The 144179-nt window shown below is 34.8% G+C and overlaps 1 protein-coding gene and 1 pseudogene across 1 annotated transcript; one reads left to right on the top strand and one right to left on the bottom strand.

Annotated features, from left to right (window-relative positions):
• Positions 1-1428: 1428 nt before the first annotated feature.
• On the bottom strand, positions 1429-83030 carry Fgf10 (fibroblast growth factor 10). The gene is made up of 3 exons (XM_026393626.2): positions 82055-83030; positions 10216-10319; positions 1429-4248 (listed from the first exon to the last, which is right to left on the bottom strand). The coding sequence occupies exons 1-3, from the start codon at positions 82383-82385 to the stop codon at positions 4051-4053; spliced, it is 633 nt and encodes a 210-aa protein (XP_026249411.1). The 5' UTR covers positions 82386-83030; the 3' UTR covers positions 1429-4050.
• A 32943-nt stretch (positions 83031-115973) lies between these two features.
• On the top strand, positions 115974-116295 carry LOC113186214 (large ribosomal subunit protein eL33 pseudogene; annotated as a pseudogene).
• Positions 116296-144179: the final 27884 nt, after the last annotated feature.

Consider the following 144179-nt stretch of genomic DNA (forward strand, 5'->3'; position numbering starts at 1 on the left):
AGTCTGGCTACAACCAGGGCCCCACTCCTAGCTTAAAACAAAACAAATATAATTTTCTATTTTAAAAAGATGCCTGAAAGAAAAAAAAAAACTTTAAATCTCTCGGATTTGGACAAATAGATGAAGAATAATTAAAACTGGTAAAAAAAAAAAAAAAAGGAAGGGGGTGGGCAGAAAGGAAAGAAACAAATGCTAGCCAGTAGTCTCTTTTAAATAGATACAGCTAACAACCACTATGCTTTTTTCCTAATGCACACCTGTTCACTAACCCCAATCCTGAGTGCTTCCAAAGTCTACACTCTGATTTTCTGGTAGTCATGTGAGTTAAGTGAGCCAATCACAATGTCTGTATCCCTTGTCCCACTGATTGGTCTGGAGGTTGGGATGCTATCTGTATCTGATCAGCAAGAGTTATACCTAGGATATTTCTATTGCTGGATTTTGAGGAAAAGGAGTTTTGGGTTGGGAAGTTGGAAAGAAGTGAATTGGAAGCAAGCAACAATCAAACACATGAAGTCCATCCAAGATGAGAGCAAGTCAGTGTCAGAAGCAGCAGATCTTAGTTGTTTCATTTCCCAGTTCTGGTAGAACTCTGGAGTTGCCCTCCCCACACCCTCCTGGAATATGTCTCTTTTCTTCTTGCAGCTTAGTTTTAGTTACAAAAGTCCTGTCTAGTAAAATAATTATTAAGAACTTTAATGAACATGGTATTTGTAGGTGTATGTGCTGTTCTATGTGTATGATAATCTTCTCAAAATATTTGTAGCTTCTTACATATCTTTGTTTAGACAAAGCTTGGACTAGTTAAAGACTTTCGGATATGGAAAGGGTTAATCATGTCTCACTGAATAATCATAAATACTGAATTAACAACATCCAAATTATTATTAGAAATGTGCAGTATTAATACAGATCCATTTACTTTGTGTCCATAAACTTGCTTGGGTCCTAGAATCAACTTGTGCTATTATGAACTTTTTCTCTCCACTTTTCAAATGAAATTTGTGGGCCTATTCCATCCCCTTGAAATCAGATTTTGCAGCCCCCTGGCTTTCCTCCAAAAGTCTCTCATTGTTTCACAAGCCATCCTTGTTTCCAATTCATTCTTCTTTATCCACTGTGTAAACGAGGTGGACCTGAATACTTAGGAAAATCGAAAGCATTTGGTTGTTATTAGAGTAAGGAATAGCCGACTCACACATGTAAAACATTAAAGAAACCTTACAAATGTTTGAGTACATTTTTTTCCTGTTGTTGTTGTTGGGGCATTTAACCACATCCTGACTCGCACACCACCCTCCAGCTTTTCTCTTCATTATCAGGTAGAGTTTTAGGGTAATAAAACAAACAAGAACAATATTTTTATATTCTTTTCCCAGCATTTTTATTGCTTTTATTTAAATGTAACATACTATACACTGTTCAGCCTTTTGGGAGGTAGGAGGAGGGAGTGATTCTGTACCTTTAGGAGTCGCTTCCTCAGAACCAACACTCGTATGGACACATATTTGTGGCTCATGCACCTGAATTTCCTGGGCCAGGGCCCATGCTTCCCACAGAAGCAGAGCTCCCAAATCTCTATTTTTTTTTTTTAACCTACAACATTCAGGAATTGAACTTCTTTTCCTTCAGTAGTTGCAAAAGGGACCAGAATTGTATATCAATATCCAGCAGAGATGACATTTTTAAATGCAAAGGAAACTCATACTCCTTACCAAACCATTTCTGTCTTTACCTCTGTTGGGGTGTGGGGTAGGGAGTGGAGCCGGGTGGGAGGAGAGATGTTTTCTATTTTGGGACACTGCAAGCTTTGATATACTTTGCGAGAAGCTGTCTTGAGGACCACAATGATGACTGTTTAAACAGTTTCTTGGGTAATCTAAATGGCTATGTGAAGTAAGAATCCAGTTTGTGCCCTGTCTGCTGTCACTGTGGTCGTCAAGTACTCTATTTGTTTCACTAAGTATTTAGTTCTGGTTGTGGGTGGTCCATGTTGATGCATCAGGTGCAATTATTATTTTAAAATAAAAGGAAAAAAAGATACCTAGTTTCCATAGGAATGTGTTACATTATAGCTCTCAGATTCAGTTACCAATGAAATTTTAACATGCAGATCTCAACCACAAAAATCAAATAGAATCCTATTTGTCAAAAAAACAAATTGGAACAAAGTATCATGAGTTGCAACTTTAGGCATTGACCAGACCAATGTGCCTCAAATGCATTTCTTTTGAAATATCAACACGTTTAAGGAATCATAAAAATAGACCTTTATGAAATTACTTTAAGGGAAATTTTCTTAATAAAGCTAATTTTTAATTGACAGATTAGCTGGAAGTGCTAGTTAAGCATCAACACAAATAAGTTATAAGAGGATAACAAAACACCAGCCTTTCTAGAGGTTAAACTTCAGTAAAAAGACATATTTGGGGAATCTTTTCCTTGTACCAAAATACTGTGTCCAAACAATAAAAATAAACAGACTTTTTCAAAACAAGAAATATGAAGATAAAACTGCAGCATCAATATAGTCTTATAGTTATCACTTAAGTATTTAGAACAAATAATATTTTTCTACATTTTTAAAATTACTACAGACACTGCAAATAAGGCTTATGTATTTATTTAGTGGAATACATTGTGATGATGACTGGTACACTTATGTACTTATGTACTGTTTTCTATACCTGCTCTAACAAATGAATTTCAATATGGCTACATTATGGAACTTTCTAAAGCTCTTTAAATTTACAGAAAATAGGTTTATTTGGTTTTGTAAAGACTAGATCATACAGCTTGAACAGGTTTCAGTATATGGTTACACATATACCAGGATACATTTGCTCAGTTTAAGCCCCTGGGAGAGTTGCACTTCATACCCAATTCCTTGATGTTTCTTTGGGGGAGATGCACTATGTGGGACTTACAAAGGGTTCTTCCATTTGCAGATAGCCTCTTCATCATTTACCACTGTGACATATGGCAAGAAATCATGAGAAAGTAATGAGGCTAGGCTACAAAAATGCATTCAACAATTCACTTTCCTTCTTTAGTATGTTATTGGAGATGAATTGATGCATTCAAAGAGAAGAGTCTGGCCTTCTCATCTATTTCTTAGAAAAGGAAGTGATATATGTTTTTAAATGATGGCAGACAGATCTCATTCAAGCCATGGCAGAGTACTGCCATTTTTATTACTGATGGATCTTATTGCAGAAGTGCAAATTAAGTCAACTGATAGCACATGGGGAGCTCACATTGCTTTCTTAATTTCATCTCCTATTTTTGAAATGTTTGCCAAGTTTTATAAACACTTTGTCATGAACATGCATGTGGTGTGCTGAAGAAAAAAAGAGAAGGTAAATCAGAGGGCAGCTGCTGAGGATACTCTTTAAAACCCCAAAAGATATTTAACATCCTATTAAATAAATAACTTAGAAAGAAATAGAAAAGGATGAAGGCAGAATGCACAAGCATACCATACTATTCGTATTGTTAGAACAGTTTCACACTAAAACATTTATATTTTTAAATCCTATCCAATTCTTCCATGGTGCCACACCCAAAGCTCCTTTGGTTGCACATATGATATGACCCAAGTGCTTTCCAGTAAATGCTTGCGTGTCTTACTGCTCATTGAATCATTAGGCTTGAATGAGCAATGAAAGTCTTTGATATGAGTTCGTATTCCATAAATAACTTTCCCGAAGATCATTCAACAGATTGTTCCATGTCCTTTAAGTTCTGTCTCAGAGGTTCACAAACGAAACAACTTGACCAAAAAACCCAGCCATAATGTTGTTCTCTTGGGAATAACTTCTATCCCGTTTGATCTGCCTTTGTCTTAGTTATAAGGCATGACACAGAGCTAAAGAAAGAACATCATATGTCAGCAGTGAGTACAAAAAACGTCAAAGGCTTCCTTTCTTTTAAGGAGGCAGATGTCTGCAGTGTTTCTTTGCCTTTCAAGCTACTGTCTCCATGAAGGATATTGACTATTCCTGGCCAAAGAGCCTTTGGTTCTTCTGCTTCCACAAACATTGCCTTCCTCTATGAGTGGACCACCATGGGAAGAAAGTGAGCTGAGGTGTTTTTCCTTCGTGTTTTCTGTCCTCTCCTGGGAGCTCCTTTTCCATTCAACGCCACATACATTTGCCTGCCGTTGTGCTGCCAGTTAAAGGATGCGTAGGTATTGTATCCATTTTCCTCTATCCTCTCCTTCAGCTTACAGTCGTTGTTAAATTCTTTCTGCAAAGGAAAAACATAACATTTTATTCCTACAGTGATGATGCTTGATTCCATTTAACACAAACTATCTAAAGAATGCCAGTCAAAGGTCTTATCTGCTGTTGTCATTTTTATATAAGTTTTGCCCTTAATGTATAATGTCACTAACAGGGGAGTCAAGTTCATAGCCACAAACAGATTCTGTGTTTGAAAGCATATGATCCATTTTAATTAATCATTATAACCTTATATTTGAGTCCTTTTAAAAATCCAGTGTGCTTTGAATATGACACGGTTTATTCATATAAAGCCTAGAATGATTCTTCGGAGGAGACAACCCACTGATGATATCTACGATGAGCCAATAATAAAGAATGGTGTTATAATCCTTAGTGGTGATAGCCAGAGATACTGTGGGAAAAAATAGAATTGCAGGAAATGTGAGTCAAGTTTGCAAACCTCCATATAGAACCACAGCAAGAGCACATACATTGACAAGAAGGCAGATTTCATAGGAACACCACAAGAGTACTACTTAACTTAAAAGGGGAATACTTTCCTCTTTTCCAAATACCAAATACCTCAATTTTAATAAATTATGTAGTTTTCCTTAATTTGGAATTCTGAAAAATTTTATTCTGAACTTGAAGAATGATTGAAAACTTGGACATGGAAAACATCTTGTTTTGTTAATTGTCATGTCAAAGAAATTATAAATGTGGTAAACAATAATGCCCATAGAGGATAAGACTAAAAAACTTTAATCCTTGGAAAGCCAGTTTGTGGCCATAACTCCTTAATCTGTCATCTAAGGTGGCCAAATGGTTTGGGGGAGTTTTTAGGGGCAGTGATTCATTTTCATTTTCTTCACAAATCCGGCATCTTACTCTGGAGTTAGTAACAGGGTTGACCCATTGACCTCTAACTTCAGAGATGGCCCTCTTCTCTTATTCTGAAGCTAAGGTAGTTAAGCTGAGGGACTCAGGCTTTTGCCCTTGGGTTCCACCTTCCACATCTAAATCAAAAGCACTATGAGCATATTTTGGCTGAGGCCTTTATTTGGGTAGTTTATTTCACCTTAGGGACTTTTTGAAATTTCAACTAACTTTCAAATTCCTGAATGAATACATTCAAGATTCTGTGGGAGAGATCCTAATTTTAAACATTATTAGAACCATCACAAGCAGATATATTTTATGTAAATGTTATCAGCTATAGTTCCCATTTCTGGAATTTATTAGTCCTAAGTGCTTCTCTTCTATAAAATAATTATACATTTTTCATTTATTTCAATTTAGTCATCAAATGATCACTGAACTGAAAGAAAGGAGAAAAGGTAAATTATTTAAGGTAAGGCTTTTAATAAAAAAATTCTTCAGTATAAATAAATTTAATCCTCAGCATGGATTTCTTATTCTCTTCAACACATCCCTGTCCCAAACTATATGGTTTTCAAAGCAGAGATGCTTTTTTGTTGTTGTTGATTTTGGGTACCAGGGATTGAACACAGGGGCACTTGACCACTGACCCACATCCCCAGCCCTATTTTATATTTCTTTTAGAGACAGGGTCTCACTGAGGTGCTTAGCACCTCACTTATGCTGAGGCTGGCTTTGAATTCATGATCCTCCTGCCTCAGTCTCCCAAGCTGCTGGGATTACAGGTATGTGCCACCGCACCTGGCCAGAGATTTCTTTCACCGATATTTATATTTATTTCAAAAGCGGGTGCATTTAGAAAGTAAAGAAAGATTGAGACTATTTCAGGTAATATCATATTGAAGATGACATGGTGTATAGAAAAGTGGGAGGGAATATTGATTACTTTTCTTCTTCAAATGAATTTTTTTAAAAAAATTAGTAGTGTATTATAATTATACACAATAATGGGATTTGTTATGCCATATTTGTACCTGGATAACATTATTTGATCAATCTCATTCCCTAGTGCTATCTTTTTCCTTCTCCTCCCCCCAAATAAATTTATAAAGTTATATTTCTTAAAGTGAAGTATACCTGACTCAGCCTCCTTTTCTAAGGTATTTTTAACATTTGGCCCATAAATGTTTCATACTTCTAATCTCTGGAGGAGGGATTTAGGAATCTATGTTGTTTATACAATGCAGGCAAAGCCTAAGACTAATGTAAAATAAAAAAAAAATTAAAGTAAAAAATCTAGGCTAGAGCAAGATCTAAAAGCAGGATTTGGGCAGTTTAGAAAAAGGTTTTGGATTTCTTCCAGCTATCTGGAAAATTTCTTTGTTTCTTAAATCATGCTGTATGAGGGCCTGTTCTACTTAATTCAGTTTTATAACTTACTTCATTCCATCAGTGAAGAGGAATCTCAGAATACAACAGATACATTGTTCAGAGAATGAGTGGTCAAGATATAAGAAAGATATATGTCTATTTCCCCAAAAGGAATACTGGAAAATATTTGAAGGAGAAGAGATAAAGAGCTAATTTCATCAAACACTTTTGGTACCTAATTGAGAGTTTTCAGGAAGGCTTTCAGAATTGATGAAAATTATATGGGAAAAAATTAAACACAGGAATTAAAAAGAGTTGTTTTGTATACAAAATTATATTACATATACAATCATGAATTTTGATGTTATACCTTTTAGATTGGTTCTAAATTGTTCTATTCCACTCTGAGCTGGACATCAATTTGAGTAGATTTTTTTTTAAGTCCCAACTTTTCATTATAATAATGCAAAAATCATAAAACCAGAATCTGGTTAGAGAATTAATTTCTTCCTGAGAGAGGCTGGAAGTGGGAAGCATGTTCTCCAATGGGTTGAGCTCTATGCCCTGTGTGGTTCTAGATGTTGAGTATATAGTGGGAGACAAGGCTGACCTGCCCTTGTTGGAGGTCACCATCTAATGGAAGAGCAAAGTCCACAACAAACACATTAAGGAGAGATATACTAGATAAGAAATGCTAGCTAAGACCTCTGTAAATTAGTACATGGACTATGTTGGGGTAGAAGAAAAAAGTGATGGAAAATAGTAGATATTATGTCATAATATTAGTACTATGATGTCAGTTCATTTGGGTGTTATGTTTTAGATATGAGGTGTCCCCCAAAAGCTCATGTGTAAGACAATGCAAGAATGTTCAAAGGTGAGATGATTAGATTAAGAGAGCTGTGATTTAATCAGTAGATTAATCCACTGTTATGGAATAACTGTGTGGTAACTGTAGGCAAATAGGGTGTGGCTGGAGGAAGTAGGTCACTGGTAATGTGCCTTTGGGGTTTACATTTTGTCCTTGGTGAGGAAACTTTCTCTCTCTGCTTCCTGTTTTCCATGCCCTGAACTGCTTTAATCAGCCACACCCTTCTGCCATGATGTTCTGCCTCATCTTGGACCAAGAGCTATAGAGTCAGCTGACCATGGACTGAAACTCTGAAACTATGAGCCAAAATAAATTTCCCTCTTTTACATTGTTCTTGTCAGGTCTTTTGGTCACGGAAATTGAAAGCTTACTCAAACAGAGTTAGCTATTTCTTCTTAATGTTACATTTATGAAAAATTAACAGTTAAAATTAGTTTAATATTTTATTTCAATTAAAATTTCTTCTTTAATTTAATAGTAATATCTAGCTTTACCTTAAAGCACTGATTTTTTACTAAATGTGTTTATCAGTAAGAAATATACATCTACTCTTCCTGCACAGTAACTAGCAAAATAATCTAGCAGGGACCTAGGCATGTTTAATGGATCTCCCTTCCTTCATTTTCTTTCTTTCCCTTCATATCTCTCTCTCTCTCTCTCTCTCTCTCTCTCTCTCTCTCTCTCTCTCCTTTCTTTCCTTCCTTCCTTCCTTCCTTCCTTCCAGATTAGATCATGCTATGTTGTCCTGGCTGCCCTTGAACTCCTGCCCTCCAGTAATGGTCCCATCTCAGGCTTCTGAGCAGCTGGTTCTGCATGTGCATTACATCATGCCTGGCTCCAGGCATGGTTACTGAAAAGAAAAACAAGAAAATGCCACAAAAGTGATTATGATTTGGACTCCTAAATGGAATCAGTTTTTAAAATGCTCCATGCTCCATTGCTCTTAAAAGGTTCATTAATGGAGCGATGCATGATGGAGAATTTGAACTCAAATTACTTTGACCCTCATGGAAAAAAACATTTATCCTGGCATCCCCAAGTCCACAATTAAAATTGGATTTGATATGAATAAAATGCAAGGCTACTTTATGTTCAGACCACTGGTTCTTAACTTGAAGTTAAACTAGCAACATCCATAACATTTTGGATCATGTCAGAAATGCAAATTCCTGAACCCTATCACTTCTCCACAGAATCAGACAATCTGGGTGTGGCTACCACCATCATTTTAAAAAAGTAAGTCCTCCTGTAGATTCTGATGCATACCCAAGTTTGAGAGCGACCGGCTCTGGGTAGTCATTATACTCAGCCTTATTCAACAAAGTAAGCTTATTTATAATTTAAAGTAAAATTCTTTTTGATTCTACAAAAAAATGTAAAAATGACACAAGATATGGCTAGAAAAAAATGGGATTATTTAAGTGAATTGTGTCACTGGCAATTGAGATTGTTATATATTCTCCAAAAAATGCAATTAAAATTTTATATAGCTAACTTCAATGTACTCCTCTAAGGTGGAAACACAGAAAACAAAGCAAAACACACAAAAATATTTAAATTCATTTAATACCCCCCTGATCTGGCTCTGGGATTGACACAAGGAACACATCTACACTCATGAGCAGATCTACTCCTGTCATCATTTGCATAGACTAGAACTTAGTTTCTAACTTTATCATAAGGCTATTGCATTATTCCTAGCCCTTCCTTTAAACAATTATATGTTCTATATTTACATTGGACAATTAATTGTTCTCTAGTTATTTTGTATTTGTTACACTGTCCTATGTATATTGTAAATTACTTTTCTTGGACAATTAATTGTTCTCTAGTTATTTTGTATTTGTTACACTGTCCTATGTATATTGTAAATTACTTTTCAAGTTAGTCAAGGCTTGTTTTCAACACTTCTTTCTTATGCTTCTTTCATATGCCATGTAGTAGATGTTCAATTGATTGATTGACAGGTTGTCTAGAAATCTCAATAAGATAAGTTGTCATACTACTCATAATTTAATTTTAAAATTTTAAGTCTAAAATAGCTGCTTATTATTTTTATTTTTTTTTGTTGTATGTAACAGAGAACCTTTACTTTATTTATCTATTTATTTATTTATTTATGTGATGATGAGAATCAAACTCAGTGCCTCATACATGCAAGGCAAGCACTCTACCACTGAGCCACAACCCCAATTCTAAGAGAATTGGTCTAGATGAGTTTACATTAGTGATATTCAAAATAGTTAACCCTACATATGGTAGACAGGTATGGATCTACCCAAGGCACTGACTGAATACTGGGACCACAAATACCTACTGCAAAAAATAATATTCTCGCATCTATCTATAATTTTCAGGCATAATTTGAATCAATTACCATTGTCTAGATATATAATTCTGAATAACCTGCAAAATGATGACTTTCTTGATGTTTCCCCATTTGGGGTTTTAATAAAATATAAAACATTTGAGTTCCTATTTTATCTTCATTTGTAACACACAAATACATAGTATATGTTTTTTCTACTTAGTTCAAGATCTTTGTTTGTAATGATTCTTCTCCTAGTTGTCTGCCACTCCCATGCCATCTGACCAGATGCTTCCGTGAGAGTCTGACTAGTTAGAAGTTCAGAACAATCACAGACAAATGCCAGAAACAGCCCGTGTGGTAGACTAATGGGTGAACAACAGAGGAGATTACGGAGTTGGAAGAGCTGCTTTGCCAGCCCTTGAGACTCTGGTGGCCAGACCACTGTAATTCTATTTACCAGCAAAGGATGATTACAAAGATATTCAATGTCTGGAGGAAACATTCCAAAAGTGTTGATTTACTGCAGTGGACTTTGAAAATGAAAGCACAATACTTACTGAGCCATAGAGTTTCCCCTTCTTGTTCATGGCTAAGTAATAGTTGCTGTTAATGGCTTTGACAGCTACAACTCCAATTTCCACTGATGTTATCTCCAGGATACCTGAAACATATAATTTAAAAAAAAAGATTAACCATGAAAAGTCACATAAATTGAGGTGAAAAACAGTAAAAACCAAAAGAAACTATTATCTATATTTTTGATGTTATTTAAACACAAGGCAAAAGAAAAAGGCTGGTAGGGGGAACTCAACCAACTCTGTTTCAATGTGTTGAAAACCCTAGCAAATATTTCCAGCAAATATATGGAAACAAGTAGTGAGGCTTTAAAAGGATTCTCTTCCATTTTACTCTGAACATGAGAATTATAGAAAAATATTGTTTTAATTAAAATGCTTCCTTTGCTAACTCTGCATTTTCAACCCCATAAATATTGAAACAACTCTACTCATCTTAGCCTAGATTTCACAAAAACTTATCAGAGCCCACATCTGTACTATGGCATTAAATTAAATCCATTGCATATGTCAATAATATGTCAGATTTACCTCAATCTGTAAAAACAATGGTGAACTATTTTTTCTTTGTAGGACATTTAAAGTAAATCTCTTGGCTACATTTAACTAATAAATTTATTTTGGGCAAATGTGTTGTCATTCTGAGATAGAGACTAATCCCAACATCCATAGTATCTTTAAAATAATGGAATCAATACACTGAGATGGGAAGTTTTTTTCTTCTAGAAAGAAATGAAAGTTAAGGGAATTAGTAATTGATAGACAAGATCTTTTCCTTCAAAGACACGTGTTTAGATTGGTGCAGGTAAAGATGATCTCTGAAAAGTTGGTAGGCAGCTAGCTGTAGGGAAGGCATTTGATGTACTCAAAGAGCCCACTCATTTTAGATCTAAAGATCTAAAGAACTGAAACTACTTCTGATTTAATAATTCTTAGGAAAGCTTGCTCAGGGAAGAGAAGAAATGTGATGATTAGTATGTGGCCTCTGGAGCCAGGGTATCTGGGTTTGTCTCCTGGCTCTGCATCTATTTGTGAGTGACTACAGGAATATTCACTGAGCTGGTCCATGACTCAATTTCATTTGTAAAATGGGCAACACAATAGTATTTCCCTCATAATCTTGTGGAGGTAAATGAGACAGTACACTCTAAGAAGTTAGACTTTGCCTAGAACTTAGTATCTCAATTATTATTAGAGGATCATTTTCACCTAACAGTTCTAGAATAGTTTCTTTAACAGGTTGTGTAAAGCTTGACTATAACAGAAGAATTCCCATTAGCTTAACTCATAAAATCTGAAAGTTGTCATTCATCAAGTATTACCTATCATGAGGAACACTATCCTAACTGTAGTCCTAAATGTGGTGTGTTCATACTCTTCTCAGGGGATAAAGTGGCTTATGCTAAAGGCCTGAGTATCTTTCTCTACTTCCTTCACAGGGTGGCTTCTTGGAAGCTAATGGAAATGCTAGATTCCCCTACTGCAGACTTGGTAGAATCAGAGACCTGTGTCCAGGCTGCATGACACAGATCATTCTGTCCATGTATCCTATAGGAAGGACCTGACTTAATGCAGTACACCTCTTCACTGAATTTCTCATTCCATTTGTGAAGCCAAACCAAGGAAAGACCATGAAGGATGAAGGAAATGTTATTTGTATTTTGAACGCCCTGTTCCTTTTTGGTATAAACACACCAAAATGTAAACACACACACACACACACACACACACACACACACACACACACTCCTGAGCACATCTGGTAGATTATAGTTTAGATACCTCTGGATTTCTTTTCTTTCTTTCTTTCTTTTTAATTTTTTTAGATATAAAACATCTTTTACTCATTATTTAAGATGTCAAATTTCTCTAAATTGACCTATAAACAGTGCAATCTTTATTATTATTATTATTATTATTATTATTATTATTATACTTTGTTGTATGTGACAGCAAAGTGCATTTCAATTCATCATACACAAATAGAGTGCAACATTTCAATTCTCTGATTGTACACGGTGTAGAGATGCACCTTCATGCAGTCATACATGTACATAGGGTAATAATGTCCATCTCATTCCACCATCTTTCCTATCCCCAAAACTCCTCCCCACATTCCCCTTTGCCTAATCCAAAGTTCCTCCATTCTTCTCATGAACCCCCAGCATCATAGCTCAGCATCCACTAATCAGAGAAAATATTCAGTCTTTAGTTTTGGGGATTGGCTTACTTCACTTAGCATAATATTCTCCAACTCCATCTGTTTACCTGCTAATGCCACAATTTTATTCTCTTTTAATGCTGAGTAATATTCCATTGTGTATATATAGCACAATTTCTTTATCCATTCATCTGTTGATGGGCACTTAGGTTTTTCTACCATTTAGCTGTTGTGAATTCAGCTGCTGTAAACGCTGTTGTGGCTATGTCACTATAGTCTGCTGACTTTAAGTCCTCTGGTTATAGACCAAGGAATGGGATAGCTGTGTCAAATGGTGGTTCCATTCCAAGTTTTCTGAGGAATCTACACACTGCTTTCCAAAGTGGTTGCACCAATTTGCAGTCCCACTAGCAATATATGAGTGTACCTTTTTCCCAATATTCTCTCTAACACTTATTATTGCTTGTATTCTTGATAACTGCCATACTGGGGTGAGATAAAATCTTAAGAGTGGTTTTGATTTGCATTTCTCTAATTACTGAATATGTTGAACACTTTTTCATATATTTGTTGATCATTTGTACATTTTCTTCTGAGAAGTGTCTGTTCAGTTCCTTAGCTCATTTATTGATTGGGTTGTTTGTTACCTATAGATTTCTTTCTGTTATACCCCTGCTAGGAAGTTGGTATTCAAAAAATCAACCTATTCAATCAAACTTTTTCCCCTGCTCCCACTCTGCAATGGTTTAGGCTAGCTTAAAAGGTTTATTTATTTATTAAAAAGTTTAATTTTTAAACTATTACATAAAAATTGTACATATTTATGGGGTCTCTTGTGATGCTTTGATACATGCATACATTATTTAGTGTTCAAATCCGATAAGCTTATTTACCTCCTCGAAGTTGAAAAGGTTTGGTATTGCTTCAGACTATAAAGAGGGAAGTCCTGGGTGATTTAAGACCCTTTTGAATCCCAGAAATAATATTTTGGGTGCACCACAAATTATAATTGATAAGTTATAATCGATTGTGGAGAGTAGGCTGTGCCCTGCTCTGAGTTACTTCATAATGCATAAGACAGTAGTTTCAGGCTGTGCTTAACCCTGAGTTACTCCCTTTTTTGAAGTTGTACTTTATCATGAGCTTCTCTGATTTGAGTCAAAGTGCCAAGGTAAAATGACTCTATATCCTGTTTGTATAAGTAAACAACCACCATCTGCCTGGCAAAACCAGAAGGCACAAATTGATAAATAATTTTATATGTGCCAGTTTTTCAAACCAAATCAAGAACACATGGACCTGTGGCCATTCCAATCATATCAGGAACACCAGATACAGGAACTTATCAACCTCACCAGATGCAACCTCCCCCAAGACCTGTAAAAAGTGGAGCTCCTAGAGATTAGACATGGGACACCCTGACCCTATCATTTGATCACTCCTTATGAGTCTTACCTGGGAAAATTGCCACAGCAAGGAATATCCAATTTCCTGTCCCTTTGGGTTTCAGCATGGTGCAGTTTATCCTGCCCCTGATGACAGTGCACAGCCCACTCCAAGCTAACACCTTGAAACTGAAGGTGCCATCCGTCCAGACCCTCTGCTTTGGCAACACTGTGGAACTCGTTCATTAAGACCCTTATCTGTCCACCTGCAGTGATGCTTTGACTCTTTGCACTCATCTCTCTCTCTGCCTGCAGTCTGAGCACAGCATCCTATAACCCCATGGCTGCCTTAATCCTTTCTGTGATATATGTAAGTGTGTATGTGTGTGTACCACTGCATTAGGTATAATGTGACTTGAATGTTATAGACATTAGAAATTAAGAAATTAAAATTAAGACTGAAATAGAACAAATGAATTTGTGATGGCTGGGCTTATGCCCATCAGGTGACCCATAAGTATTCAGTGAATCACCTCCACTGAAAGTGGTGGAGTCTATGAGTTCATTGCTGTTCAATAAATTATGACTTTGTGGAAAGACACATATGTGTTTGGTCTATGTTGATGGCATAGCTTGCTCATGACAATGGTCATGTGAGTAGTGGACAGTGACTGCATCTATTAAAACATCTCTGAATGTGAAAGCAGCTTTCTGAGGGACTGAGACTAGTCCCTACTTTACTCTACTTTTCATTTAGATTCTCTACTTTTCATATAGATTTTCCTCCTGTTTTCTCTGGTCTTTTTTGGTGAAGATGATCAAGTTCACTTATAAAATTATTTTTTGGAAAGCATCTCTGAAATTTTGCTTGAGGATTGTTAGACCAATAGACTGTAATCCTATGTGAGCATGCTTTAATGTAAAATGAAATGCCCATTGAAAGAGGCTCCTGGTGGAAAGTGAGAAAAGGGCACACTGGAAATCCCTATGTTGCAATGACTGTGCTTCTACAATTATCTCAAAAATTGAAAGATTTTTAAAAGCACTGTTTTGTTACCGAAAGAAAATAACAACTGCAAATTATATAACCAATAAAAGGAAACACAATTGTGTTTCTCAATCATGTAAATTAGATATTCTGTAAATTTAAAGACATAGTCTCGTAGTGGAATTCTGTGGTTTATATTTAGTTGTAGCCCTTTCAGTTTTGTTGTCCCTCAAAAGATGAATTCCCCAGTTGGTGTTGTAAATCTGTTTAAGGATCTCTAGACAGTATAGTTCAAACAATGAGGAAGACCTACGAGGAGAAGGGCACTCTTCTTAGGGACTAGAAATACAAAGTCAGATAAGTTATGACTCTTTTCTGGAAAATGTATGTTCTATTGAGAACAAAAGATAAATACACAGAGAATGACCATAAAACCTATTATGTGATAGTTGGTGCCAAGACAAAGACAGGGAAACCGTGGAGCTAAAGATGAGGCAGTTTCTATTAGCTGGGGCTCTAAGGCAAACTTATGGAGAAGACAAAGATTGTGTCTTTGTCTTGTCTTTTCATCCGTCATAATGAGAACTAACACTAACACTGCACGTTAGTGCTTAATACATTTTCAAATTAATTTGCTTGATCTCTAGAACTTCATTATGTATTCATGTTCTGTTTATCTAGGAAAGGATAGGAGGGGGGGTTGCGTTTATTTTTTCACATCTAGTTTTCTAGAACCCTGTCTATATCCATTCTGTTAAATAAAACTTGTGTTTGCCCTTTACATTCTCCTTTTGTGCCAATGGTGGGGAGGAGGGGGAATCTCGAAGGAGAAAGTTACCCTGGAAGCTAACGTGTTCAAGGAATTTTAAAGGTAGGTAAGATGAGGACAGAAAACAATTAATTATAGTACAAAGAAAATGTCCTAATAGTCTATGAGAGACAAAATGTGTTGTCATCGCTTTAACAGTAAGGAAATCATCCTGAAGGAGAAAGGTGGTATTTGAGGTGAACTTTTCAGGGGTACGGTTTGAAGAGATGGGGATTTGGGAGGTGGGGGAGGAATATTCCAGGCAGAGAGAAGTGTATGAGTGAAAAAGGGCGTGGAAGAGAGAAATAAGTCAGTGTGTGCTTGACACACAACTTGGTGTTCTCCCCTGTGACACTCTGTGGTTGCCACTCCAGCTACAATTAAGGGTTCTGATTCACTGACTAGTGGTGGTGCTTTCTGGGGTGAGGAATGTACTTTAAAAAATAAATTATTGGGAAACTTGGAAGTAGCTCAATAAAAGTCAGAGCCTCATGAATCCTGAACCAGTCATGCCTGCTATTTTTCTCTAAACATTTTAACTCAAAATAGATTATAATGCCATGTAGTTTGATGGTTTTAGTCATTGTATGAAAATATATCATGATTAGTATAACATAATACACAAACCCAATCTTTTAAACTAAACATCTCTCTCTAGTGAATTGCGGTCAGAGTCCCAAACTGACCTATTCTATCCTAATATAGAAAGACCAATGGTGCTTTTTGGGTTGTTATTACATTTACACTATACATGTCAGGGACTAGTTGGCTGTACCCACTGGTGTGACACTAGCTCTCTCAAACTTGGTCTTATGCTAAGAATTACTGTGGGTTTATCTTCTTCACTGTGTATCTTCTTTAAAGAATCATAGTAATCACAATGATCTTCATTTTTTGTTACTAGAACATAGTTCCTGTGTATGCTTAATATATATTCATTGTTTGGAAATAAAATTAATTGATAAATGATCTGTTCAATGACTAGTCAAGTAAGGAAAAACTGAATATTCACCACCTACAGAATTTTTGTTTTGACAGTAAAGTCATATTTGTAAACTTTTCAAATGAATTAACTCCATATGCAAATACAGTGAAATCGAAAGAAAAAGAAAATGTCAAAATGTGATATGCTTCAAAAGAAAAGACAGTGAAATATAAAATATAAATATTTGATGTCAGCTGTATAGATTATTATAAATTTAGAAGCTTTTTAAATTTTTTAAATGTATGAATTGTTCTGCAACAATTTGTTATTATGATTATAATAAAAGGAGTCTTGAACATGATCAAAAAGGCTATTTTGGGTATGAGTTTCTTGATTCTGAGGACAATAATTCTTTCTTTAATTTTTTAAAAAAAAATTTTGGTACTAGGATTGAATCCAGGGATCCGAAACCACTAAGGCCCATCCCTAGCACTTTTTAATTTTTATTTTTTGAGACAAGCTTTTGTTAAGTTGCTTAGGGCCTCACTGAGTTGCTGAGGCACCTTTGAACTTGTGATCTTCCTGCTTCAACCTCCTGAGCCTCTGAGATTATAGATGTGCACCACTGCACCTTGCAGGACATTGATTTTTAATTAAGAAAAAACACAATATTTGGGGTAAAACAAATTTAAAGAACAGACGGCACAAAAACAAGGAACTGATACACAGTAACTCTCATATGCTATATACCTTTTTATCTCATTCATGTCTCAATCTTTTTGAATTCATCAGAGGAAAGCATTATATTCTAAAAGTGTTGAAACCAAGTCTTGGAGAAATTAAGTGATCTGGCCAAACATAGACCTCCCTTGGATATAGTAAATATGGTGTTTGGATCCAAAGCCCTCTGTTTTTCCACATCATTACTCCACAGTAACAACATGATGAAGGCAATGGTAAACCTGGGTCTCACCTTTTCTCCATATTGTAACAAACACTAGATTGTTAGACTTCAAAAGCATTTCAGAGAAGCTTTATTTCATCAAAATGAAGAAATTAACTGCCATATAGATCTGTGTAACTGAAGTTTTCCAGCAATCAGATATGATTTATTTTTTAGAAAAATAATCTGGCACTTCAATATTTGCTTCATATATAGAGACTAATCCAACTTAATGTTTTTCTTGATGACTCAAGGTCATCAGCAATGGATTATGATGATTTTCTCTGCTGTGAGAGCAGAAAGCTCTCAGAAGCTCCTGAGTAACTACATTAAAACAAGCTGATAAATTAGGAAGGAAGCCTGCTAGAATTGAGTCACAACTATTGGCAAGATTTGATGCAGCTCCATTCAGAGTACAGGATGTGAGCTTTTGTGAATAACCCTGTGGTTTGTTTATATATTTATTTATTTTTATAGGTTCTCAGTTGTACACCAGAGAGTGACCATCTGCACATTATAATTCTGGGGCAAACATAAAAATATCTACTTTATTGATAAAACAAATATGGTAATTCTTCCTATGTTATAAAAATTATAATAATCTGCTAATTTTAATTATCCTCATCAACACTTAAGTTGAAAAGATTATATGGAAATTAATCACAACCATGAGTTTGGGGAAATCATGGTTCTAGAAAACAAATTGCTTCTTTTCCTCCAGGGTGTCTGATAAACTCTAGGCCTCTGGGAAACTGAAGAAAAACTCATTTTTCATTATCTTTTTTTTTTTTTTTTGGTACAAGAGATTGAACTCAGAGACACTCAGCCACTGAGCCACATGCACAGTCCTATTTTGTATTTTATTTAGCAATAGGGTCTCACTGAGTTGCTTAGAACCTTGCTTTTGCTAAGGCTGATTTTGAACTCATGATCCTCCTTCCTCAGCCTCCCAGGCTGGTGGGATTGCAGGCGTGCACCACCATGTCCAGCTTGATTCCTATTTGTCCACCAAATGTTCATCTGTTAAAAGCTTAATCCTCAAATTCTTATGTTGATGATCTTTGGAGGAGGGCTTTGGGAAATAGTTAACAATGGATGAGGTCATGAGATTTAAGCTTCCATGGTGGCATCAGTTTCTTTAGAACAAGAAAGACCTGAGCCAGCATGCTTCTCTGCTTGCCATGTCATATCTCCTGCCATGTTATGATACAGCAAGAAGGCCCTCACCAATGTCAGTATCCTCCAGAGCCATGAGCTAAGTAAACCTCTATTATTTATAAATTATCCATTCTCGGGTATTTTGTTATAGCAACAGAAAAATGGCTAAGATATTTCCTCTTATTCCTTTGAAAATCTCATCTACCTTTGTTTTATTTAGGGGTGAGTTCAGTTTGTATGGAGTCTCTTTCTCTTACTGCAAGTGTCAGAAAAATATTCAACTTGTCACTTTTAACAAGTTCCCAGTGATTTTCCCCCTTTGATGATTACATGATATTTAAAAATTTCCCAGAAATTATGAAGTGAAAATTTGTCACCAAATGCATGGGTGGCATTTGTCCAGCAAAATCGTATCCAAGTACTTGATGCAAAAAGGAAGAATGGTTATTGAAGTCCACTTAAGGAGAGCAACAGCTGAAGGGCAACCAAACTATGTTAGTGTCTGCTAGTTTAAGACTTGCTTTAAACCTGTCTGGGATTAAAATATCATTTATTAAAATATCATTTATCTCGAGGCCACATCTGTAACAGTGGAGTAAGGACTTTCTGAAAATCGTCTCCAAATGAGATTACAATGGGACCACATGTTTTAGACCTGTCTGGGATTACATACTTAGTTAATTCAACAGTGTTTAAAAAAATACATTTATGATCTGGCTTAACTGTCTTAAATGTCAAAATGTGCCTAATTGCTGCATGTTGAGTTTAATGGGATCCACAATTGTGATAGTCATTTAATTTTTTTGTATTACCCACATATTTACTCATTTTATTTCTTTACCCACCCCCCATACACAACTTTTAAAAAAGGAACAGCAAAGACTCATTTCATGTGATGAACTTAAAGGAGTTCAGACATAAATGGGAGGGAATGAAAGAGTGGCTCCAAGAGAGCAAAAGGACTTGACTGTGCATCATGGCTCTGCTACTTAATAAATATGTGATGTTGGATACATCAGTTAAACTCCTGAAGGATTGGCTTTCTCATTTGCAAATTGGAACTAATGGTCTGTGGTTCATAGAGTGGCCTGGAGTTTCAGAGAGTGACTATTGAATATATATTTACTGTTTGTTAAATCAAAATACTGGCAAGTTAACTCATCTTCACTAGTGGCTTTCAAAATTGAGCCTGCATGAGAACCATCTGGAACATCTGGAAGGCTTGTTTAAAGATATATTGCTTGATTTTTGACTTAGTATTACATCTAGGTGGGGGCCATAGGATTAGAATTTGTAGCATATTGATTTCAGGCAACGAAATTTCAGGAATAGATACAATAATGACAGCAGCTTCACACACACACACACACACACACACACACACACACACAAGAAAAAAAAAAGAAAGAAAAGAAGGCAAAAGGAATTGAAGGTCTTGTTTTGACGGAAGTGGGATTTCTTAACATCTACTTAAGTGTAATACATAGACTGGGATTTGTATACAGGTATATGCACTGTTGTCTCTAGTCAGGTTTTTAAAGGCCTATAATAAGATTATTATCAGAATTTAATTTTTTTCTCCTTAATAAGTATTTGGAAAAATAAGAGTGTCAACTGCTTTTATAGGAATTCTCAAATAGCTAATTGTGTTGGCAATCTAAGAATTAAAGAGGTAAATGGCCCCCTTAATGTTATTGTCATGGCCATGAAATTTCCTTAAAGCAATAGGGATTAATTTTATCCCCAACCTTTTACCCAGAGCTGAAGGCATGTACTTTTTCTAGGATGATCTCATCTTTAAAAGGAAGATACCAGAGTGGGCTAATCACCAGAGTGGGCTAATCATTAATCTGAGTCTGATCCACCTTGTACAATTATAGACTCCAGCTGCCTTTTCAGCATAATGCTATAGAGATATTTAGTTTCTCTATCTGCCACAGTTCTTTCAGATAACCTTGACATTCATTTAGAATTACAGTTAGAAACAGGTCTTGAATTAGAAAATCCTCATCATTTTTCCATTAGAAGCTATACCTTTCCCAGTTTCTAAAAGAGTCAGGGCCTTTACATTCTCAAATGGTAATTTAAGTCAGGAGATAAACACTTTTGATGAGTACCCTGGCTAGTCCTGAAACAATTGCCAATTTGAGACTGCTTTGTAATTTAACTATTGCCAGTGACCTAACATTAAAAGTATCAGAAACTTACAATGCAATCTAGGACCAGTATTCTAAAGTTGTCAGTAATTTGTTGAATTATGTTAAAGATAAATTTCTTACTGTATTTTTCTCATGAATGAGATGTGACTCCAGGTCCTATACAGTGATCATGAGTCCACAATATTTGGAGATAGCCAGCTAATGTTTCTTTTTATAACATACCCTCATTATTTTCTTTCTAATTTCTTTTTCCTCAGAAGCAGAGATTTTTTTTTCATCCATTTAACCTTATGGAAATATGTCAAGAAATAGACAATTACCTATCAATATTGTAATAGTGTCATGTTTTCAAAATTTACCTTCTGCTTTATTTGAGTGAGACATAAATGACACAATTCTAAGACAGGAATTTATTTGCAGTTCTTCCAAGTATCCAGTCTGTGCTAATGTAAATTGAACTCAAAAAGTGCAAAAAGATTCTACATCTAGTTTTGGGTGAAGTAAATACCTAGAAAAGCTTGTGTGCCCAGGAAATAGAAACTCCATCCCCACTCCCAACTACCAGCGATCCAGGGGAAAAAAATACAGCACTGGAAATACTTAAACGTTTAAGTCATCTGTTGTGACCCAAGCTGATTGACATTTGCTCTTATTTTGAATGGAATCAATGGTGGCAAATAGCACAAAACAGAAGAGTTTAGAGCTGCAGAGAGCAACTTCAGAAAAGTTCGGCAGAACTCTTTTGAATGGTAACAAAACCAGGAGAAGGCAAAGACTAATTACTAAAAATATTTCTCCCTGAAAGGTAATTTTTTTCCTCTGCCACAAAAAATATTTTTATAAAGTTTTATAAATCTTTATTAGTTTTATTTTTTTTCTTCCCATTTCCTTTACTAGACAAATAAGCCACATAAAAATGATGAAAAGTTAGAAATCTTGGCTTTGTGTCAGACCATTCTCTCCACACCCCACATGTGCCCTATTGTTATACATCTTCTGCATTTCCCATTTTGGGAAAAATCCTGAGGCAATCCTTACATGGCATGTGTCTCCTCATTGAACATTGAAAGGAAGGAAAACTGCTATTCTGTATAGGAACAGTTCCACATGCCGGTTATGTGAAAATAAGGGACAATCTCTTCAATGTTATTGCTTCCTGAAAAAAAAATCTATTTAAAAAACTATACAACACATACAATCGAAGCAAAATAGTATTAGAAATATGTTCTCTCCTAGAAGCTAACTGACCCCTCAATTAGATCTATGATAAAGAGGCTCTGGCAAGCATCTCAATGTGCATACTTTTTCATGTCCCCAAATTAAGTTGTAGATTATTTTGAGGACATCTACATGCAATTAAAACCTCTGACCAGTCTAATTTTTTTTTTAAAGAGAGAATGAGAGAGAGGGGGGAACAGAGAGAGAGAGAGAGAGAATTTTAACATTTATTTATTTTTTTCTTAGTTCTCGGCGGACACAACATCTTTGTTGGTATGTGGTGCTGAGGATCGAACCCGGGCCGCACGCATGCCAGGCGAGCGCGCTACCGCTTGAGCCACATCCCCAGCCCTGATCAGTCTAAATTTAAGAATGGATTTCAAAGCCTCAAAATGAATGAAATTGACTAAATAAAAAAACACTTTTACTAAGTTTACTAAAAAAAAGACTTCTACAGTGAGAAAAATTCAGGTAACTTAAGGCTTAGGAATAGACTACTTAACACATTGTGAAATAAGGGAAGAGCTTGAAGAAATGTGGAGATAGTCTGCCTCATGTCCCATTCTCTTCTACAACAGATGACCCTGGGAGATGGAGAGAGATTGAGGGGCTTATCCAAGCACCTGCGGAAAGGTTACTGAGAGCCTGAGATAAAGACTTAGTCCTTTCTTTCTACCACACCATGAGATTTCTGTAAACATTTACAAACCATTGGCAGCCAGACAAAGATTTTATATCTACTTAATGTTTTATAGACTAATTTATCTTGTTCATTACACAGAAACAATTCATTCTACTTGAGTCTTACCACTCCTTTTTATTTATAAAGGAAGAAAAAAATAAATAAAACTACATAAAGGGTAAGAGGACTTACTGCATGGCATATTTCAATAAATGACCACCTTATTAATATAGATTTTTATCCTAAAGATAGTGCTATAAAATGTCTGCCACATATTTAAAAGTTTTTATGAATTTCTTTAATGTAACTATTTATAATATAGTGCACTTTTTCTCCTCGATTTAATGAAAAGTAAAATGGATTGGCACAGCACATTTTGATGGTGGGTTTTTCACAAGAAAAAACCTTACTTGATGCATTGAAGTGTTCATAAATAGTTAAGCATGTAGGAAAATACTTAATGTGGAACAATTTTAGGGGTTCAACCTCATAATTCACTTTTAACATATATTTTAAGTCTGACAAGCTTCTAACATGGTACGGGAGAATGTAAAATTTAGCCACTTAAGTCTTTCCAAGGTTACTTAAAAAGAAGCAGGTGTTATGGTTTAGACATGAGGTGTTCTCCAAAAGCTCATGAGTGAGATGATGTAAGAATGATCAGAGGTGAAATGACTGGGATGTGAGAGTCTTAAACTAATCAGTGTATGAATCGGCTGATAAGGATTAACTGAGTGGTAACTGTGGGCAGGTAGGGTGTAACAGGATGAAGCAGGTCACTGGAGGCATGACTTTGGGGTTTATATTTTGTCCCTGGTGAGTGGAGCTCTAGCTTTCTCTCTGCTTACTTGCTACCACGTCCTGAGCCACTGTCCTTTGCCATGTATGTCTTCCCTGGATGTTTTGTCTCACTTTGGGGCCCAGGGCAATGGCATTGGCCATTTGCAGACTGAGATTTCTGCAATCCTGAGCCTCAAATAAACTCTTCTTTCTTTACCTTGTTCTCATCAGGTCTTTTGGTCACAATGATGAAGAAGCTGACTATAACAGAAGGTAATTCTAGTACCTCCTAAGAAATAGAAATATTACTATATAGTACGTGAATCTTGATTTGATTGTGCAGAGACAGTTTGTCTATTTACATTTACTTCACAAACTGAAACAATGACTTGTTCCTCATCTATAGCTATACGCTCTGATTCTGTGACTCATATTGGCAATAAGGAATTCTGACCTGTGCTTAAAGGAGATGTTTAATCAAGATACTAAGGTCATGGCTCTCTTGACTAGAGATTGCCAGGTATTGGCCAGACACCACTTCATCCCCAAAGTCCATGAAAGTGTCCTGTCATTGTACAACACATGGATGGCAGAGAAAACAGAACTGTTAAGTTGGCAATGGAGAAGGACACCATCACAGATTCATTTCTGATCACTAGTAAAGCACATAGCCAATGTGCAGAGCACATTGAAGGGAGTACTTTTATAAACATTAATGTACAAGGTTTTCTGGGTTCAATATTTTAAAAAAATATAAAAATTTAAAATACTATGAGTCAGATATACTAGCACAGATGATGAGGGAGAGTGACACTGAGATTTAGAGGTATTCTAAGAACTGACATTGTTACCTGAACTACACAGAAGGAGGGAGTATTCCTCCTCCTTTTTAGTGAGATACAACTAAGAAATGATATCAGAATCCAACAAAGATTATTTTTTTGTGTGTGTGATTACATGGGGAATTGGATGTTATCTAAGATTTTTGTAATGCTCATTGAATAGTTTTGTAAACAAGTTAATATTTTATAAATTAATTCCTAGACAATGTGAATTTTATCTAACACACTATGATCTGTGTACAAAGAAATAAAAGGATGTCAGCATCATTATTACATTTTATCTAAAGACCAAAACTTAAATTGGTTTAAAATGGTATGTTCTTGAGAAAGTGCCCCTGCCGTTTTAGAGAAAACATGATTTGATATAAATTCCAAAGTGAAAACTGATGGCAAAGTGTTGGTTACCTGGTAGTATATACTCATCTTGGTGCAAGTCTTAGTAAATTTCTAAATAAAGCACATTAAAACTTCAGCATCCAATAGTAGAAGATAAGTTCCAACTACTATGTACTTGAATTCTCATACATCTAAGATATTTCTGGGATCCAGATAAGAGATAAAAAAAAGAAGACAAAAACTAAAAGTTAACAGGAAAGAAACACTGAATGAAACAGACTTTCTTGATTTTATGTATCTTGCATTCTTGAAAAGTTTTCTTGATTTTGTATATCTTACATTCTTAAAATATATACCTCAACCATGCTAACTGTATTTAACTTACTAAATTCAAATTTTATCCAAAACTGATGAAACTTAAAAACTTGGAAGAACAATATTCGAGGAAAAGTTATCTTAAACTTCATTTTAGTAGGGATGAATGAGTTCAGCCAGATAAAGCCCAATAATATTTTGAAGAGGTTTCCATTTGCAATTGTCTGTCAAAATAAGAAAATATTCCTTCTCAAAAGAAAGTTTTTATGTTGTGTATTGCATATGATAAATTAAAAGAAGAAATTTTAATTGACTTGCTCAATCCTGACTAGCTTCTGTTGTCAGATAATCATTTAATTCAACTGAAATAAAAGAACTAATTCATAATAATGTATGGTGATTAAGATTTTGGTGGATAGATACACAATAGGGAAAAACAGAAGCAGGAAAAGACTGGATAAATTTGAAAATAACTTGTCACATTACCATCAAAATGGAAAAACATGGGCTGGGATTGTGGCTCAGTGGAAGACTGCTTGCCTAGCATGTGTGAGGCACTAGGTTCAATTCTCAGCACTGCATATAAATAAACAAGATAAAGTCCATTGACAACTAAAAAAATATTTTTTTAAAAATGGCAAAACATAATTGTAGGTAGTGATTGACTTTGTAGCAGGTTATGTTGATAAAATTAATTGAAACATCTGTAAAGAAGAATGAGCAGCAGCACCCAACAGTTTCATACTTTTCAATTTCTGTTACAAATATTTCCTCTTCTGCAAATTCTAGATCAGATAAAAACTGTTTGTAACATAATTTAATTTAATACAAACACTGCAACATTTCAGTGAGGATTATTCTTGGACAAAATTCAAAGTAAATCTTGTTTTTTTTTTGTTGTTGTTTTCATATAAGAGTCCTACAAATGACATCCAAATGGATGTCAAATTTAGTGTCATAATCTAATTTTTAAAGGGAGCTATATTTGAAGTCTCTGTATTTTACCAAAATGACTCAAACTTATGACCCATAACATGGCATAGGTTTCACAGTCACTGTTCTTCATCAGACATACGGATAGGTAGGTAGATGGATGAACAGATACATTCTGTCTTATACAAAAGAACAGGTTAAAAAAATCTTAAAATTAAAATAAAAACCAACCCTTAACAGAAATAAATATAGACATGATCTTTAAAATCTTAAAAAAATTAAACATTTGGCAGAGCAGGGAACTCAGGAATAGAACTCCATTAATCAATTTTTACTTATGTATAGCTTATAGTTATTCTACAGCTGAGCTGTATAACATGTCTTTATGTATTCATAGAAAAACTCAGCATATTTGCATTTCAAGGAGAAATTTTCAGTAGAGAGATTTCAAGTTGTGTCAAAAGTCTGATCTTTGATATCATGGCTGGAAGCAAGAACTACAAGAAAAGAATGAATTTGGCTAGAGGTAGGAAGAGATCTAGCTTGTTCTTAGTTTACTGAAAGCATGACTCTTCTGTTTTTCCACATGGGCGTCATCCATCTCTCTTACTTGATGCTGTACTACAAGGATCTTGCCCATAGCAGGTACTCAAGAGATACTCATTGAATAAATAAATTAATTTTTCTAAAGAAACTCATGTGCAAGGTATCCGTTTGAACCTTGTCAGACTGATTTTCCTCTGTATCAAGTAAAGAAGAAAGAAGGGCTGGATGTTCCTCTTTTGGTTCACCATGCCTCAATCCTCAAGTTAAAAGAGGGTGCTATAGTAAAAAGGACACTATGCTCCCTTGGCAGGAATTACATCTTAAATTGTGAGCAGCTGTACTCAGGATACTCAATGCAGTAAAATCAGAAATCCAGAATAGAAAGGAGTGTAGAGCAGCATGTGACCACTTCCATCCCAAAACTACCCCTAATTTTTCTTTCATTCTCCATGTAGTTTATTCTAGCCTGGAGACTAAATCTTCACATTATTTTGCATGCTTATATGTTACTCAAAGCAGTGAATAAGTTTCCCAAGGACTGATGTTCAAATGCAACCCTACAAAAGTCACATTAACAATTTTTGATGCTTACTGAATGCAAAATCCGTCTATTGCGCAAAGACTTACTGTGGCTTGCATGGTATAGGAAGGGAAAGAACAAAACAGAATCAGAAGCCTAATCCAGAATTATTCTCTTCAGTCTTTTCCTATTAAATTCACTTTCTTAAACCACAATAAAAGCCAAGGATAATTTTGTTCCCTTTCCTTAAACAAGGGCGAATGAAAAGCACCTTTTCAAAAAGATTTTTTTTTTAATTCAACTACAAAATCCAACATCTCGGTTCTCACCCTGCAGGTCTTTGCCATGCAAACTGGGTCAAGGAAGTGAAGACAGAGATTTGCTACAAATATCAAATATAAACAATTGATTGTTGTCTCTAAAACCCAGATGAGTGTTTTCATCTTGAGTTTTTAACAGCTTTCTGACATGGTGGAGATCCTATCTTTCTTCCTCTGGTCAACAAACCTTCTCATCCCTCTTTGCCTTGTCAGTCATTCAACACTTCAGCTCTGAAGAGGATGACAAAGCCTTCTCTTTAAGTTAAGACTTAAAGACTACTAGAAAAAGCACAACTATTCATACCCTTCCTCGTCATCGGCTCCTCTTATTGTTTCTCCAACTTGCCAATTCACAAAGACAGCCACTAATAATTAATTAGTCTTGCGGTCCTGGGCTCTGTGATCTAATTGTTCAAGTTTTTGCCACATGTCTTGTCCAGTTACACAAGTTTGATTTCTGAGAGCTTCAGAGTCTTTTCCTTAGATGCCTTCTCACTCACAGGCTTCAAGGATATGCACACTACACTGTGCAAGGACTGTTCTTGAAAACGTTTTTTATGTTTTTTTTTTCTTTCACCTTCATTTAACCCCTCCAAAAATACTGGCATACACGTGAAGTGAGAAGTGTATTATGCTCTGGAATCTGATAGTCTTGCTTTTTCAATTGCCATTTCTAGCTAACTACTATATAAGGAAATAACATTGGAAAGTCAGAGATATTTTTGACTTTGCAATTGAAGCAAAATATTGACACACAAACTCTTTTGGTAGTGAATTTTGCTGGCAAATTTGCTACAAGCAGAAAAATATACAATCATTTACTTTCTTTATAAGACTCTTTGTCAGACAGATTCTGTTCATTTCCTTTAACCCTCACTGTAATATCTTTTATAAGATCTTCATCCTTGCTGTAATAACTTGACCCTTATTGTAATGTCATCTATGAGATCTCGACTTTTACCAACAGTCTATCTAAATCATAAAATACTTGTAAAAGTCCAAAGAAGACCATATAAGGAAAGTTATTTCAAGTAGATTCATATCTAGAATAATTTGTTGATGTATTTAAAGGATTATGGATGTAGACTTTGCTCTTAGTAAACAGGTACAACTCACTGATTACTTTTGGCTTCACTAAGTTAAATTTTCACTCTGTTTGTTGAAGCCCTTATCTAATTAATTGACATAATATGAGCACAGCCTTTTAACATAGCATCATTGTCTTCTGTTTCATCAACACCTCCAACTTAAACCAGCGCACATATTTGTGTGATAATTTAAATGAAAAATATCACAAAATGAGCATGCACCCAAATCAGAAACATTTGCTTTAAAATTTATGACTCAGGTCTTTTAGTAATTGAGTCAAAATTACCATCTAATCTCCAACACAAAACAGCTGTTTCAGGTGGCAGAATCCCGCCAACCTCAAGATAATTGGCAAGACCTTGTTCCAATTCCTCCTTATGCTCTACTGAACCTAGGCAAACAACTGTGAATTTGCACCAAAATTCCCTTTTTGTATTAGAAATCTTGGCTCCCCCTGGAGACATGAAATCTTACTGGCCCCAGGAAATGTGCCAACACAAAGCTGGTTCAGGATAAGCCATCCTGATGGTGCTTTGCTCTTGTCAATCTTAAACTGTCCTTTTGTATTTATGAACCCATCCACATGATTCACATACTTTGGATGTATTTTTTCTACTTCCAAATTTATCCAATACTTGTTCAAAAACTAAAAATTATTTGTTTATTAAATAACTTTTCCACATTTCCCCAAATATTGTATTTTCAAAAGAAAGACAGTTTAAAGGAGCATTATAAACAAGGTGCAAGGAGACAGTGGCCATGAATACTTCTCTTTCTCAACATATGGCTTATGTTACAACTGAGCAAGCCTCCAGCTTTCATCTCTGGGAGCTGTGAAGTTGATCGCCCATAAGGTCTCAGTGTCTAATTAATTCTTACTTAAAATTCACCTAAGTAGGTCTAACATGGATAGGAAGTTGGTTTTTGTTAGCTGTTCCACCTTTCACACTACCACACATCTGGGAAATATTCAGTTTAAAATCAGGTCCAAGTCTCTTGGCATTAACTACCATAAAGCATTAAGATATCAGCAGAAATTTGTCTCTGCTTCAGAAAATTAAAAGCACATTTGGAATATAAACATGAGTGTACCACTAATATTACTAGCATTGATTGAGAGACATTCCTTCATTATAAAACAGATAAGAGAAGATATTCTCAGATGAAATAGATAGAGTGGGTCTAAATGGTAGTATTCTCCTAAAATATCTGCATAGGTATTTTTATGAATGCTAAAAATTAAGAATATTAAGTGCTACTGTTTTTTATGGTTAATACACTGTTATTATGGTAGAAAAACTACATATCCTATATAAGTAGTATAAACTTTGTTCTGTTGCTTAGGAAAATACCAAAATCACAATTTGAATTGTGCAAATTATAAATAAGGTATTACTAACAAAACTGATCAGATATCATCATAGTTTTGTAAGATTTTTGACTATTTAATTTCAAATAAAATAAATAAATAAATAAAAAGAGCTTACTAGGATGTTTCCTTCAGACCCGAACTCAATTTTAGTGAATAGGTTTTGCATTCCTGTTCTTGATAATTAGAGAGCTGGGTGGGAAACACATTATAAACAGCGATTCCTGGTCATATTATGACAATTGCTTAAAATTTGTTAACCCACTAGAGGTAATGTAAAAGGATAGACAGGTAAATGGGAAATGTTTTCCTATGGTTTGATCACTGAAAGATTTATCTAGGAGCTAAATTTACATTTCTGACAAGTCTTCATCCTTTGCCAGGGTAGAAATTAAGCTGGAGTGGGTGGTCCTTCACAGTTTTATGCACATATTCAAGGGGTTCCTCTGTTGCTGGAATAACTCCACCAAGACTTTGCTTCATTACATTTTTCATTCTGAAGTTTTGCTCAACAATTTAGACTTGTAAAAATTGCTTGCCAAATAACTATCAACATCAAAATGCCCATAAATTTTATGTGATTTTTAGTTTTTATGAAATAGTTGCATTGATAAATAAGAGAAAGAGGAAGAGGAAATTGGAAATGTGACCCTTTGTGCCTGTAATTGGAGATTCAGAAATTGTTTCTCAAGCAATTTCCATGTTTGACTCAATGTTTTCTAAAAAAGCATTGACATTTAAAACATTCTTTAAAAGGTCACTTTGAAGACACATTGAGTAAGTTGTACTGAGGGTGTTGTATGTGCAATTAGATTCCTTTCTCTGTAAAGCCTTGCCAGTTTCTTAGATGAGTGAGGATTCACCAGCTTAGTTTTCAACACCTTTTGTCTCCTTGGGTCTGACACAATGTTGTTCATCCCATTTTGCATGCAAAAGACATGTGGAATTGAAAATCAAAAGCAGTTATCAGCCAAGCTATTCTAACACACATAACCCCACTCCACTGAGAGCAGAAATCATGCTAGCATCATGCCACAAGGAATGTGAGTCTGTGCCATACTGTGGTTCCTCAATGCTGTGTGATTGGTTGATTATATTATTTACATGTGGATACGTTTGGTTCTAACATGGAGACATCCAAGCTGTGTTCTGATGGTAGTGCTGCTGAATATAAATAACTTGGAGAAGAAAAAAGCAAAACAAAACAATAACCCCCCCAAAACCTATAGCATCTTCTCTATATTCCTATCATCTCAGAAAAAAATAAAACAATTAGTAGTGTTAAGCCCATGAGATATATAAGCATAATTATGAACCTTATTTGCCAATGGAATAATACAAAGAGGTGTTGGCATTTTGTTAACATCTCTTTTTCCTTTTGGTAGGGACTCTATTGATAATCGTTCCAACTTTAGCTTGGCAAACCATAAACTGATTTGGGAAAAGCTAGTTAACCTATCAGAGTTTCCTTTCTCATTTGTAAAACAGGGATGCTGCCACAGAGGTGATTATCAAGGCCTTTCTTAGCTTTTACAATTCTGTGATCTAGGAACAAAAGCCAAAATTACAATTTGGGATTTGACACCTGATTTTATACTACGTTAGTGCCATGGAACTGCCTATTTCATTAATCTCGGGTTGAATTTCTCTATATGACCTAGCCTAATCTAAGATACCTAAGATAGTATGCTTAGTTTCTTTTAAAGAAACTAAGCATACTATCTCTTTGGCAATTGTGGGTGATTCTTACAAGCACTTTTAATCATAATGAGGAAATAAAAGTAATGCCCTGTGGTACATATATCCTACTGCCCTCTAGTGGTTGAAACCATATCTTCCCTAGACTACCCAGAGACTGGTTAAAATACTCCTTCTCAAAGGAGAGACACACAACACCCAACAGTGAGGTCTGCATTTGCTCCTAGGAGATCACAGTGCCATGAGTCCTAGGACACACTTTGAGGTGCATGAATTTAATTAACTAATTTTCTTAGATACATAATTGGTTTAAGGAAGGAACCATATTCAGCATGTGATATGAAATCAGTTTCTAGTTAACAGATAATAAAGAGGAAAAAGGAAGAAGGGAACATAGGAGAAGGAGAAGCAGAAAAAAGAATATGGAGAAGGGCAGGAGGAAAAAAAGAGAAGGGGGATGGCGGGGAGGAGAAGGAGAAATTAAATCCATTGGACTGAAGGGCTTACGTGGCAAAACTACATTGTGCTTGATTATTGCCAATCTTTAGAAAGTGTCTAAGTCTAGGATCAAGATGACAGGCTATGCATTAGGACTCATGTTGAGTCCCTCTTATATTTTACAATTGTATTTTAGCAAACTGTTATTAAAAATAGACCTCTCAAGAAAATTTAGTACTAGCTGAACCAAAATTGGGATTCTACAATTCTATAATTGTGTAATAACATAATAAAATCAGTCTAGACAGAAAATATTCATCATTTTTCTATAATTTATTACAGAAGTTAGCTGTGCTGATAGAATAATGAGTATACGTAGCCAGATGCAGTGAATTCTTGCATGGTGGAATTTCTTTCCAGACACAGAATGGCTTTAGTAACAAAATAGTGTGTTCAAAGCACTGTACAAGACACTGAGGGTACAGATGGAAACAAGGAACTCAACAGTGGTATTTTGAAGTGAGCTCAAGTGACAGAGGGGAACAGAGAAAAATTAATATGTAACTACATTAAATGGTAGCAAAAATTTTAGGAGATTACTAATAGCTTTCCTTTATGGGGCCTCTCTAAGCACTTAATCCTATGCTAAGCACCCCGGGCCATGACTTGATGTATGACATCAAACCTCTTGGCCCTCACTAGATCATGTTGGATACTGTTGATTTTCAAACTGTTCTTCTGTTAATTATAAAGGGCATCCTTTCCCTCTGTGCAATTTTATTTCCATATTCTCAACAGTAGCCCTTTTAGTGCAATGAAAGGAGATGATGAAGGCCACCAGTTTGAATAATAAATGCTGTGTTTCTGTACCTCAGCATCTCTTCATTCCTGTTCCATAGGAGGTGGATACAGCTATAGGAAAGTGGAGGAGACCCAGGAGATCTGAACCTGATACTCTCAACTGTGCCTTAAGTCTGATTCCTTATTCTAGCCCTTCATTGGAGTTCCATTCTCCTCCACTGACATTTCTGAGCCTTACTCTCTTTCTTTTCAGACATGAAAGGTCACATGAGGCAAAAGGAAATTTTTATCTTTTTCTGCTACAAGTAGGAAGAGCACTACTACTTCCTCACAATAATGGTAAATACTTTTCTGAATATATTATCCCAATTTTCTGCTTCTAGGAAGAACTTAGTTTCCTGAAACTTTGTGATACTCCAAATTCATATCCCCCCCTCTTTCATATGAGGATATAGTGCCTTTTTATTATGTCCATAATTTTAGACTTTCCATCCTCTCCCACTATATCATATTACCCGTATACTCTAAAACATTCATTTGAAAATACTACTTCTTCTAGCCTTTTTTTTTTTAAAAAAAAATATACCAAGTTTTTTTCTGAAATATTCTGAGGCATCTTATGCAAATATCTCTTGAAGTCCAGTTTCCAGTTTGCTTAAATAAATAAATAAGTTTGAGATTGGCCTCACATTTGTGATCTTCCTACCTCAGCTTTCCAGGTCACTGCGATTTATAGGCATGCACCATTGTGCCAGGCTAGAAGAAGTGCTTTTAGAGGTCACATGAAAGATTATCAGTAATTTGGATTAGACACAATGGATGGCCAAGGGTTAAATAGATCACCTAGCTTTATTCAAAAGGTAGTTAACCCAGCTGAAGTTCAAATTTAGTTTTTCTTAATTCCAACCTTCTGCTCTTTCCACTAGTTTTAGAAAAATTGTACTGTTGCAGAGTAGCTACTACCTGAGCTGGTAAAGCTGGATGAACAGGAGAGCTAGTGACTGCTGTTATTCAGCCAGCTGGAATATAAAGATGCTGGTAAGAAATAAACCCAAGGGAGACTATAGGAAAGTGGAGGAGTCTCAGGAGATCTGAACCTGATACTCTCATCTGTGCCTTAAGTCTGGTTCCTTATTCTAGCCCTTCATTGGAGAGCAAGAATTTTTTCTTTTCAGAGATGAAAGGTCACATGGGGCAAAAGGCAATTTTCTTTTTGTTTTCTTTATCATATTTAGAAATGGGTCATAAGTGGCTAGGAAAATCATGACTGAGAATTTGAGAAATTCCTATATGACGGAGGAACTTTTCTCTTCCTCTCTTTTAATCATTCTCATTTCAACATTTCATCCTACTAGTGTTCAGGATTTTATTAAAGATATAATCTCGCATTTGGTTTAATTTAATCTTTTCCACATAACTGCCAGGCTTGGAGTTTAACCTCAACATGAAAGAATGATGGGTAATGGCAAGAGAATAAGTTATAAATCTGGATAGCTTGTATTTTCCTAATCATTGATTATTAGAACTTATCCCCCTATTTGTATTATGATAATATAATAAAGAACATTCAAAACAATGATCATTTACTAAGAGGTATTCACACATCTTTTTACTGACTTTCCAATTCTCTTCATTTTTTTTTTTTTTTTTTTGCAGTTGTATCACTTAATTTCCCCAAACCTTTCTTCTCTTCTTCCTCTAGAGAGGGTGAGGGAGGACATTTTCACAGAAATATTTTTCTAACAAGTAATATAATGGAGAGGGAAACTACATAAAATAATGCTTATGAATTAGGGCTTTGGAAATTTCAGACTACTTGAGTAAAAATTCTAGCTAAACATATTATCTTTGTGACCTTGGGTGAATTATTTAATCTTGCTAAACCAATTTTTTTATCTGTAATATGACATAATAATAGAATTTAGACCTATAATTCGAACTAAATGAGATGATGCCTTCAAAGCAGTTACAACAATGATAATAGTTATATAGTAAAAATAATAATAATATTATTTATCTCTTCATTTTGTATATTTTAGAAGTTTGAAAATTTTCATCTGAGTTACATTCAATCTGAAGTGAAGTTTAAAGAGAATAAGTGATATATATGAAAAAAAACCCTAAGTTCTTACTAATTGAAGTAGAGGTGGCAAGTCAGAGTGGTAAACTAGAAAAATGATCAAATGTGTGTCTCAAATTTTCTTATATCCTACATTTTTCCACCTAAATCAAACTGAGAAAGAGGACTATCTTAAATAAGATAGATATTATCATCTCTACTACTACTATTGTAGAACAAATTATCAAGTTCTTCAAATTCTCTAGTGTCTAATGGTCTTGCTTGTGAGTGTTATTTCCTAGAACTAGTGAGTCCATACTACACTAGTGACTTCCATTTATTTTGCAAAAAGTCATATAACTCTGCTCTGATACTGAAATATGATAAAGAAAACAGAAAGAGATTATTGAACCCTACATAAAATACTAATCAATTGAATTCAACAGTGTAGTACATAAATGCCATTATGAACAAGTGAGATTTATCTTGAGAATTAAAAATAAAATTTAGAATTAAGTAAACTACACCCCTTGACACAACTAACACTCAACATTAACCAATAAGTTCAGGTCCATTCACTGCAAACTTAAACAAAACTTAAAGAGACTAAGAATTAAAAAGAGAGAGAGAGAGAGAGAGAGAGAGAGAGACCAAATTATCATTACCTTTGGATGATTGAATTATTTAATTAAAGTTACAAAAATAATCTACTAAAAACTTCAATAGATCTTTAGGTTGCTTCAGTACAAGTCATTCTAAATCAAGAGTTTTTCTATGTGCCAAACACTATTAGGACATAAAATGGTCAGAGATTCCCAACAAACAGATCATTGTAATAAAAAGTATACTGAAATTATTATGTGTGGTAATGATAAATTGAAAACAATCCATATCTCCAACTAAATGTATTACTTAAGGAATTTATTATTCTACTGTATGGTTCTCAAAATACCTGGTTATTCTATTCCTACTAATGATCACACACACACACAAAAAAAATGTTAGAAACAACATCAGTGGTTTGAGGACTTTCCACTAATGTAAGCTTTAAACATGATGATGATAAATGACCACGATTCTATAAAAGCTGTAATTCAACCTATAACTTATCATACACAGTTCTTGTATATTAGAAAGGAAGAAGATAATTTAAAATAACCATGACTGACTCTGAGGGATGGCATTATTGGTGATTTTTATTTTCTTTATATTCTTTTGTATTTTCTATAACCAGTATTGAGAACTTCTTTTTTCAGAGTGTAAAGTTGACTTTTAGAAAAGATGACTTATGATCAAAGTCAAGGGATTAAAAAAAAGTAGAAATTATGAAGCTCTGTGTAGACATCCTGGTTCAGAGTCCCTGTAGTGACCAGAGCTCCTCTCTGCCATTTAGAGGAGATAAATGCCCTATCTACATTGAAAGATGTGGCATGGCTACCATTCAGGTTGACAAAAGCATCTGTCCAGCCTGCTCAGCTTCCCAAGGCTTTGATGTTTCAGAGATCAGCAAAGCTCTTCCCTTGTCTTCCCTCATTGCAGCACAGGTTCAAAGAAACAATTATTATGAAGAGGCTAAACTGTAACAAAAGCCTCCCCACATCTTAAAATTACAATGGAAAATTTCTCTATGACTTTATTTGTCAACTGCTCTAACAGCTGAGTTATTCTATTAATTTTCATTATCTGTTTGCCATTAATAGTTCTGTTACAAGTATCAAAGACAAAAAAGACAAAAGATAGAGATATTTTGTCGTTAGTCAGCAAGGAATGGAAGAGAATATAGATAATTAGTGTAGAAGGGCAAGTTGTATCTAGATTTAGACTATTTAACCAGCTACTTATTAGTGAATTTGAAGCATGTTGAGAATATCACTCAGAGTGTGCATTGGAGTTAATGTAAAGCCGAATCAACGATCTAATTTCCTTTTTATTTAGGAGCAACTAAGTCCAATTTTAAAAAGCTCTTTTTTACTTTCTTTCTAAAAGTGACCAAAGTGTACAATGAACGTGATCTGAAGAAGGTGTTATATAAAAGTATCCAAAATATCTAATCTGTCTCCAGAGAGATTAAAATCCAAGCACAAAGAACTTTTAAATTTGAATTATTTTTATTTGAAGTTTTCACATCTTATGTTTTATAAAGAGATGGCCAGAACAGTTAAAATGTTTCAGAATTCTTAATACAAGTAAGTTTAACACTTACTAATACAAGTGAGCCTAATCCACCATTCAAAAAATATTATTATGTGCTTTATAACTTGTTTTTATCATTAAAATGTACAAGTGATGGCATTGTTCTTTCAGTATACTAAAAATATTTGCAGTTAAGGAAAACAGAAAATAAGGCACAAATTAAAATTAAGAATAAGGCACTCAATTAGGCACATTATCTTTCTTTATATGAACAGACTTTGTTGTGTTATGCCAAAGCAATTTTCTTGTTGTGTATTTGCAAATTGTCTAAAATGCAGTGATAACCTCCTATCAACACTATGCATGTGAAATAGTAACCTGTTGGACCCATGCTGAGCAATTTCCACTTCTTTTTTCACTTTGAGATTCTTTGAATGCTGTCTTCTTATCTTAAAGGTTTCCTCTGGCCATTTGACCCCTGGCTGTAATGTCATGCTTCCTGCTCTTTGCTCTTCAGCTCCTTACCTTGCCACTCCTGGCTAAATTCTTCCACCCTTTCAGGATCCTTATTATCTCAAAGAACCAGCAGTCAGTCAGGCCATCTGCTCCCATTCTTTTCTTGTTCCTATCAACACTCATCTCTCACTTGGGTCTTCATTCTCCTCCACTTCTTTCAAATGAGATAGAGCCTTGCCCATTTCCCTTAATTTTCAATTCCTTTCTCCACTATTTGGTTAGTGAAACAGAAAATGGTAGGAAACCAAGCTTTATGGGAAACTCGGGGGGAGGAAGTTTTTTTTTATGTGGACATACCTTTTCCCCATCCACAAAATGCCACTACTGCCATTTAATGAGTAGCCACTAAATTTTAAATTTTCCACTTCACATACATCTACCACTTTGGACAGGTAAGAGGGGATGACACTAAAGAGGGAAGAAATATATAAAAGTGACAGCATCCAAGAAGACCCAAATAGAGAGTGGTGGGCAAAAGCAGAAATTTACAATGACACTATTTGGAAGGTGAAATTAAAGTAGCCCAAAAAACAGGGATAATGCTCCTTGGGATGGCTTCTTTCCCAGTCTTCTAAAGAATTGCTCAAGAATTATAAACTTGAGTGGAAATCATAAAAACCTTTGAAATCTATCATTGCATCCATAAGCTGCCGACATTTTAGCTCCCCATTATCTCTTTTAAAAGCACATAGCACTGACCTAATGTTGAAATATTATAAGACCTGATAAAAGTATGAAAGTTTAAGAACCTGGTATATGCAGGTATTGAAATAATATGTGTTAATTCCAAGACAAAGCTCAGTGTTTCTTTATCACAATGGCTCAGACATGGCCTTTTGTCAAAATAACAATATTACTTTTCATTATTCCATCAATGCTGGCATCAATGATTAATAGCCCAGGAATAGCTCCTAGCTTTCACTTTAAAACTGAAGAACATTACCAGTCGTGGGATTCTGAAAGAAAATGACTTTTGAGAATTTAGGCTCCATCAGAAGAGCTTTTTTGTTTCTTTGTTTTTAATACAGAGTCTTCTTTGTAGTATTTAGAATCTACCAACTTGGGTAAATTCAGAAAGAGAAGAGAATCAGTTATTCACTATACTTAAAAGGAAAAACAGAAGTGTCAATCAAAGATAAAATCTGCCAATGAAGAAAAAATCATGGATCTGATTTATAGAATGCAATGAACAATCAATTCATATGTTTCATTATTTTACATATTCAGGTATATAGGTAATAGATACCTGGATAGATGGATGGACGGATAGGTAGATAATTTCGATATCCCATTATTAGAAAACAAAGACATAAAACTCATCAGAGTCTTCAAGTCAGTGAGTTATTTTAACTTATTCTTTGAAGAAGAACATTGAAAACCCTATAATGTCCACATTGCATGCCATCTTATTTTAAGGGAATCAACTTGGAAGTGATTTCAGATCCATTATTTTAACTCCTGCTAGGGAGCTACTACGGTTGCTCAGCACTGATACAGATAAACAGAAACATCCCTCATTCCTCTTCTAGGAAGAGCTAGGAAGGCAATATTTTCTTTTCTATAATAATTTTTAAAAACTAGGCATGTATCTTTAATAATCCCTTTATACCATCAATATTTGGAAATTTAAAACCCAAATGGAATTTAGTAAACTTATTTTTCAGTCCATGCTGAAAATTTGATCTTTATGAGCATCATAGACAAATCAAATAGGAGCAATTGTATGTGTCACTAGGTTGTTGTAAACTAATAAGAGATATCATTTGAAAGTTGGTGACAAGATTTCATGAATGATTTTTGTTTTCTAAATTTAAAAGAAACAGTAAACATGTCAGCTTTGAGCTGAGCTATTATTTGGGCAAAAGTTAAATATATTTTTTCTTTTTACCAAGATAGAGGTTTTGTTGAATTTTTTTCTCCTCCATTTTTTTCTTTTCTTTCTCTTTTTTTTTTTTAAAAAAAAAAAAAAAAACAACTCCCTGACCTACTTCTGTTTCTAGGGACAAATATTTTGTGTTTTTAATACTTAGGGTTGAGAATACAAGTTTTCTTTCAAGATGATTTTCTGTGGAACATTTGCTAATAATAACAGTAAGTTTCAGCATTGTTCTGATTTTATGGTATGTACTGGGTCAGTGGTTTCTCAGGGTCAGTAAAGGAAAGGAAGTTTTTGGACTTTCAAAGGATTTCATTTGAAAAATAACTCTCTGAATTTGGATAAAAATCACTTGTATATTCCTAGTAATTTTCCTCACATAGACAGCATATAATATAGGTAATTACTCATAGGCTCCTTTCTTTTTCTATCATATACGTGCCATCAGTCTGTGGCCTTGGCTGTGTAAAAGATTCAGTTATCACAATTGATAGTCACATTCCACCTTATAACTTGAATCACCATATCTAGTGTGTGTACACTATTTTTCACATCCTTGTGGATATTTTTAATAATAAACAATAAAATTTATTTTAAACCATCCACATCAGCTCTTTATTATGATGCAAATAGAATTCCATGTGTGAGTCTGCAAAAAAATTTAAAAATAGTCTTATATTGGGCATTACTAACAGTATATTTTTTGTTTCATTGCAAAACAATGAATGAGAAAATGGGAAGATTTCATTTGAACTGAGAAAAATGTAAGTAAAGTAAATAAAATTAAAGCAGTATTTCCCAAAAGAATATCACATTTCAGTCATACTTTTATTGATCTTCTACAGGAATATTAACACCCTAAAATTTCCCATGACTACTGAACTTCATTTTTATGCACATGAACGATTATTTCCATCATCAATATCTGTCCATATGTGTGCTCATTCTCTGCAACATTTTGGGGTATTTCTCATGTTAAATATAACCTTTCTTTGACTGCAAGTTTTTCACCCAGTTTCTCTCTATTTTTATTCTGTGCTCCCTCTGTTAGAAAAGCATAAACTTTTCTATATGTGAAGTTTCCATTGTCTCACATTTCATAACTTCCTCAGCTCAATAAAATTAGATTTCTACTTGCCTTTCATCAGGAACCAACTTTTCCCAAGCTCCTAAATTCCATTGTGCTTTTCTCATCTTATTTCTCCTTTCAGGGGCACTTGATGTAGCTGACCTTCCATACTTCTGGAAACAGTTTTCTCTACTGTCTTCTGAGATATCACACTTTCTTGACTTTTCTCCTATTCCTTTGGCACACCTTCTAAATCCTTTTTCTTCCTTCTTCCCTTGCTGTACTCAATGTGGAAATACTGGACTGACTTTGGACTCAGGCCCAAATGTTCTATGCTGGTTCCACAGGGACCTCCATTGCATGAGTTTACATTCCAAACATATATTGCTGATGCCTGGGTGTATGTCTCCAGCCATGACCTCTTCCCTAAACTCTAACTACTTATTAGCTACCTCAAATTAGCTACCTATTTGCACTCTCAAATCTGTTGCTTGTCCCACAGGTTTCTTTGTCTCAATACAAAGCAATACCATCCACTTGTTCTCCTTCTTTTGCCTTTGTATCTCCTACCCCTATTTACAGTCAAATATGAAGACTTATTGATTCTACCTTCAATCTTTGTCTTGATGCTATTACTTCTCCACAGTATTTCTCATCTGCATAATATTTCCATTTTTCTCTTCTACTATCTCTTGCCCCCAAAGTTGTCAAAATGATTTTTGGCACCCAGTGGGTGCCAGTTAAGTTACATTAGATGTCAGACTCCCAAGCAAAGCTTTCAGGAACACAATTACTTTTTAAACTTCTTTTTCCATACAATATTTTCTAGCCAGCTGGTCTTTCGGCTGCTTTAGCACATTGGTTTTATTATTTGTAACTAGGTACTCTGCCTGAGCCTACTTTCCTGATTCTGTTATGGCTTAATCTATCACATAATTTAGGTCTCAATGTAAAAAGTCTCCTGACTAATAAACAGTATGTTTTAGAGTAGCTCCATCCTGTGGCATGCAAACACACACACACACACACACACACACACACACTCAAAGTAATCTTCCTTAGCAAAAGCAGTAGGATTTCCCAGGAAAGAACCATCACATTAAGCAATCCTTTAGGCTTTTATAAGATGAATGGGGGTGGTGCAAAATATAAAAGGGAGGTATTGTTCACACCATCCGAAGCAACTGGATACATGTGCAATTCAGAATGAACACTTTGACAGTGACATGAAAGGGAGATTTGAGTGAGGCAGGAGTATTTCCAGGAAGCCTAGGGAGGATGCTATTAGAATGATCTAGAGCTGAGGACACAAGCCTGACTTAGCCAGAAGCAGGGGGATAGATTCATCCATTTTTTTTTTCATGTGTCCACTTTTTTTTTCTGCAGATTTTTATAGAGTTATCTACTTATCTAGGTAGTGAGTTAGAAATAAACAGACAGAGACAGCCTGCCTCATGGACCTTACACCATAGAGAAGAGAGATTAATAGAATGGTCACTATAAAAGTGATCATTATGAGTTGCACACGTATTCGATTGCTTGGGATGGTGGGAATAATACTTCCCTTTTGTATCTCATACACCTCATTCGTCCTTTAAAAACTTAAAGTATTGGTTTATATGATGGTCATTTCCTGGCAAATCTTACTGCTTTTGCTAAGAAGGATCACTCTGAGGGTATGTGTGTCCACGCACGCACACATACTGTTTATACCGTGGCTATAAATTGATTGCCACATGAATAAATCATACTTGATGCCCTCCTTTGTAACCAAGGCACAGAGCAAAATGTCTACCTGCAGCACATAGTACCTGCAGCACATAGTAAGTGTAAATCCATACTTGCTGATTAAGCTCTACTCTTGCCCTTACAGCAGAAGTCTGTTGCACTGGTGGTTGGGACCTAGTGACTCTGGCTCAAATTTTTATCATTTCTACAGGAAAACATAGAACAAGATTTTTTAATGTCTTGATAGTACACTTTCCTTTATGATGGAACCATGGTATATTTTTATTTAATGTAGAAGATAAATATAGGAATCTTCTATATAACCATTCTCCAATATGTTATTTTTCCTAAGATAGTCATAATTTGGTATAAAATGTAAATAGAATCTGCTTCAGTGAAAACATTTGACAAATATGAGGATGATTAACAGAAGCTTCAAGGATTCTATTGCCTTCTAGTTTACTATATATGAGCTGGTGAATAGGCATTAAGGCAACATTTCTTTACAGAACTGTCTCAACTATTCTGAGAAGTTGTACATTTAAAGGTAGACCATTGATGAGTTATTAAAAATGTGATTTTCTTTTATGAAAACACTGGCAATATAGAATAAACTATTCTTTAAGTTTTAAATGAAGTTAATACTAATAAAACTTACTAATGGAACAGTCTTGCCATAAATGGAAATAGGGACAGAAGAAAGGGCACTTAATTAGATTGGGATCTGAATTTTATAATCATTCTGACACTAATTATGCATATTTGTGCTCACTAGACACTCTTAGCTTCGAAGAAGTTTCAGTCAGCTGTGAAGAAGTTTCAGTGCAAGTCTCTATCACCTCTATTCCAGATAAGGTGGGACCTGTTATCCTTCCCATTATCTACAGGAGTTCTTGGGATCAGGTTGCCCAGACTTAGCAAATAAAAATGCAAAATGCCCAGTTAAATTTGGATTTCAGATAAACAATGCCTACCCTTTTTATTCTGAGAATATACATATTCCATATAATATTTTGAACAAATCTAGATTAAAACTCATTTGTTGTTTATCTGAAATTCATATTTCACTGGAAGTTCTATTAAGAGTTTAATGGATTTGAAACATTTCTAAAAGGAGGGGTCTCAACTGATAAAAATCTGGCCACCCTACATGGGGAGGATGCTGGGCAGTGGTGATTTATGTTTTATGCTTCTCCTTATCATTTCTGGCTCTAAATTCTTCTTTTTTTCTCTACTGTGGATTTAACTCAGGGGCACTTAAGCACTGAGCCACTCCCACAGACTTTTTTTTTAAACTTTTTTTTTAGAGAATTATTTTAATATTTATTTTTTAGTTTTCAGTGGACACATCTTTGTTTATATGTGGTGCTAAGGATCGAACCCGGGCCTCACGCATGCCAGGTAAGCGCGCTACCGCTTGAGCCACATCCCCAGCCCCAGTCTTTTTTATTTCTTATTTTGAGACAAAGTCTCCTTAAATTGCTTAGGGCTTTGCTAGATTGCTGAGATTGGCCTCAAACTTGCAATCTTCCTGTTTCAGCCTCCCGAGTCCATTATAGACATGTGTCACTACTCATAGTTGCCTCTAAATTCTTGCTTACCCCGAATGTTCTATTTTATGTGTCCACTAAAATTGCCTTTGAACTTTTCGTGACTTTTTAATGTTTTGTGCTCTTTGCTAGCTATATTGAGAAGCTGAGATTCTTTGCTGCCATATTCTTCGCCTCCCCAGACTTACTGATGACATTTATGTATGAAATAGACTTTGCTTAATATTTACAATTAGGGAGGGTATAGAGGTTATGCCAATGCAAGTAATTTAAGATTAAATAAAATATGTGCTTACTTTCCATAATACTTCCATCACATTCCCTGCTCCTCTTCCACTTTCTACTATCAACTAATTTCTCACTTCCCACTTGTCTCCATCGCCTTTTGTCTCCTATTTTGTTTCACTTCCTCTTTCATTTCCTGAACCTGCTCTCCTATCTTGCTACTTCATTCAGGAGCCAGATCTCTATTAAGTTCACATGCAGAGCAATTTACCTATCTCATCCTTTTCATTATCACTTTACAAATTAAGGTCTTTATGGCCTTTCAGCTTTTTTAATGATGGTAATTCATCCCTAAGAAACAGGGAAAGCATTTCCTCTTTAAGTATACCAGAAATGTTGATATATATATATAGCATATGTATGTGTCATACATATTGGCATTTCCAAAAGCTGAATATTTATTTCATTGCCTTTGTTGGAGTCATTTTATTTCCTGCTGGAATTCATTCTATTTTGAAAGAAGGTAGACTCAATCTAGATATGTATAATACTTTGATTCATAGTTGGTTTGAAAATAGTTTAGAATTCTAATTTTACTGTGGTTAAATATCTTTAGGGAAAAAAAAACTACAAAAGGTGTCACTTTAAAATCTGAATTTTTTTTAACCTAAAAAGTTCTTGAAAAGCATTTGAAGACAGTGAAGTTGAGTGGTTAGTCTTTGGAAAAAATATACAAAAAAAAAAAAAGACAAGTCTTTGGAATCACACAGAACTGGGTTCAACTCCAAGTTTTTCTGTGGAAAATCTAAATCTCATTTGCTTATCAGAAAAACTAATATATGAATATTAAACTAACAAAGTTGTTGTATTTTAACTATTAATATGTATATATCCTAAATTTATATGATATACATAAATGGTTAAGCTATGATATTACTATGAGTTAGAATATTGCAAGTCTTAAGCCAACACATATGAGTATTTCTAATGACATGAAAAAGTGACACGAGAAAAATACAAGTATAACAAAGATGAAATGTTCTATATATGGTGTGAGGCCCCCTCAGAGTATCCTTGTCATTTATAATTATATAATCGTAGATATAGAGAAATGAAGGAAGGAAACTCACCAAAGTATCTGTAGGTGGTAAGATTATGAGTAACTATAATTTTAATACTATTTTACTGTATATATTTTTAACAATAAGCATGCAATGCTATTATAAATCGAAAAATTGTATGTTTGTATATTAACCTATACATATGTGACACATAAAAATATAGGCATATATACATATTTTATATATACGTTCTTAAGTTTTGTGTAATATATTATTTATGTATATAATTTTTAAAATGTATACAACTTAAAATATCCCAAAGAATTTTTATAAAGGAAATAGTTTTATCCATGCATGATTTACTTAATGAAAAATAAAATCACTATCTGACTTTAGCAAAGAGCTCATCAAATTTCTATGGTATTTGCTGGGTGCTGTGGTATATACTTGTAATCCCAGGACTCAGGAGGCTGAGGCAAGAGAATTGAAAGTTCAAAGCTAGCCTCAGCAGTTTAGCGAGGCCCTAAACAACTTAGCAAGACCCTGTCTCAAAATAAAATGTAAAAAGGGCTGGGGGAGTACTACAGTGGTTAAGTGACCCTGGGTTCAATCCCTGGTATCAGAAAAAATAATTACTATGGCTCATTGTTGATTTTGTTCTATGCATTATAGAGCACTGCAGGTTTATTTTTAAAGAATATGATTTTAGTAATTTTTAAGTTGAGAGTATGCAAGTTGAGAAAACTTGTTTTTATTATTATCATTAGGTAGTTTAGTAAAAAGGCCCAAGAAAAAGTATTTTATCTTCTTTACCACACATGCCCAAGAATTTAAAAAACATTCAAAATTAATCTTTTCAGGTCCAATTGCTTAATCTGGAAGTGGCAAATAAATAAAAGTAAGCTAATTCAGTTTATCTCACATTAAAATATGAATTATTTTAACACTAAAGTACTCTTATTCTTTGGGGGAAAAATGATAATCCCTGATATGAACTTCTTTTTATCTCATTCAAAAGATACCAATCAGCTATAATAAAGCATTATTGTGTCTATTTCCTCACAGAAAGCAGTGATTTAATTTATAATCCATTGATAGTTATGCTTAAAAGCAATCTCTACTATTGTTTCCAAACTATTGCAAATAAACCCTTATTATTTAACTTCTATTCTCATTCCTGCATTTTAATGGTGTTGTTTTGCATTTGCATTTATATTTTAAATTGCCTCAAATCCTTTATCAGGTCAAAATATTTGTAAAGTAAAATAAATCCTGAGAATACTTCCCAAATATCACACTGAGACCTTCTCCTGTATCTTCTAAACTGAAAGATGCTGTTAGTTAAATTGGAAGGTATCTACAAAATTTTTCTTCAGCAAAAGAAGATGCAAAGTAAAGAAATTGGCAGAGAGACTGAACAATCTCTTTCTATTAGCTTTAAGATTAAGTGAATTGTCTACCAAGTCATCAACAGGGACAGAAAACTCAATAACTTATTATGCATAAAAATGCTCATTTTCCCTGTAAAATGCATGAAAGAAGATGCCTGCTTTACCTAACAAGTTCATGCTTCCATTTCTAAAATAAAATTGGAGTTATAAAAATATGCACTTAATTACTTCATAATTAATATGAGGATTCCCTCTGCCCATTCTGGTTTCATATTGGTAGCAACAGAACTACAGATAAGTATAGAAGAGGATGCAAATCTCAGAGCAGGACGGTGAATAATTAGCTGAAAATCTGGAGATATTTCTCAATTTAGCAGTGAATTAAAATATGTTGAGTCCCCCTTATTTTTACATGTTAGAAAGTTCCCCTTTTAAAGATAATATGGAGAAATGGATTAGTTAGCAAAGAACATACTGGATTCCATAAACTCAACTAGTTAAGCAAAATTCTTTAAGAAGCTGGATGGCATGTTAAATGCCACATCCTCAGTTCTTACTGAAGTGATTATGTCTAGCATATATGATACCTTAATATTGTAGTTAGTGTTATTTGTCAAATTTATTAAAAGAAAATGTTTTAATTAAAAGTGCTTTCTAAATCATTAAATATAATTATCTACACTATATTAGATTTATTATAAATATATATTACCACTTACATCTTACATTTAATATTTTATCTTAATATAAATTATTTCTTATATCATTAATATATTTTAAATTAAATGATATTTTATGTTATATATTATGTGACTCTAATGATCTCATACTAAAGGGACATTTGCTTTTTTAAAGTCAGTCAATTTATTCTGAAATTTAACTGCATTTGAAATAAAGACCATGAGAGCCCCCAATTTCATTCATTGTAAACTTTACATCCTGCTCAGAAAGCATCTAAATAGACACTGGTGGTCATATACATGTTGAAATATCTAAAAGGGGTGTTTTGGGTTGTAGCAGCAGGTCATGTGTGGGGATTTGTTCTGTTAGAAAAGTTATAATGCAGCTGGAGTTTTAATACTAAATCTGTGATGGATAAAACCCAGGGCTACTGATTCAGCTACTGCCGGTCCTGAGTCACACTATCTCCTCTCCAAAACACATGTAACATATTAACAATCCGATAATTAGTGCACATTCCTGCTTGCTCCTTAAAACCTCACTCCCAGATGCGGCTTTGGTGGGATTTTGGTTTAATTAGCTTTCATAATTCACTACCATTGCAATACCAGTTCCCCTTCCATTCATTAGACTTTCTATCTGGCTGGGCAGTGTTGATGTAAATTCAGATCTTAAAAAAGCTCTGACTTTCATATGCTGCATGAACCCCTCTCTAAAGTATGTGTTCATACAGTGCATAATTATGGTTTAAATGGCAAAAAGGGAACTAGAACTTACAAGAACATTCACTTATACTTAGAAAAATGAGGTAAGAAAGATGAAAATTGATTCATCTAGCTTGGCCATTATCTTCTGGACTGTTTAGAATGTATAAAGTCTCATCTTACAAAATCATTCTGATGTATGTGGCCCCAATCTCATATTAAAATTGACCTTCTGGGGCTGGGGTTTTGACTCAGTGGCAGAGTGCTTTCCTAGCACATGTAAGGCACTAGGTTAGATCCTCAGCACCACATAAAAATAAATAAATAAAATAAAGGTATTATGTCCATCTACAACTAAAACTATGTTAAAAAATGACCTTCTGAAGGGAGTATGTCAAGTTAAAGTGTACTAGAGTTCTGAATGGGATAATGTCTTCTTCACTGTGAACATGGATAAAAGATTGAAAAAAAAAATGACTTTCAAGGTTCTGTCATGGAAATAACAGAAAGATAGAAAGCTCCAGGAGGACTCTGAATGCGTAATATCCTTCTGTATATTTACATTCTATATGTAAATGATACAATTTATTAATAAAGCAGAGAATAAAAAAAGCATCTTAGACTCCTGAGCGCAAAACAAAGGAAGATTAGGTGTTGGTATACATAAGTTATCACAGAAACAAAGACAATGTAATGCTCCATATTTTTAAAATTTTTTAAAAATTGTAATTGGACACACAATATCTTTATTTATTTTTATATAGTGCTGAGGATCGAACCTAGTGCTTCACACATGCGAGGCAAGTGCTTTACTGCTGAGCTACAGCTCCAGCCCCTCTGCCCTACTTTCAACAGACCAAAAGGATGTCAATAAAGTATAACAAAGCATGGAAATTTTTAATATATAATTTTGCATGACTATTTTGAAAGCAGTGTACATTTTCTATTTAAAATTTCATGATTCAATTTTCCTATTATGCATTTTGTAAGTAGAATAGATTGAGATAAATTATCTTAAGTGGTATTTTGGGCCAAATATTCGAAGCATATCACTGCCTTTCCCAAGAGGCTTGATCCACTAATTCTTTAACAAGAGAATGCTGATCACACAACTCTCAGTGTCAGGAAAGGGAGGGAGGTAAAGTTGTTAAAATTTCCCCTAGGAAATGAATGATGAAAATCTCAGGATTTAATTTCAGCTTCATTCCTAAACTTTCACTAACTTCATTCTGGCTTGCAGTCTATTAGTTAGTCAACAGGGACAATAAAAAGCATTCTTTGCCAACTGCATTTTAACAAATTTGGGAATCAACATAAATTAGATGACCATTAGCAATTCAGTTGAGATTAGCCAACTTCTCCCACTGAAAGGGAGTGGTTCCCATGGGCAAAATCTAGATAAAGAATCTTACCCTCTATTATCAACAAAAAGTTGGATATGTTTCAGTTTATCAGAAAATCAATTATCTTTGTCCCTGTTGGGGAAGTGAATTAAACCCAAATTCAACTTAGATTTAAGTTTAAAATAAGTAATTTTATTAGCTGATCTACCTAACACTTTATTACACAATGCATCCAATGTTGTAAACATGCTTTTTGGCAATCTCTTACTTTAGCTCAGGAACTGACTTGGAAAACCCTGGACAACATTTGGATAATGACAATCTCATCTTGTCTTCTTTGGAGAGTAATAATGTAAACAAAATGAGCTCTTTACTGGCAGCCAAATGCAATGGAGATTGTGACTGTTCCTTTCCTAATATCAATGTTCCAGGGCTCTTTTCTGAGCATGTTTCTGGGGGCAGAAAGACTCCATGCCTTTATTTAGTATAAGAATCTTATGTGGCATTATCAACTGTTTTTCTCAAGTCAGACTTTTCTAGTGAAAAGTACTACTTGAGAAAGTCATTAATTTATCTGCTATTTTTAAAAAGCAGCTCTAAAGTTCTCTGAAGCTTTAATGGAGGGAGTGTCCATGAAAAGGTGTCTAGGATGGTTTTAGTTGTTAGGAAGGGCAGGAAAGCCTTATCAGACTGATGCAGTGTTACCCAACTGCCATTCTGCAGAAGCAAGACGAGGTGAGAGAGAAGAGAATTACACACTTCAGACTAACCGAGTGACCTTACATCCCTTTCCTTCCCAATATTCTTTGCTCAAAATAAAAAAAAAAAAAAATTCTAGTGTTTCACTTCTTCCTGCTTTAACTGCCAAAAATATAGAAAAAATATTGTTACAAAGAAAATATATGTACACGCAGTAAGAGATACCTTTGAGATCACTGACACTACCTATAATTTCCTAAAACTTTACAGAAAAACACATTCTAATGCAATTTGGAAACATGCTGAGTTATTTTGGCTTAGCAACTACAAAACCCTAAAGCTGGAGTAACTGGATATTAGATCTGAAAGGAGCCACACAAGTGATCTTCAACCTCCTCATTTTACAACTAGAACCTAAAAAAGTTCAGACAATTGTACAAAGTCACAGCTTGCTAGTACTGGGACAGGGCAAAACATCATCTTGTCATTGTGTGTGTATGTGTTTTCCTCATTAGTTCACAGATATAAAAGTTGTTCTATTTATAAATGAAGAACCATGAACTTGCTATCATAAAAAATGGAAAGAATCAAGAATTCCTATTTGGAATTTTTTTTCTTTCCTTTTTTTTTCCATTTTTTATTTATATACGACAGCAGAATGCATTACAATTCTTATTACACATATAGAGCACACTTTTTATATCTCTGGTTGTATACAAAGTATATTCACACCAATTCGTGTCTTCATACATGTACTTTGGATAATAATGATCATCATGTTCCACCATCATTTCTAACCCCATGTGCCCTCTTTCCCCTCCAACCCCTCTGCCCTGTCTAGAGTTCATCTATTTCTGCCATGCTACCTGGTGATATTTATCATTTAACTATTGTAATTGCCCTAAGTAGAGTATTATTAGTATTTTCATTTTATCAGAAGGTGACAGGCACTACAGGTTCAGTAACTTGCCCAAGGTCACATACCTCCTAAGGGCTGAAACTTGGATTCTAACTAAGCATCAGATCCAGTGTCCTTGTTCTCAATTGTTATGCTATATCGCCTCCCTTTTTGGGGTACTAAGTCAGTTAATAGACCAGATTATATGATCATGAATCAGAGTTCCTATGAGCAAGAATAGAGCTTGTATACTCCAGAGGCTAGTGACATCAAATCAGGAGGCTTTGATGAAGGAAAAATGCATTTCCAGGTCAGCTTAGACTATTGGCCCCTAGTGGTTTCCAACCTTTTCTGTGTTTAAGAACAGAAAGAATGTTACAGATAAGAAGATTATGGTTCATTGAGAATGGGGAAAGTTCTACTGGGCAGAAGTTGAGTATTAGACACATAATCAAGGGGGGAGATCTTTAACCTATGCTCATTGGCTAATTTCCTTATAAAACTTCTGCAGGTCAGGGTGGCTTGGAGTGTTACACCCTGTACTTGGAAATTTTGTGTTAATACTGTCATGCTTTTCCTGGGGTGCAAAGGGTGGCTATCCTAGAGCACATAATCTTAAAATATGAAAAATTCCTAGGTATAGATAATTTATTATTCAAGATTTTGATCCTCTTAATTATGTGGCTTTATAAGCACATATTTGATTAGCTATATTTTAAATAAAACAGAAGTGCTATTTGATTCAGAAGCTCAGAAAAAACAAAAGAACATTATAGGACAGACAGCTAGCTGTTTTCTTGCTCTGCTAATAAAGGTCTCCCTCCAGACTGTTTATATAGTATGCACAGAGTGTCAACTGATGTGGATTGGGCTGGAAACTTTCAGACATAATTAACTTCAGTAGCCTCATAATGCATCACCTATAATGCATAGCCCAGCCCATACCCCAGAAGAATCTAACAGCTAGCTTACCCCAGGATTGCAACATTTCATGAAGAATTTGTGATTAAAGCCAGACATATAGACAGTAAGAAACCATGTGGTCTGTATTATCTCCACACATCAGTTTTAATGGTACATGCTCTACCCATGACAACATTAAAAGTCAGTACATTATATCTTAAATTGACATATCTATTTTAAAAGTCAAGAAAAAATGGAAATTGTGTAATTATTAGGATTTACCTCCCGAACCAAAAATCTCAGAATAATGGACTCCAAGAACAATTCTGCTTTTGTGGTGCATTTGTTCTCTATGAGATACATTGTGCATATGCTCAAAACTCAGTGTACACCAAGGATCAAGCCTTTTTGCAGTTCATTATGTGCAATCTTATTCCCCACCAAGAGCCTTCTTACAAGAATCTGAGTCCCATAATGCCAGGGCACCATTCTCTTGCATTTCTTTTGAATCATCTGTAGCACCTTGTAGAGTACTTAGTATGCTGATGAAGTCTCAAGATTCTTCTTCCAGCTATTAGCTATGCTCTGAACTTGAATGTTTTTGCACAAGAGATTTTTTTTTAAGAAAAATTTCCCTTGACCCACACTGGATGGATGGCATTGAAAAATCAGACGAGTATTCAAAGATATTGAAATGGTGTTTTGGATCTCATAGGGAACACAATCTTTAATTGTTCCACCTAGCTTTTTCATTGTGCAGCTCTTTAAGGAAATCAGTGCAACACAAAAACATCCACATTACCTGGGAGAATACAAGTCTGGATTAGATAAATCTTTCTGGGACAGTCTTGAAGATTCTAAAGAGTAAATTGAAGGTGAAGAAACCAGACTGAAGTCTTAAATTTATTAGTTGAATAACCTCAGTAAATTGACTTAGTGTCTTAAAATCATAATTTTTACTAATTGTAAAAGGTGATGATGACACTTTCTTCAAGGGCTTATGGTAGGGACTTATAGCAGCACATGCAAATCATTTGATTATAGCAGATACTCTCTAATGGTTTGGATTCATTTGCCCCTCATATGGCTTGTGCTGGGTATGTAATAATGGTATAATTTGACTGTGACATAATTTGAAAATGCAATCTAGTTTTAGCACTGTGATTGTTTAGATAATGTCATTTTTCTTGACTGAATCACCTTTGTGGAATACCTATAATCTTTTATGAGTCCTAAGAGTTGTACTTTAATCACCTCAGTCCTTAAGTCCTAAACAATGTAAAATGAATTTGCTTTGACCAGTGTTCCTTCAATACTTTGCTTCATAAGGACATATCATGACCTCACGGGATGGTCTTTGCCAAGATTCACTTGGAGAATTCATAATGTCACTATAAAATAACATCTTGATCACATCAGAACAATCTTTAAAGATTAAAGATCTAGAGCTATCACTAAATTGTTCAAAGTACACTCCATCAAGAAAAGTGGTTTTAAAGGGTAAGACATTTAATATGTTAACTGAACTTTCCTACTTAGTCTGCATTTGAGATCTTCTGATGGCTTTTGGTTAATCCATTGAGTTTCCCTGCTAATATCTAATATTCCTTTCCATGGAGCAACCATTCACTTAGCCATATGCATCTGGCCCTTGATCTCTGAACACAGGTCATATTTCTAATTTAGACCAAGGCTACCACTCTGAATTCCATGCAGTGTCTCTTATAGACTACGTATTTCTTTAAAAAGCATCTCTTGAGTGTCTATCTTGATGGCTTCTTCAGACCTGCTTCTGTATTGATTTTATAGGTTATTCCATTTGCACTCAACAATGAGAAAGTTTTATACATACTTATTATTCTACCTTCTTTGGCCCTAAATTAGATTGTAAGACTCATAAGTATGAGGGCTGAAGTCTTCTGTGTCTTCACCTAATACCTAAAAGTTATTTGTAATGCCTTATGATAATTAATGTCATCATTACCAAGGAAAAAACAAGACACCTTTAGCAACCCAACCATCAGTCAAATGACTGTGAAAGAACAGTGGCACAATGACTATAAAATATTCTGTCTTAATAGTATTTCAGAATTTGGATCTTCTAAGGAGAACTGCTACTGCTGAAAACATGGGTGAATTCCCTAATTTTCCTAACTTCGACTCCTAACATTTCTGATGAATGTTCTCCTAGTTACCCACTTGACTCAATATAGAACACAAATCAAAGTGCCCAGAAATATCTATGTTAAAAGGTAATCTGTATATCCACAAGTAATAATAAAAAAAATTTAATGGAAGGAGTTGCCTTGCAGAAGCAATGCTGTGTCAAGATTCTTCTTCAGTGTTGAAATCTTGACTGGAATGGTGACAATCAGAGGGTTTGCTAGTTCAGCTAAACATAGCTTCTGCTGCTGCACAGAGGCTTCCTGGGTCTTCTTAGCTTCTAGTTTATTGCTTTCTGAGTTAAAAAAAATTAAGTTGCAGAAATAACAGCTGAAATTTTTCAGACACTCATGAGAGCCTTCTATTTTAATGCTGAGGCATTTGAAGGCCACTCAAGGGGTACATCCATCTGTCTCCTTTCCAGGGGCAATGTCACAGATTTGAGACTCTGACAGTCCAGTCTCTAAGAACTACTGGGTGCATAGGGATGACCCACAGTGTTAATTAGATGAGCAAAGTTTGGTGCATCACTCTGAAAAGTCAATGGGGAGTACGAGTTCCACTCCAGATGACTGAACATCAAATAAGAATTTGGAAGGGGTCAGAGCATTTGGAATTATCACTCCAGATAATGGTTCTGTTTAGGAGCTGAGCCAGGGAGGCGAGAGAAGTGTGTCTTGCATAGTCTGGCAAGACTTGGAAACATTGGGCTTCTACAGATTCGTTGTGCCTTATAAACTCATTATTACATTGCACTTAATAAATCTGCATTTGATATTGTCTGTAAATTGGCTTGAAATTTTTCACTGATTTTGGATTGTCTGCTCAGCAGTTTTATATTCTCCATTTTTAGAGTGCCCGAATACCATTCTTTCTTTTTCTTTTGTCTGTATTTGCACAATGTCTCTCAAATACACTATACATATACAAAGATATCATCTACCATTCTCTCAATTGCTCTCTTTACCAGAAGGGTGATTTGCATTTATTTTATGCAAGCAAATCCCATGCATTTATGCCTTCTACTTCCATTCCTGAAGGTCCTTTGAAAAAACTATACTCTCTAAAAAAGCCTTACCAAAGATGATAAAAACATATAGAAGCAGAAAATATTCCGTAATGATTAGATTCAAATAGACTTGGCTTGGCATCATGGCTCTGCTATTTAAAGTTCTTGTCAAATCAGATGTTACCCTTCAATTCTCCTAAATAATGGGAATCTCAGCACCTGCTCCTTATTATTTTTATAGACTGACCAGGACATATGGAAAGCTCCTGAAACCTAGCTTATGACATACAGTGTCTATTACATTTCCTCGTGTTTGACAATGCTAATGTGATTCTCAGCAGAGAACTTACATGCATTTTGTCAGATTATCTCATGTAGAGAGATCACACAGTATCAGGGGATACTGTCTGTTGCAGAATAAATACTATGCAAGGTTTCTTCTGCTTCACTAGACATGACAAATTGTTACTCCTATCTGCCTTATGTGTGTGATTCTTCCTATACTCACGTCTCTAATGTATTAAAGATATTCTATACACATCCTTTATCTCCTAGAATTACTCCTTGGAGAAGCTTGAGTTGACATTGTGTCTCTCTTGCTTGTTCTCACCTTAAACATTCAGACCTAGGTCAAGGTTCACTTTTCACTCTTTTTTTGTCCTTCTATCTTCCTGTTATTCAGGTATTTATTGTACAATATGATTATATGTTCATGTGTTTTTCCCTGGTTCTAGGTTGTGAGCAGCAAACTGAAGACAGAAATTGCTAATGTAATTGTCCCCAAAACATTTCACAGGGCCTTGAGGGTAGTAAGTGCTCAATAAATATTTGTTGAATAACGAATGTACTTTTGAATGAGTGTGTCTTGTAATTTTTCGAATTCATGACAATATGAATTTTCCTGGAGTTTATTTTTGGGAAAAACTATAGATAAATATAGTTGACCTAAAAATTCTATCATTTTTTTAAAGTTTTGTCTTATTTACCTCAGATCTATTTCCATCATTTAATGCACCACTAATACAGTTTTCAACTTGTAATACAAAACATAATGGTTCTTTAAGTGAAGACTGGCATTACAGCAATTGGTGAATCTCTAACATAACTCTTTTCTAATAGCTAATTGTGAATGTCACCTGGAAATTTAGTCCTAAGAAAATGGGAATTTTTAACTTACATAAATAGAACTAATGAAATGGCAATTTTCATAAGCAAATACAATTCTACAGTGAGGTTCAACAATTAGCCTATGTCTCTGTGTATGTGTGTGTGTGGGGGGGCGGCACTGGGGATCAAACCCAGGGATGTTCTACCATTGAGCTACATCCCCAGCTCTTTTTATTTATTTATTTATTTATTTATTTATTCATTCATTCATTTTTTAGACAGAGTCTTGCTATGTTGTCCAGGAGCCTTGAATTTGGAATTCTCCCTCAGCCTCCAGAGTAGTTGAGTCTACAAGCAGGCACCACTGCACTCAAGTAGCCATTGGACACTCTTGAAATCAATAGCGATTCTAAACATATAGACTGGAAGATCTAAAGAAATTTCAAATAAAGTTTCACTGTTCTAAATATTCTATAAGAACTTTTGGAACAAGCCAGTTTCAAGGAGTTTGAGATTTCATATGGATTATCTTATATACTCAAAAAAGCCAAAAATGATACATTTGTTGAACAGTGAAAAAAGAATGAAGGATTCATCCCCTTTTGATGTGATTTTTCAATAAGGTCAGGAATAACATCTTTCTTTACTGAAAGTTTAACAATATAAAGAATATAAAGAAAGTAGTATTTAGCAACCTGGTATTTGTTCTGTGTCCCTAAGATATTTATTTATTTTTATTTTTATCAGTGAATAATTATACATAATACTGGGATTCATTCTAACTTATTTGTACATGCACATAACATAATTTGGTCAGTTTCATTCCCCAGACCTCTTTTTGCCTTCCCTATCTCCCTCTCCCTATTCCCCTTCTTTAACCTTACTGCTCTCTTCTCTATTTACATGAGATTATTTTTAATTTTCCCCTTTTATTCTCTTTCTTTTACATATGAGAAGACATTTGACCCTTGACTTTCTGAGTCTGGCTTATTTTGCTTAACATGATGTTCTCCAGTTTCATCCATTTTCCTGAAAATGACAAAATTTTGTTCTTCTTTGTGGCTAAATAAAACTCTGTTGTGTATATATAATACATTTTTTTAGGTGTTCATCTGTTGATTGACACCTAGGAGGGATGAGGATATATAGCTCAGTGGTAGAGTACTGGTATGATTTGTGTGAAGCCCTGGGTTCAATCTCCACTGCTTGGGGACAAAAGAAAATAGGTAAGCAGACACCTAGGTTGGTTTCATAACTTTATTAATGTGAATTGTGCTGCTAAAAACATAGGTGTGCATGCATCACTATAGTATGGTGGCTTTAATTCTTTCATATAAATTCATATTATATAAATACAATTCTTTCATATATATCAGGGAGTGGAATAGCTGGGTCATACTGTAATTTTATTCCTAGTCTTTTGGGGGAACATCCACACTAATTTCCATAGTGGTTGCACTAATTTACAATCACATCAACATTGCAGAAGAGTTCTTTTCCATCCCCCATCCTCAACTTCTTTATTATTTTTATTCTTGAAGTTGCTATTCTAATTGGAGTGAGATGAAATCTCAGCATAGTTTTGATTTGCACTTCCCCAACTGCTAAGGATGTTGCACATTTTTGCATATATTTGTTGATCATTTGTACTTCTTCTGAGGAATATCTGTTTAGTTCATTTGTCCATTTATTAATTGGTATATTTGATTTTTGGTGTTGATTTTTTGTGTTTGTTCATATATTCTAGATATTAATCCTCTGCTAGAAGAGTAACTGACAAAGATTTTCCCCCATTATGTAGACTCTCTCTTCAACCCCTTAATTTTTTTTTTCATTGCTATGCAGAAGCTTTTTCATTTGATGCCTTCCCATTATTAATTCTTGGTATTATTTTCTGAACTTTAGGAGTCCTGTTGAATAAGTTGTTGCCTATGCCTGTATGTTGGAGTGTTTCCCCCGTGGTTTCTTCTAAAACTTAAAAAGTCTCTGGTCTAATTCCTAGGCCTTTACTCCATTTTTCATTGACTTTTGTACCTGGTGAGAGATATGCCTCTGATCTCATTTTCCTACTTGTAAAACCAGTTTCCCCAGCACCATTTGTTAAAAAGGCTATCTTTTGTCCAACATATCTTTTTGGCATTGAAAAAAAATATTTTATTAGGTATTGACAGACCTTTATCTATCTATCTATCTATCTATCTATCTATCTATCTATCGTGCTGAGAATCAAACCCAGTGCCTCACACATGCAAGGTAAGCACTCTACCACTGAGCCACAACCCCAGTCCCTTTTTGGCACTTTTTTCAAGGATCAGATGACTGTATCTGAGTGGGTTTGTCTCCATATCCTCATATTCCATTGGTCTATGTGTCTTTTCTAATGCCAGTACCATGTTTGGTTTGGTTGCTTTGTTTCTGCAATATAATTTGGAATCATGCTGGTGCACAGCTGTAATCCCAGTGGCCTGGGAGGCTGAGTCATGAGGATCAGGAGTTCAAAGCCAGCCTCAATAACTTAGCAAGGCCCTAAACAACTTAGCGAGAACCTGTCTCTAAAATAAAATACAAAAAAGGACTGGGAAGGTAATTCTGTGGTTGAGTGCCCCTGAGTTCAATCCCAGTACCAAAAAGCAAAATCAAGCATAGGAAATGCCTCCAGCATTGATGTTTTTTTTTTTTTTTTAATTGTTGTTGCTTTGTATTTTGTTTGTTTTGTTTAGTTTTGGCCTTAAGTTTACTTTGACTATTCTGTTTTTTCTAGATGTGTGAAGAATGTAATGGCATTTTTATGGGTATTGTATTGAATCTATCAATCATTTTGGTAACGTGGCCTTTTAGACAATGATTCTGCCTGTCCTTGAACATGGGAGGTCTTTCCATCCTCTAGTGTCTATGTTGTTTTCTATTTCTTTTTTCAGTGTTTTGTAATTTTTGTTGTTGGGGGTCTTTCACTTTTTTGGTGAGATTTATTCCTGTTTGTTTTTTAAGCTATTATAAATGGAATTGTTTTCCTGATTTCTTTTTCAGTGGATTCATCATCAGCATTTAGAAAAGCTGTTTATTTTTGCTTGTTGAATTCATAGTCTGCTAGTTTGCTGAATATGTTTGTCAGATGTAGAAATCTTCAAGTGGCTTTTTAAAATCATCTCAGTATAAGATTATCTGTAAACAGTGCTGGTTTGACTTCTTAGGATATTTAGTTTTTAGTTAGAAGGTGAGTTGTCAATGACTTCATATCCATTTGAAATCACTAATAATTTTGATATGTTTTTGGCCTATGAAATCCCATAATTTTTTTTTTCACTAGAAATTTTATTGGTCACCTTTCCTTCATAGTTTATGTGTCTGCAGCTCTCTTACACATCCCTAGGAACACAATTAAAATAGACCTGGACAATATGGTAATGAGACAACAAATTTTCAACTGTAGTAAACATGAATAACTTTCAAAATATTTGATGGACATTGTATAATTCATTATGTAGTTCACAAACTCAGAACTTCAGTGTGCACTGTAACAAAAAAAGAAAGAAAGAAAGAAAGAAAGAAAGAAAGAAAGAAAGAAAGAAAACATCAGGGCTCAGACTCTGGCTGTAAACCAAAGCTTAGGTGACCAAGACCTCTCAAAAATCACCTGAGTTATATTTTTTCCTTGCTATTTAATATTTTAAGAAAAAAAATGCATTGTTTACTATGACTTTTTAAAGAAAAGGTGAAAAGTTACTTTTTGATGAGTAATCAAAGTCCTTAGAAGAATAAAGAGAAACTACTAGATTGTATATTCTGTGATTGGACAGGCATGGTTATTATAAAAAAATTAACAACTGCCATACTATATATATTTATAGAAAGATACACATTCATATCTAGGAAATTTACTGATGTTTAAGAGTAATCAAATACTATTATTCTCCAGATATGAGCAGGTTGTCAGTCTCTCAGCCTACTGTCTATCAAAATGAAAAGTTTTGGTAGTCACAACAGTAGGGTAGGGTTGCTGGCATCCAATGGGTACAGATCAAGAATGTTGCTAAGCCTTCTATAATATGCAGGGAAGACTCCTAAAATAAATAATAATCTGGTTTGAAATGTCAGTAGAGCTAACAAACCTTATTCTAAGACAAATATAATATTGTAGTTGCAAGATTATTAGTTAGAAATCAGAGGGAGAGAATTTTAATTTAAATGCCATATGTGTTTCTCACATATTTATGAAGATATTACTATCTAGAGCTAGTAGGAAAAACAAATAAAATCATATGTGTAAAAGTATCTTTCTTGTAAAACTAAATAAATTATCTGAATGAATTAAGTCACAATATGAATTCTTGTGGTTAAAGGAAACCAAGGTAGAAACCTGATAATTCAATCTCTGCAGATAGTTTTATATAGAGAATGTAAAGATTTTAATTAGGTTACTAAGGCCCAATTATTTCTCATACTCAACGAAGAGATATGAAGACAAAATTTTGCATATGTATTATGTATATATATGCATATGTATATATATTGATGCAGATATTTTAGTATACTTTAGATTCTCCAGTTACGATTAATGTCAGTTCTCAGTGTGGTTGGGAGATGTTTAAAATGACTGAGTGTGATTTGCAGAAGGATCGAAGTGACCTAAATGACCTCTGAAAGCTCCTTCCATACTTAAGACCTCCACTGACTTTATTCCCCAAGATTAGCTGTCAACAGGCTTTGGCAGGTTGTCTTGTGGGATTCCAGACATTGCCACATTCAGGAGCTCTTTAATCAATTGTCTCCTTTTGGTCTCTTCATGCTTCATTCCTGGTGGTCAAATCCATTCTCAACTAATTTGCTGAAAAAAAAATAGCTTTCTTTTTTGTTATTGTTTCTTTCTTCATAAATCCTGATTCTGTAATGCTTTTTTAAAAATACATTTGGAAAGAAACTCAAAACCTTCTTCTTGCACCTCCCCCTTCTTGCTCCATAAAATTCCTTCTCCATTCTGAGCCATGACTAACATGTACAGTATGCTTGCAATGAAAATTGTTTTTCTCTCCTAAATATCCTAACTCCAGATTTTCACTATTATGACTGTAAGCTTTGATGAAGATGTATGTTGAAAGTAATAATCTGTTTTAATTCCAGTTCCAGGTTCCTTCCCTTATCATACCAAGGAACTTGAGAAGAAGATTTAACATAACTACATATTACTGTTCTTTTCAGCCTAGAGAATCACAAGTAGTTAATGCTACTAAAAGGGGAAAATACACAAGGTTGGAAAGTGGAGAAATAGCTACAGACATAATTAGCTACAAGTGTGATTGTGCATATCTGAGCAATAAGAAAGAACATTTGGCTCTTCCTTCAGAGTACAAAAATAAATGTAAATATGAGAAGTGTTAAAAATAACACAACCTGGACACAATAGAGCACAGTTGGACAATCTGGGAGCACTAAGTATCATGATAAAATATTTCTGTATCTTCTATTAGTATTTTATCAGTCTTCTTTCATTTAATCCTCTAAAACTGTTCTTCTATTATTATGCTTATAATAGTCTCAGATTTTAGCCAATCCAGTATTGAAAGTTTAGTCTCTCACCTCTGTATCCATTAATTCCTAGTTTGTGTTATTTTATTTTCTCTTTCACCCTCTAATGGAAGCCAATTAGAATAATGAGGGCAAGAGGTTATATATACATCTGGCCCCTGCATTCAACATCCTGGTTTATCTTTACACTTTGTTGAGAACAATGGTAAAGGTGGACAAGGAGATCCCTTTGTATGTATTTTTAATGTCAGAAAAAAAGAATTCTATGTTTTCACATAGGTGATATCTGAAATGACTCAGACATGGAGACATCATTGCTTCTTAGTTTCATGTTTAATTGACAGATCCAGGAGAGAAGGAGGTGAAGAAAGAAGGCAGGACTTGCATGGAGGGAAGATCTTTTAGGGACTGGGCTTGAGCAGGCATGGCTTTCATTATATTTAAGTGAATTAGTCTGTTTCCTTTAAACAGGAGAGATTAACAAGCCACCAAGGGCCTGCTGTGGGATTCTGACACTTTTAGTGGCTTGTGACGTATGATTTGTGAATATCAATTCACCTTCAAAAGCAAAAAGCAAATCTTACCATTAGCATGAACTATGCCAAAAGCTGATTTTAGGTTACTTTGGTTGAAATTCATTAGGAAAGGCATTTGCTAAGATGCAGAGATAAATCTTTTATTTGATCCAGTGTTCTGATACTTTTTAAGTTATTCATTGGACTTTGAAATGGCTACATGTAGATATGGGCATTTGATATGAATAAGTTTTCATTAATAAATAGAATACCTCAAGTCTTAAACTTGGGAACTATGGGGAAATTAAATAAAAAGGGGAAATATCAGAAATCCTAAATAAACTCCTCTTAAAATTTTTCTTTCTTAGTGAAATAACATGTCTTCGGGCAGTTTGGCATCAAGACAACTATTTCTCAAAGTGCAAGACAACAAAATAAATATTTTTCCTCATGTGTGAATAGGTAAGAAAAACTTCAATATTAAATAAATGACAAAAGAGATTTAAAACTGAAAGAACTGATAGAAAAATTAATTCTTACTATAAAACTATTTTAAAAACATTTCCAGATCATCATTTTTTGAAAAAGCAAGTAAGAGAAATAATTTTATGCTTTCTTTGGAACACAAAACATTATGACAAATTTTATTTCTGGAAAAATACATATATCTTTCCAATCCATTTATTATTTAGCTATCATGAGTATTGAGACAAAAATGGTCAGGAGTCAAAATTTTGTAGATGCAAGTAAGAATTCATAGATGACAAAAAGAGATAAATTTTGGTCTTTATGTAAGCAAAATCTAGTCAAGAGAATAAAGAGTACTACATGTTTCCTCCAGCAGTAGAATTTGATCATCTGATATACCATAGTAGAATTTCAAATTGTGATTTATTGACGAATGCAACAGCATAGTGACTTATTGCTAGAGTCACTCTACCTGGGTTCAAACCCTACAGCCACCACTTATTAACTGTAAGACTTCAGTGAGAGTCATTTGGTCAGTGTCCTCAAATTTTCATCTGTAAACTGGGATGACCTGGTATCCACACCCTCAAATTGTGAGTTCATTTGCAGCTGAAATAAGTACATATATAAAGTACACAGGACTAACTTAGCATTCAGTACCATTAGCTGTTATTACTTGGTCCAGGTCTAAAACCAGAGCTAAAAAAGTATCTAAAACCAGGAGGTAAGTTACCAGTTGCTGAGACAATTCACCTAGCATTCAGCAGTCACGTAATTCTGCCTATGAAATTCTCATAGGTATTTTTTTTAAATTTAAAAAAATTATTTTAAAAAAAAAAAAATTTTAAATTTAATAAATGAATGCCACAGACATCAGAATGATAAAAATAACAATGGCATATGAAGAACCCACATGTTGATTAAAACTGAACTGTTGATTAAAACCTGGACATTTTCCGTGAGTAACATAGAGAAGCAAGGATTTTCTTTATAGTCAATTTGAAAGAATGTAGGAATATTATGAATCCTTCATATATTTTGATAAAACATAGGAATGAATTTAATAATACAAGTTATTCCACCTTCTCATTTTTCTCTTTCAGGTCCCCAGCTCTAATTCATCACAAAATATCATTATTACTAACATGTTTAAAAAGTTTGTTAGTTCAGTTAGGGTGTCAGTCATGAGTAAGAACATGGGGGAATTAGGATGTTCTAAGGTAGCATGGTCTTTATTCTACAACCACTGTCATCAAAGAGAGAAACAACATACAATATGACAATTGATGGATGGCATTTTTCTGTGCAGTTCTGATTCTTTAAAAAGAGAAATAATTTTATGCTTTCTTTGGAACACAAAACATTATGGCAAAATGCTTTTAGTCAAGTGCCTCATAAGACATAGCATAGCAGGATATAACAAATGATTTTAAAACCCCGTGAAGTCTTTTAGGTTTGAGGAAAACCCCAAACATGCTACTTTAGGTTGGTTAGTACAATAATGATCTTGGACTAATAAATTATGGCAAATGTCAGTGTTTATATATTACTAAGTTCAGCTGAACACATTCTGATTAGCTTACTAAACGACTTTGGAGCCTTCAGTACAGAGAAAAAAATTAAATATAGAAGAAAATAAGGTACATCAGAAGTGTGTTACAGTTTTGTCAACTCTTTAACATTTTCATATTCATATCTTCTATGACTTTAGAGAAGATATTCCTTGAGTTACATGGGATATAAATCTGGGATGAGTTGTCTTTAGTAGGTATAAAGAAATGTAATTTATATTAGAAGTGAGACTATAATTCGCATAGTCATGAAACACTCAAGGTAGACATGGTCATAGTTTTTACTATAGTTTCAGTCCTGATCATCAGAAAAAAAAAGGTCATGTATAGGAACTGAAACTCAAATAATTTCCAATTTCATTTGTGAAAAAAAAAAAAAGAATTCTTCAAAACCAAGAAGAATTCTTCCCAACAAGAGATAAGAAATTAAGGAATTGCTAGAGTTCCAATGATGGTTCCCAAGGAAGCTATAAAATCTCATTGATATTTCTTCTTCATGTTACCAGAATTGGAAACTTTGCTCCAAATTCAAATCATCACTTTCAGGGCTAATGTGGCTCTAACACTTTTGGGATTAGAGGCACGTATACACAAATTCCTGTGGCTTAAAAAAAGATGAAGTAGGGAAGAACACTGAAAATCTGTTAACACAATTGTCATCTGCTTGTAGCATTCCCAGCTCTTGCTCATAAATAGCAGGGGTGGTGCACTCGGACATGGTGAGAAAATAGCCCCAGTGAAATGAGGATGTCTTCTCTTTCCCTCTTCCAGCTTGAGTGCGCATGTGCGCGTGCACACACGCATATGAACACACTCTCAGACACAACAGGGAGCTGAAAACTCACCTCATCTTAGATTTATCAGAAAATCTCTTTCACCAACCAGGGAACATTAGAGCTTAAGCAATGTTTTAACTTACTTTAATATTTCTTTTTAAATAGAAAGCACAGGCACTTTCTCCTTTTTCAGAACACATGAAAAAAAAATGGGAAATGTGTAAACATGGAATATGTACATACAATCTTTTCGGTCAAATTTTTCATATTATACTTTCCTCCCATCATTTCCACACTTAATGTCACTCTTACTATTATGCTTTCTTAAGTTGTTTTTTAGAGGACAGAATTAAAGTTCACATTGTGTTATACAAACCCTTTATTTGACCCCCCATCCCATAAGACATTGCTGAAATAAGACGCATAATTTGCATTTTGACCAAGCATACCAGTTTATTCTGATCATGTGGTCATAAATTCAAGTATGAGAAATATCTACTATTGCCTATTAATATTAATTATTTCCAATTTGGCCTCCTTCTCCTTCTGCTCCAAATCTCTTTATTAAGTGCTGAGTAGAAGGAATCTTATCTTTATTAAGAGAAATGACTAGGGCTGAGTTTCAAATAAGAATGCACAACTGTCTCTGTGGCTATTTTGACACTAAGAAAGTTTCAGAAACCTCCTGGAGACTCAAATGCTATCTTCCTGGCCTCAGTGAATATAAGTAAAATGCTGTGCTTGAGGTAATCCTGGGTCACGTCTCTTACCCAATTCCCTCGCACCAGATCCCTATTCCTAATTGCCCCTACCTTTCCAAATATCAGCACCATTATCTCTCTTCTCAAATTACTATAGCCCCAGCACTCAGTCAACAATGAGTGTTAAGGAAGAAAAAAGTGCACACCATAACACTCGAAACTAGCAGCTGCTACTATCAGCCTCAGCTTGGCAAAAGCCCCATTGCCCAAAGACTTGATAACAAAAGGTTTATCTCCTGTCTACAACTTCATAGTTCCTACTGCTGTGAGAGAAACTAATTTTCTGTTAAGAGGGAACAGCAAGTCTGGGATTGTTGCTCAGAGGTAGAGTTCTTGCCTAGCATGTATGAGGCACTGGCTTCAATCCTTAGCACCATATAGACATAAATACAAAAAGAAAATAAAGCTATTGTGTCCATCTACAACTAAAAAAAAAAAATCTTTTTTTAAAAAAGGAAATACTAGTTGTAGAATCATACTGTTTTCTCCAGGCCTCAAAAATTCAATTGATATAAACAGACATGCTAATAAATTTTAGAAAAATTATGCTATTATGAAAACGCCTTGAGATGAAAAAGGCTTAAACACAGAATGTTGTGTGAATTGTATGCATAGTCAAAAGAGGATAGATAAAACAAAGTATTAATTTTAAAAAGAGCAAAGGCACAGTAGCTTCAATGAACTGTATTTAAACATTGAAAACATCCTTCAGACTATTAATTACATTTTAATTGCATTATCTATTATTTTAAATAATTGATCTTCTGTCACTGTTAACTATAAAGGGGACTCATTAAGTAGAAAAGGTTTCCGTGGGGTTAGCATCCACATTCAGGAGGGGCTCTTGTACCAGTGCAAGAGAAACTCTTTAATTCAGAGAGACTAAATTGATAACCTAGTAGAGAAGAGCTCACCTGTATAGCTAAGTACTGAACCAAACAAGCAAATTTTTCTTATTGTATTATCTAATAGGAGAGCAATTTGAGCAAATGCACTATATATTTTAAACAATGGTTTACAAACATGGAGTCACTCAAACTTGTTATCTGTCCATTTAGATTCAACTATATTTAAGGTCCTATTGTGAACCTCATACTCTGCTAATATATATATATATATATATATATATATATTACATAAAGTAGTTACAGTATTAATTAAGAAGTAGGGAAAGTATCAAAAGTATCAGCACTTACATCTATTTGAGTCCCTGCTTGGTGCTTTCTGCCTTAAGGTCTTTTTTTTTTTTTTTTTTTTTTTTGTCAACGATCCTTATTTGTTCCACACAAAGCTGTTATCATTTGCTGTGTTAACTTTCTGGGACTGCTGTAACAATTTACCACAAAAGTCGTGGCTTAAAACAACAAAAATTTATTATCTCTCAGGTCTGGAGGCCAGAACTCCAATATCCATTACACTGGGCTGAAAGCAAGGTGCTGTCAGGGACAGATTCCCTTTTGAAGCTATCCAGGGGCACATCTACTTCTTGCCTCTTTCAGCTTCTGGAACCACATTCCTTGGTTGATGGCCCATCCACTCTGTTCAAAGCCAACGATGCAGCATCTTCAAATCTCTCCTTCCATCATCAAATCAGTTCTTCCATCTGTACGTATATCTGTTCTCCTGCCTCCCACTTCTAAGAACATTTATGGTGGCATTTAGGGTCCACATGGGTAATCAGGATAATATCATCTCAAGATTTTTAATTTAGTCATACTGGTAAAACTTTACAGTTTCCAGGGATTAGAACCTTTGGGTAACTATTATTTGCTCTTTTGTAGTCTATTGCCCTCCCCCAAATTAAATGTATTCCATATGCAAGATATTTATCCCATCCTTCAACATACCCCAAAGTCTTCACCCATTATAGCATAAAGTTAAAAAAATTCATGTAAATGTCATCAACTCAAAAATTTATAATCTCCTAATCTAAATTACGTATGGATGTTACTCGGATCAAGAATCTAATCCTGGGGCTGGGGATGTGGCTCAAGTGGTAGCCCGCTCGCCTGGCATGCGTGTGGCCCGGATTTGATCCTCAGCACCACATACAAACAAAGATGTTGTGTCCGCTGAAAACTAAAAAATAAATATTAAAATTCTCTCTCTCTCTCTCTCTCTCTCTCTCTCTCTTAAAAAAAATAATCTAAATCCTGTATGGATGATAGTCTCTGATCAAGATCCATCCTGGGGGAATATTATTCTCCATCAATGATTCTATAAAAGTAGGAAATACCTTATCAAGTCCCAAAACACAAAGGTGGGACATTCTCATTCCAAAGAGAGAAAAATGTAAAGAAGAAAGAGGTCACTAGTCCCAAGCAATTTCAAAATCCAGCAGAGAAAATTCCATTAAGTTTCAAGGCCTTGGAATGAACCTCTTTGACTTGAGGGTCCTGCCTCTGAGCCCATTTTCAGTCTGTTTGGGCACACAGATCTTCCTGTGCACCAGGCTCTGCATTCACAGTGACCCTTGCTTTTCTTTTTCTTTTTCTTTTCTGACAGTGTTTATTTATGGCTGGGTACTTTCATCAGCCTTCCCTCGTTTTTCCTTCTCTTCATCACTCTTTAGTCCAAGCTGGCAGAACTTCTGCTGATATAACATTCTCCAGTACTTTGTGGTCCTACTGTGTATGTCATGGGTTCATGCCATGAAAGGATCCTCCACAGATCTTTTCTACATGATCTCATGTCTATTCCTAGCTTCTGCTGAGATAGCTGAGGAAACCCTCTGTCAGTCTTGTCTCTTCAGCACTAGCTACTTCCTGGGCCTTGTCTGTGGAGTATGTTTTCTTAACAGTTCATCTCCTAATTTAGCATCCTTCGTAATCTGAATAGGTTGAGTTTCTCAAAGCATCAGACACTGTCTCTATTCTGCTTATTAGCTAGTAATCTTCACTTTGTTTCCTTTCTCTTGAATTTTACTTTAAGCAGCCAGAAGCAACTAGACTGGTCCTTCAACAGTTGCCTTGGTAATTTTCTCAGCTAAATATACAAATTCACCACTTCAAAGTTTTGCTTATCATACAAGGATTGCCTGTCCTACAGTTTCTAATAACACAATCCTCATTTCTTACTGAATCCTCCCCAGAAGTACTTTTAATAGTCATATTTCTACCAATATTCTTTTATGAGGATATACAGATTCTCTACTGGGATAGATTTTCTCTACTGTGTCCCTCATTGCCTTTCAATTTCTCTCCAGAATGTCTTTAATTGCCACATATTACCAGAAATCTGTTTGAATAAATCTAGATTTTTTTTTAATGGTGTGCCTCACAGTTCTTCCAGAATATGCCCATTGTCTAATTCCAAAGTCACTTTTATACTTATAGGTATTTGCTACTGGAGCACCTCACTTTGTGTTTCAAAATCTGTATTAGTTTCTTATGGCTTTTCTAACAAATTACTACAAAGTTGGTATCTTAATACAAATACATTCTTTTACAATTCTGGGGCCCAGAAGTCCAATTTCAATTTCATTGGGCAGTGACAAGTGACACTAAAGTGTCAGCAGTGACAAGCTCCTTTATAGTTTCAAAGGTACAAACCCTTCTTTTCCTGTTCCAGCTTCTACAGTCACATTCTTTGGTTCATGACTCCTTCCTTCATCCTCAAAATCCACAGCTTTGCATCTTTAAATCTTCCTCTGTTATCCTCATCAAATCACCATTTGCCCCCTATGTCTAATCTCCCTCTGTCTCTCCTACAATAACAATACTTGCGTTGGCATTTGGGATTCACCTGGATAATGTAAAATAATCTCCTCATCTCAAAATCCTTCATTTAATCTTTTTTGTTAAAACTTTACCTCCTAAAGTAACACCCACAGGATCTAGTGTTTAGGACCTGGTGTCTTTGGTTGACAACTATTCCACATACTATAGTTTTTTTTTTTTAACATAATTATCTTCCTGAAATCTGGTCCTTAATCCATAAAATGAGCATACTGAACTAAAATATTTTAATAATAATTTAGTTCAATGCAGTGCACTCATTTCACAGATTAAGTTTCTGAGGCCAGATAAGTAAATGACCTGCTTAAGATAGCACAGTAAATGTTTTGACACAGCCAAGACTACAAGCCATATCCCTTTACTCCCACTCTCTGCAGTACATTATTCTTTTTCTCTAAAGAAATTACTAAAAATTGTTCATTTCTTAATTCACATGGTATCCAAGAATTCAAACTTCAATCTGAAATCAAGAATAACTATCTCATAGCCAGCAAGAACTTTGAAGAAGAGTGAAGTCATTTAATATCTACTGAACATAATCAATGGTAATCTTGAAATCTAGAAAAATGGGCAAAACATAAAAGAGCCATTTCATGATTACATAATTTTTATTCAGGTGTTTGAATAAATGTAAGTCCTTCACTCTCACTTAAGCAATGATGACCTTACTAACTTATTTTCTAAACTCTTAGAGTTATAACATTTAGAACTGAATAAAATTTTAAGAGATCACTTACTTTATCCACTTCTTTTTAGGTAGGTAGTGTACTGATCACATTTTCTGGAATAGGTAACTAACACAAAAAAGTTTAAGTGACTTGACTAAGGTCATATGGTTTCAAAAGAGCAATTCATTTCTCTCCCCCCCCCATATATGCCAGATACTGAATTACTGAATTATGTGCTTAAAGGAAAAACCAATTAAATATAGTCTGCTAGTCTGCACACTCAACAAGTATTCAGTTTATGAGGAAACTAGATGGGTTATTGTCCCATCAAACAGTCAACCAATCAAATGTAGAATTGTGCTATGATACTAGACATAGGGTTTTGAGGAAACACAAGTTTTCCAAGGACAACAGAGTGGTCAGGAAGGCTTCTCAGAGACAATATCTAACTGAAATCTTAAAGGAAGGAGAACTGGAGATAAGGGAAAGAACACCATTCCAGATAGATTTTGTATATCTGTGCCGTGGGGACAAGGCACATTCTGGAACTAAAAACAACTTTGAATAATGGTAGTTTGGTAAGGAATGAGGTCAGGGGATTGGTAGGTGGCAAATCATGAGGATCTTACCTGATATGTCTTTGAAGGAATGTAAATATGATTTTAAGAACATTGGGAAGAAATTGAAATATCTAGGAGGAAACTGGCTTGTGTAGATGTGCCCCTTAAATAGACCAAACTGACAAAGATGATTTTATAATAGAACACTTAAGACTGAATGGGATGCTATTAATAAATATGCCAGATCATGAGACATTTACTGGGACTATTCCAGGCAAATCAAGACAGGAAATCACCCTGGCCACCACTGGGCTGGGTTTGAATCCTGACTCACTTAGGCTAACTATGTAACTTCAGTCTGGCGCTATTAACTTTCAGGCTCAGTTTTCTCATGTAAATGTGGAAAGGTAATGATGATTATCTTACTCATAATATAGTATTTTCTGAGGATAAATTGATGAAAATATTAAAAAATGTTTTGTAAGCTATACATTTAGGTGGCATATTATCAATTTTCTGTTTAAGGTTTTAAAACTATTCCCTGGGGCTGGGGATGTGGCTCAAGCGGTAGCGCGCTCGCCTGGCATGGGTGCAGCCCGGGTTCGATCCTTAGCACCACATACAAACAAAGATGTTGGGTCCACCGAATACTAAAAAATAAATATTAAAAAATTCTCTCTCTCTCTCTCTCTTAAAAAAATAAATAAATAAATAAAACTATTCCCTAATCTAGGGAATCTTTTCAGATAATGGGATAATTAACAAGAGAGTCATCATAAGAAAGAGTAATGACAGCTAACAGTTTTGACTCTGAAAATGTGCCAAGTCCTATATTTACAATTTTCCATTTATGGTCTCATTTGTACATTCATGAACTCATCTTCCCAGCAATGACGAGGCAGATGATATTATTATCTTTACTTAGATGTGAAAACCAAGATCTGGGGGGTAACTTGCCCAAAGTCACATGGCTATGAGGTTTTAGAATTCAGATTCTCCACCAAGAAGTCTGACTCCAGAGCTCAAGTTCTCATTAGTGAATGTGTATATATATATATATATATATATATATATATATATATATATAGTCAGAATCCTGCTCCTAGTTTCTTTAAAAACTACTTAACTATACTCTTCTGTAAGAAAAAACAATAAAACTTCAGTCTACTGTCTACTTGACTTCTTTTCCTTATCAATTAAATCAAGTAAATCTAAGACAATCTAGAATAATAATGACAAGAACAAATACAGAACTGGATCAGGTGGCTATTGATGCCTTAGTAGTTCCCTTTTGGAATCTTCCAGAAATTACATAGTCCCTTCCCAGTGATATTAACATAATAAGCAATTTTTAGGTAGAGAACACTTTAAATTTTAAAGTAGTGATCACTTGGCAAATAAGGAATAGTAAGGATGTAGTAAAGATCTAAAGAATTACATCTTTTTCATGGCCCTAGTATGAAATTAGTTCTGTAAACTTTTTTTAAAAAATCAAGCTACAAGGACTGGGGATGTGGCTCAAGAGGTAACTCGCTAGCCTGGCATGTGCTGGGCACTGGGTTCTATCCTCAGCACCACATAAAAATAAAATAAAGATGTTGTTTCCACCGAAAAACTGAAAAAGAAATATTAAAAAAATCAAGCTACAACTTTTGCTATGTACCATATTTAGATTATGTCTATTATAGCAGCATAGATTTTTTCCAAGTAGTCCTGTGCTTTCTTTTTCCTTTACTTTAAAAAGTAAAGTGCTAATAATAAAAATGAAGAAGGTTGGTTTTAAACAAAATGTTAATGCAAGCTTTTGCCAGAAATCTTATGTTCACAGATGTAGAGATGTCTGCCTGCTCCTGGTAGCATGTACTAGTACCTTTATTTTGCATGCCGACCATCATGCAAATGGTTCCACCCATTGGTCTGCCCAGTTAACTGAAATCTTCTTGTCTGGCTCTGCACCCACATGCTTCTGTGCCTTCTCTTGGAATATTTACTCATCTATGTCTAGCTGGAATCTTTTCTCCTCAGTGTGACCTCCTGATGTTATCCATCACTCGCTCAGATAGAGATTGCTGTTTATTTAAATCCTGCCTAGTTTGTTAGCATTGACTATAAACTGCCTTATATGATCTTCCAGTTCCAGCTCCCTGTAACATCTCCTGTCTCTAATCCAGACGGCAAATCCTGTGAGGGTTGCAGCCACAAAGGTCAATCATGGGATGAGCAACAATAAATAACTAGAGGTTTACTGAAAGTTGAACATTGGTAATAATCACAGTTTAAAACTGTGTCATAATTTGAAATTAAATATGTGGTTTGACATGTTTAATAATTATGTTTACACTTTTTCTTTTTGCTTTTCTTCCTATAACTTTTTTCAAGTCTTACCTATATTGTTACCTATATTGTTGCTATAGTTTTTTCTTTTGTTTTCATAACTTGTGTCCTTAAAGACATTTTTTTTATCTTCTATTCATATTTTCAGTTTCTTGCTCTCTTGTCAAGCTACCCTTCAATCTTCAAATATGTGCTACCAGTCTCTTGAAGAATCAGGCCTCTACTCTTGTCCCCAAGCTTCAGAACTGTTAAGGCATCCTGCTTGTTTCTTCCATAGCCCGTGCCTCAGTTTTTCATAATATATCTCTTGATTTGCTTATGTTTTTATGTTTTTTTTTTAACACTGAATTAGGATTGTAAACTCTATGAGAGCAGAAAGGCTGACATTTTCCAATAGTGTTTCTACCCAGTGCCTCACATAGTAACTGACAAAAAGGAGGCACTCACCTGTCTGTCGAATGAGTTAAGGGGTCAATGATCTCATTTAGTCTACCACGTGGGAAAGAGGCGGCTCTTGTCAATATCTCAGTGTTACTAATAATGGCTTGCCCAAACCTATGCCCTCTTGTCTTGCAGTCTGCATCCAGGTCTTTGGCTTCAAAGCCAACCCTCACTTCCAGCCCATATATATAATCACTTGTAATCAAAGCCCACACTTTCCATCACTCCATCACATAGTCTCTTTAGCAGGATCTGGGCCTGAGCCTTCCTTACTTTGATACCTGGCTGCGATTACTTCTGTGGGATTCCTCTTAGATCACAAGTTCTCATTTCAGTTAATTTAACATCCAGTCGAATCCCAGGACTTGGATTATGTTTCCCTCACACCTTTCTTGCCCTGTCAGTCCTTTTGCAATGCTCCTCATTAGCCTGCTCTTCTTCCTGGGATTTCAAAACCCTTGTCTTTATCACTCCAGCAGAGTCTCTCCTCCTTGCACAGTGTAAGTCTAAATGAGTTATGGTACCTTCTGCTTTTCTGCTTTGCCTCTGGATTCTAATATTTTCATTATGTGTACTTTACTATCTTTCTTGCTTTGTATATGTCAATATTTTTGAGGTTTTAAAAACTCCTGTATTTTTGTTCATTGAGATTTTATACTATAATTTGATTGACATCCTCAGCACTTTTGCCCCCATATTTATGAAATCACACTTTTTAACAGAGATAACCCTCCAAAATGTGCAAGGAATATAATAATTTCTGCTATTACTACCATCACAAAAATATCTACACTGAAAAATGAAGAATGTAAATCAGGGTCGTGTGTTTCCATTTTCCCCATAAGACCGAATATGAATTCTTCTTTTAAATAAATCTATTGGTCAATCAGTTACTTAAAATTTGAAAACAATTTTAAAAGGTTTTAAAATTGAATCATTGTTATAGTAATAGATAAATTCAGTATATGTAAATATCCAGTTTCTGTGTATAATAAAAATAAATCTAACTCACCAATCAGTCCCAAAAGGTTCTTTCTTGGAAGAAGCATGAAAGAATAATCATACTTATTTGTCCAGATTCTAACTCCTGTTTAAAAATATGCCTAATGAAGACATACCATCACAAAGCTGAAGATCTTTTTAGTAAACTTACCATGAAACCCTGAACAGGTTAAAAAAAGAATGGAAAGAAAGAAAATAATGGAATAAGAATGGAAGGGAGTTTGGGAAGAAAAATCTGTCCCCAATTTCTGATTTTTTAATTATTAACTTTTTATCATTTATCCTTAAAAAATACTCCATCTCCTCTACTAGAGCAAAAGTGGTTTAGGGTGAAAATATATACTGATCTTCCTAGTGTTTTGTACTGCACTAAGCAATGAAAAGATGCTTGTATACTCTTTTAAAATGAATAAACAAGTAAATTACCTAAAAATAAAAGACACTTACATTTCTATATTTGGTCAACCTGTAGTACATATGGATGTATGTTTTGTACTTCTTAGCAATGGCTAACCAGTATTAAGAGACTGTGTGTTTTGTTTTAAAATGCTACATTCATTTGGCAGGGCATACAGAAAAGCTTGATAATCTTCATGATATTCTGAAAGTTGGGAATGTCAAAGACCTCCAAGTCTGCATTCATCTATTACTAAAGTAGAAGAAAGATTATCATTAGATTTTCTAATTCATCTTCACTTTCTTTCATAAGAGTTCAGAAAAAGGCAAAAAGGTAAGGAAAATGACAAAGTAGCTAGTAAGTGATGCATGAGCTTAAAAGAAAGATACAATGAATCTTTAGGAAGAGCCATTGGAAACAGAATTTAACCTGGAAGAAAAATGCAGATTGGGGACCTAGATACAGGTCCGGTCCTATTCATTTTCAGCAGGGTTTTGCCACTTCCCTAGAGGCAGAACTTCTTTAGAAGAAACTAGTCTAGAGACTGGGGAAAGGAAGAAATTATTGGAGATTCAAAATGAGAAAAAGTTTCTGATGGAAAGTGTTGAATTTGAATTATTGGAAGATTTTTAGACCCAGAATACAAATTATCTTTTTTAGATGCTACACATGCAAAACAATCTAGATCTCTGGCCCTGAGTATCACCTGGGGTGCTACATAATACTAATGAAAGACTTTTCTTGGCCTCAAAGAAGTGAGGGGACAATAAAAATAACAAAGTGGTTAAAAGGTGATAAAGTTATAGAGAATCACAAGGCCACTAAAGTACAGTTGTCACACAGTCTCAAAAACCAAACTACTAGAAAGAATTAATAGAGCCTTAAATTGTGAAAACAATTTGAAGATGTCAAGTTATGCCCAACACAGGGGTAAGGCCTCAAGAAAGGATAAGAATAAAATAAGGATGTATGTTTATCAGTTAAAGCATTTTAACAAGGTCCTGGGAAGAAAGTAACAATTATAAAAAAACAAAACACAAAAATGTCTTTTTAAAAAGTTCTTACTCTTGCAGTTGACCTACACTTCAGAGTTAGATTAGAGTTGCAGTGAAATTATTAAGTTTGTTGAGTTGACAATCATTTGGAGTTTGGCATACTTCAACTTAATCAATATTTTGCTATCTATTAGGTTTCTTTAGATGATTCATTAACATCTCAGTGACATCACTCATTGTAGGAAGGGTGCCAAACATTCAAAAATTCCTCATTAATGATAACACACATACTGACAGATTAGGTATAGGCAAAGGTAGACAGATTTAGGTTGAAGAATTATTAGGTGAACTATAAAATAAGGCAATGCTTTACTGCCAGCACTATGAATCTATCAAATGGTAATTGGATGCACGTGTTAGCAGCAGTAAAAAGTCACTGTCCAGTTGTCCACCTTACATGGGAATCTACTCTGAGTGTCTTCTTTGATTTATTGTTCCAATTAGAACACAGTGTTCAAAGAAAGAACACAACTGACCTGATTTAAAAGCAAGGGAGCACTTCAGGCCATTATTTTGTGGGTGACCTGGCTCCCTTTTAGATAGCTTAAAACTTTCTCTTTGTGAAAAAATCTATACAAATTAAGCACTGGTTTCAAACTGATTCTGAAAAATAACAAAATTTCAGATTCATTAATTCAGTATCAGTGTCACTGGGGATGTCCTAAGATGTGAGTATACTTCCATTAACCAATTTAAAAGACATATTTCTAGGTTATTCTTTTTTATACTACTGACTGGCACAGGTAAAGGTAACATGCATTGAGAAAAGAGTGCCAATTACAAAAAGTAAATATTTTAAATCTGCAAAACTAAGTCACGAATACCACTATCAAATGGCAAATGTAAAAGATCTTAACCTTGCAATATAATATGAAAGATTAAGACACTTTTGCATAAAGAACTTGAGACATAATAAGATTCATTTCATCTCTAGACTGTGATAAAACTGTATTAACATCACATGAACATGAATCTTATATTCCATATGACTGCAAAGTTAAAAGAGGCTCTTTAGTTTCTAGAAGGGAAATGCTAATATTTTACTTACTTATATTAAGCAAACATCAACTATTAATGTTGACAAATGTTGTAACAGTAATACTAAAACTGTCATCTGAAATACTCTTCATTGCAAAGTTCACAGAATTAATATTAAGATAGATTAAATCACTTTGAACTAATACACATGTATTACTATTCCTTCTGAAGCATAATAAAAAAATATAATTTGTACTACAATTTTGGATAAGCTTACAGACATTTAAGGCTTAGGAAAGATGTGGATATTCATAGGCAGCCCATAAATGTGAGGAACATTAGTTCCATTTCAAATGAGCTATCAACTTTTTCCCAACTTTTGGCTTGTGGAAAGTTAGACGTTTGGGTAATAAATGGGGTTTGCCTCTGAACATTAAGGTAATTGTACAGGAATTTAAAGTGTCATTCATGTCTACCATAAGTTCTTTAAATTCTAAGGAAGTGCACTGAAATAAGACATTTTGCTCTAAACTGGATAGTAATAATGTAGAAAAATATTCATACAATGGAGTTTCTTTGATTTTACAAGACACAACTTCTCCTCCTCCTCCTCCTCTTTCAATTCTATGTTTAAACATCATTTTTGAAAATACCTGCTTTTAAAGAGTGGTCCATACCTTTGAGTCATAGTTTACTGAACACTGAAGACATAGAAACTAGTGTCTCTGAATTTTTCTATTCCAATACTGGCACGTAATTTCTGCCAACTGTTTTCTTGGATTTCTTCAATAGGTGGTTATAAATCAGGTTTATGAAGAGGAAACTCTCTTGAATTGTGCATTTTTAATGGATTTATGATAAAGCCATCAAAGCGGAGGGTCCATATGGTAGGAATGCAGTAAAGGTAACAGGACAGTGTCATGTAAACATTAAATACAGTGCCTTCTACCTTCATAAATCCTTGATGCTCATGATTAAATGCTGCCGGTTATAAATTATGCAACCAAATTATAGAAACAGCTACAACTTAAATAAGACACCAATGGAAGCCATAAATTGTCTTTGAGTTTTTTTCCAGAAAACTCTGGTGTATTTGTTAGGAAACAATATCAGAGTCCCTACTTTCCTCAGCTATTAATTGTCTTATACTTTATTAAATTTCCTAAAATAAGCTGTAATCCTGATCAGAACATAACAATATGAACGATTAATCCTAGACAAAATCTATTATTTTTTATGTTCTGAAGTATCTTTTTGATTTGCAGACTCATTTTAAAAGCATTCTTCAGATAAGTAGCTTTGGGTCTCAATGTGTTGCCCTTCTTAGAGTCATATAATAGAAGTTCATGCAACAACCCAATTTCCCACAGGTATTTACAATCATATTATTTTATTACACATGGGAACAATTAAACATTTGGCCCTCAGCTGTAAACAATTACTATACAAAATGACATTCATAGATTTTTCTTAAATAGTCATGTATTCCTAATGACCTCTGTTAACATAAGTGAGATTGATGCATGTGTACCTTATGTGTGTCCAGAAGCAACTGTATTCCCAAATACAGCATTAAGAGATCGACTTCACGAGACCGTGCACTAATATCGCCTGTAATCATGTGGGTACCTGCAATGGTTATCTTTAACATATTTGTTTCTGTTCTACTGTTATTTTACTTTCATTCCAATTTAATTTTAAAAACTACTAGAGCTCACAGCAAAAAGCAAGTAAAATTTTGTCTAATATGTTTTTTTTGAGATGTGGGCTAGATCTAATAAATCAATATTAATGTTGCAGGGAGCAGAGAGGAATAGTGTATATGGACAGATAAGCATATAGGCTTAGGCTTATATTCTGGTTCTGTCAATTTCTAGATGATTAACCTTGGACAATTTACTTTTTCCTACTTTAGTTTTCATGTTTGAAAAATATGGACAGTTATATCTATATCCTCAGACTATTAAAATTATTAAATGAAATATGTGTTTAAAGAGATGGGGCACCTACCACATACTCAGGTCATATTAATTTCTCTATTGTCTCCCATACCTTTTTCTCAGAAAAGTACATAAGCTCTGGGCTGTTTGGGGTATATCCATTCTTAGTTGTCTCAAGTTTGGAGATACATTTTCCTTTCACTAGATCCCTCTTTTCTTCAAGTGACAACTATGAGAGCAGCTCACAGCTGTTTTCCTTATATTAAGAAAGAAGGCAGTCATTCCCAGTTGCAAGGGTACCTAACAGCTGTATGCAGCCTTTCCAGAAGGCCAGACCTGGATCTGAGTGGTAATGTTTCAAGGGCAAAGCTCTAGATGTAAAGAATGATAAACCAAAACCTAAATGAGCCTGCACATATCTAGTGACAGATACACCACAGCTATTCTAAATTATTCAAGCTTTCTCAGACTTCTAGAAGGAGAAACAATTCATTTCTGCTCTCTTTTTCTACTCCCATAAAATGGTAAAGAGCAAAACTACATCCCCTCCTAAGAAAAGAAATTATAATATTCACCCAAATAGAGAGGAGTTTCCTTAGCACACATAGTATTTTTAGAACCATCAAATTTCTGGGAACTAGCTTTGGAGATACAAGTTAAAAATGATTTTGCAATACTTCTGGGTGGTTTCCTTATTTCCCTTTTGTTACCATTTTACTGGCAAAAAGCCAGTAAAATAGTTGTTTAATTACCCAGGACATCACAAACATATAACCTCTTAGATAAGCTGTTACTGTATTTTAGTAACAATAATACTAGGGTCAAAAATAACCAAAAAAAATTATCTTCAAATAAGCAAACCTCAAAAGAAGAGCATTGTGTATTGAGATAATTAATAACTTGTTTAGGAAAATGTTACTGAAATGTGGTTTTTGGACAAGGAACTGACACTCTTCAGGGGTTAGATATCCTAATATTTAACAGGCTGACTGACTGGCTTCCCTGTGGGCATGGCAAAAGTTTGTTCACATGTAATTATGCAACATTTAGACAATATCTTAATGATACCATGTAGTTCAGCTGAATCAGTCCAGCTGGAAATTGTAGCAGCATTCTGATTAGCGGACCACATGTGAAATTAAGGCTTTTTCAACCTGTACCTTTTACTTGCTAGGTTTTGACACACAAGATCTTGGAAAGCTTGAATTATTTATAGTTTGTCAATATTTAGAAGTATAATCCCTCCCCTTTTACTTTTAAACATTAATTAAAACTGTTACTATTTAATATTTAGCTTATTATTTTTCAAAAAAGAATGATTAGTAATTAGTACACAATCATTCAGGAGAGGTGTCAGTATATTTTGTACAGGTAGGATAAAAATTTGCCATGCTTGTTTATATAATAAATGTTATAAACTTTTCTCTGTCCAGAGAGTCCATACTGTAAAAATAAAATTCAATTTATTTGTGGAAATCATTTTACAAAATAGTTTACCTCTCAGGATTACCTACTATTTTTGATAATAGAAATGTAACTTGAATAAAATAAAAATAATGTAGTTTTCTTAGCATCACGTCATAAAGACAATTAAAACATAGCAAGGGCAAATAAAGTTATTATCATTTTTTTAAGAAAGAAGAAAGCTTGCTCAAGGTAAACACTCTGAAATTTTATTTCTTTGAGTTCTCCCCCATGAGCCAAAAATACATAGAAATTCAGTCCATTGGAATTTAGGAAAAAAAAAAATCCTCAACTCACTCTGTCCAACCCTGTGTTTGGTTAGATAGCTTCTTCCCCATCCTCTTAACTGGATGCCACCACATTATTTTGCTTCAGAAGTAAACAAAAATACTGTATTTTTAGTCAATAACTATAAAATCATACATAGTATCTAGGAAATTCAGATAACAAATGACTTTCAAGCAAAAACAATCATCATTAATGACATTACTCAGCTACTTTTGTTGAGTCAAAATGAAAAATACTTTAAAAATATTTTATTACTTGTAAACATATTTCTGGTTTTAGAAAATAGAAGCCGTACTTGAGGAGAAACAGGATTTATGTTGAATATGTATGAGACCTAGAGGGAGAAAACTAAGTCTTAACTCATGTAACTCTTTATTTAAAAATAAAATGTTAAATCCTGGTCCACTGTCATTTGCATCAGTAGCTGGTACTTTCTGTGCCAAGAGATCTTGAAATGTGTGACCCATGTATTTAAGTTAACTGACAAATGTGTGCTTAGAATTCCCAAACTATTAAACACAAAAAGGTCCTCTTGAAAGGTGACTTGGAATTTACCATTGAGATAAAGCTAAATGGTCATTAAAGATGTTTAAATGTCATTGTCTACTGTCTTCAGTGTGCCATTACATAGCCTTGGGATCCTTTCAAATAACAATCAATAGAGGATGAATAAGTCTCACCACTTGAAAGTAAGTAGGAAAGGAAGCCAACAGAGTAATCTGGCTTGGCTGGATTGATTCAAGAAGAGACACAATATCCACCCCTTCTCTCTTCATTCTCCCTCCCCCATCCTTCCCACACCCCTGCAATAAAGAAAGAGGGAAAGAAAGAGAAAGAAAAAGGAAAGAAAGAAATCTAAGGATCCCACGCAGAATCAGAGAAGAAAAGATCACTCTATGGGATAAACTATAGCCATGGAAACAGACTTATGACTTTTACTTTGAAAATAAAAGAATGACAATGAAATTTGTGTGAGGTCTGTGTGAATCCAGTCCCAGATGTTTACAATGCTGTAGTAGTATGGCTCTGCAATATGAGAGGTTTCAGAAGAAACAGTACAACAGGACACCACAAAGCAGCGCATATGCTGTTGACAATGCAGACATGAGCATCATGTTACCAATAGAGAAGGCAGGCAGAAGACAAATAGCAGCGGTGGTGCCTGAAAAACTAACTTCATGGACTGCAATCACCCAAAAACCAACAAGAGGAACCCAAAAGGGGGAAAAAAATCAAAACCAGAAAAGGGCTTTTTGCTCCTATCTAAAGGTGGTGGGTCAAAGGGAGAGGGGTAGGGAGAGAGTGGAAGTGACTTTTCTTTCTTAAATAAAGTTCCCATAAACCCCTATAATTGACAGAGGATAATTATTTTCAGCTTGAGAAGCCTGTCCCAAAACTCTTAAGATTGCCAGGGAAAGGAAACAAAATGTGTTTACTTGAGCCACTTCCAGACGGGAGGGAAAGGGGACTTGGGTGAGGTGGGGAAGGCACTGAGGACAGAAAGGGGCATCTAGGTGCTACAACAACTCTCAGGCGCCCTGCGTGGTCCCGCTAGTGACAAATTAGAGAGAAGGGGCGGATAGGGTGGCAAGGGGTGGGGGTTGTAGAGGGAGCGCGCCCAGGGGAGGGGATGCAGCAGCACAATGTATACATGGGAGGGGGGGGTGATTTAGTGTGAAAGTATTCCACTTAATCATTTTACAGGGGTTGGGGACGTAAATATTTAGTTGGCCACATCTGGAACAGATTTTCCCCCCGTGTGGGGTGGGGGGGGTGGATAATTGGAAGGAGGGGAGCACGCATTTGTTACTTACTGTACGGGCAGTTCTCCTTCTTGGTACCGCTGACCTTCCCGTTCTTCTCAATCTTGAGAAAGTACTTGGTGAAAGAGAATAGCTTTCTCCAGCGGACATCTCCCTGGAGGTGATTGTAGCTCCGCACATGCCTCCCCGCACTGGAAGGGGAGGAGGAGGAGGAAGAAGAGGAGGAAGAAGAGTTGGTGGCCTCTGGTGACACCATGTCCTGACCAAGAGCTTGGCAGGTGACAGGGACGGAAGACACCAATAACAGCAACAAGAAGCAGCAGCAGCAGCCAGGCAGGTGGGGAAAGGCTGAGGCACAATGTGTCAGTATCCATTTCCACATTGTACTGAAACTCTCGGCACTGGAAATTGTCTCATCAGAAGGAACATACTGGAAGGGTAAGACCCGGTGCAAGGCGAGGAGACAGCTGGAGGTGGTGGCTGCTGGTTAGCTCCCTCTGGGCGCGGATCTGGTCAGAAGTGAATGCACCAACATCCATAACTCCTCGGAAGGGCCGGCTGCCTCTCCTGGCTCCGCTCTCGGATCCGCTGCCTGCGCCTCTAGAGTCTCCGGGTGAATGGTGGACGTGGGTGGCCGCGGCAGCAGGAGCTGGTGGTGGCGGTGGTGGTGTTGGTCACCACAGCTCCCCGCTCCCCCAGGAGTTACTTTGTTCTCTTCTTCACTCCTTTCTTCACCATGTTAGATACAACCAGGGTCTGAAAAACAGATGACAGTGCGGTGAACAAAACCCAAAGAGGGTGGGGTGAGGGGTCGGAGGCGATAGCTGCGCTCCTCTGCGGTTGGCACCTTCTGAGCCCTTTCTGCGGAGTCCCAGCCTGCTGGCCACTTCTAAAAGTGTGTCCCTTCGGGGCTGTCAGAACGGGAGGCAGCTGCAGGGTCGCTGTTTTCTTCTCCCTCTTCCTTTCTCTTTTTGGTGGTGCCTGTTGATTTGAAGCCTCCAGAAAGTCACTTCTTGTTTGGGGTGGGTGCGTGGGGGGGGGGGTGGCGGCTGGTGTTTGGTTTGGCCCTCTCCTCCACCCCCCTTCCTTTGGAAAGCCCGCTTGTAAACAGGTTGAAGCCCGGAGTCTAAATGTCAGTGAATGCCAGAGGTGGGCTCTGCCTCTGCTGGTCAAACCTCATTTGCAGGGGTGGAGAAGCGGGGGGAGGGGGTCAAACGGCGGTGGGACATCTGAAACCCTCGGCTGCTGGGAACGCCAGGGAGAGGGAGGGAGGAAGGGGCCGAAAGGGGGGAGAGCAGGGGAGCGAGAAGAGAGCGCGATGCCTTTGCACGGAGCTCGGGGGCTGTCGGGTCCTTTCCGCGCCGCCGCCGCCGGCGCAGCCTCCGCGGACGCCTCCAGCTCCCGCTAATTGCTGCGAGGGCGTCCTGTGCTCGCACCGCTGGCGGCTGCTGCTGGATGTCCTCACGCTTTCCGAGTTTTGCTGTCTTGCAGCCCGATCCAATCCCCTCTGGGGAGCCCCTTTCTCACTTGTTTTCCAGCGTAGAATCCCACCCGCCCCCCTTCTTCTTTTGGCAGTGAAATACTTGAGAGCCACCTGGTGCTAGGCTTTTTCTTTCTTTCTTTTTTTTTTTTTCTTTTCTTCTTCTTTCTATCCCCGAAGGGGGGAGGGCTGGGGAGAGAGCTGAAGATGCTGAGGATAAACCCTCCCAAACAGCAGATGATGAACTGGTCGGAGCGAGCACAGAAAAAGGAGACCTAATTAGCTTCCTTTCCTCCTCTTCTGCCAGCTCCAAGGAGGTCTCCGCTTTAATGAATTACTGATTTCTCGCTTCCGTTGCCGAAGTAAAAAGTTCACACTTTGGCCCTCTTTGCCTTTTAAGCTCAGGGAGATTTATCGTCACTCTTAAAAGTCTCCTCTCTCTTGGAGCAAATGAAATCAAGGACCCAAATGACCGATTTCTAATGGCTAACATGAGTCCTTTACTGAATCACGCGTGCACTTCAAAGCGAACGCACTTTATGGAGATCGCAAAGATTTTTACCATACAATTTGGCCGAAGACTCTGCTGTTTTCTGTTCTATGCAATTTCCTTTGCACTTGGCCATAATGGGGGCATTTTCTTAAATCTTCAAATTTAATGTTTAAAGGGCTTTATTTTGCGACATTAACTGCACTGCCAGTCTTCCTCTCTTCTCACTCTTCCACACACTACTCCCCAGCTCTCCCATTGCTCACAGAAACTAGTACATAGCCCAGGTACAGACAGAATTAAGTCCAAGGTTAGGGAGATTTTGCCAAGAGTAAAAAGGCATAAGGAAGATTATACTGTGATAATCCACTCCCATCTGAGTAAGAGACAGTTCCTAGAGGACCACTTGTTTAAGAAATCCTCTAAAGTAGGGAAAGTTTGACTGTATGGAATGTTTTAATATGTATTAGTATGTTATGTCAGGCAGTTGGATCCTGTGTTTTGTTGAGGCATATGAATTGCCAATATTTTACTGCTTTCCACTACAAAACTGGCAATTTCATATATTTTAACCCAGTAGACTGCCAACCTAAAATGGAAATATTTCAAGGTGAACTTGGGAGTTCAACAACTACAGCGGTAATTTGGAAGGAACTAATCAGAAGAGCTTGTATACAAAAGCCAGAATCCCTAAAATGTGCATTTGGCCTCAATCTTTATTGCGAACTGGAGAAAATACAAATGAATTTAGCATTAGAGAAGGTCATTAAATATGATTGCCCAACTTTGTTGTTTAGTGAGTGGAAAATGCCTTTACATGCATGCTCTTATATTTTCCTGTGCATTCAGAGCTTTGAAATAGACATTTAACATCAGAATAAGGGTTTTGATTATATTATTTATAACTCGTTGAGATGCTTATTCAGAAAATTTCAACAATGTGGTGAACATCACAGATTTTTAAGTTTAATATAATTAGCTCTGATTTCTGTAGCTATTAATTGGAAAGTTGAGTAAATAAAGAGCATACGTCAAACAAGTCCTTCTTTAATTAAAGCATGAACATTGAAAAATGAATCCACAATGCTAATTTTGATTTCCAAGTTCACAGTTTAATACCTGAGCAAACACTTGCATAAGAGAATATACTGTTTCTGAGGGATTTGAGTTTCAGCCCAATAGTTTAGAAGAATCCAAGTATTTGAATTGACAACTAATTAAACTAATTGACAACTAATTAAACATTTTTAAAAATTGTTTAATGAAACCATAGAATAAACATTCTGCAGTGAAAAGTTTAAAAGCACAGGAAGTTATTATTTTGGGGTTTCTCTACACTAGAAACCAACACTTTTGATACCATCTTGAGATTTTAATATAACCTAAAACCAGTCTGTCTGTCCCTTGCTTACACACACACACAGGCACACACACACACATTTACCAACTTTCTGTTCCAATGTAAGTTAGTCAGATCTTTTAGCTGTAAATTTGTTTTCTTCCTGTCTAAAATGGGAAAAATAATATGGTCCAAACTTCCATATTCAAGTATAGCTACAGCAGGTGCAGGGTTTGAAAGTTCTAGAGCCCTTTCCCTGCTCTTCTGCACAGCGTGATGACAGGAAGGGCCTTTACAAAACAGCCCAATGGAAAAGCTGACATAGCTTTTTAGATTATATCTCATTCTTCTTTTTCTCTTCTGTACAGCCTTTCTTTTACAGCACAGTTGAATCCCTAAATACCCCACTACTTTGCATTGTTAGGTCACCTCTTAGGTTAGCCCGAGAAAGCCTGAGAAAAGTTCCACAGGAAAGATGCACTATTTAACGGAATTCAATCTCTCCCAATAGATTTGAATCACTAACATAAATGTATGAATGTAGATTATATCTCTGTAATGAGGCCTGAATCATTCTCAGTTACTTCAAAGGACTGAAATTCTACCTTCCTTTTTTTAGCAGCAATAATCAGGTCTTAATGGGTTCCTTTATTAATTGTTTCTCTACTAGGATTGAAAAGGACAGTACAAGCTTCTGATTAGAGTGGTACCTACTGATTCTAAAAGGCTGTTTTTCTCTTTTATCCAGTCTCTTGGAAGGCATGCTTTATTCTATGCTCTTTTTTTTTTTTTGGTGCTATTAACATACCCAGTAATATTAGGCTAAATCTTTATTGAGTGAAATAGATGTGGTCTTTTGGTGAATGTGACATTTTGAGAAACTACTGAGGCTTTTTAAAGCAAGACCGTGATGGCAGCCATTTACGAATCCTAAAAAGTGCCTCTTGAATATATATATAAAAAAAGGCAATCTGTGCGTGTCTTACTAGAACCTTCAGTAGCTATTCTGTTTGATCAGTTTACACTTTAAACATGTATTTACTGGATTCTTCATGTTGCTCAGCATTATCTGTGGTTCAGTTACAAGATTTGTGTTCTATTATCTATAATGTTATTGGCAGTGTCAGTAAGCTGCTTCAAATAATGCTAAGTCAGGTCAAAAGTCAGTCAGTCTGTTCAACAATTTGGACATACGCATGCCTCATTTTTGAAGTCTGTGGTGCAGCCAGCCCTTAAGAGTATGTGCCCAGCATGTTTTTCCATTTGGATTTAAGAGATGTCAGTGTGAGGACGCGTTTTCTTCCCAGGCTGAGTCTAATAATGAGGTTACAATATAGTATTATTTGGGGCATATTAAACAGGGATATCTGATTATTACTACTTTTAAACTAGGGGCCTCAAGTAAAAGGAAAAGAAGTGTATCTCCACAGACAATAGTGCAGTACTTTAGAATCAGTGGTAATCTTAGCAATACAGGTTGACCATCCCTTAACCAAAATGCTTAGGACCAGTACTGTTTTGGATTTCAGAGTTTTTGAATTTTTCAATATTTGCATATATAGAATGAATATCGTGGGCATGAGACCCAAGTCTAAACATGGAATTCATTATTGTTTCATATACACCTTGTGCACATAGCTGGAAGCTAATTTTATTCAATGTTTTAGTGAGCGTGCGTTCTCACTGCCACCTATCACACGAGGTCAGATGTGATGTCATGTCGGTGCCCAGAAAGTTGGAGATTTTGAAGTGCTTTGCATTTTTGGATTAGAGATGCTCAACCTATAGTTGAATCCAACTGATGCATTTTGTAGATGAATGAACTGATGTCCAGGCAACTTGGTGGCAGAGCAGAGTTTTAAACTCCAGTGACAGACCCAAGGCTGTGACATTAATTTTTTGCAACACCTGTCCTATCTGTTTTCTCTTTTCTCCCTCCTTCTTCTCCTTATCACTGGCTACTCATCACCCTGTCTTACATGCCAGAGTGGATGTGATAAGAAGGGTTAGACTTCAGTTATAGAAAACCAACAATCTTTGCTGCAATAGACTAGCCAGAGAAAAGTAATAAAATAGTGTAGTATAGAATTATTAAGTACCAGCTGACTAGTCAAAATAAAATAAATACTGATGTATGTTTGGCAAATGGGGTTATTTTATATAAAATGAACATACATAAAGAGCAATGCATACCACATATTTTCAGGATTCTTCAAGGATTTTTTTTAAAAAATCTGAATTTATAAGTTGATGGTACTTTCTTGAAAAATACATGTACAATTCGAATTCAATTTTCTGTTTCCTAATATTAAGTTTTCGTAAAATGCGATATCTTTCAAAGCATATGTATTTCTTAAATAATTTCTTTCAAAATTTGAAACCAGGTAAATTTTCTCTTCCCTCGCCTTCAAACAGACTCAATGAAATGTTATTGAGAAGGAAATATGACCAAGAGGATAAAAAAGATCTTTTGAAAGAAAAAAAAAATCTATATAAGAATGTTGACAATATACTCACAATAAATTAACAAGATTCCTGGAAACTGAACTCTGCATCTTGGTACCAAACATAGCAAACATGTTTCCACCAAGCTGCTGTTTATTCCCTCCCAACTGATGGTAAACAGAACCTTCTCTTGACAAAGTTGTGAAGTCTCTGAAGAGCTTTGTTTGTTTTCTGTGTTCCCAGCTGTCCCTTTGTAGATTGGTGCCTCCTTCCATTTCAAGCCGTCTAGGTTTCTAAGTCCTGTTACATATGTCAAAAATTTAAACCTGATATTAGTTATTTTTGTTTATGAATTAATTGGCAGATTATAATGTTTTCTTTAAAGTGTTGGTGTTTTGCCACAACAGACATTTTCAATGTGTTCATTTCTTCATCTATTAATTGGTTTTTATTCAAGTCATGCTTGTTGAGTACTCACTACGTGCTAGCTGGACATTGTGAGTGCTGAATGTTTTCACCAATAAATAAAAGAGAGAACAACTTAACCTCTCTAGAGCATTCAGGCATACGTAAATGAATGAATGGTTTAGGCACTTCGTCACTAATGATGGGCAAGCTAGGAATATCTTGGGACCCAGAAAGCAGATGGAGAGATTTGGGAGGGAAAAGAAGAGCCCCTGGAAATTCTTTCTGATTGTGCTTCTTTACAAAAAGAGCTAAGAGGAGTTGTGACTTCTAACTGATTTCAGGAAGGACCAAGACTCCATCTTTTCCTGTTGTGAACTTCTACAGTCACTCACTCCAAGTATCTCCTACAGGTGGGGATTTTGGCCACTACTTTTCTGACAGCTCATCCTCACCTGCTTTCCTTTCCTTTTGCTCCCAGATTTCTGGGTGCATATTTTAAGCTTTATATCTGATTATTTTAATTAATATCCAATAAAAGGTCTCTAATCTATCTGTTGTCCTCTGTTCCTACTATTAAAACCTGTATTATCAAATATAATTTGATCTGGTAACTACTCTATTTGCCTATTTTTGCTTCTGTTTAATAGACTTTGTGAAAAATATATATTTTCTATGAATGAGTAACAACAAAAATTATATTGCATTGGAGTAAATGCAGCATTTGTTATGCTGTTTTTTCTTGGATTAATCCCCAGATCCATTTTCTCCCCATCTTTGTTCAATGCTGAGCTGGCATCTATGCCTCACCAGTGCTCTTCTGACAGATGACTTGCAGTTGGCTTTGTCAATAAATCTTCAGAAGATCAGCATTTCTTCTTCTTCTCCTGTTTGTTTCAGCGTTACTCTTCTGACAGTAACTGCATCCTTACAGGTCTACACTTCCCACTGGGTGACAACTACTCCAGGTCTCCTCTAGACATTTAAGCTTGAGCTTAAAGATAAGGGTTCCTCTCTACTGCTGGTTTACCTATATTATCCCTTGCTGTTCCTTTTAACTGTACCCACACCTCTGTAACTGGTAACTTCATTAAAGTTAACTGGGATGATTTCTATTCTAGTCAGCACTCTGCAGAATGCAGTATACCTTTTCCACAGTAAGTAAGCCAGTTCATGATTTTGTGTATATACAAAATAACAGGGGAATGCAACTTAAAATGAAGTTCATTGTAAAGTATCTTATGCTTGCTGGTGGTATGCTGGATTCTCTGAACTATACAAAAGATAATGACACATGGCATCTGCCTTCAAGGAATATAAAATCTAGGATTGTATTTTCATTGATTATTCCAGAGCTTTTTATTTAGCTAATGATTTTGAAGTCCAAAATCAAAACGTCAATCATTTTGACTGCTGAATGGTCAATAAAATACTTTTACATAAATGAAAAGGATTCCAGTAAAGACATCTATAAGGATTCCTTCAGAAAAGTAACTCAGAAAAGTAGAAATTATGCACACAAATGACACATTTATAGAAAACAGTGAAGCTCTAGATTAAAATTAGCTTTCTTCCTTTCACCTTACTATGAAAAAATTTAAATATTTCCTAATGAAAATTTTTGCTGATATTTAAAGTCATTATTTTGTGAGTGAAAATACACTAATTTTTAGTTATAGGTTGGTATAACACTCTTATGGAATATTAATGCTATTATTTTTGGGCTCACTGAGGGCTAGTGTTTGGACATTTTATTTGTATCTAAAGAAAATTCTTTATACATGGAGAACCAGGCATCCCAGCATTGTACTTTTAGGCATAAAAGCTGAGTATTGTACCAAAAATCTCAAGATGAAACATATATACAGATAATTTTGTGAGTTGGTGATTGTACAGACAGTTCCACAAATTTCATAGATAGATGATTTCTTACAGAAACAGATATAGCCCAAGTCTACAAAGCCCCAATCAAGGCTTTCTCATTTGTCCTCTCACTTATTACCCTCAGCAGTTATAAGACATTGCACCTCTGTAGCTGGAAAGGACTCAAATTCCCTTAGTCCTATAGTCCTTACTTTAAAATTTAGAAGTAAAGGGGGTGGGGCCCTGGGAAGGCAAAGGGAGCTGAATGGGCAGGCCAGGCTGGTCATGACAAGCTGTTCTGCATGTGCTAGACTAGTGAATGGCAAGTTTCAGCCTCAACACACATAAAGGGTAGAATCCACTTCCAAGAATAACAGTGGCCACTTCTGAGGCTTCGGGGCTGGGAGAGAGAAAAAGGGAACACTACATAATCTCTGGAGCATTTTGCATATGATGTTTAGAACGTTTTCAGGGTTTATTCCAACTAGCATCTTGGAATAGCAGAGATCACGGCTTGTGGCTGAGGACATTCTGGGCCATCCCTAAATGGAGACTGCCTTGTTCAATCCCTTCAATCTTAGCTAGGGGTAAGAATTCAAGAATATGCCATTTTCTAATGCACTTCTGCTCAAGGATCTATAATGGCTTCCTCATGCCTGTACTGTTAGTGGAGATGTTGCCTTTCTTATTCTTTTTTCAGTTATCAGTGAAGCTGAGGATACTTTGATTTAATATTTCAACTTTACTGGCAGAATTAAAAAGCCTTAGAAATTGTGAGAAAGAAACACTCATTTTTCCTTAACCACTGTTGTTATGCCCACTTGTGGGTGAATTAGGCTACATTCTTTCTACAAATTAATGCCCTAGAGAGCAAGGTTTCTTAGTTTTATTTATTTATTTGTCTAACTGTTATTTTTACCATTTCATCTCTATGTGCTGTGGGTAAAAATAGGAAATGTATGTGATAAATATTTTATTCTCATGCTCTCTGCAATTTGAAACTTAATTGTGGGAAATAGCCCTATTCATCTTGTTATGTGCACACACACACACACACACACACACACTCACACACACACACACACATTCTTCAAGAATTTCTTGTTAGTAGTTTAGTTTTGTTTTGAATCCTTGGAAAATAAAACCTGCTAGATACTTTGAGAATGATTGGAAAATAATAATTAAGAACCTCAAAGGCTTATGTAAACAACAGGTGCCCTGTTCAACATTTGCCTATTCCATATAAGTGCTATTTATGTGAATTGATGCATGATTCTGTTTTAGAGGTCAACATCTAGACTGTTACAAATAACCCTTATATAAGAATTTCTTAGTAGAAAGGAAGTGAGGTCATTTTTATTGGAAGGTGACTATGAATATTTGATTTATTAAATAAATTTAAGCATTTAAGAATAGCTCTCCAGTCTGAGAAGACTGGGGAGGAATAGAAAGGGGCAGGGACTTCAGGTATGTATGTGTGAGTCCAGGTAGGTGCAGTAATTTGCCCAAGAGATGGAGCCTGGACTTGTCTCATATTTATTTGGACCCAGTCCTATGCATAACAAAGCCCTGGGTACCCAGATTCAGAAATGCCAGATGGCAAAGTTTGAAAGTATCAGATTGGAAAGGGGTAAGGACAATGGTACTTCTCATTGATGTCTTTGCCTCTTTGAGGTTTCTGATTTTAATATTTATTCCAGAAAACTTTGGGTTCTGTGTGTATACTCAAAAGCAGTTCTTCTGTTTCTCTCTTCCTTTCCCAAATGCAGGTGAGTGCTGTACAACCACTACCTCCCATTATTGACACCACAACAGTTAGGGTAAAGAAAGCCTTTATCCTTGATTTGGGGACTAAGATCTATGTGTCAAATGAACCTTATCTTTCTTCCCCCTGGGACAGAGACCTAACTTCTAGGTTACATTTTTGCTGGGATGAAAGATAATTGGTTATTTAGTTTGAAGCATAAAGCTGGATGGATTCACAGAGCTTCTGGGTAATTAGTGGAGAACAAACTCTTCTAGGTACTGAAGGACATTGTCTGGGACTATTTGGAGCTTCCTTCAATGAAGAGTCTTAAGATTCCACTCTGACTGCTAACGATCTGAGTCATGATGCCAAATCATTTTTTTAAAATTTATTTAGAGAACAAAGGATAGTATAAGGGGAAAAAAAACTATTTACTCATTACTTAACAGTTGGGATTTAGGTAATAAACTCTACTGCCATTTTCAACTCTCTTTTTGTATTTTGGTTTTGACTGTTGAATTTTAGTGAATGCATTTTAAAATTAAATAAAATTTTAAATTGGAACAAGCATAGTAACCTAAGGACTGGATCTCCCATTATCAAAGTCCAAAATGAAATTGTTCATGGGATTAAAAAAATTATAAATGAGCAAAGCCAGGGGGAAAATGTGACTAGTTTATCTTTTGGTAAATAAGCAAGGGAAATGAAATACAGACAGTAAGGAAGCCACATATTTGGTAAAGATGGAAACCTCAGATTTTTTTTTCTTCTTAAATAAAGCAACTTCCAGATTTAGCAATAGAAAGTATAATTAGTTTGGGTACTTAGGAATGTTTTATTGATAAACACTACCCTTTTAGGCCTACTAAAATACACATGGCTGTAGTTACATGACAGTAGATAAATGTTTTAGGAAGGAATTAATTGTTGTATAAAGTTTGGGGAGCCGTTTTCATTTACATCATTTTTTTTGTCTCAAAAATATTTGCTGCTGTTATTTTGGAAGGAATCTTTTTTTTGGGGGGGATATCCAATTGGCTTTATTACAAAATAACTTTTATAAGGCGATTTGACGGAAGAAGGAATGGATGACTACTAGGGAAAACTGGAAATTTATGGCTATATTATCATGGTGGAGGAGAAAAAGAAAACTCTCTTGTTCCAATTTCCATTAGGAAAGATCAGAAACTGGACATGAAAAATTATATTGAGAGAGGATGAGGGGAAAGTGGGGTGTTTTGTTCCTTTCTTGAGACTGCTCACTATGAGAATCCTGGGAAAGGGGATGAGCAGAACTCTTCCCCAGCTGAGCCTTCAAATGGAGGGGTATGTATCCGGATCCCGCCATTCATCAGACTAAGAGCCTGAGCCCAGCGCTTTCCTCTTGAGTGAAAAGAAATGTTCTCAATTTTAGGAAAGTGTGAGATTCCTAGGGAGGCTGTCAGGCACTGGCATGACAGCCAGGCAGAAGGAGGGATTGTTCCTCTGGAACACATTGTTCAAAGCAACACCATTTGAAGACCCTTACTTAAATCATTATTTAAAATTTTTGTAGGGTATTATTTCCAAGGTGATTGCATAGGTATTATTAAATTAGTGAAAGTCACATACTTTGGGATTGTCTGTATCTTTAGCTAGTTATTATATTTTTTTTATAATAAAATTACTTATGTTACACAAATTATGAAGGTAACGTGTTTTAAATTGAACAATATCTTGAACACCAATGTTTACCTTAGTAGATATTGGGTGTGATGAGTGCTGTTGAATGTTATTCTGGTTTTATTCTCTGATGAAAGTCTATTTCCAGGAACTGTTTCTTACAGGAAAATATACAATTTCTCAGCCTTCATTTTTTAGATTTCCAGATAAAGTCTGAAGAACATTGAGTCTGTCTAGACTGACTAATGCTTGCTAACCTGAGCTTTAATTAACAGTATTTTCTATAATCTCATTGAAGGTAAGAATAATACAGAATATTCTTGGGGCTTACATAGAATGTACTTTTTACATTTTCAGATGAAGAGGATAAACGGAATGAGCACTAGATCTGCAAGTTAGGAATGTAAATTGTATTTCCAGTTCTGATATGAATGGTTGTGAAGCCCAGGCAAAGGGCTAGATAATTTTGGTTCTGAAATTCTTGACCCTGTGAGACCCAGAATCATGAATACTGTATTGTACTAGCACTGTACTATGGTAATAGCAAAAATGGTTGATATTTGACATAGAAAGACTGACTTCATTATTTGAATATTTCATGGAATCATGAGCTGATGGAACCAAAAGATCTACTTAATACTAAACTTTGTCTCCCTTTTGTTTTCCCCCAGATTCACACACAAGACAACTATGCTCCACAGAGGGAGGTTTACTTGACCAGGATTATCTAGTTAATTAGTGACAGAACTTTTAGAAGCCACATGCCCCAACGTTTTAATATTCTTTTCATTGTATCAATATTTTGCAGCGAGCAAAATGAAAAATTTTCACTTCCATTTTTAGAAAAATAATGATTTAAATAGTGAAAAATATAGTGAGCAAATGCAAATATGGATACAAGGGAACTCTGAGTAAATAGATTTTTAAATAATTTTTGTACAAACTTCTCTAAAAAGGTGTTGGCATAAATCTAGGTCTCTTGAGGTGGGAAAGGGTTGAATCTTAGGTCCATGCACTTGACCAAGTACAAGAAACCAAGAGTAATAATGGGTAACCCTAACGGAATAAGACTGAAGTCTTTGGTTATTTATTTATATTTATAATATTTGAGAGTCCACATGCCAATGGAGTCATTGGCAGCAGGAATTGACAAGTTTTTTTTTAAATCTACATAAAGAAGCAGAAAAATTATGTAATCTTTCACCAGGTAATTTCTAAAAATTTATCCGAAGGAAAGCATTCTTGGCCTTTTCTTCATCTGTGTGGAAAGATGAGTTATTTTTTGATTATTATTCTCACCCTTAAATAAACTGGATTTTATCACTGCTTGTTTTGACCATTTCCTCCTCTAGAAATATATATTTTAAATAGCCAGAGACTGCGGTCCTATTATTTTATCATCATCCAGTATTATATGTTTGTGATGATTATTTTTATATATTAAATGGATTAGACCATGAGGTTTCGAGATTTTTGATTGAATAATATTCCTGATATGTCTGTAAGGATGTTCTGGGATCAGATTAACAAATGTTACAAGAGTTAGTAGTGTTAATAGACTGAATTTAAAGCCAATTGCCCTTCCTAATGTGGGTGGGCATCATCCAATCAGCTGAAGGCCTCAATATGACACAAAGGCTGCCTTCCCACAGTTAAGGGGAAATTCCTCCTGTTTGACTGATGGCCCTAAGTTGTCAATCTTTTCTTACCTTCAGACTCAAACTAGAAAATCAACATTTCTTGGTCATCAAATCTGTGACTTTAGTACAGGATCTTACACCATTGGGATGTGAGGGCCATTCAGCGGCAATTTCTACCATTCCACTGATCACCAGGGTTGATTTGGCTGATCTGGTTGGCTAAATATGTGTCCCCTTTCTCCCTCATGGCTCTGTGGGCCTTCCTCTGAAAACTGGAGGCTTGGTCTGAGAGGACACCTTCCTCCAAAGAGGAGGAACATTCTTTGGTCAAGGTTACAAGGTTATATGAATAGCTGCACCCTCCTGCTAGAATTCCTTTTAGTCTTTCTTTTTCTCTATCCTACTGGTTCTGCTCTTCTGGAAAATGCTGACTAGTGGCAGTTTGTTTTCTTTTTGAGAACATTTACTATTGGTTTTTAAGAAAATTTTAGTCTAAGAATTTTTTGGTCCATAATTTTTCCTAATTATATATTTATTTATGTCATTCTCCCCTAGAATGATGTTCTTCTTATTCCTTATATATCCTGCTTAGAATGTCTATACCTTGATTTCATTCCTGTTTCCATGGTTCTGCAATTAGAGAGAAATAAAACTGACTATATTTTAGAATTTCTAAATTCTAGCTTTGTAGAATTATCTAGTGGTTTATTTTAACAGCATCACATTATACAATTGCAGGGTCCACAATTGTCAGTCTATGTGAAAAGCGTCTCCTGGAGTTTTGCAATGCAGATGTTTATGTGGCAGTCATGATTGGCTGCCTACCCAAGACCTGTTACCAGCTTTTTCCTTTGAGACAGAGCTTTCTAATTTGGTGAAACCATCCTCCTTATGGCTGCATAACTCATGGAGCCAAACATAATACAGCATTGTCTTTGCTGGTAATTGGCTTTAGGATGAACATGAACAAAGTGGCATAAGGAAGGGCTTCTGGCAACTTTACTGATAAATAAAAAGAGGTGTCTGTTATTCTTATGCAAGCCATTGTCAAATGCAGATGTGGTGCCTGGAATTGTAGAGAGTTTATGACTTTTAGAGGTCAAGATATAGTTAGCAAACATGCAGGATAATAAATCTGTCATGGGAAGCCACAGGCTTTCTGGCCTAAAACAACAAAAAGAGTGACAATTGTGACTGTTGAAAAGTGAGGGGGAATTCTGGAAAGGTAAAAGAATTGAGCTGAAATTTGAGTTACTCCAGAGCTAGCTTTCAGTTTGAGTCTAGATTCATCAGCCAGATGACACAATGCCCAGTTACACAATTGAAACTCACCCAATATATAAAGAATCAAAAATAAATAAATAAATAAAAACAAAACAAAACGAAGACCCTGTCTCAAATGCAAGAACAGTCAGCATATACCAATACCAAGATGACCCCAATATTGGCATTAGCATAGAAGGATCGTAAAGATCTTAAAGGAACTATGCTAAATAAGATATATTAAGGTAAAGAAAAATACACTCACAATGACTACAGAGGTAGGAATCTAAACAGATATATAAAAACTATTCAAAATCTAAAAAAAAATAAAAAACTACAAATTCTGGGATTGAAAATTATAATGTCTTCATAATAAAAGTTTTACTTCTTATAAAAGGAATTTCAAAGAAAAGAATCAGTGAAATGAACATAGGTCTGTATCAACTATACATTTGAAAAATAGAAAAAAAATTAAATAATATAAATAAACTTTGAGACCTGCTGCACAATATATCAAGTTCCAATACAATGTCCAAAGGAGAAAAGAGAGAGCATGTGACACAAACTGGAAACAGAAATGGTGGCCAGAGTTTCTCCAATAGATGAAAGACACAAATCTGTAGATATGTATAAGTTTATTGATTTCCAAATTTATATGAATAACAGGCCCCCATGTCTTAAAGAAATCAAGCCTGTTACGGGAAAATTTACCACAAAATATAAAACAAAACCACAGGCTGAGATGGTGAAAAATTCAGGAAGACATAACTCTAATATTTTACAAAATATTTAATTAAAAAAGGGGTTGTTTCTTCTCAATTCATTATGAAACTAAGCTAAATTCTGACAAAGATTGTAAAAATATTAAAGACCACTATCTCTCCTGAAAAAAAATACATGTATATACACACACACATACCTAACTTCAAAAAGTACCATGTGGATTCAAACAGTATATTAAAAGCATCTTAAATCTGACTAAGTAAATTTTTAACCCAGAAATAGCTTTTTTTTCGGCAATGCTAGAGAGATTGGGCACAAGGGCCTTGCATATGCTAGACAAGTGCCTACTACTGAGTTATATACCCAGCTTCCCATTTTTCTTTAATATTTAAAATAGATCTATGTATATCAACATATTAATAGAAAAAAGAGGAAAAAGTTAATTTTAATAAATGCAGAAAAACATCTGTGAAACTTCAGTAGCTACTTTTTAGCATACTTACTTATGCTAAAAATCTTCAACAACTAAGAATAGAAAAGGACTTACTTTCTCATCTTTTTTTTATTCTGGTACTAAGAAATATCACAAACAATTTTATGCTCATAAATATAATATGGAGGAAATGAGGTGATTCATTTAATGATACCATCTATAAAAACTCATGCCATAAGAAATAGACATTTTGAATAGGCCATATCTATTAAAGAAATTTAAACAATAATTAACTTTCCAAAACAAAAAACATCGGGCTTGGATGTTATACTGGCAAATTCCACAAAATAGTTCAGCAAAAAAAAAAAAAAAAAACAATTCTCTACAATATGTTCCATAAGACAGAAGCAATAGGGTTATTCCTAACTCATTCTATGAGATCAGCATCATCCAAACACCAAACATCAAAACCAGATAAGAACAGTACAAGAAAGAAAAACTACAGAACAATATCTCTTATTAATACAGATAAAAAAATTCCTCAACAAAATATTAACAAATTGAATCCAACAGTATATAAGTAAATTACATATCATGACCAAATGGGATTTATCTAAGGTATTCAAGAGTTATCAATTTTCTAAACCAATTAATAAAATCTGTTGCTTCAACAGGTTAAAGAAAAATCACATGACCAAATTAGTAGGTACAGAAAATGCACTGGTCAAAATTCAACGCCCAGTTATGATAAACACTCTCAGGAAAGTAGGAAGAGAGAGGAGCTTTTTTGACATGGTAAAGACCACTCAAACCAAAAAAATTATACCTATGTTAGTACTTGATGATGAAAATTTAAAACTTTTTGAATAACATCAGGAACAAGGCAAGGGGTTTTTCCACTGTTTTTAAATGCTGTACTGAAAGTCCTAACATAATAACAAAGTAAGTAAATAAATACAAAGTGAGAAAGAGGATAATGCAAATGATATGATCATCTACGTAAGAAATCTGAGAGACGTGATAAAAGTACTCTTCCATGAATCAAGAACAATGTTGCAGAATAGAGGCTAATATACAAAATGCAGTCATTTTCCTACCTACCAATAACAAACATGTATAACTTGAAATTTAAAACATGATTTTATTGACATTATCACCTCCTTCAAATTAAATACTCAGGTATAGATAGATCTAGCAAAATATGTATAAGACCTAGATGAGGAAAACCACTAAACACTAATGAATGATATCAAAGAAAAACTACAACTGAGATTCTATGTCCAAAAGTAGGACACTTCACAGTGTCAAAATGAGAGTTTTTCTTAAGTTGATCTGTGTTTTTAAGGCAATTGCAATCAAAATCCCAGCAATTCATTTTGTAGATATTCATAGATTCTAAAGTTTATGTGAACAAGCAAAAACCCAAGAAATACAGATATAAAATTCCTCAACAAAATATTAACAAATTGAATCCAACAGTATATAAGTAAATTACATATCATGACCAAGTGGGAGTTATCTAAGATACTCAAGAGTTATCAATTTTCTACCCAAATTCAAGAATTATTATAAGTTACAGTAATTAAGACAGTAGTATTTGTGAAACTCTAAACAAATATATCAGTGGAGTAGAAAATCTCAAAATAGACTTAGATAATTACCGTCAACTGTATTTTGACAGAGAAGCAAAGGCAATACAGGAGAAGAGGCCGTCTTTTGCCCATTGGTAGGAATACAAAATGGTAGAGTTATTTTAGAGTACAGTTTGGCAGTTTCTTATAGAATTAAACATGCTCCTACATTTAATCTAGCAAGTACACTCATTGATATTTACTCAAATGAATTGAAAACTTGTATCCACACAAAAATTTCCACATAAATGTTATTAGTGACTTGATTTGTAATTGCCCAAACTGGAAAGCAACCAAGACGTCCTTAAGTAGGTGAATGCATAAATAAACTGTTATATTCAGATGTTGGAATGTCATTTAATGTCAGAAAGAAAAGAGCCACAGGGAAACATGAAGAAAATGTAAATGTGTATTATTCATTGATTACAACCAATTTGAAAGTGTTAGACATGTATGATTCCAACCAAATAGCATTTGTAAAAGTGAAAACTATGGAGACATTAAAAAAATTCATGGTTACCAGAATTTAGAAAGAAGTGAGAGATAACTATGGAGAAAAAAGAGGATTCTGGGGTCAATAAAACTATGTGCTATGATAATACAACAGCACTACATATTTTTGCATATTTGTCAAAGCCCATAGAATATACAACACCAAGAATAAGTCATTAGGCAAGCAATGTTTGAAATTTAAAACATGATTTTATTGACATTAGCACCTCCTTCAAATTAAATACTCAGGTATAGATAGATCTAGCAAAATATGTATAAGACCTAGATGAGGAAAACCACTAAACTCTAATGAATTATATCAAAGAAAAACTACAACTGAGATTCTATGTCCAAAAGTAGGAAACTTCACAGTGTCAAAATGAGAGTTTTTCTTAAGTTGATCTGTGTTTTTAAGGCAATTGCAATAAAAATCCCAGCAAATTCGGTGATAATGATGTGACAGTATAGATTCATGGATTTTAATAATGCACTGTTCTGAGGCAGGGTAATGAGAGTGGAGGAGAATGTGTGTGTCAGAAGGGAAGGAGACACATGGAAATTATCTGTAATTTCTGCTAATTTTGCTATGAACCTAAAACTGCTCTAAAAATAAAATTTATTAAAATTTTTAAAGAATTTTGAACATTGAAAGAATATAACAGATTGACATAAATAATCAGATAAATTTTGACAATTTAGATGAAATGGGCAATTAACATACAAAATACTGAAAATATCCTAAAAAAACCTACAAAACTTGAAAATCTCTATATTAAATAAATTGAATTTGTAATCAAAATCTTACCTCTAAAGAAAACTGCAAGCTCAGATGTCTTCATTAGTGTATTATTTCAAGTATTCAGAAAGAAATCTCTAATCCCTTACAACTTCTGTCAGAAAATAAAGATGGGTCCCTCTATATTTACATTTCAATTCATTTTTTTAAAATTTAATTCTTACTTCACACTACACACAAAACTAACTCAAGGTGAATTATTGATCTGAATATAAAAGAAAACATGGGAGGACTTTTTTCATGATGTTCATGAAAGCTCAGGTTTATTAGATTTCTTAAATATTAGCTACCAAGTGGTAAATTACACTTTATGAAAAGTTAAAATTTGCCATGTTCAGAGACACACACCTGTAATTCCAGTGACTTGAGAGGCTGAGGAAAGAGGTTCACAAGTTTGAGGCCAGCCTCACCAACTTAGCAAGGCCCAAAACAACTTAGCAAGACCCTGTCTCAAAATAACAAATAAGAAGGGCTGGGGATGTAGCTCAGTGGTAAAGCACCCTTGAGTTTAATCCCCAGTACCTTGCCCCAGAAGTCTTAAAATTCATGCTTACCAAAATACAGATTACAGAAATGAATAGTTAAACCACAGGTGTCGATTAAAAGTACACAAACTATGCATCTGAGAAAGAATAAGTATCTTTGACAGATAAACCAGGCTTAACTCAAGAAGCAAAAGACAACCAAATCTAAAAAGACATTTTACATCACAGGAAATATGAAAGGACATTAAGTCTATTATAAAAGTGATCAGCATGATCAGACATCAGAGAAATGTGAATTAAAGCTAATGTCTGCAATTTACTTCGAAATGCATAAAAAATAAGATGGCTGAATACTGAAATAATGGTGAAGAGACTGAAATGTAACAAAACAAGTCCAGTAAAACTAAATGGTCAAATATAGGTGATCAGTGTTGGGATGTTCATTACAAAATTCCTTCCAATTTTGTTATATGTTAAATTTTTTTTTTCAAAATAAAATCTTTGGAAAATGTAAAGAAAAACAGCAAAATATTCCTAGAAGAGGAAATGAAAAACAATGATGAAAGTCTGTAGAGGGAGGGATTACACTAAAGAAAATTCTTATCAAAGGAGAAACCAAGTCACATTCAATACAAAAATAAACAAAATAGCTGCAAATACAAATCATGTCTCAGTAATAACCCTGAATGTTAATGGCCTAAACTCACCAATCAAAAGCATAGACTAGTAGATTGGATTTTTAAAAAGAACCAACAATATGCTGCCTCCAAGAGACTCATAGAGAAAGACATCCACAAACTGAAGGTGAAGGGTTGGGAAAACTCATACCACTCACATGGACTGTGGAAGCAAGCAGGGATTTCTATCCTTATATCAAATAAAGCAGACTTCAAACTAAAGTCAATAAAAAAGGATAAAGAAGGGACTACATACTGTTCAAGGGAACCATATACCAACAAGACTTAACAATTATAAATATATATGCCCCAAACAATGGATCAGCTATGTTCATCAAACAAACTCTTCTCAAGTTCAAGAGTCAAATAGACTACAACACAATGATTTGGGGTAACTGTAACACACTTCTTTCATCACTAACAAAAGCTGAACAAAGAAACTATAGAACTCAATAATACAATCAATGACAGACTTAACTGACATATATAGAATATTTCATCTTTCAACAAGAGAATATACTTTCTTCTCAACAGCACATGGATCCTTCTCTAAAATAGACCATATATTATGCCACACAGCAACTCTTAGCAAATATAAAAAAGATACTACCCTGCATTCTATCAGATAATAATGGAATGAAATTAGAAATCAAAGATAAAATAAGAAATAAAATCCACTCCAACACCTAGAGACTAAATAATATGCTACTGAATGAACAATGGGTTACAGAAGACAGCAAGGAGGAGATTTAAAACAATTTAGAGGTGAATGGAACACAGATAAAACATATTGAAATCTCTGGGACACTATGAAAGCAGTTCTAAGAGGATAGTTCATTGCCTGGAGTTCATTCCTTAAAAGAAGAAAAGGTCACCAAATAAATGACTTAATATTACAGCTCAAAGCACTACAAAAAGAAGAACAAATCAATACCAAAAGCAGCAGAAGACAGGAAATAATTAAAATCAGAATTGAAATCAATGAAATTGAAACAAAAGAAACAATTAAAAAATTAACAGAACAAAAAGATGGTTCTTTGAAAAAAAATAAATAAAATTGACAGACCCTTAGCCATGCTAACAAAGAGAAAGAGAGAGAAAACTCAAATCACTAAGATATGTGATGAAAAAGGAAATATCACAACAGACACTATAGAAATACAGAAGATAATTAGAAATTATTTTAAAAACTTGCACCCCAATAAAATAGAAAATGTTGAAGGCATCGACAAGTTTCTAGAGTCATATAATTTGTCCAAATTGAATCAGGATGATATACACAATTTAAACAGATCAATTTCAAGTGACGAAATAGCAGACACCATCAAAAATCTACCAACCAAGAAAAGCCCAGGACCGGATAGATACACAGCTGAGTTCTACAAGACCTTTAAAGAAGAACTAATACCAATAGTCTTCAATTTATTTCAGGAAATAGGAAAAAGAGGCAGAACTTCCAAACTCATTCTATGAGGCCAATATCATTCTGATCCCCAAACCAGGAAAAGACACATCAAAGAAACTTCAGACCAATATCTCTAATACACATAGATGCAAAAATTCCCAATAAAATTCTGGCAAATCGAGTACAAAATCATATCAAAAAGATCTTGCACCATGATCAAGTGGGATTCATCCCAGGGATGTAAGGTAGGTCCAACATACGGAAATCAATAAATGTAATTAATCACATTGATAGACTTAAAGATAAGAATCATATGTTTATCCCAATAGACTCAGAAAGAGCATTTGACAAAATACAGCACCCTTTATGTTCAAACAATAGAAAAACTAGGGATAACAGTAACATATCTCAACATCATAAAGGCTATCTCTGAAAAGCCCCAGGCCAACATCATTCTAAATGGAGAAAAATTGAAGGCATTTCCTCTAAAAACTGGAACAAGACAGGGATGCCCTTTTTCATCAATTCTATTTAACATAGTTCTTGAAACACTAGCAGAGCAATTTGATAGACAATAGAAAGTAAAGGGATACACATAGGAAAAGAAGAACTCAAATTCGCGTTATTTGATGATGACATGATTTTGTACCTAGAAGACCCTAAAAGTTCCACCAGAAAACTTCTAGAACTAGTAAATGAATTAGGCAAAGTAACAGGATATAAAACCAACACCCATAAATCAAAGGCATTTCTGTATATCAGTGACAAATCCTCAGAAAGAAATGAGGAAAACCACCCATTTTTCAATAGCCTCAAAAAAAAAAAAAGAAAAGAAAAGAAAAGAAATACTTGGGAATCAACTTAACAAAAAGAGGTGAAAGGTCTATATAATGAAAATTACAGAACTCTAAAGAAAGAAATCAAAGAAGATCTTAGAAGATATAAAGATCTACCTTGCTATTGGATAGGCAAAATTAATATTATCAAAATAACCATACTTCCAAAAGCACTATACAGATTTAATGCAATTCCAATCAAAATTTCAATTGCATTCCTCATAGAAATAAAAAAGGCAATCATAAAATTCATCTGGAAAAATAAGAGACCCAGAATAGCTAACAGAATCCTTAGCATGAAGAGTAAAGCAAGTGGCATCACTATACCAAACCTTAAACTATACTACAGAACAATAGTAACAAAAACAGCATGGTATTGGCACCAAAATAGACTGGTAGACCTGGTACAGAATAGAGGACATGGAGACTAACCCACAAAACTATAATTATCTTATATTAGACAAAGGTGCGAAAAACATGCATTGGAGAAAAGATAGCCTGTTCAATAAATGGTGCTGGGAAAACTGGAAATCCATATGCAACAAAATGAAATTAAACCCCTATCTCTCACCATGCACAAAACTCAATTCAAAATGGATCAAGGACTTAGGAATACAACCAGAGATCCTGCATCTAATAGAACAAAAAATAGCCCTAATCTCCATCATGTGGGATTAGGCCCCAACTTCCTTAATAAGACTCTTGTGGCACAAGAATTAAAATCAAGAATCAATAAATTGGATGGTCTCAAACTAAAAAGTTTCTTCTCAGCAAAATAAACAATCTGTGAGGTGAATAGAGAACCTAATTTTGTGATTAAATCTTTACCTCTCACATATCAGATAGAGCACTAATCTCTAAAATATATAAAAACTCAAAAAGTTAAACACCAAAACCCCTCAAATAATCCAATCAATAAATAGGCTAAGGACCTGAACAGACACTTCACAGAAGATGATATGCAACTAATCAACATATATATGAAAAAAATGTTCATCATCACTGGCAATTAGAGAAATGCAAATCAAAACTACTTAAGATACCATCTCACTCCAGTCAGATGGCAGCTATTATGAAGACAAACAATAATAAGTGTTGGCAAGGATGTGGGGGAAAAGGCACACTCATACATTGCTGGTGGGACTGCAAATTGGTGCAGCCAATATGGAAAGCAGTATGGAGATTTCTTGGAATATTGGGAATGGAACCACCACTTGACCCAGCTATTCCCCTTCTCAGACTATACCCAAAGGAATTGAAAACAGCATACTATAGGGACACAGCCACATCAGTGTTTATAGCAGCACAATTCACAATAGCTAAACTGTGGAGCCAACCTAGATGCCCTTCAATAGATGAATGGATAAAAAAAAAAAAAAACATGTGGCATATATACATAATGGAATATTACTCAGCAATAAAAGAGAATAAAATCATGGCATTTGCAGGCAAATGGATGGAATTGGAGAAGATAATGGTAAGTGAAGTTAGCCAATCCCAAAAAACCAAATGCTGAATGTTCTCTTTGATATAAGGAGGCTGATTCATAGTGAGATAGGGAGATGAGCATGGAAGGAACTGACAAACTCTAGATAAATGGAGGGGAAGGGAGGGGGCAGGGGGTTATTAATGATGGTGGAATGTGATGATCATTACTATTCCAAAGTACAGGTATGAAGAAACAAATTGGTGTGATTATACTTTTATACAACCAGAGATATGAAAAATTGTGTCTATATGTGTAATAAGTATTGTAGTGCATTCTGCTATAATATATAAATTTTAAAAAGAAAGTTTAAAGTTAATATACAGAATTATTTCTATCATTTTTATCACTAGGTAAGTATTCATAGAGCACTCATCTAAAAATCAATAAAGTTTCCTATGGAAATGAAAAAAAGGAAAAATATATAAAGAAAAATATACAAAGAAATATATAATGTAATATATAAGGAATTATAAGAAATATAAAAATATATAAAAATATATAAAGAAAGAAATTTATAAAGAAAAATATAAAGAAGAAAATGCAATGAAATTGAGCATTAATAAGTGATTTCAGTAAGTTATACAATATCCAAACTGATTAAGAGTATGTAAATTTTTCATTCTATTTAAAGTCAATAAAGCTGTCTAATAATAAAACAAGAAAGAATATAGGGATTAGGAGATGATAACTGATTACAATTTGTTTTATCTTTTTTTGGTACTGGGGATTGAACCCAGGGTGCTTTACCAATGAGCTATATCCCCAGCCCTTATTTTGAAATTTGAGACAGTCTTGCTGAATTGTTGAGGCTGGACTCAAACTTGTGATCCTTCTGCTCAGACTCCAGAGTTGTTTAGATTATAGGCATGCACCAAAATGTCCAGCTCAGATGATTATAATTATAAATGGAGTTGCTAGTCTTCCTGTGAAGATACCGAGAAGAGCTTGGTATATATGTCTGCTTAGGATGACTTTGTTAATGATGCTTTGATGCAATGTACCAGTATGAAAGCCGGCCCCCTTATCCCAGGGCAGGATGATTCTGAGATATACCTGTATTCTAGAGAACCATGGTGGAATCAAGTTGAAGTCATCCTTCAGAGCAAGGGACTTTGCCTCAAGTTGCATTTTACTTGGCTTGTTCCATTCTCTCTCCTGTTTCTCTCACTTCATTACTCCCCCCAACCCCCGGAATATTTTTTCACTCGCACATGAATTCTTGTGTCTGAGTTTGTTTCAGGGAAACCCAATCTGAGAAAGTTACACTAAAAAAATATACCATTATTGAATTCCCAAAACTTCACTCTTTAAGTTTCCTTTTTTTCTTTCTGGGTGAAAATAAATTGAACCTTTTCAGTAGGGGATTAATGAATTAGTGTTCTGTTATGGTTCTAATATTTACTATAAATTTTCTGGCAATTATTTCTTGTTCTATGTCAATTGCCTTATGGGTTAAAATTGAAAACTCTATTTTAAAAGTGAGTCAATAAAGAATATATTTAGAAAGAGACAGGATCTGTCAGCTAAAATTTCAACTCAAATTACATTTATTAGCACTTATTTCATATTCCTAAAAATCTCTGGTAGAATTAATTTCTATCCTAGCTAATTTTTGAAAGCCAATTTGCTTGTTGTCTGCCCTGTCCCAGATACTTTAAATATACTGGCTAGTCTCACTGTATACTCCACCTACAACAAGGAAAGCATAAAGCATTAGATCCTGGTCATTACCTCCCTGTTCCAAGTTCTGACCGACTGTTTCTTTAGCGTAGCCTTCCCTGGATTTTTGGCTGTCTTAGCTTTGATTCTCAGGCTTCTTTGGTTTGACAGCACATTTGGACACATTTCTGCAAAATGACCCTTGGCATCTCTTCTTGGAATACAATTTGGTATTTGAAGTCTGGAACCATGCAGGACAGATGTAGGCAAGAGACACTTTTACCTTCCTGGGGAGCCCCTCAACTAGCGCCAAAGAGACCAGGCATGTCCAGATTTCCTACAGAGGGGGTTGGAGAGCTTCCACTTACTGGCTTTCCCAAATGGCATTACTTAATTCATGTTCTAAAAACCAAGCTTCATGAACATTGGATTTTTGCCTATAATTACAATTCTTAAATATATTGTTCTTACTCTGTCTCATTTTTTGTTTTTTTCCTGTCTTCATCTTGAAAATGCCTATACATTGATTTGCATTTATTCTAATCTTACATTTGGTATTGATTTTAAGAGAACTTCATCAATGACATCAGGATAGAAAGCTTCCAAGTATTCCCTTTGAACTCTAAGGTATACTCTAAAATTTTCGGTGAAATGTGGTTTGTAATGAATTCTGTGAAGATTACTGAAAGAATAACAAATAGCAACTGGTGTAAGATAGTTTACAGTCAAGGTAAAGAATATGATATTTAGTTCATAAATCAGAAAATCATTTGCTTTCCCTAAATCTTAGAATTATATACATTTGATGAATGAGTGAATCCCTGATTATCTTAGCTCAAGTCTTACCTCTTATCTAGAACTCTTTTTCTAGCCAGTATAGCTACATAACTACAAAAAATTGTCCAGACTATCTCAAGTTCCTTGCAAGGATATCAGGAAAATTGAAAATGAAGAATCACTATGGCTGATAGCTAAGTTAAAGCAATGCTATTACTAGGAAATATCTATTATTTCCCAGTGATTTTTTTTTTTAGTTGAAAAGTTTCCTTGGAGATAGGGAACTAGCTTTTATCTAGAGTATTGCAGTACTTTGTAACATATAGTTCCACAGATGCCTCCAAAAGCCAAAGTGCAGGGAAAATCATGGACTCTTGCAGAAAGTCATAGATTCAATAACATTAATTAATAATCAGAGTGGAATGGGAATTCTGGGTATGGATGTGGTGACAAGTCCTCAGATCAGTTCCAATACACCTAACCTAGAAGCATGTGAAGATCTTGGGGACAGGTTGGGCTCTGTCTTTGAACTATGGAAGGTGTTCTACTATGTTCTAAAACATTTGCAGGCTGTAGAAGATACAATCAATTATCTATCAAAAGCTCATGGGTTTTTAATAGAAAGTGGAAGTCCAGGGAGTTGTCATATTTCCCAGTTCTTGTCTTTAGATGTTACATTGTGACTGTGCTCTGCCCAGTGAATTATGATAGAAAGGGGTAGTACTGTTCCTGATCTGTCTCCCTAAAATTCCATGTGATTCTTCTCTATGTTTTCTCCTTCCTGCTGCCTACAGTGGAGACTTCTCCCAGGGAACTTTGGAAGTCTCACATGGAAAGTGGCAGAACCTTTATCAGTCTGGTTCTCATGGGATATATGAGAAATGACATCAAATCTGTTTTCTCACCAGTACTGTCACATAATTGAGAAACATTTTTTCTATTGTTTTGAAATGCATACTCTTTTGAATCCACTTGGTATAACCATGAATCTATTCTAACTAGTACAGATGACTATACCATGCTGCTGTAGAGCCCTGCTCTCTTGCAGTCATGCTTCATATGTGAGATAGAACATTAGGCTACTTCCATACCATGGATCTGGTAGAATTGAAATATTAATGCTGCAAACAAAAAGGTAGGAAAATCAACCTAATGGAATCAAAGACCTGTATGAAGTAAACAGTTAACAGTGATATTAAAGGTAGAGGTTGGAATAGCAGAAGACATTGGTGGGGGATTGCGATTCAAATTAATATTGGAGTGCATATAAGATCCTTCCTGTTGCTGAAATGGTGGGGAGGGCCCAGGCATTTGAGCTCCTAAGTGAACAGCTGGAAAGTTGGAAATAGCAACATTCAAGTACAAATATTAACAAGAACCAAGATGTATCATAGATTGGTGAGGCATGCATGGATTGCATTATACTATCCTATAATGGGGCACAATGCAAGTATTCAACAAATGCTTGAATCAATAGATGAGTGCTGTGCTGATGACAACTGAAAGCATTTATTAAGAATGCTCTAGTTAAGTAGATCAGCACTTTGCAATAGAATCTATGCTCTTAGCTAAATCTAGACATTCTCTTCACTCTATTATTTACAGATGTAGTAATGTGTCAGATCTTGAATTACTCATTCAATTACTCAAGAATTCAGAAATATTCATTGAGCATCTGTTATGTCTATGGCATGGTGCTAGGCAGTGGTGATACAATGGTGAATTAGGACAGACAAGATCTTTGTTTCTGCCTGAAGCATATTTTTCAGTAGAGGAAACAGCATAAAAATTAATGAGAGAGATGATAAATATTGAAATTGCTATTATGAGAGAAATAAAAAGCTTCTTTAATAAAAAAATCAGAAAATGTGAAAATGAGGAGCCAGACATGTGAGGAGTGTTCTAAACAAAGAACATAGCAAGTGTAAAACCACTGTTGCACAAAAGTGTTTAGGAAATTTAAGGCACTCAGAATAAGACCAGCATGGCTGGAATATGGTTTGTAAAGTGACTTGATATAATATTGCAGATGTTAATGGAGGGTGGATCAATTAAGATCTTATAGCTCATGGTGAAGACATTGAGTTTTTATTCTAAAAGCAATGGAAGCAAAAGAAGATTTTAAACAAAGCATTGTTTAAAATTCTAAGAGGAAGTGAAGTAACCAATTAGAAAGTTACTACTGAAAAACAGGCAAGAGATAATGGTGACCTAGAATAGTAATGTTAGAGATTCAGGAATATTATGGAGGTAGAATCCACAAGATTTGCTGATTGAGGGAAAGAGGGAAGACTAGGATTACTATAAGTTTCTTGCATTATAATTGGGTGAATATGGGATGTTTGGGAATTGGTCAAGAATAGGACAAAAAAAATCAAGAAGTCCTAAACATGCATTTTCTGATGTGCCTACCTCTTATCTAAGCAAATATCAAAACACAATAATGTTATTATCAGTCTTGTGCTGGCCTTTCTACAGAAGGTATAGTTTTATGACAGCCTGTACTATATATTAAGTCCATTCAAGTTTGCTCATGCATTTTATTCAAGAGAAAAAGATAACCCCACTCTCTCTTTCTAGTCTTTGTCTACTTATTAGTTTGATCCAATTATATTTCTGTGTAAACAGCCATCCCCCAACTGAGTAGTTTAAAGTAACAACCATTTTCATGTATTATATGGATTTAGTGGGTGAGAACCAAAGTCTCCTGCTCTTTATGGTACCAAATGAGGCAATTCAATGCAGCCAACAGGATGGTTTGTAGAATCTAAGAGATGACTTTATTCAATATTTGGACCTTGGCAGAAATGACTGGGCTGACAGGGCTTAGTTTGGACTGTTTACATTAATGTTTTCATATGACCTCTCTCACATGGCCATCTCAGACTTCTTATGTGAAGACTAGCCTCTCACATCTGAATGAAGAAAATCTGGCAGAAGCTGCAAGACCTTTTATGACCTAGCCTTAGAAGTCACATGACATCACTTCCGATATAGTCTAACAGTTGGAGTGGTCACAAGGCTACTCATTATCAAATAAAAGGAACATAAACTGTACCTCAGGATGGTATGAGTTTCAAAGAAATTATAATTCTTTTCTAAAATTGCTGTTATTATAAGCATACTTATAAGTCTAATACCTTCTGATACAATAGTTATTTCTGTTGTTTTTAGCTTCTGAGCCCATTAAAAAAAAGTGAAGTTCATCATTTTAAGGTGAATGTTATTATAGTAAATGGAAAGATGAGGAGGCAAATAGCAAAGTCAACTCAGTTCTCTAGTTATCAGGGATCTTGGAATCTTGAATAGAAAGAACTCTCTTAACACAACATCTTCTAAAAGAAGTAAAATATAAAAGGATGAACATAGGCCTGGAAAGAAAAAAGAAAGTTTTCTTGAACTTTTTATTTTGTCTAGTTAGAACACATAAATAACTCAGAATTTTACTTGCTAAGGAAGAGAATAAAGTTCTGTTTTATAAAAAGCAAGTGGTCCCATCCTTTACCTGTGTAGAAATTATAATGTGATGCTAATTTTATGTGTCAACTTTGGTGGACTATCATACTCAAATATTTAGTCAAATGTTTCTGTATTTGATTGGGATAGATTAACATTTAAATCAATAGACATTGAGTAAAACAGATTACCCTTTTGAATGTAGGTGGGCCTCATCCAATTAGCTGAAGAACTTCAGAGAAGAATGGTGATGGTTCCTTGGCAAAGAGGGAATTATGTCTCTAGACAATCTTTGGACTAAAACTGTGACTTCAACTTTTCCCTGAATCTCCAGGCCGCTGGGCTTAATTTGCAGATTTTAAACTTTCCACAGTCACATGATCCAATTCTTAAAAAAACCCAATTCTCCCTTTATCTCTGTGATCTCTCTCTCTCTCTCTCTCTCTCTCTCTCTCTCTCTCTGTCTCACACACACACACACACACTTATCATTGGTTCTCTTTCTCTGCATGCAGTCATAAAGGTTATGTTCTGAAATGGTTGTCTGTATTCCTAACTTCAGTTAATCTCTTGCATTTGAAAAACAGCCCCATGAATTATCTTCAATGTCCATATGCAAATTACCAGTGTGTTCCTGATGTATAGGAATCAGCATCTGAACAGAAACACAAATACTTTTTGTGTGATATATGTAAATCTCTTTCTTTAGAACAGAGATCCTCAACTTTGGTATTGGTATTACCTAGGGAATTTGGTAAACAATACCAATGCTCTGAGCTCCACTGTAGACCATTTAAAAGCCCAAATTTCTGAGGGGAATGGCCTGAGTGTGCATAGCTGTGTTCTATTTTCATTCATGTAGTGGCTCTAATGTGCTATTGACCTAGACTAAAACTGGCAACACAACCAAAGCTAGGTTGGTGACTCAACTTGCTGGGCGACTCTGCTATTTTCTTTTGTTTTGAATAATTTGAATAAAATGCTTGGGAGTAGAACTTTGCATATCTACTTTGCATATTTACTCCTGCTCCTTTCTGTTACTTTTCACGGGATCGCTTACAAACTAAAATTAATTTCCGTATCTCTGAAGACTTGGGCATTCATGGTCCTGAAATCTTGACTATAAAATATTATTATGAATATATATTATGCCTCCAAGTGGAGTGATTGAGAATAAGGCATGAATGTTTGAAAACACACTTGGCCGTCCATGAATAGAGAAACACAATCCAGGGAAAGCAACACTTAGAAAAATATTGACTGTAATTATCTCAGAAGAACCTGAATAACAAAAATATTTCTTTTCTCAAGGCTTAGAAGAGCAGGTAGATACGACTATGATGGTTTAGGTGTCCTGAAATGTATATGCTTGTAGATTGCTCTTGTTAACACTTAAATAAATTGCTAGTATAAAAATATCTTACTTTTAACATTTTCTGCTTCTAAGTTATAAAGTTCATAATCTCTGCCCCAAATATCTATATTTACTATTTGTGAATTTGGGAGAAGGAGCACTTTCAGCTTTTTAGTTACAGTACTTTTTTTCTCAAATGTTCAATAACATTGTCCAGAGGGCTTTGGTAATTATTGATGTGAGCAATGATGTCATTGATATTTGCTGAAGTTATGTTTTTTAAATAATACCTAACTTTTTGCCCTTGCTATTATTGTTGAGATAATAGAAATGTAAAAGAGGCAAAACCTATCTTTAATTTCAGTCTACCAACTTTAAAAGTATTGCAGCATGAGGATTTTAAAAATCAAGCACTTTTTGAGTAGTTAAGACAATTGGTACTGATGTTTTCTAGGCTTAAGTTAGTTCTAGAATTACAATTTGCTATATGGCTGGTAAGTGACATATTTTTGAGTTCTCCCTGCTATTGCATAATTATTGCTGTTCTCTTATTGTTTCCACGGAAGAATGTTTTCTACAAGGTAGAACTGCATTATATTATATATAAATATGTTTGGGTGAAATCAACTAAAAAATAAGGGATTACAAGATTAAGTAATCTAAGTTAGTATAATAAGCATCTTGGTTTACTTATGATGATGGAGGAAGTGTTGAATATTCCAAAAGGGAGAATTGTGCCAGCTATTCACTTATTTCCCATCCATTAGGTAAGTTAATAGAATTGTGTGTCAATAAAGAATGTGTCAATTCTATTGTATAATAGAGAATACTTTTTTAGGAATTGGTTATAAATATTTCTTCTGAATATTTAATTTGATTCAGAGTGACATTGATAAAATAAGCTTAGTGGAAAAGATGTAAAATCTTGTCTAGTTACAAATCTCATACATTCTTCATTTAACTATTTGTCATTTGACAATAAAAGCTCTCTGAAAACCTTCAAACCCTCAAAAAGACTGAATTATAGCTTTGAACTGAACATCGCTGGCAGAGGTCTGAGACCCACAGAGTATTCCTGAGTCAGGTTAGTACTTATTAATAACATTAAACATAGGACTAACTTTATATCTATCTATAAAATAACACATCTTCTTTTGATAATAATTAGCAATTACTTAGACGTTTGGGAGTTATTATTGTTATTATTATTTGGGGACTGGTGATTGAACCCAGGACACTTAACCACTGAATCACATCCTCAGCCCATTGTTATATTTTATTAAGAGGTAGGGTCTCTCTGAGTTGCTTAGAGCCTCACTAAATTGCTGAGACTGGCTTTGAATTGTTATCTTCTTGTCTCAGCCCACCAAGCTGCTAGGATTATAGGCATCTGCCATTGCACCTGACTTGGGATTATTTTTTATGATATAGAAGAGTTTCTCAAATTTTAGAAAACTATTTTGATGCTAAGAAAAATGACCCATTGTTTATTGGACTAAATCCTATTACATCTACTGCTTACGCCCCAATCTAATGTGGAAAGGCCAAATATAATACTGTCTGGAGTAACTTCAATTGCCTGGAATTTAGTGAGCTGAGGGCAGTCAAGCCCAACCAACAGCAGTCAGAACTTTGGTGTGGATGCTGATGATATCAAATGCTGTGGCTACAGTTCTTGATATCAGCCCTTTTTCTAGACCTAATGTTGGCCAAAAGCCTATTTGTTGTGTTTCATTTCAAGCTAAAAGCACAAGGAAATTCTTGGAGGGTTCATTTTCTGCTGTTGTTCCATAACCCATATAGAATGAGTCTTTGTAATTCTGAAGCATTTTGTTTTGGCTCTTAAAATAAAAGTTATTTGGTCTTTATAACAAGTGCATTATTTCTGTGCTTAAGCATCTCATGAACACTACCATCAGGTTTGGAGCTTTACTATTCTCTTGGCCTTGACAGCTATTAAAATCTCTTCAAAGCAAGAAATAAATAATTCATAAACTGGAACATAGACACTTATATAATTGAGTTGTTAACTTATATTTGAATAGATAATAGGAATCAACAGACCACTTTCCATTTTAGGGCATTATTATGGTGTGTAGATATAAATGTACCTTACATGACTGAGAGACCAAGCCACAGTTATTAAAACCGAAAATACAAACTTTTTATAAAAAGATATTTCCCCCCTACTAAGATTCTTCTGACAGTTTGGCTCCAAAACTACTTCATTTTATCTGTTTAATCATGATGCATATTGATTAACAAATTCCCTGATTTTATTATGATTGAATGGATAATTGAAGCATCATGATATGGTATCTTCTGTGTAGCATTATTTAAAATGTATACAATATGTTTAGGATTAAGAAGTTTCTAAAATGTAGTCATATATTGCATTTTCCTTAAGCTGCAAGTTATTTTTAAATTCTATAAATAAAAACTGATCATTAAAATTCAAATGAGTACATCTTTTCATCACATTGCAAATTATTACTAATAATTAACTCAAAGAACTTCATTTACATAATGTGACCATACATTGGTTGGTTCTTTTCAACAAGCAGAATTCATGGGCAAAAAAAAAAAAAAAAAAAAAAAAGGAAGAAAGAAAAGTCATTTGCACGGCAACAAACACTAATGTATTTTCGAGAGTACCACAGGCAATTTTCCAGCTTTCCTACAAAAATTCCCTCACCAGAGACCAAGACTGTCGAGCAGGAGGTGTTCCCAACTATAACGAGAAAGAACCATATATCAGGCTCATTCCTTTATGTTCTCGTTCTTGGATACTAGTTTGATTCTTCATTGTGTATCTAGGTACATTTCAATGAATATTTTCAGCCTAGAATAACAAAATTTTGTTACTAGTTTGGTGAATTGCTTCTCAATTAGGATGAAATAGAAAGAATCTCCCAGGTGAGCATCAGAATATCTTATAAAGCTTATTTTAAAAGATAATGCCCAGTTTCCACTCAAAAAATTTCCACTCAATTGTCAGGGAGTAAAGTGGGACATCTGATTTTTAAATGCTTTAAAAGTTGATAAATTGGGGGTCGTTTATCATTCCTGGATTCCAGGACTCAGCAAGGAGGGAATGAAACACTAGTTCTGGCAAGTTTAGAAAATGATCTCATCAGAAAGTTGTGTTGCTATTGTAAGAAAGCCCAGTGAACAGCAAAGCCCTGGCTGCTGAAATCTGGAGGCAAATAACTGAGTTGGGTTTATCTATACACCTCAGCAAGATGCCTGTTTGGCTTGAAGACTCTGCCAGCCAATGATTTCTATGGATTCCGGGACGAGGGAGGACGGGATGGAGTAGACATGGGACTGATTGTGCTGAGCTCCTAATGCCTGGTGGATGGACGCTGTGGAACAGGACTTCTAAATTAGGCTTGCTGGGAACAGGACTTCTAAAATGCAAATATGTCTGAAAGGCTGTGGAGCAAAGCCATTTTTGCTGGCTGTCAGCAGGTGGATTTTCTTGAACCAGAGGGCACACACAGCTCTTCTAGAAATTGAAGGTGTTTATGTCAGAGATGAAATCGAGTTCTACTTGAGCAAGAGATGTGCATATGTGTACAAAGTTACTCCTGGTGGCAAACCAACCCAAACTAGAGTAATCTGGGGAAAGGTAACTCAAACTCATGGAAACAGTGGCATGGTTCAGACCAAATTCTAAAGCAACTTTTCTGCTAAGGTCGCTGGACACAGAATCTGTGTGATGCCTTACCCCTCAAGGACTTAAACTAATGGAAAATAAATAAAGATGATTTGTGCTCGTTTTTTTTTTTTTTTTTTTTTTTTTTAGTGGCTCAAAAACTTAACTGTCTTCAATTGATCTGCTGCTATATTCTTAAAATGTTAAAGGTTGTCCAGCATCTTCAAAGTACAAGGAAGTCAGAGGGCTGTATGTAATCGACAGTATGGGGAAGTTACAGAAATTTAGAAAGTAACAGATATGAGTGTTTTAATAGGCATTTTGGAGGAAATAAATATTCTTTGAGGAAAGTGGTAAGATGATTTGCTCATTAGATTAAGTGAAAGAAGCATAAAATTTTCTCTCAAAGGAGCTGGGAATGTAGCTCAGTAGTAGAGTGCATGAAAGCATGAGACTATGTATTTAATCTCTAGCATTACTGGAAAGAAAAGGTTTGTAATAGTTTATACTAGTTCAGTGTAGATTGGCTGGGTAGCTTATGAGTGAAAATGGAATTGGGAATAATTTCAGTGGAAATTATATTGATATTTGTTAGTGCTTTCAGATGGGTTGGGATGAACTATTCTTGGGATTTGTGACTGGATAAATGATTTCGGTATGTACTACTTGACTCGTTGTAATCCAAGATGAAAATGACAACCTAATGCTACATGACTCTACTTCAGAATAAAACAGTGCCAGGAAGGAAGGAAGTAAGGAAGGAAGGAAGGAAGGAAGGCAGGCCAATGAAAACAGAAATAGTCCATTGTTAACCAGTATGCAAGATCATTCAGGAAGGCAATTTTGGCAACATGGAGGAAGGAGATTATAAAAAACTTCATGTAATAAATGCAGATTAATATTGCTGAGGAAGGTTTACTTTAATTAAAATCACTACTATAATTCTAGTCTAAGAACTTGAGAGAGAATTGTATAGACAGAAAGAGCATTAACTAGCTTAGTATACTAGATATTAAAGCCACAACATTCCCTAAAGCTTTAATGTGCATATGCTAATCAGAGTCTATTTAAGCAATAGGTGGTATAGAGAGTTCTAACATAGCTGTTAAATAGTCAACATACTGTAACATACATTATTCTGTGTGGAACAGATCTGTCCTTTAACAGCCAGTTTGTAGGATCATTCTCCATTTTCAAGGGAGGCAGTTTGATTAAAATGAGGTAAGAAAATGGCATCACAATAATCTTTCAGAATGAAAGGGGCACGTGGATAGAATCTATGGCACAGGAAACCAGGGGTCAACTATCCACATTCAGGAGAAGAAAAGCAAGAGGGAAGATAACAAAACATAGAAGGTGGTTGAGATTTAGCTTTTTAAGGAAAATTTCTGGACTACTTTCTTACAGAAGAGGCGATGCTTCTAAAACTGGATAGAGGAGCCCATCCATCCTGAGGCCGAGAAATTGGAGGGACAAAAGATTGACAGTATGAAATTCTGAAAAAAAGGTCCGATCATAAATAATGCTGCTGCTGCTGCTAATGATGATCATAATGGATAGCATTACTACATGCCACTGTTTCACTCTATGTAAATTCATTTAATCTTCACAGCACTAAGGGGCAGGAACACTGTTATCTCCCTTCCACAGATGGAGAAACTGAGGCACCAGGGTTTCATCAACTAATCCTTTAATACATATTAAGAAGTGATGGGAGAGAGCAGAAAATCACACTGATGAGAAGTCAAATTAAAAAAAATGTAGATTATGATACACCTACTTATGATTTATTTGTCCTAAAATTTCATTTGTTCAATTAATACTTGAGAATGTTAAGCTGCAGATAGACCAAAAATGGACAATTTAGACAATATTCCTGGAGTTTATGATATTATTAAAGGAAGACATGGAATGCCACAAATAATGCTTTTTTTTTTTGTTCTTGTTAATTGCTGAATTGAGCATTGAAGGATCAGTAGGATATACATAGGAGTGTTTGCTTAATATGAGAAAATTATCAAACACCTAGTTCTCCATGCAGGGAATAAAATAATTCCTGTTTTGGTACTGTGGAAGGATTTTACTTTTAATGTAATTATTCTGTTAGGAATCCCCTATGAAACCCAAAGTGTAAGGCCATGCTTGTAGCCAATAGCAACAACTTACCCCTGATGACCTCCAAGTACAGAAGGACAAGTTATAGAAAACACTTGAAAGCTGTTTTAGGGTTTATCCCAAAACACACCCACATGTACACAGGATGGGATAGGTCATAACATCTCTAATTCTAGCACAATTTTTTAAAGCCAGTCTGTATTTTTAAAGGGGATTTGCCTTTATCCCTCTTGATTATTTATAAGTTTTGTTTTGTTTTTTTAAACACCTGTATTGTGATTTCTTTACATCTATCAACATAGTCTCATGAGAAAACTCATTTCTTCCTTATCATAGGTAAATACTGATGACTTCACATGCTTTTTCCATTAGGCTTTTTTTTTTCCCTTCTTCTTCTCTAAGTATAAACTTGCCAGACAAAATACAGGATACTCAGTTATATTTGAATTTCAGATAAACAATGATTTTTTTCTACTATGAGATCTTCCTTTCTATTTAATAAATCTGGCCAACTTAATGTGGTTTTCATTAGCTGTTCCATTCACTACTACTATGTGACAATTCATTCTCTTTTTATGTATTTATTTAAATACTTCTTATTGTCAGTTATACTTGCACCTATGCTAAGCCAATCATTCAGAATAAGCATAATTAAAAAGACCTTCAGATGCCCCCAAAGCATATTGAATTGTAGAATTACTGTTTTTAGATGACATAATGAAATCACTTTTTTTGAAGGTCTTCTTGTTTCCACCCCTCAAAAAAAGTCTTCTTCTGGCAGAAAGCAACTTAACTTCAAGACAAAGCACTTATCTGAAAATAATTACTCAGCTAAATATTTGTAATAAGAGCAGACTAACATTCATATGGGGAATACAATGTGCAAGTTTCAGATCTTTAAATTTGTCATCTTATTTAGTTTTCCTAATAGCACAGTGGTATAAATAATCCCAAATTTACAGATATGAAATTTGGAACAAATGTAGAAATTAATTTCTTGCCCAATGTCACAGAGCTCCGCAGAGTCACATTTCATTTGATTCTAAAATCTGTGCTTTATATGATCATGTTAAACTGCCTCTTCCTGTGACAGATGAGAATTTTTTACAGACTACAGGGAAACTGAAAATTCCTAATGCCATATATTTGTCTTTCTTTCCAGGCCTGGGCTCTCTGAGTCCTTTAACCTGCTGCCACTGCCACCTGCAACATTCCCACCCACACCCGCCTCAAATGCGCCAAACATCCCCTAGTGGGTAATCCAAATACTCCTGGGACAGAGAGTCCATTGCTTTAATCATGACTTGCTTGTCACAAACTTTTCCATAACATCCTAGCTCACCCTTAATCTTTCCGGCTTCTGACTACTCCTATTTTCTGCCTTGTCTTGATCTTTAAATCTGCCTTTCAGCACTGTTTTTCTTTCAACTAAGATCCAGACTCTTCCTCTAGCTACAAGGCCTTTGACTCCTTAGACAAACACTGTTCCTAATGTGAACTTGCCCTGGGTCTGTGTTGGGGCCATCTCCACTCACAGTTCCAGGGTCCAAGCTCACTCTAGTTCTAAGAGCCAATAACCAAGCTATGGAACATTCTTTCATGCAATTTTACTTTGTTCTCTTCTTTTATCTTCACCAAAAATTATTTTCTTTCATGTTATCAAAAGTAGAATTGAAGAGTTCCACATAAACTTATATCTTCATGACACGTAGAATCCATTTACCTTCCCTTCCAAATCTTTATTTGACTAAAGTTCAAGTTTTCATTATTATGATCATGAATTTCAAACAAAAAATCTTAGTGTTTTACTATCTTGAATTATGCTCCAAATATTGCTTATGCTTTTGACTTTGATTACACAATTCTTGACCCTCCCTTTAGTCTTTTTTAACTATAAATTCTTTTGTCTGTATCCCTTGTATAACTTGTTCTACATAATGGCCGATGTCCTTCATTATATACAGTTTTATAGTGTTATCTGACAATGTTCTTCCTCAGCCTAGATTTTGATTTTATAGAATAAACCTGGCAGGCTTCCAGATGATTCTGTGCAACATACTCCAGGTGTTCATCAATCTTTCAGAATAATCCCAGGTGCAGTGACCAGATCCTGTTCTGTTCTTCTATTTATTTAGCAAACCATTATTTTTCTAATCCTCTATCTACAAAATTCCCAACTCTAAAAGAGGAACAGAGATAACACCATGTACCAACAAATCCTCTAGTTTCCTGCTTAGGACTTCATAATTCTTAAGAGTTGTTTCCCAAATGTCTTTTGTTTATATCATTAGTCTTCATTCAACATGAAAATTAAGTGATGGAGAGGCACATGATTTATTTATTTGTTCCTCTTCAAACATTATTTGTTGACTACCTTGTTCCAGGTACAGTGCTAGGCCAGTAAATTGATAAGCCTCAACCACTTTTCCCTCAAAATCAAGGTATTTATTTTAAGAAGAGGGAACAGCTACTGATTATCCATGTAAATTCTGCAAAGACTTTTTCTCTTCTATTTCTTCTTTGTGGATCTGGTAAAAAAAATTCTCCACACTTCCTAATTCTAGAAGACCAGAAGTTCTTTTCAAGGAAATAGGGTATCTTGTTTTCTATTCAGAAACTGTATGACTCTTTCCAAAGAATTCCTCCAACGGATCAAATATCCTCTTCCCGTCTTTGCATGATATTCCTCCATTCATTGTATGATATGATTTGATTTCCCTCTGCCTTCTCAAATCTCATTTACATTTCTTGTTTAGATTACTTTTCTGTTTTCTAGGAAGTAATTTTATCCTTCAATATAGGAAAAGATAAAAATCAATTAATTCTGGTCTTGCAGTTTCTATACAATTTTCAACTTGCAGCTACCAACATAATATGTGATTACAGTGACAGTCTTTGTATTAATTATCCCCTATCTCTACCTGAAAAGCTGCTTGATTAAACTAGCAGAATGTGGAGTTTTTTAGGTAGTCTTAGGGTCTTTTCACTTCTGGACTCTCTGTGAGAATTTGATTTATACCCACCCACAGTATCATAACTTTTAGACTATCAAATACTAGAATTAGATATTAGATACAGTCAGCAAATAGAGGCAACTACTTAGCTTTAAAACACTGTTTTTCCTCTTGTTTTATTCTTCTTACTTTGCAGGTACCTATTGCATGAACCCTGAGATGACCCCTAAAATTGTTTACACCTCTCAATTACTATTGTCTAGTGGTGAATGGTGCTTGTTTACAAATCACTTAACTCTGTGGTTAAAGATTTCATAATCATAATTGAGGACTTACATATTGAAATGGAATTTCAGAGAGTATAGTAGGTGCTATGGGGTATGTTAAATAAACATTTAATCAATAAATGTTTAATGACTCAAAGGCTAGTTTACTTCAACGTTTGTTTCAAAAAGGAAAATAGTTTCTATTAAACCTGAAATAAGCTTACCAATGTGTTAAATAAACTGAAATTTTTATGCACTTCTAGTAAAGAGTTTACTCCTCTCTCCCTTTTGTATGATCTTTACAAACATAAAAGCTATGAAGTTTTTTAAGTTATATGCTACCTTCACAACCTGATGACAGATGATGGCTCCGGAGTGTCCATATTAGATCAGGTATATACATGGTATGCATGATCCCCGAACCAGCTTCTTCAGGTTACATGTAATTTATAAAGTTTTATGTCCATAACCTCCCTGCGGCAGTTTTTTTTTTTACATGAAAGGAAACAGAAATTACAAAATACCTACATTTAAATAAAATTAAGAATGTAACACAAACTGAAATTAGCAAAAGGAATTTTTTTTTATTGGTTGTGGTTTCAAAGAAGAACTGGACTGAATTTAGAGTTCTTTGGACCTTTTGTGACTTAATTTAAAATCTTTTCTTTATTTTAAATGAAATAGATTTCCTATGACGTGAAAGGAGTAGTTGAGGGTGGAAAATTCTGAAGGACTATGGGTTTCACAGAATTGGAAGTGCTTTAAAATTGGCCTAATGAGGAACTACATGTTTGATCAGTGCAGTTAGAGGCATATTTCTTTCATTCAATCAGAAATGCCAGTCTAAAATGAAGGCAAAAGGTCTAGTGTTAAAAAGTGTGCTTTTAAAAAGAAGCACCAAATTCTAACCTTAGTTACTAGTATGCAAATAGGTTAAGGCTCAAAATGTCATTCTCCCCCATCTCCCATTCAAAGTATCTTCCTATTTATTCTAATAGTTTCAATAGTCTTTGGTTAGAATACTTTTTCGTAAACCATTGTCTTTTCCACACAGGAAAACTGAGTCCCATATAGTTAATTAACTTGTCCACAGTTGTCATAAAGTATATCAAAGTATGAGTGCATGTTTGTATGTCTGTACACATACATATATGTGTGAGTCTGGACTTAACCTAATTACCCAAAGTTACTCCTTCATATTATAAAGAGATCCAAGGAGATGTCAGACACCACGTCCAGGGCTTAAGAAAAAAGTGATCAGGCTGGTGGTTCAACTCTTATCTGCAAGATGACTCCCAGCTGTATGAACAGAAGCCTGGAGAGTAATGAAGAATGCATTTACATATTTCATGAGTTTTCAGCTTACGGAAAATGTGGTAGCATTTCACCTTCTTTCCTCTTTTATAAGTGGAGGGGCAGCTATTCCTCTGCTTAGACAAGAGAGGATTCAAAAGAAATTCTCATAGAAAATGAGGGTTTCCTAGTAAGGGGAGCACAGACATCACATTTCCTGGCAAAACATTTGCTAAACATCAGAAACTTTCAAATCTGTCTCTTGATGCACAAGAAAACTCTTGGGAGAAATTAACATCTCAAGTTCAAGAGCAGATAAAACATGCATTCTGGTCCGTGCTTATATTTGGACAATTTTAACAATTTGAATCTGATTAAATTAGCAGCCTCTAATAACAAGGTGAGAAGAGCTGGCAGCAGAACAATATAATTTTCCATCGTCTAACATAGAAATAATGTATGACTCAAGGATCATAGATGTTGTGAACAGATGTTAGGGGTTAATAGAGGTAAGTCAAGGTAGCCATGTTGGAGCCATCTTGAAAACACTCCACCTGAGAGCATGGCCTGCCAGTGGGAAGGCACCTCCATCAACAGTGACTATGGAGTGCGTTTCCAGGGGTAATAGCCGAAATTGGATAAGGTCAGGATGCAAGAGTTCATGGTGGAAGGTTGTTTCATTTGTTGTAAATATTTATTTTCCTACCTTTGGGAGCTTTATACTTCCTGCCCTATCCACTCCAGGTTTCTCTGTGTGATTTGTTTTGCTAATGGAACATAAGCTGAAGTAAGGTAACTATCAATTAAAGCTTTCTTAAAGGTGTACCCATCTAGTTCTTCTGTAATGGCAGCAGCTGGTCCCAGAAAGTACTGTTGTTCTTTATTAGTCTCACAATGAAGAAATCAGGATTGAAGATGATTCTGACCAGCAGAGAACATGTAATGTAAATCAGATACAAACCTTTGTTATGTAAGTCACTAAGAGAAGGGATAATTTTTGGCTACTGCAGAATCAAGAAAAATACAGGAGATAGACACCCTGAAAGGGCATTCATTGGTGGGTGAGTGGTATGAATATTCTCTAGGTATGACTCTGAAGAATCCAACAAAAGAGCTTGAATTGGCGTGCCTGTCCATTTTAGTCACTGACTTTCTGTCACAATGATAGATATATAAGTTTTAAAAAATATTTTCATCCATATTTTTTCCCTTCCTCAACGTACATGTGAGGAAAGAAATCTAAAGGCAAGAAATCACATTAGGAACAAAAAATGAGAGATGGTGAAAGAGTAAAAATGCAAAAGATCACACCTCAAACCTCTCTTTAGCAGCTTGCTATAGGCCTGAACATAGAATGGGGAGAGACTTTACGTGAATGTGATGTGATAACTAACGTTTGAATTGGGTTGGACAAAACTGTAATAGAAAAGTGCTGACTCTTAGTGACCAAAATGAGTTTTCTTCATATAACATTAAAGTAGAAAACACAGAAATCTCTCCAAAATATAGTGAGGAATGAAGATCTGAGCAGAGATTGGAGAAAAACTTAAACATTTATTGAGTCTACCCCACATTGTATAGATTGCTCAAAATAAGTCTGCTACACTTTATGTATCATGTTGGTGACAGTGGTAAGCTGGAATCTGGGAATCCTGACTCTAATTGCAATACTATTTTGAATAATTTCTTTATATCTCTCTCAATGCCTTGAAGGATATTATCTATGAAAATTTTAGTAATAAAAATGCAAACTCAACTTTCAGTGGGGAATTTTTTTTTAACAAATCACAATGTAAAGCACCAGTTGAACATAACCTTACTACATCTTTCTTAGAACTGGTATCCTGAATACAATAACCTGTGTTCATTGTTACTCTGAGGAGCCAAAGCATATCAGTGCTGGCAGAGAAGACTCTACAGTAACTGACTCTACAGTAACATTTATTTCTTGTGTTTGTAATTTACTTCTTGCTTGAATCCAAAGAAGATCTGGTGTGTTTTCCTCAACATTAACCTTTCCAAGCACACAAGTATTTATTGATCATGTACTTTGTGTGAAGAGCTCTTCCTGGTGCATGGGATATAAAAGTTCCTGTCCTCAACAAAATATGGACAACAAATAAATTCATATTTGGGATAGAACAGAACAAGAGAAACAAAAAATGGTAATAATCTTTAGATTATATAGTAATGCCATATCTTTGTGCTTTCGTACATAAAATTTCAGTGATGCCTTTACATATTTGTATTCTACAACAACTGTCTTATAGAAAGATAGCCAATAAAACAGTATTGCAGTCTCTGGGGTTTTTGTTTTTGTTTTGGTACCAGGATTGAACAGAGAGGTGCTTGATCACTGAACTATATCCCTATCCCTTTTTTTACATTTTATTTAGAGATAGGGTCTAATTTGCTTAGAACCTTGCTAAATTGCTGATGCTGGCTTTGAACTTGTGATCCACCTGTCTCAGCCTCCAGAGCCACTGGTATTATTGTCACAAGCATCTGCTCCTGGCTAGCCTCTTCTTTCTACATAGATGTTAATTGAGAGGAAAACTACAATTCAAACTACTGTAAAAAAAACTTTTTAAAGAGATATGAACCAACCAAAAAACATACTTCCCAAAACATGTTCACTGTTTATTATAGCCCATACAATTTTAGATTAGTGAAATGTGTGACCTTGGACTTATATTTTGTATGTAAAATAAATAATTGATGGTATTTTGGTGTCTTTTGTATAATTCAAGAGTAGGGTGTGTTTAATTTTTTTGGCTGGATTATCTTTTAAATAGAGGCAATATAGAAGAGTGGAAGACCCAAAGAAGTCAGAAGATCTGAGTTCTAGTGTTTCTTTATTCACCCAAAAGCTGCATGAACTCAGACAAGCTAGTTAAATGTTAGTAATTTAATCTAAACATGAGGATTCTAACTAGATAACCTGTGCTTTACTTTCTGAGTTACAGTAGTATGATCTTGACTAAATACTAAGCAAATTATTCAAATCTAAATGCAATTGGTTAAGATTCATACTGCAGAACAGTTCGGCAAATGGAGTTCTAAATTTGCTAAAATTATGATCATATTTAATTTCTTTCCAAAGAAAAATACTTTTTCCTATGTCCAGAATTGTATCGAGTAACTTTTACGCATATCTGGTAAAACAATATTTCCTAAACAGATATTAAATGCAATGCTTTGTTGGATATTTTGTCTCTCCCCTATTATCTGACAATATTGTCTTCTACATGAATGAATTTCAAGACAAGAATATTGTGCAGTTATTGAATTTCATTTTAAACTTCAAGTATTACCCACTGCTGTGAGGTACTATGCTCTAAAACAAAGATCTGTGTTGGAAAGACATTTGATAGGGTAAAAACATTTTGTTTTATTCCCTTGTCTAATGATTTTCTGTATTAAAAATTTAAAAATTGGTGAATCCTGGCCAACAGGACTTTAAAAATGTGTTTATAACATGTTCTTTCTCTAGTTTATAAATACATATCAACTTTGAATAAAACATATTATCTGATTAAAACAAAGTACTAACAAAAATTTGGCCATTTAGACATTAAGTAAAAGAGTTAAAAAAGAATGCATATAGCATCTAGGCATCATGATGAAAAAGAGAAAGGGTTTCTTTTCTTTCTTTCTTTCTTTTTTTTTAATACCAGGAATTGATATCAGGGGCATTTCACCACCGAGACACATCCCCAGCCCTTTTACATATTTTATTTAGAGACAGGGTCTCACTGAGTTGCTTAGGGCCTCACTAAGTTCCTGAGGCTGGCTTTGAACTCATGATCATCTTGTCTCAGTCTCCTGAGTTGCTGGATTACAAGTGTGGGCCACTGTACTGGTGAGAAAGGGTTTCTTAAGGAACAAAGAGGTGGCTAAAGACTGACCTCATTTGTCTATTCAAAATAGTTAAGTTCTGGTAGGGCCAAATGAGCAGCTCAAAAATCTCTTCCCTTAAGTAATTTAGCTTTTGAAGGATACACAGGTGGGCAGCAGAGGATACACAGGTGGGCAGAAGGTGGGAAGTGCAAAAGAGGGTGGGAAGATTCCAGGAGCACAGAGGAGGGAATCTAATTCTGCCTTGAAGTAATTCAGAGAGAACAAGATGCCAGAGATGCATCATGATACATAGGTTGAATAATTGTGCAAAAGGCCATCTCACCCAAAAGTATCAAAGAAACAAATTGTAGTGAATAGGAAAGCAAGGACAAATAAAGGTGAAGGGGCAAATATGGCCAAAATCATATCAGGGTTTATACATTATGGTAAGACATTTTTGTTTGATACTGCAGACAGTAGGTACCATTGAACCATATAAAGATCTTAGAATATACTGTAGGATTGTTGTGTTTGCTACATTCGTCATAACAAAGTACCACAAATGGGGTGGATTAAACAGCAGAAATTTGTTGTTATATGGTTCTGGAGGCTCGAAATCTGAGATCAAGGTTGGTTCCTCCTGAAGGCTGTGAGGAAGGATCTGTTTCACAACTTTCCCCTAGTTTCTGGTGGTTGGCTGAAAGTTTTGGTGGTCCTTGGCTGAAGATGCATCCTGCTCCCTTCCCCAACTCTGCCTTTGTGGTCACTGGCATTCTCCCTGTGGCACATCTGTGTCCAGACTTCTCCTTTTTATAAAAACACATGTCATAGTGGATTGGGGTGTCAATTCTTTCCCAGTAAGGATTTACATCGGTATTGACCCTATTTCCAAACAATTTCTGAGGTACAGGTGTTACATTTTGAAGAAACACATCTTAGTCTACAATAACTGCATTCTATTAAACATTTTTAAACGTTAGCAAGGTACCATTCTTGCAACTTTCATACCTGAAACAAAACAGACACCAGGGAGGCCAATTTGGAATCTCTTATCATAATTGAAAAAAGAAAAAGTCTTATCTTGAGCTACAGCAGTAGCCATAAAGAAGGAAACAGATTTTAGAGATCTATAAGAGGTGACACTGACAGGACATATATTTGGGATAAGATGGCTAAAACTGAAGCTAGAAGGACTGAGTTTTCTGGGAAACAACAAACTGCGGAATTACTAATAGACAAAGGAATGTTGTAGAAGGAGGCTTAAGCAAAAATCATGTGCTTAGTTTTGAAATACCCATAGGGCATCCAGGTGGACATAGGGGATGATATGACATCTGAGTCAACTCAGGTTAGAGATCATATGTTAGGAAATCAGGATTATCCGGTGGTAAGCAATACTATAAGCAAATCAAAAAAAGTAAAAGAAAAAAAATAATCAAGGAAATAGTAATATTTAAGGGTTGGTTTAAGGAATAGAAACCCAGAACGCCTTTTAATAAGTAAACACAGAGACAGCATACTAGTCAGAAAAGAATAGGATTACAGAAACAAATGATGACAGTATTAATAAATAGAAAAAAAAGTAAAAGAAAATGGTCCATGATGTCAACTGTAGCAAAGTTCCAGTGACTAAAAATTATCCATTGGAAATCAACAGTGACTTTAGCATGGACAATTTTAGTAATGTATGATAAAGGCATATTACATATGCATTTAACTTACTTGAATTCAGTAATACTCATGCAACCAAAATAATAGGATTAATAAACATAATAATTTAAATAGTGTGGGTAATTCTACCTGATGTTACATATAGTGAGACCATATATATATGCCCATCAATAAACATTAGGGGAGAGATGGGTATGCTCATCTCCCAATCAGTTTTGGTTTTATATTAGTTATGTAAACTGAGAATCTTGGCATGCCATATCATTTTAATGTTATAAAACCCTTTTCTAATTATTGTACACCATGGACCTTGATCTCCAAGAATAAATCACCTACTTAACAGATGTTCAACCAAAACAAAACAAAATAAAACAAAACAAACCATCCTTTCAACACTGAGATAAAAGCTTAATGAGGTAGATTTAGAAATAGATGGCAGAGTGTTATCATAACAGGTTTGTAGCAAATTTGCCTCTCTGAGTACTTTGCTTTCTGTGTTGGCTTTAAAACTTAATCGCTGTATATAACATAACTTCATTTATCTACAAATGGTAGTGTTTAGTCAACGGAAATAATAGCAGAAAAATATAACTGAGAATGTGGGACATTGATAAAACAAAATAGAAGGAAAACTGGTGGTAAATGTAAAAAGTGTGATGGATGCTAATTTTTTTTATATCAATTTGGTTAGTTGACTGATTTGGTGAAGTAGGCTCACTTCCAGCTACTATTGACTATATTATTTACAAAAGAAAACTGGAATTATCACTAAAAGCAGTCACCTCTAGGAAATCTAGTAGACTTTTTTCATTGTGTCAGAGTTATGTTTATACAGTGCAGTTTTCTGATTCAGAATCCAAATACCAAAAACTGTAGCACAGTACTCCTATTGCCATAACCTTCCATGTCTTTGAGCTGGAATACCAAATAAGAACTGAAAACGGATTGATTTCTTTGTTTCATATTAAAAGCATACAAGAATTAATCACTCTGGGAAAGATTAATCCCAGAGGCAAGAACATGGACTAGATGATCTCAGAGGAATTCTTTTGGCCCTCATGATTCTGTGAGATGCTAGAATTTTCTAAAAGGGATAAATAATAGTGACTACTGGACATTCACGAGTACAATTTATTCTAATGTTGAAAAGAAGCTTTAAATTAGTGTCCTTTAAAGAAACATTTGAATGGTGGTTGGTAGCCAAAGGAGCAAAAAATAGAGGTCATATTATGGATTTTGTACTTGTTGTGAAATAAGGAGTGAAAAATGAGATGAATGAGTAATTCTGGGTATGGAAAAATGTTATAATGGTGTTCCTGTGGGTATAATTGGGATCAAATAAGCCAAATATATTAAAAACATGAGAGTAGTAAGAGGGAAGAATTTGTTGATGACAAACTATTTAGTCTAACAAAGAGTAAAGGGAAATAAATCCCAGTAGACTATAAAAATAATAATTGATCAACACAATAGCAGCTAAATTCAACACAGACAAGTACCATGGAAAAAAATAACAAGAAAAAAGCTAGATGGTTTGTATATGCCAATAGTTTCTTAATGGCCTGTAGTCTCCTGCACAAACATTTACAATATGTTACCTTATCCTCAGTTTTGCTTTACAGGGTTTTAGTTACCTGTGGCACACTGCAATCTGAAAATATTAAATGGAAAATTCTAGAAGTAAACTATTTATATATTTTAAATAACTTTTATTGCAATATATTGTTTTAATTATTCTATTTTGTTATTATTTGTTGTTGTTAATATTTTTCTGTATCTAATTTATAAATTACATTTCATCATTTTACCCTATTTTATTGTATGGGAAAAAAACATAGTATATAAGGGGCTTCAGTACCATTTATGGTAGCAACCATTAGGAATTTGACATGTCCTCAGTGCAAGTAAGGGAGATACTGAATGTCATTTTCTGTTCAATTCTCTGAAAGCAACTACTGTTTAAAATAAGCTTGTCAAAAAAAAATGGATAGAATGTTTGTAAAATAAGTGGGATAGAGAAGCTATATTGGGATTTAATAACATGGTAATAAGCTGTGGCTTCTAAGTTTAAGGGGAAAAACTTGGAAAAGATAATTCACTGATTTACAAATTTCCAAATTTAATGACTCTTTCTATTAGTCTTTTTACTTGTTCCTGAGGAAACATCTACACAAAGAAAGAATCAGGAAGGAAACAGAGGAGTAACTGGTTGGAAATTGCAGTTTCTTAGGTTATAAAGAGAAAGGTTACACAAAGGAAGGAGAAGATATGGAAAGAAGGAGTCCTGTGTTTTCACTCTTCCTTAGTAATAATACCTTTTCCTTTAGGTTTGATGCTTACTGAAGGAGCAAACAAAAATGAGTGCTTATATATACAATCACATCTTTACTTCTCCTCCTGGTGTAAAATGACTCCAAAGGTGCCTCACAGGAGCATGGATGGGCATACACATACACGTTTAACTATTGTTAGGTGAAGATGAAGGAGTTCTGCATGTAGCTTGGTGCATGAGTAAGGTAGAAGAAAAGGCCACAGGGCTAAAACGTTGAGATGTGTTTGAGGGACAGGGTTAAAAGATTTAATTATTCATCCACAAAGCAACTAGAGATACTCATGTGTTTACAGTATTACATGGGAGCATAAAAGATTGAAATACAGTCTTCATCTTAAAACACTGTATGAGGCAGGGTCCCATCCATATATCAAATACCTGAGATAATCAACTTATAAAAATAAAAGGTCTATCTTGATTCACAGGTTTGAAGGTTCCTGTCTAGAATCAGCAGGTTACCACTACTTTGGGCCTGTGGTGAGATAGCACATCATAATCGGAACCAGAGAGGAGCAAAATCGCTCACCTAGTGGCCAGGAAACAAAGAGTGAGAAAGGAGCCAGAGTCTCCTGGTGCCCTTCAAAAGCACGACCCCCACCCCCAATGGTCTAAAGACCTTATACCAGACCCCACCTATTAAAGGTTCCATCACTTTCCAATAATACCACTCAGGGGACCAAGACTTTAACACATAGATCTTTGGGGACATTCAAGATATCTGTAATGGTGTGCATGGACAGAGCAGCAGATGTTTCGAGCTGGTTGACTTAATATTCATTTCAATCTCATTCTTTGTTGCCTCTTGAGTGATGTCTGTTTCAAAAAAATATAGGAGGGTGCAGTGGCTCACGCCTGTAATTCCAGCAGCTCAGAAACCTGAGGCAGGAGGATTGCAAATTTAGGCTAGCCTTAGTTACTTAGCGAGGCCTTTTCTCAAAATTAAAAAAAATAAATAAATAAAAGGGGGCTAGGAAAGTGGCTCAGTGGTTAAACATCCCTAGATACAATTCCTGGTACTAAAAAAAAGGAAGAAAGGAAGAGAAATAGAAATATCACTATATCACTCTCTTCCAACTCATATATCAAATGCAGTATGCAAAGGATAAATTCATAAAATTGACTGATTTTGTATCAGGGAAAAATGTAGAGGGAATGGTGATAATCCATCATTGTTTATTCAAAATTCTTGGGACCAGATGTGTTTCAGATGTAGTTTGTTTTTTTAATTACAAATACTGAATATAACATTGCATTCCCTGAGGGTTTATAGTCACATACATTAATATTTCTTTACAGCAATTTTAGTATAGTTGCATCAAAAACATAAAGACTACAAATAGTTTCATAATAGTGATTTCGGTACTTGTAAATTAATCCTGAAAAAAATGACCTTTGTTTTCAGAGTTCTTTGGGGTTTGGCTTCTAGGATAAGGGACACCTAACCTGTGCCAGCTAAAACATGTATAGTTTTTATATTGTGTACTCTACATGTATTGATTTATTAAATCCTCACAATTCCCATTTTACAATTTAAAACATAAAGTAAATGAAAAAAAAGGTAATGTTACTTAGCCAGAGTCATCCACTAAGTAGCTGTGTTGAGATCTGAAAACACTCAGCGTGGCACTAGAGTCTGGGTTAACCAACATGAGATCCTGTGCACCTAGATACAAAACACAAACACATGTGCATGTTCAATAAAGACTGTGAAACAGGTCAGTTGAGAGCTCTTTTATTTTTCTTATATTACCTCTGAATAATTTATGACCAATACTCATATGTAATTGAATGAATTTCATAATCTCCCCCACCAAAAATTGAACTATTGGTTTGTTAAATAATTTTAAAGGACTAGCAATTCTAGGAATAAAATAAGACAGGGGAAAGAAGAGAGATACAAAAAATAAAAAAAACAAAAACAAAACAAAGAAAAACAGAAAAAAAGTAAGGAAGGGAGTGAGAAATAGAAACAAATAAGAGAGAAAAAGGAAGGGAGGGACAGAAAGCATAAATTATACGTCCAGCTTGACGTATGATATATCCAGAAACAAAATATATTTATTTAACAAATCTTTATGACAGTGATTGAAAATCATAATCCATAGTTTTGATCTTAAATTGAGGGATCTAATCAGCTTAAGTACAGCTCATGAAAGATGGTCTTTAGAAGATGTGAGTTTTAACCCCAAATTTAAAGATAGTATGAACATAGTAGCAGAGAACTACCTACCAAATGCACATAAATGGTAAAGAGGGCATTTAGTGCTGGTAAAACATCTGTGTGCATGATCAGATGTCCACTTCCCTGCTTATCTCCTTCCCTCCTAAATTTATAAAAAGCGAGAACATTATTATGTGACAGAACAAAAAATGCAGTTTATGAGTGAAAGAAAACATGCTGCCTGGGGTATCTAGGATTACTAGATAAGAAGAAAATTGCTAAGATACTTGGATTGGTTCACACCATGATGCCCCATAAATTGTGCTTCCATAGAACAAGAGGAATTGGTAAAAAGAATCCTAAGAATGGGTAGACATTTCTATAGAAAATGCCTGCCTGTAATCCTCAAGATTTCAAAATGTTAGGAAGATCTCCCAAACGTGTCTCAAAAAATCTAGAGAATGAAAGTAGGACAAGGCTGGAGACAGATCAGAAGAAATTACCTTCACAATATAAAGAATTGAGAGCTGCTTCCCTCAATGCTGGAATTAGAGGATTCACTTCAGAGTTCACATCTAAGGAACAATAGGGTTTGGTGATTGGAATTTTGAAGCACTGGAAGATGCTCACACATTTTCTGGTTATTTGTTTTTTTTTAAAGTCTCAAAACCAAACCACTATAACTCAAAGCCAGCTTAAGTTTTCAAATTAACATTTGCTACCAATTAGTTCATAACAAGTATTTGTCTGAAATGTTTAATGACCATATGAAAGCTTTTACAATTGAAGAACTTTTATGTTTGAGACTTAGGTTACCCTGCCTGACTTCTTATTGTAGCAAGGTTCATCATCCAAAGAGTTCATAAGGTTTTAAACATGAGGACTTGGCCTTCAAGTAGGGTGACAGGCCCTTGCCCCTATTTAATGTCTCGCATAGGAAATCTTTCAAATAAAGGGTAGATCTCAATTGCTTGTTTGTATTTAAAACTCACACTAATCCCATCACCATCAAGAGAAAGTCTGTAGGTGGATTGAGTGTGGCCTGACCATTCATAGAGCTACTGAGAAAAGGAAATGACCCTTTATTTCATTGTTAATCCCAGTTTTGTTTTTTTTTTTTTTTTTTTTTTTTTGGTCTAATTAGTACCTCAAAGAATCCTTCCTGACTTTTTTGGGAATACATCGAAAGTTTCACAATTAAAAGCAATGTTTAAGTTTTTCTATTCTTAGTTAACATTTCTTTTAAATCTCAAAAGAATACTTTTATTGAATGCTAGGTAGAAAACTTTTGCAAGGTCATAGGATTTTTTTCCATCTTAATCCATTCATGTATCTGATATTAAAGAATGTTCTCATTTGGAATCATTCTTGCATTATTTGGAAAACTCAATTGTTCATAATTTCTTTATTGACATTTCTGCATTTCATTTGATATGCTTTCATTAAGGATTTTCTGAGCAAAGTTAAATTTTATTCTGCTTTGAATATTAAGCTTCTACTAGTTTCTGAAATAAATTGAATAGTCTTTTCTCTTTTTTACACTTAGTATTTAAAATTGTTATCATGAAGTTGGTAGAATTATCTTGCATTTATTAATTATGGATTTATCTTCACTTACGTTCTATCATTTATGATATTTATGGGCTCTTGTTTTTTCCTTTAATCAATCTTTCCAGAAATTATAAATTAGTCTTTTCAGAGATTAAGCATAAAACGTAGTTTTGAATGTTATTTTATTCATTGCTTCATTAATTTCTACTCTTATTTTTTAGCTACTACTTTTATTGAATCAATTATTTTTTTCTAGCTTTTGAGTTTAATATTGGATCATTACTTTTCTTTTCCCCTAATATATGAATCAATAAACAATAATTTAATGAAAGTTTTGTTTGTTTATTAATTTTTTGTAGTGCTGGAGATTGAACATAGGGCCTTGAACATGCTGCGTAAGCACTCTATGATGGAGTTGCATCCCCAGCCCTCCCCTGAGTTTTAATTTGTACCATTTCAAGTATTTTAAATCTCTGATTATGTGATAATTTTTAAGTTTATTGATTTTAAACTCACGACTTAATTGGATATTTCAAGGGTAATATGACCACATTTCCATTCTACTATTTTTTTTACATATTAATATATGAATGACATATCTTCTCTGGACTGGTCATACCTCCTGTTCATGCTGGCATTTCATTGTTTTTCAGAAATATCTAATTCTGGAAAGGAATACATAGGCTATTTTTTAGGATACAAAGTCCCTCATATACTTATTAACTTAATAAATGAATATATCCTTCAAGTTTTCTATGGACCTATTTTTTTTCTTTTTGACCTACAACTTTCTAAAAAAATATTTACTGCAATTCCTTATTTTTCAAATTGTCTTGGGAAAGGTAATAAATTTATATGATATATTTCAATAACATGTTGTTAACTACATAGGAATTTATGGTCAGTATATCTTCTTACGATTTGCTCCACTTATCACTACATAATATTCTTTAATGCTATTTAATTTATATTTTATTTTTTTCCAGTATTTATACTAAAACCACATATTATTTTGACTAAAAGGTAGGTACTTCATTCTTGCTAGCTGTGGCTTGGTGTCCAGCACTGAATATCAGAGGTCAGGGGGGAAGAAAGAATAGGGGCTGGCTGCTCTCTGAATCTGGCAGACAGTTAGAGCGGACACTCCTGTCTGTAGCACCTGAAATTCTGGCTCTCCTACCTTGAACTCATGCATCCTCCGTTGTAGTTCTTTCCCCCAGGCTTATGGGGCCTCCTCAGTCTTACTTTACTGGTAGCCTGAACCACACAGAGCATGCTGTGTAACACCTTCATTTATCTTCCCTTATAGCAGTTTTTTTAGGATAAGATTTTATGTGGCCATAGTCTTGCTCTTTGTCCATGTGATCCTTGTCTGGTCTTAGATAAATACCATAATACTCAGAACTGTGCCAGTTCTGCAGGAATACCACATGCTCTTGGCTTCATCACTAGTGTTATTTAGGCCAAATTGCAAATTTGAGATGTAGCAAGCAGCAATCATGCTCCAGTCCATGGGCAAAACTTCACTCTTGGTGTCTCATTGAAGCCAAGTACTTCCAGGCTTGAGAGACTATCTCACCCCATAGTCCTCCACCGTTCACATACTTGGAAAGGTGGAACTTAAATATGAGCACTATTTTTTTTAAGGACATTCTTCTCAAATGCTCAGGGCCTCCTGCATACTGTGCTTCACCTCAAGCCCACATTGGGCCATTTTTATTTATCATGACATGGAAGCCCTTAGATGAACACTAAAATATTTGGGTTGGTTGGATCCTTTGACTTGCAATTATTTATTGGCTTTCTTTCCATGTATTAGAATATATTGGATTAATGAAATTTTCTTTCTTTTGGTTTCAAAGTTATATATACTATTTTCTTTAATGCCTTTCTTTAAAGACATTAAAATATGCAAATGCATCCAACTTTGTAATTTTTTAAAATGCCTAAAGGTGATCAATATTTCTGTTCTTTCTTTACAAGTAAATTGGCACGCTTTAACTTTTCTCCAAACATGATATCTTTCATGTTATTGTTATTGCATCTTGTTTCTAAACCTAAAATTTTTTTTATGAAGATCAATATTTACTTTGTTTAATCTAAAACAAATATTTATAGCATTCCATATGCTATTCAGCCCTTTCCTTGGTTCTGGAAACATGTTGGCAAAGGAGACAAATCTCTTCTCCATTTCTTTCCCATTTATCTTTTTACAATCTTGTTTTCTTTGTTCTCCATTGCCTCTTGAGACCTCTTCCTTTAGGTTTGATTTCTTTCTTCTTGATGTACATCTTTAGTAACAATTTCAGCAAGCCTTAATCTTCAAAGTTTTTGTATATCTGAAAATATCTTTCTTTTATTCTTTTCTTGAATTGGATATGCGTGTGTGTGTGTGTGTGTGTGTATGCACACATTTGTGAAAAAAAATATAATATTTTGATTAAAAGGTCAACAAAATACTTTGAATAGATTAAAAAATAGAATGGAGGCTATCACCTCAAATAGAGTTTATGAAAGAAAACTTAAAAACACTTTCTAAATAGGATTTACTCTCTATTTCTAATGGAATTTACAGAAGTGGAGAAGACTAAGCATGGCTACAGAGTTAATGGCCACGGGTTTCCAGGTTTCAAGAAAATTCTATTGCTTGGTGCACTTATGAGAGCTTATTTTTGTTATTCTGTTCACTTTAGTATATTTTGTCTAGAGGAAGCATGCTCTTTGTAATATTGGAAATTTCTGTATTTTTTCCCAAATCAATCATTTCTTTAAAAAAAAATTGATGTTATTTTTATCTTCTGGATTCTATTTCATCATTTTCCTTGTTTGTCCTTAATTATATCAAACTCTCTTCCTTTTTAAACATGAAGGGTTTTTGTTATATGCTTGGTCTGCTGTTTCTGTACTACGTATATGGCATAAATTTGGCATGATATTTGTATGAGTCATTTCGTGCTCTGGCCTCTTCTGGGTGACTCTCTCTCCACTCAGAGCTTACTATTTTGGGGAGAGGAGTACTCAATTCTGGAGTTAGTGGGAACATATTTTTGGTCTTTGTTAATGTGACAGACAAGATTATTTCCTGTCCGCATCAATAGGACAGCCTATGGTCTTTATTTCAGCATTATTCAAATGAACTTGTTCCAAATTCTTATCCTACACCATGATCTCTTTAAAATTTTTACTAACCATTCTTACTCCCAAGACTGAAATATATGGTGCAATTATCAACTTGATGAAGACTTAAAATTTCTCTTCATTTCTGATACCTAAACATTTTCATTTTTTAAAAACTTACAAATTCAGCTGCATTATAAAATAGTTTTACTTCCTTTTTGTTTAGCTATTGTACATGCTTGGAGCAGTTGGTGTATTTTGCATCTACAAACTACCACATCCATCTTAAGACCTCCTAGTAACTTATTTCCCCATCACAGAAGAAATCATTATTTGTGTTCCCATGGACGTTTGAAACTCTCTTTAACATGCCTTTATGCTTTCTTTTTGTGTATTTGTCCGTTTAATTTTTTGAGCATTTTTTGAACAGTTTTACCACAAACTACTAGGTCCACTGAGATGTGTCTTCAAGGGCTATAAATCATTATGAATCCCTACCACCTTGTTGTTTGAAGTGATCTTCCTTCCAATGAAATTCCTATGACCTTAATTATCTAAAGGCGTTATTTACCACATATTATTTAATATCCGATATTGCTTTCTTTATGCACAGCATTTTTTAGGGGGTGGAGGGTAGTACCGGAAATTGAACTCAGGGGCACTCGACCACTTAGCCACATCCCCAACCCTATTTTGTATTTTATTTAGAGACAGGGTCTCACTGAATTGCTTAGCACTCACAGTTGCTGAGGCTGGCTTTGAACTTGCCATCCTCCTGCCTCAGCCTCCCAAGCAGCTGGGATTACAGGCATGTACACCACGACTGTCTGTATATAGCATATTTGACCTCACCATTTTATCTACGATAACGCCTTTCTATGTGAAAGCTGTCCTTGAAGGAATTCTCTGACCTACCTCTCCTGAAAGTAGATCATGATATGTTCATGTGGCAAGTGATCCACCCTGTAGCCAGAAGAAAAGAATAAAAGACACAGATGCCAGGAAGCATCTGAACACACAGGCCTTGCTCAGTTCTCCTCAGTTTAATACCATTATCATACCACTTTTTTCCAATTATACCCCTGCATGGCTGTCTACTCTTCAACAAATAAAAAAATCATAGTTTCCCCCATTTCTTTGGATCTTCATTTCTAAGGGCTTCCATGTCATGTAAAATTTAATTACATGAATTTGTTATGATTTTTTCTTGTTAGTCTCTTTTGTTTTAGAGAACTCAGCCACAAACTTTCAGGGAAAATATGTTCCTTTTTTCTCCACTATGAGCTCTTTGAAAGAGGAAATGTGTACTTTAAATCTTTAATTTCTTGTTTAGCTTCAAGATTTATGCACTATACAGTTGGATACAAGATTGTCCAAAACATGAAATCTATTAATTGGTTCTCATTTCTCACTGTTTCATGTCCAGAGCACGTAATAGATCATCATTAAATATTTTAGTTGATGTTTAATCAAATAAATAATAATTCCTATGCCATTTTGATGGAGTAAAATGTGTGTCTAGAGTAAAATATCTGGGCTTAAAATATGAGCTGGTTACCTTGGCTTAAACATTCTGAGCAACACATTAAATTTTGAAAGAATCTTTCCTCATTAGTAAATGGGAATAATAGCATACATCTTATATTGTGAAAATAAATGAGATTAGATATGTACTGGCACTTTTTAATAGTTATACATTGGACAATAGTAGTGGCTAACTGAAAATCTTAAAAAAAAAATTAAGAGATGGGGGCTAGGGGAGTAACTCAGTGATAGACAGCCTGCTTAGTATGCATGAGGCCCTGCATGCAGTATCCCCAAGTTAGAAAAAGAAACATGGGGGTGATAAACACACTAGAAAGAGAAATGCAGTCTTTTGGATAAGAAGGATGGGGGTGGAGGGTGTTAAGAGAGGAAAGATGTAATTCCAAAGGAAAGAAATAAAATATTAAAAATAAAACAGAAAAACTGTATATTAAAAACTGTAGAAAAGAAAAAATACAGATTCATAGGACAAAATACTGAAAACTAGTATGGAAACGCTATCATTGAAAAGAATAGCAACTTTAAAATACTGTTTGACCTATCATGTTACAAATAATTGAAATTTGCAAGTGCATATGAAAACTATTCTCTTGCTTTAAAGCCAAATTAGGGGACCAGGGATATATCTCAGCTTTAGAACCCTTGCCTAGCATGAGCAATGCCCTGGAAAAGAAAGAGAAAGGAAGGAAGGAAGGAAGGAAGGAAGGAAGGAAGGAAGGAAGGAAGGAAGGAAGGAAAGAAGGAAGGAAGGAAGGGAGGAAGGAGAGAACTCAATTGCTAATAAGTGATTCTCCTTTTTGAGATTGAGTTTTTAAAGAAATTCTTCACAATAATTTTGGAGATAAAGGTATATATCAGAATACACTCTACTATCGTGTATATATATTAAAAAACAAGTAAAAATAAATTTAAAAAGGTGTTATGCAAATATAATCTAAAATACAATCAGTAAAAAATGTCTTAAATGGATTGTTTACTATTTTAATTTAAAAATTATATTCAAATACACTTAAATATTTCTATTATATCCATAGAAAATGTAAGTAGTGTTTGTCTTAGAACACGATCCCATTTTATTATGTGCTTTAGCTCTATAGTCATGCATCACTTATCAACATATATATATTCTCAAAAATCTGCTATTGGGCAGTTTCTTTTTTGTGTGAACATCATAGGGAGTATTTATAAACACTAACATGATGATAATGTCAGTAGGCAGTATAATCTTATGTGACCATTGACATAAATTGAAAACATTGTTGACAAAAGCATCATTGTGCAGTCCATGACTATAGTTGCAAATAAGCAAAACATGTTTGGAAATACTTTTTCTCCCTTTTAATATTCTCGATTGCAAATTAGTGTATCAGTAATTTAGATAAACAATATAAGTTGAACATAGAGCTATGATACATTGGAGATGCAAGGGAATACAGAGAGCTGGTAAAATATTATATGCAGGTGAGCTGGTGAGCATTCCCTGAAAGTGATTAGCATTTGAATTGGTGGACTGAATAAAGCTGGTGGCCCTCCTAACTATGGGTGGGCATCATCCAATTGGTTGAGAGATTAAATAGAACAATGAGGTTGGGAAAGAGCAAATTCACTCTTCCTGCTGGAGTTGAGACATGCATCTTCTATGTCCTTGGATATTGGAGCTCTTGGCTCTTGGGATTTTGGTCTGCACCTTGGACTGAACTACACTTTCAGCTCTCTTTGTACTCTAGTTGGTAAATGGTAGATTGTAGGACTTTCGGCATTCAGAACTACATGAGTCAGTTCCTATGTATCAACTCTCATATATGTATTTACATCCCATTGGTTCTCTTTCTATGGAGAACCTCTATTAACAAATAGACCTTTCAGTGTAGTAATTTAAAGGTTTGGCTTAGTAATGTGATGATGGTAGACAAGAGCAAAGCAATGTGTCCAAATTCCATATTGGATGTGTTTAACACTTCCCACAATTGCCTGCTTACCAGTTGCAGAATTTTGGAAAATTATTTGGATTCTGTGCATTCTTTTGTTTATAGAATAGGGAAGCAATATATATAAAGTGTTTATAAGAATGCCTGACACACTGTAATACTCAAAATAATTGCAGTGATTAGTGTTACTAACTCCACTCTTTGATTTTACCTTTGAGTAAATTACTTAGTCTCTCTGAGCCTTAGTTTCCTCATTTATGAAAAAGTAAATAACAGCATTTAGCTCCTTTATCTATTAAATGAGATCACATACATGTTATAAGATTGGGCCTTATTCAATAAATATTAACTTAAAACATAAACTTTGAGGTCTGTATACTTATAACATTATTTATAGCGTAATTCTATTCTTGATTTCCTAAAACTGCAATATAAGTCCACTTGAATATTTTTAGTCACATACCAAACATTCTAAATCCAGAGTTTCAATAGAAATCTTAGAAGCACTGGATTAGACAGAAATCAGGAAATCTTTCTACTTTTGATTTTTTTTCCTACTCTTTGTGTGAACTTAAATGGGTCCCTATACCTTCAGAACCTAGATATACACTTCCATTACAGGAGATGTATTAAATGTTAAATATGTCTTTAGTGCCATAGGTTGGTGTTCAGAATTCATTTCTACTTTTGGCAACACGCATTAGTAACGTTCTAACAGTGATATTATGAATTAGAGGTTTTTGTTAGGCTGAGAATTTTCACATCTCTTTCTTGGCAGAGTGCTTCAATTTTTAAATGGATATTTGGAATATTGCCTTCCCGCCTCAGCCACAAGCCCTGTATTCTCCTAAAGGTCTTCATGGCAAAAGAATTTGTGTTTTAAACATACAAAACCAATTAATGGGAAAAAGGTTTCAGGAAACCTTTTATAAATCTGGCTTTATGTTTATAAAGATATAAAAAGCAAGAAAGCAAGTTACTTATCATTAACATTGTAGGTCAAAATAGCCAATAATGGGTGCACTGCAAGTATTTCCAATTTGCCATTTCTTGCTTATTAGAAGCTGTTGACATCATGGCCTGTGTGTGGTGGAGGAGGTTGTACATTTTACATTACTAGGGGATGTCATTCACATTGCAAATCAGTAAGGCACAAGTGTAAAAGTCTACATGGCAGAGTTGTTCAAAATATTCCTCCTTCATGTTTAAATACAGATTCTTGGCCTTCATTTGTTACATTGGAGGTAATATGAATGAAGTTTTATCTGAAATTCGGTTTAGATGTTCAGTATGTTTGTATTTTTGCCACTCCTAAGGCTTTCCCAGAAATAAAGTCATTTCAATGCTTCAGATTCTAAAGAACACTTCTGTTATTGTTTAATGTCTTTAGAGAGAAGTTTGATTTATATACAGAAAACTGCACATATTTAATGTAAACAATTTGATGAGTTTGTACACATGTATACATCCATGAATCTGTCACCAAAATCAAGGTAATAAACATATCTATCACCTCTAAACTTCCTCTGCCCTCTTTGTTTATGGTAAGAATACCTAGCATGAGATCTACTGTCAGATTTTTTAAGCGCACAATAAACCACTGCTGACTATACATGCAATGCTGTGTAGCAGATTTCTAGAATTTAGTCGTCTCACATTACTGAAATTTTATGCCCATTGAATGACAACTTCCAATTTTCCCCTCTCCCTAGTTCCTACTAACTGCCATCTGTGCTACTATCTGCTCCTGTGTGTTTGATGACTCTAGATTCCTTATATGAGCAGGATCATGCAGTATCCATCCTTCTGTGACTAGCTTATTTCACTTAGTATAGTGTCTTCCAGATTCATTCAAGTTGTCACTATGGCAGAATTTCCTTCTTTTTCAATGCTGAATTATGTTCATTGCATGTATCTTTATTTACTAAATCTTAAAGTATATATTACTTTCAGCCACTTTACTTTTTCCTAAGAGGACTTTATACCTTTGAGAGCACACAGTTAAGCTCAGTTAGCTAAGTACTTTGGTTCTGTTTACACAGGTCTTCACTTTTTCTTTTCTTAACAAATAGATCCAGTAAACAGGATGCAAGTTTCAGACTTACATTTCTTTATTTCTTCTAAAACTATTGCATTGGGAAAACCAGACACACATAAGTTACATATGTTTCACTTTCCTTTTTCTACCTCCAAATTCTTCTTTTTTCCAATTATTTCTAACAGGAATAACCTGCAATTAACAACTATTTGATTTTTCTTTCTTCATAACAGTTGTAGAAGTATTATGTAGTATATTACACAGGGAAGAAGTAATTATGCCACAGTTATGAGGCAGACTTGCAGAATATTTAGACAGTACTCTGTAGACAGAAAGACCTGGGACATAAATTTGGACCACACCTATACTACTCTTATGTGCCATCTATACAATTTGACCTTAGTTCTTACCTTGGGGAAAATTCAACAATCTCACTGGCAAAATTGATATAACAGTTTTCCCTGTCATTAATTGTTCTGAGGATTAGGTCAAAGATGCATGGAAAAACCTTGGCACTCTCCCTTGTTCACACTACGCTTCTGTAAAACATCACATAAGTAAATACAAGAACCCTATAAAACCTGACTTCTTGGCAGAATATTAATGCCTCCCTCATGGTCTTTTTAAAACAGCTTTTAAATCTTGTTCATAAAGACTTTCCAGTATCAATCCTTCTAATTAATTTGGGATTCTTTCCGTTTCCTGAATATACATTCAGCTTAAGTCTTTATTCATGCCCTTCACTGAACTAATTAACTACTTAAAATAACTCTAACTGTAATTAGAAGCATAGACTCTATTGGTTTATTGTTTGAAAGAAATTATCTACATTTTTGCAAAGAATTTTTTTTTTCAAAATGGTTGTGGTATTGCTTATATACAATAGTACCCAACCATTGTATAATGAAATGATTTTGAATAAATTTGTACAACTGAATACTACCACCTCAATCCAGTTTTAGAAAACTACCACACCACCCCCATCCCTTTTGTCTATTTGCAGTTAAATCTTGCACCTTTGCTCTGGTAAAACTTTTTATTTCCCCCTATTTTGTGCTATTATCACATATATTACATGAAATCTTTTTTAAAAATCCAGCAATATAGTGTTATCATTATGACATTGAAATAATCTTACTTTTTATAAAAATTAATAGCAA

Source organism: Urocitellus parryii, chromosome 1 (genome assembly GCF_045843805.1).
Source record: "Urocitellus parryii isolate mUroPar1 chromosome 1, mUroPar1.hap1, whole genome shotgun sequence".
NCBI lineage: Eukaryota > Metazoa > Chordata > Mammalia > Rodentia > Sciuridae > Urocitellus > Urocitellus parryii.

What these genes read in the sequence shown, in the direction of transcription:
- Fgf10 (XM_026393626.2), bottom strand. Translation starts at nt 82,385, where the DNA reads ATGTGGAAATGGATACTGACACATTGTGCCTCAGCCTTTCCCCACCTG. An exon ending in GAAGGAGAACTGCCCGTACA is followed by an intron (nt 10,320 to 82,054) that starts GTAAGTAACAAA and finishes TATATGTTTCAG; the next exon opens with GTATCCTGGAGATAACATCA. An exon ending in AGGGGAAACTCTATGGCTCA is followed by an intron (nt 4,249 to 10,215) that starts GTAAGTATTGTG and finishes TTTCCTTTGCAG; the next exon opens with AAAGAATTTAACAACGACTG.